This window comes from Pangasianodon hypophthalmus, chromosome 8, assembly GCF_027358585.1.
Source record: "Pangasianodon hypophthalmus isolate fPanHyp1 chromosome 8, fPanHyp1.pri, whole genome shotgun sequence".
Taxonomy (NCBI): Eukaryota; Metazoa; Chordata; class Actinopteri; order Siluriformes; family Pangasiidae; genus Pangasianodon; species Pangasianodon hypophthalmus.
In genome coordinates this window covers 12,987,592-13,131,770 of record NC_069717.1, presented here as the reverse complement: position 1 = coordinate 13,131,770, position 144,179 = coordinate 12,987,592, and the positions used below count along the sequence as shown (strand labels likewise).

At 39.0% G+C, this 144,179-nt stretch overlaps 7 protein-coding genes and 1 non-coding gene across 29 annotated transcripts in view; 5 read left to right on the top strand and 3 right to left on the bottom strand.

The window, feature by feature from the left end:
- slc17a9a (solute carrier family 17 member 9a) overlaps window positions 1-8,552 on the top strand; it is a 14,990-nt gene extending 6,438 nt beyond the window's left edge. The window contains exons 3-13 of one of the 2 annotated variants that reach the window (XM_026926445.3): window positions 628-767; window positions 2,320-2,419; window positions 2,607-2,731; window positions 3,053-3,158; window positions 3,245-3,341; window positions 3,459-3,546; window positions 4,125-4,159; window positions 5,163-5,278; window positions 5,579-5,634; window positions 5,897-5,926; window positions 6,541-8,552. In XM_026926445.3, the coding sequence (XP_026782246.3) occupies window positions 628-767; window positions 2,320-2,419; window positions 2,607-2,731; window positions 3,053-3,158; window positions 3,245-3,341; window positions 3,459-3,546; window positions 4,125-4,159; window positions 5,163-5,278; window positions 5,579-5,634; window positions 5,897-5,926; window positions 6,541-6,686 (1,039 nt within the window). In that variant the 3' untranslated portion in view covers window positions 6,687-8,552. Of the gene's footprint in view, window positions 1-627; window positions 768-2,319; window positions 2,420-2,606; window positions 2,732-3,052; window positions 3,159-3,244; window positions 3,342-3,458; window positions 3,547-4,124; window positions 4,160-5,162; window positions 5,279-5,578; window positions 5,635-5,896; window positions 5,927-6,516 lie in introns of both variants that reach the window. The other variant, XM_026926427.3, reaches the window with a different exon arrangement.
- A 664-nt stretch (window positions 8,553-9,216) lies between these two features.
- On the top strand, window positions 9,217-23,081 carry dnajc5aa (DnaJ (Hsp40) homolog, subfamily C, member 5aa). The gene is made up of 5 exons (XM_026926559.3): window positions 9,217-9,370; window positions 16,888-17,021; window positions 17,313-17,526; window positions 17,970-18,141; window positions 20,190-23,081. Exons 2-5 carry the CDS (start codon window positions 16,912-16,914, stop codon window positions 20,297-20,299), a joined length of 606 nt encoding a protein of 201 aa, XP_026782360.1. The 5' UTR covers window positions 9,217-9,370; window positions 16,888-16,911; the 3' UTR covers window positions 20,300-23,081.
- A 78-nt stretch (window positions 23,082-23,159) lies between these two features.
- Window positions 23,160-37,058, bottom strand: tpd52l2a (tpd52 like 2a). Of its 13 annotated transcripts, none has more exons than XM_034306953.2 (10): window positions 36,900-37,058; window positions 36,305-36,396; window positions 35,641-35,789; window positions 35,354-35,413; window positions 32,368-32,415; window positions 26,761-26,862; window positions 26,070-26,096; window positions 24,988-25,044; window positions 24,650-24,686; window positions 23,160-24,161 (listed from the first exon to the last, which is right to left on the bottom strand). In XM_034306953.2, the coding sequence occupies exons 1-8, from the start codon at window positions 36,922-36,924 to the stop codon at window positions 24,996-24,998; spliced, it is 552 nt and encodes a 183-aa protein (XP_034162844.2). In that variant the 5' UTR covers window positions 36,925-37,058; the 3' UTR covers window positions 23,160-24,161; window positions 24,650-24,686; window positions 24,988-24,995. The 13 variants fall into 13 exon arrangements, with proteins under 13 accessions (XP_034162844.2, XP_026782259.3, XP_026782269.3 ...); XM_026926458.3 differs by having other exon boundaries at window positions 25,000-25,044; XM_026926468.3 differs by having other exon boundaries at window positions 25,000-25,041.
- A 2,320-nt stretch (window positions 37,059-39,378) lies between these two features.
- Window positions 39,379-39,450, bottom strand: trnae-cuc (transfer RNA glutamic acid (anticodon CUC)). Its single transcript has one exon. It is a non-coding gene; the product is annotated as a tRNA-Glu (tRNA).
- Window positions 39,451-40,828: 1,378 nt separating this feature from the next.
- On the top strand, window positions 40,829-43,165 carry ppdpfa (pancreatic progenitor cell differentiation and proliferation factor a). The gene is made up of 6 exons (XM_026922351.3): window positions 40,829-41,010; window positions 41,179-41,262; window positions 42,152-42,249; window positions 42,391-42,468; window positions 42,596-42,683; window positions 42,806-43,165. The coding sequence occupies exons 3-6, from the start codon at window positions 42,195-42,197 to the stop codon at window positions 42,930-42,932; spliced, it is 348 nt and encodes a 115-aa protein (XP_026778152.1). The 5' UTR covers window positions 40,829-41,010; window positions 41,179-41,262; window positions 42,152-42,194; the 3' UTR covers window positions 42,933-43,165.
- An 11,814-nt stretch (window positions 43,166-54,979) lies between these two features.
- On the bottom strand, window positions 54,980-99,449 carry nol4la (nucleolar protein 4-like a). The gene is made up of 11 exons (XM_026925300.3): window positions 98,830-99,449; window positions 81,123-81,275; window positions 77,151-77,262; window positions 75,689-75,798; window positions 68,536-68,689; window positions 63,087-63,391; window positions 62,596-62,781; window positions 62,082-62,270; window positions 61,420-61,539; window positions 60,777-60,966; window positions 54,980-60,674 (listed from the first exon to the last, which is right to left on the bottom strand). The coding sequence occupies exons 1-11, from the start codon at window positions 99,169-99,171 to the stop codon at window positions 60,457-60,459; spliced, it is 2,079 nt and encodes a 692-aa protein (XP_026781101.1). The 5' UTR covers window positions 99,172-99,449; the 3' UTR covers window positions 54,980-60,456.
- A 13,460-nt stretch (window positions 99,450-112,909) lies between these two features.
- dnmt3ba (DNA (cytosine-5-)-methyltransferase 3 beta, duplicate a) lies at window positions 112,910-134,850 on the top strand. Of its 6 annotated transcripts, none has more exons than XM_026920992.3 (26): window positions 112,910-112,995; window positions 118,383-118,517; window positions 118,600-118,745; window positions 118,873-119,077; window positions 119,281-121,040; window positions 121,263-121,422; window positions 122,160-122,228; window positions 122,480-122,544; window positions 122,762-122,893; window positions 125,398-125,478; window positions 127,250-127,399; window positions 128,022-128,129; window positions 128,209-128,344; window positions 129,242-129,361; window positions 129,502-129,546; window positions 129,636-129,715; window positions 129,818-129,930; window positions 130,031-130,214; window positions 130,442-130,526; window positions 130,631-130,776; window positions 130,919-131,009; window positions 131,089-131,237; window positions 131,829-131,914; window positions 132,065-132,134; window positions 132,222-132,340; window positions 132,515-134,850. In XM_026920992.3, the coding sequence occupies exons 2-26, from the start codon at window positions 118,394-118,396 to the stop codon at window positions 132,657-132,659; spliced, it is 4,569 nt and encodes a 1,522-aa protein (XP_026776793.3). In that variant the 5' UTR covers window positions 112,910-112,995; window positions 118,383-118,393; the 3' UTR covers window positions 132,660-134,850. The 6 variants fall into 6 exon arrangements, with proteins under 6 accessions (XP_026776793.3, XP_026776804.3, XP_026776786.3 ...); XM_026921003.3 differs by lacking the exon at window positions 112,910-112,995 and adding an exon at window positions 116,446-116,536; XM_026920985.3 differs by lacking the exon at window positions 112,910-112,995 and adding an exon at window positions 116,543-116,752.
- Window positions 134,851-137,810: 2,960 nt separating this feature from the next.
- mapre1a (microtubule-associated protein, RP/EB family, member 1a) lies at window positions 137,811-142,811 on the top strand. 4 transcript variants are annotated; one of them, XM_026942617.3, is made up of 8 exons: window positions 137,811-137,973; window positions 139,143-139,265; window positions 139,444-139,589; window positions 139,737-139,899; window positions 140,590-140,628; window positions 140,778-140,869; window positions 142,278-142,430; window positions 142,527-142,811. In XM_026942617.3, exons 2-8 carry the CDS (start codon window positions 139,145-139,147, stop codon window positions 142,578-142,580), a joined length of 768 nt encoding a protein of 255 aa, XP_026798418.1. In that variant the 5' UTR covers window positions 137,811-137,973; window positions 139,143-139,144; the 3' UTR covers window positions 142,581-142,811. The 4 variants fall into 4 exon arrangements, with proteins under 4 accessions (XP_026798418.1, XP_026798261.1, XP_026798186.1 ...); XM_026942460.3 differs by having other exon boundaries at window positions 137,813-138,004; window positions 139,737-139,932; XM_026942385.3 differs by having other exon boundaries at window positions 137,818-137,973; window positions 139,737-139,932.
- The last annotated feature ends 1,368 nt before the right edge of the window (window positions 142,812-144,179 follow it).

The following is a 144,179-nucleotide window of genomic DNA, read 5'->3' as shown; positions in this document are numbered from 1 at the left end:
TAGGAACCCTATTTTTTTAGTACAAACTTTGTTATAAATTAAATGTTACAGAAAAATGTTTGTATGTCAGTACAATTACATAAGGGACACTTTTCAGACAAAATACATAACGAAGGCTGCTGGGTTTTGCTGCAAAAGCAAGTGTGACAGTCAAAGTCTCCAGAAGAACTGTGGCTGGTTCTGCAAGATGCTCAGTAAATCCTACAGCTCATTTCCTTATAAAACTGCACACATTGTTCCAATATCTTTTAAAGCAAAGGATCCTCACACCAAATATTGATTTTGTCTTATTTATGTTTTTTAATAGCAGCTCAATATATACACACACACACATACACACACAGTGAATGTCCATTTGTGCCAAATCCAGTTACTGACAGCAGATAGTAGATACACATATATCCATATATCTAAACCTAAACCCTCCTGCAAAGTTTTGTAGCCTTACAAACAGGTAGTCTTATACACCAGGCCATGCTATATTATTAAGCAGCTTGGAAAGGTTAAAACTTAAATTTGGTCTTCTCTTAATGACTTAACAGGATTCAGTTTCTGTCCTTTATCAGACAGAACTTTGTAACTGTCTCCATCCAAAAGTTAACACAAATGACACAAATGTTTCGACAGAATTGGTGGAGAGAGAGTCCTGATAATATCCACGTCTTCCTGGGCAATTATGACAACCATAACTCCTCTACTGGTGAACATGGGGTTCCCACCACTCATCACCATCATACTGTCCAGGTTCTCCTTGGGTGTGCTGCAAGGTAAGCAGAGAGAAAAATAGATGACAGTCAAATGAAGAAGCAGAGTGTGTATATGAGCAACAGTGTGTGTGTGTGTGTGTGTGCGTGTGACAAAGAGAAACATTCAAAGTGTTGTCAATGTGGGAAGCTGCTTTGAATACTGATCTGCTGACTGTTGGGGGCAGGGTTTCTGTTGGCCTAATTCAACTTCGCACACAGTGAATTATTTGGTACTAAAAGATACTTTATGGTATTTTATGGAGTCCGACTGACTGATTCCTGAGGTCAGAATGCACGATGTCCAGGAAATATCACTGTATCTCTTAAAAATAATTTACCTTTCAGCAGGTCCAGGTTTATATTCCCTGCTCTCTTAATAGTAGCAACTGAATAATATGGTTTAAGATGAATAATTACTTGGGGCTAGACTTCATATTTGCAATTTTAGAACAAACAAAAAGTACATATTATGTAAAGAAAAAAACACGATAGGGCATGCTGTTATAGGAAAATAATCAATGCTGGGGTAGTGTGATAAGGTTTGATCACAAGCAAACAAGCATAAGCAGATCCATTCTTTCTCCACACTTTGGCCTTTCCATCACTTTGGTAGAAGTTGTTTCTGTATTTCTTTGCGAATTCAAATCTGGCCTTTAGATTCCTACTGCTGATGAGTGGTTCGCATGGTTTGTGGTATGGCCTCTATATTTCTTTTCTAGAAGTCTTCTTCAAATGACAGATTGTCATACTTTCACACCTGTCCTGTGGATTTTGTCACTGACTGATGTTTTTTTGTTTTTTCTTCTCACATTGTTTCTGTCATCAACAGCTGTTGGTTACCTTGCCCAACCTGTTCCATGTCTGTTTTAGTACACCAGTGGTTTCTTTATTTTTTCAGGACATTCCAAATTGGCTATGCCATACTGGCTATGCCCAGTGCTTGTGCAACGGCTCTGATTGATTTTCCCTGTTCTCTCAGCTTCAAAACAGCTTGCTTTTCTCTCATAGACAGCTCTCTGGTCTTCATGTTGGTTTATCCTTTTTAACAACAAACGCAGTCTTCACATGTGAAATCTGGGGCTTAAGCCAAGAGTAGAGATTCAGAGCTAACAATTGTTTAAACAATCAATCTAACAGGGCACACGTAGGCAACAAGAAACCACTATCAGTCTCATGTTCCAAAATTTATGATCACTTGAAAAATGGGTGGGTTCAAACAAAACATTCAATGTTCTACCAGGTTTAACACATCTAGATATATCAGATATGAGGATATGAAAGCTGAAATTCTATCACCTCATATTCATCTTTTGAGCTTAATCTCAAATATCTTTAGTGTATAGCAAAAAAAAAAAAAAAAAAAAAAGAATTGGCCTGGCCATTCCATTACTTTTGGAGGGGTCTGCATACATATAAAATGACATAAAGCATGCTGATCATGAATATATATATATATATGTATGTACACTGTGGTGAACTAATACAAAGCAAGTTACAAATTAGTCCAATTAGTGCTGACAGATTATTATTGGAATAATACTGAGGCTATATATTACCCTCTTATGTGTTGCAGGTGTTCACTACCCCTCTCTAAACAGCATCTGTGCACAGCGTGTGGCTGAGGGAGAAAGGGGCTTTTTGATGAGTACGTTAGGCTGTGGCAGCTACCTGGGGTGAGTGCACATGAAACACAATCAGACACACAATTAGGAAAAAAAAATGAGTAAGAAATTAGTAAGAAACAGTCAAATGGTATAGAAGTGTAATTGGGATGGTTCTCCTAAGCAATGAAGCAATTTTAAGCATGGACAAATTTAGCTTGGCCACCATGTTATTGCTGTTTTTTTCTTGCTGTGTCAGTATGCTGATGGTCGGGGGACTGGGGTCTGTCATGCTGGAGTGGTATGGCTGGGAAAGTGTGTTCTATGGACCTGGTGTCCTCTCAATGCTATGGGCCTGCTGTGTATGGAGATGGCTACTCAGAGGTACATTTCAGTATTTGTGGCACTGTTTTTCTCATTTTTGCTCAGTGTTTGAAGGATTTGAGGATCCTCTGAGCAACTCCAGCAAACTTGGATGCCCCCAGTTGTAATTCACCTACCCCCTGGCCTATTTATCTTTATATTAAGGCATTGTTGTTGTGGTATGATTGAGCTATAATAGTGTTTGATAATTGATAATTAATTATCAATGATTGATTGATAATTAATTGATCTTTCATCAATCGCCAACAACACGGCAGTATAGATGGACTGGTTTTCAGTCATACAGGTATTTGTGTTTGTGTGTTCTTTGAAACTATACAGGACAAATAGTCACATTTGATGCTTTATGGAATAACTCTGGGTCTGCATCTCAAGCAACAATTTCACAAACCTGTTGGCGTCATCTTTTAAAGCAGCCCTGTGTGTGGTGAGTTAAAGTCACTAAACGCCTTTTTCTTGTTGTGCTTATATGGTTGAGAAGGAGACAATGCTTTCTGTCTCTTTTTGTCTCAGGGCTATGATTTTTGCACATCTCTGCCACAGCAGTGCACATTTCACACTTCTGTCATGGCTACCAACATTCTTCAGTGAGACATATCCTCATGCGAAGGTAACTAAGTCGTTGAGTCGTTGAGGCATTATGTTTTAATTCCAAATGACCTTAACTTTCTGTTCGCTTTATTTACCTCTTGGCTTCACTACTTGATGCTAATTGGGGATAATACAGGACTGGGTGTTTAATGTGATCCCCTGGCTCGTGGCTCTGCCTTCTTCTTTGTTGGGAGGCTGTATGTCAGATCATCTCATCAGAAAAGGTGCAATATCTTTTCTTCCTTTAAATGTTGCAAAGTTTCTTTAAAGCAAGATGTGTAGTACTTGAAACACTACCCTGAGCCCACCCCCCACACACACCCTTTTATACTCAGTTTGAACTTGCCCATTCCCACACACCAGCTAACTCTTCCCTGTCACATGACAACTATGAAGCAGGTACAGTGAAAGCTAGCATGTGCTTCCTCCAAGACACATGAACATACCAACTATTTCTTTTTGAACTGCTGCTCATGCTGCATCACAGGGCAGTGTAACACACTTGGAGAAAAATGCTATCCGCCCTGTTCTGCATACATGAGCCCGCAGATGCCCATGAGAGAGAGAGAGCATCCAGAGAGTATGGCCAATTTTTTCTCACTCGGCTCCTAGCCACGGATGGTTCTGGCATTGTCGGGATATGAACTTGCAATCTCCCAATGATAAGATGAACACTTGTCTATTGTGTCACTTGAGAGCCTAGTTTAATTTCCTTAAATGCATTTAGAAATATATATTCCTAAGATATATTGCTATCAAGTCATATAGCCATGAAGATGATGATGAATTTATGTTTACGTAGGTTTTGGTACAGCTACTGTCAGAAAATTAATGCAGGTAGGCAAAAGCAAACATTAATACCTTATTATACATATACATTTATACACATCCACATAATAATAATAATAATAATAATAATAATTATTATTATTATTATTATTATTATTATTATTGTTGTTAATTTTTAAAGAGCTACACAGGCTATGGACTAGAAAACTATTGCAACAATGACAGCTCAACATTAGTTTGTATGTGAACCAGAATCGAAGCTGCTTAGCCTGTACATAGTAAAGTTTTAGAGTTTTTGAAAGGAGTAAGCAATAAAACTCAGTAGTTCTAGTAGCTTGATCAGCACAGAGCATTACTGCTCGAATGTTATTAAACAGCTGTCACAATAGAAGTCAATGAAGTCGCTCAACAGCTGAAAGCCCATGGCAAGCAGCCAAATATATTTTTGGCAAGATATAACTTGCACACATACACAAAGATAATTACCATTTAATCCACAAAAAGCCCCACTGTGAACCAGGCCTAGACAATCTTATCCACCAAGGACTGGTGTGGCTACAGGTTTTACTTACTGGATAGGTTTGGCTACACTTTATTTATGCCAAAGCTTATTTGTGGTTTTAATAGTAACTATTTATGTATCTGAGTGCAAGTTATGTCAGGTATTATCTTAAACTGCAGAGCTGCATTTTCTTTAGTCAGCTTTTTGAGCATATGTTTGTAATTCACTGTTGCGACAACTACACTGTGTTTATTAACATCTCTTATATGCTCTGATATCCCTGAAAACTTCATATTAGCTTAGCACTGTAATTACTGACTAATTCATAATTCGTAGTAATGAATACTTAAGATGAATAACTGAATAATATGCAAAGAGTTGATACAGAAATCTGCATTTGAACACCATGATATAGTTAATATGTGTGTGATATGACATTTGTAATATCTATTTTGTAAATTACTGATGGAACTGATTTTTATGTTTTAAAATCAAAACCCCATGTTGTAAAAAGTGTTGGAGATTTTACAGTGGTGTGTGTGTGTTTAGTTCTGCTCAATGGGACTCGGCAGCGTGTTCATTTATTTGTTGTGTAAGGCTACCACGTTTCTCCACGCTGTGGTCTTTGTCTCAGCAGCCTTTGGCCTATCCACCTTCAATAGCAGGTCAGAACTGGGTTCCACAGTCATTTGTTATACTTTATTATACAGTATATGCTTATATTGATAAGATATTGGTTGATAAGATATTGGTTGAATTTTTAAGAAATTCCCATAATAACAATATCCAAAAATAAAAGTATAAAACAAGAAGTGGTTAGTGAAGACAAAATTAATTAATAAATGAAATATCAAAAAGTGCATTGTGCACCCCATCAAAAGACAAGCTGCTATGATTGTGAAGCTTGCTGCTCACTGAGCACTAATCACTGAACACTAAATTGCTGAATGTTTGTGTCCATCTAGTGGTGTGGCTGTGAATGTGCATGATTTAGCTCCATCATGTGCTGGAGCTCTCTTTGGTCAGTTTGCCATTTACTCAGTTACTAATATTTGATTACTGTATATTTAATATAATATAATACATTTAATATTTAATATAATTACTGATAATTGTGTTTGTTAGTTATAGTAGTACACTACATTTTATAACTCTTTTTTTAACATTCTCATTTCTTGTTCCAGTTTCCAGTTGGTTTTCTTTTTAAATCTGTTTTCAGTTTTAAATTTTTGTCCACACTGTTATGCTCTAAAAGCACAGTTGCTTGTCTTTCTTTTTTACAGGTATTATGAACACTTGCGCTGCATTTACAAGTAAGTAAAGAAAGGATAGACAAAGCAAATGTCCCTATTATAACCATGAATTAATAGTCTAGCATATCCTGAACTGGAAGCTCTATGTTTTTCATATTTAACAGTTTATCTAATCAGAGATTTGAATTATAAATATCTATTTGCCAAACATGATTTAAAGTCATGTTATTTGCCATTAAGAATATGTTTTACACTGAAATATTGCTTAAAATGATCAATATAGTTGAAAAGTTGTATCTGCTTTGACCTTATTGAGGATTAGGACTTTATGGATCAATAACTTAAAAGCACAGACAGAGCCTTATAATTCCAAGATCTCATAATATCTGAACTAAACGGATCAACTAAAATTGAGCTTGTACAATGAATACTAAACAATATCAAAACAGCTCTTCTGACTTCAGGGTCAAATTCAACATCAGAGTGTCTTATTCTGAGCTATAAAAGCCACACATGTGTTGTAATGGCTCTGGTAAATATGTCCTAGGTGAACAATTTCTGACTAACAGAAGTAACTTAGAGTTAAAAAGTATGAGTTATGTGTCCTTTTCATTTATTCATTTTTTCCATAATATCTGTGCATTCCATAGGTCTACTAATGGTTTACTTCTCAGGATACCTGATCGAGGTCACTGGGTCCTGGCTAACTGTATTCGGCCAGCTCATTCTGGTGAATTTTGTTGGGGTAGCTGTATTTATTATATTTGGCGAAGCAAAGCAGGTGGACCAAGTAGATCAGACTCCTATGACATGCATCTAAAGACAGCACTGTCATTTGAATGCGACATAAAATGTATAAATTCCATTTTTTGGTGTATTTATATAGTCAGTATTTTTGTATATTCATTGTAAGTGCCTTAGGTTTGAAATCTACAAAATATTAAAGCTATATTGTTTATTAAAACATACTGGCATATAAAATATTGTTGACTTCAGACTTCATGCTCTTGGCTTTCCACAGGGATCAAATTAAACATAACACCATTTTATCTACATTACTGGGATCTACCTAAGACTCTAGAGGGAATAAAATACTCATTAGACTGAAGATTAGATTAGATTATAATTTTATACCTGATTTAAATTTCCACTGGAAGAAAGAACGAGGAAATGGATATCTAAATCGACAAAAAAGTCTCTACATGTTGTTACGAAAACACAACCATTTCTGTGTTGATTAAGATGAATGTTTCGGATCATTATCTTGTTGAAATATCTTATATTGCTAAGGGGCTGAAGCAGACAAGTTTGGGCCTCTTCACAAGAGCCCTGGGACCAGCAGCCACAAAACAGCCCCAAAACATCAATCATACAACAAACACCACCATTTTACAGCAGGTATCAGGTACTGTTCCTTCTCCTGCAGTCCTCATTTTTCACCACAAGATTCAAGATTCAAAGGTTTATTTGTGACATTCATAGCACATACAAAGGTGCATTGAAATAAGATGCGGCAACTCTGAAGCAATACAATAAACAGACTATACCCACAATATAATGATAGGTATAGGGTAACTGGGAGTGCAAGACAAGCAAGAGCATACACAAATACACATAGGAAAAAGTATGTATGTATCTGTCTATGTATTTATATACATATATCTGTCTATGTATTTATACACACTCACCGTCCACTTTAGTAGGAACACCTGTACACCTACTCATTTATGTAGTTATCCAATCAGCCATGTGGCAGCAATATATAAAATCATCTATATACAGGTCAAGAGCTTCAGTTAATGTTCACATCAAACTTGAGAATGGGGAAATAGTGTGATCTCTGTGACTTTAACCATGACATGGTTGTTGGTACCCGATGGGCTGGTTTGAGTATTTCAGAAATTGTTGATCTCCTGGGATTTTCACACGCAACAGTCTCTAGAGTTTACACAGAATGGTGCAAAAAACAAAAAACAATGAGTGAGTGACAGTTCTGTGGGTGGAAATATCTTGTTGATAAGAGGTCAGAGGAAAATGGCCAGATTGGTTCAAGCTGCCAGGAAGGATATAATAATTCATATAACCACTCACTACAACTGTGGTGAGCAGAAAAGCATCTCAGAATGCACAACACATCAAACCTTGTGGTGGATGGCCTACAACAGCAGAAGATGATATTGGGTTCCACTCCTCTCAGCCAAGAACAGGAATCTGAGGCTATCACGGGCACAGACTCGCCGAAACTGGACAGTTGAAAATGAGAAAAAAAAAATCACCTGGTCTTTTTCCAGTCATCAACGGTCAAGTTTCGGTGAGTCTATTCCCATGATAGCCTTATGTGCTGTCACATGATTGGCTGATTGGATAAATGAGCAGGTGTACAGGTGCTCCTCTTTAAGTGGTCGGTGAGTGTAAATATATATTTATATACACTAAAATGTTCAGTGCATGTGCAAATGTGTCAAATGTGCCATGTGTGACATGTATGAGCTTTGTGCTGGTGCTGTGTGTGTGCACAAAATAAAGTACGTCTATCTTTTATTCTATCTGTCTAGATACTAAAAGAGAGACAAAAAGTGTTTTTGGAAGATACTAATATGTTTGCATTTATTCAAAATGTTATTTAGATATGGCAATTTTGCATGTTCTCGCCTTGTTCACACTGGCTTCTTCGGTTTCCCCCAACCTCCCAAAAACATACCGGTAAGTGAAATGACTACACTAAATTGCATCTAGATGTGAATGAGTGTGTGAATGTGTGTGCATGGTGCCTTGTGATGGAATTGCATCCCATCCAAGGTGTATTCCAACTTCTGGTCAGTGTTCCCTGGATAGACTCTGGAATCACAGTGTCCCTGACCAGGATGAAGCAGTAACTGAAGATGAATGAATAAATGTTGATGAGAATATACTATTGTTTAAAAAATGTTCTTATGAAATTTCTTTTTGTTGGATGAGAGGAAAGTCCTTTCTCCAGTTGTTTGAGGGATTTGAATGATTTGAATAATTTTTGGATCAATGTTTATACAAACATTTCTTTTTCCATTCTCTTGAGGGGTGCCAATAATTCTGGAGTTGACTGTACCTTGGGGCCAGAACCTGGGACTTTAGCTTGGGGCCAGAACCTCAGTCCTGGTGGGACGGAGCTGCACAGATTTACCTGATCTATAACACTAAACAGTTAATTGGTGTTGAAGTGCTCGGGGAAAACACTAGGGCTACAGAATATGGGCTTCATCTAAAACCTATATGACGCCCTGTTCCATATCATTTAGTACAGTATACAGTCATCACATCATCTTCACCGCGCTTTAGTTCGGCGGGGACGCGCACGCCGCTTACGTGCTTGTTGGTGGGCGGAGCCGAGCGACAGACTTCTGCTGCTGCATTTGAGCGTTCACGTACGCGCGCGCGGCTCACGGGGATGCGACCACGAAATTAACACCACTGTTACTGCGCTGAAATTACACCGAGACGCAGTTTGTCGAAGCCGCCAAAAAAAAAGGTGAGTCGCCCTCGTGTCTTAGCAGTTTTTATACACGAAAACGTGGCGTTTTCACCGGTATGGTGATGTATTGGTTCTCTAGTGTCCAGCTCTGTAATGTTGGTTTATCCCGTGCAGAGGGAGCTCAAGCTAACAGGCTAACCAATATGGATGCTATGGAGCGCGCTGCTAGCCAGTGTACTGTGCTCATAGGATGCGGTGACTAGCAAGATGGAGATTAGCGACTCTGAATCTCATCGCTAAAGTAATCCGTCATAAAATGTCAGCTTGAAGTCTGTTCTTATGAACCGGTACCATGCCCGGGAATATTTACTGGCGTATTATTTGGAGCACAATCACTGGTCGTGATTTCAGAGCTGAGACGCTCACTTGGCCGTGTCTAATGAATGGTGAGGCCGTTTGCTGTTTTCCCCTCCTTTTTGATGCAGGATAGCAGCAGCAGGATAAAAGCAAAAAGCCTGATTTATTTAGCTAAAACTGCGCCTTGACGTGTAGCTAAACTATTTTCTGGGTCTGTCTCCACCTGAACCGGTACATCCCTGTTCCCTGATCTGAAATGGTGCTATTAAGCTGTACTAGTATCCTCAGCATGCATCTCTGCCATGGGAGATTTACATGGTGAAAGATTTACTTCCATGGTGATGCTTATGGGAGAAATATTGCAACAATTGTGTTTTATTTTACAGACAACAATACATATCTTCTGAGTTTTCCAACAATACAGATATACTTGTACAATAATGACATATAGTGTGCTGCAATGAGCTAAATGTATGTTTATGTCTCCTGACCTGTATATCTGGGAGCTGGTCTCACTTTCACACCTCCACACCTCCACATATTCTTATCTCAAAAAAAAAAAAAAAAAGTATCTCACTAACATGCACTAAGCACAGAGTATGGGAACATTTGCACATCTTTATAATTATATGTAATTTCTCTCCTGTTAGTGTCTTTGGATGCAGTGCAGATCTTTCCCTCCTGTTAAATTCCCAATGTCGATGCTTCCTTTCCAGGCTCGTGCACCATCACGATCATGCATTGTGTTGCATTGGTCAGAGGCTGGCAGTGCTGAGTAAACCAGCTGAAACAGGAGAGTCAGCGGAAGGGTGCTCAGTGGACAAGCACTAGAACCTCTTGTGCTAGTTGGAAATAAGCCCAAGCCATACCGAACATGCAAGTAGCAGGCGTGGTATAATTTGCGAAAATAGATTTCTCAAGGACAGTTAAGGGTTCTTGGCTGCCTAAATGTGGGTTCTACATAGAGGGACAAACTGAAGAAATCTATAGAGTGTTAGCTGAAACCTTTCTTTCCCTATGACTTTGTATTATCCACACTTGTTAAAGGAATGCTTTGTGGATATTTTTTTCCGTTTATCTCTGATATAGTCGATGAGCCAAGGCAAGGCATGGTGCTTCTTTAGCTTTGCACCGGCGCTATGAGGCTCATGACCACCAATTAGCATGATGTAAACTGTACCATCACACTCCCTGCAAACCGCATTGACTTACTAAGTAATCTCAAAGAGACTTACCAGGGTGGTTTATAATGGCCTTGCTTCACCTATGGACAAAATGGAAAACTGTAGTGCCATGATCTTTCACTACTGTACTTTAGCTCCAGTCTCAGAAAGAAGGCACCTCTACCAGGTTAAGATCATAAGATCTTAAGGTACAGTGATATCTAGTGAAAGGCTACATTAACTGAGCAGCTGATGAGAAAATGGTGAATCAGCAGATGAATCATGGGTAATTCTTCTGAATAGGGGCTGGTGATGTCATGTTATCCTATCGGTTGGCCAGCGTTAGGATTTGTAAACAGCCAGGAAAAGCACATTTCATATTCACTCTGTGGGAACTCTCTCTAAGGCCCTTTGGACGTTACATAATCTAATACTTTCAAAGAATCGTCACTGAGCCCATTTAAATTGATTATAATGGTTTTTGCCAGTCTTCCAAGTAAGCAAGCCTAGAGAAGGCATTTTCATTTACTGACTAACTGAATGATACTGATTATACAGGTGTCCCAATAGACTCCATCCATAGGGGAAATTAATGTGTTCTAAATTTTTTCATACATAGTTTATGTTATATATATATATATTCTCAGATAGCCTTTAAGAATGTCTTTGACGAAAGAAGAATGTATTGGAATCGTTCTCAAGGCTGGATCGGGAAGCTGTCGCAAGGTTGCGATGGACATGCAATTACATGCATAACACCAGATGTGTGATGAGTGGAAGAGACGACTCAGTGTGAGCTTACAAAGAAATGGCAATCATGTAGAGGATGTTTTGTAAATAAAGTTACATTTTGCGAAAAAGTGTTAATTTCCCCTACGTATGGAGACTTTTAGGACACTCTGTATGTGAGTGGCTTGGAACGTTCATACGGTAGGTCGCTCTATGCACCTGTGCAAAACACGAGCTTGCTACTGATAATAAAGTAAGCTAATAATAAATCTAAATAAAAATAAAAATTAGGGATGCATCATTGCTGATACTGGTCATGGGTGTCAGTCTGATACTGATGTCTGTTAAAAAAAAAATGGTCCGGTACCAACATTTGATACCAGCTGATACTATGTGACGTAAAATGTCATGCTAATGAACAGATGACACAAAATGCAGGCAATCTGGACTTATTTCATGATTTATAATGGCAATCAAAGCAACGCAGACTGCAATCTGTGCTCTGCGAAAATATCAAGGAACTATAGCAACTTCTGGAAACATGAGTAATCGGATGAAACATCCTAAAGAAAACTCAGCATGAGGAATTCATTGCTAGTAGCACACAGCAGCAAGCGACTCTGCTGTGAATGCTGGCTAGGAGAGAAAAATGTCTACAGACGACGCTAGGTGAGTCGTTCACCACTACTGGACACTGACATCTAGGGATTCTTGCTCGAAGCAAAACCTGCAGTTTTCAACTCCTTACCCTAGTCAGTCAAATATAACTAATGTAGCCAGATAATGCACTTTATTTAAGAACAACTGGCTAACATTAACAAGCCTGGTAGCTTAAGTGCATGGACATGCACATGTGCACTTTTCTTGGCCATGATGTAAAGCAGGGAAACAGACAGAGCTCAGTGTGGTGTCCCTGATTGAGTAGATTACTCATTTCTGTATCAGTACTGGTAATAACGAGTACAAAAAAAAAACATGTACCTCTATTGCTATTGATGCATCCCTGATAAAAAGTGATTTCATTATTTTTGAATTTGTCAAATTTTGTACATCTGGCTTTTCACACCTTTAACCCTACGTGGCCACTGTACTCTAAAGCACATACCGTGCAGCACCATGACATGTCCAGCTGATTTTTCATAAAAACTGCAAGCTAGTGCTGAATACACTGATAGTGGGTGCAGGTAATGAAAATATACGATTTTATCATGACCAGAGAAGGAGAAGAACCTTCTGCTGTAGTTTAATGCAGTATTGATCAGTCCTCCATTTAAACCTCTAATTAATGTAAGTGGCTTTAGTATTTAAATCTCGCACTGATGTGCACTATATCGAAGCTGCAAGCTGTGGCTTCTTCTCTGAAAATGTTGATTACAAAATACACTTTACTTTGGAGCAAAAGACAAAATGCGGATTTGTTCCAGGTTCAGCAGCCTACACTACTGTTTGTAGAGATTGGCTCATGTACGCAAGAACTGTGAGAAATGCCAGCTGGAGAGAATTATTCCACTTTTGTGATTTTTATTATGAAAACCAAAGCTGAAAGTTTTCATCTTTAGCTATAGTAGGACTGGCTCTTGCATTTATTTCAGTGAAACCCTCAGTAATAGCTGCCTTTGTCTCTCTTTGACAGAAAGGAGGACAGCTAGGATTATCACTCGAGTCTATGTTATCACATTGCTGTTGATTTGCAACATTGTGGCTTCGTGCTGTTTCATTCTTTATATAGATCAGGGAGAGGTTAGTTGGCTGAATTTTGTGGATGCTTATCAGTGTATATATCTCATGAAGGAGTCTTGGAGTTGTCTGTTATGTACCCACATAAAATTCCTAGCGCTCTGGGGCCATTATCACAAAAACATTACAGACAGTTCTCTGAAGTGGGACTAAACATTTCTTATTGAGCTGCTTCTTAAAAGATATTCATAAAAGAAACCGTCTATCGGCAGTGATTGGCAGATATGATACTGCGGGATAAGTTGAAAATTAAAGTGTCATCATATACATGAAAACACATTCTTACATTTTACTACAGTTTAGTCTAATGGGAAATTATTGCCTTTTTTTTTTTTTTTTTTTTTTTTTTTTTAAAGGGAAGTGCACGTGGAGGGTGAACTACTGTACGCATGTAGATAAATGACACATCAACGTTGTTCGTTTCAGCTGTATCAGAGTGCTTAATTTAGGCTTTTTCCATTTATATTATCCAGTATAAGTTACCTTTTAACAAACTTTCCTCATTTCACTTATACCTATTCCTATGTAATGTAGGATTGCTGTCATAGCAACCGTTTATAGGCTTTTTCAAAATTATAACAATTGTGTGGCTTTACCAAGCGAAGAAAATCGGTTTTGTTTTTATTTATTTATCCATACTGATGTTTTTTTTTTCTTCTTCATTTTAGCCAAATTTGGCATTTCATTGCATTTATTCAGAGCCTTTTTCCTACATCAGGTAACACAAGGGTCATTTAGTCACCTTAAGAAGCGCTTGTTTAGGCTAAATGAGTGTGTTGAGCATGAGTACTATGACAGGAAGTCTTATACATTCAAATGTTAGTTTGTTTTGCCTTGGGGCACATTAATATTATAAACACTGGAAAAGCATTTGAACTGTGATGTTTGGTTCAACAGCCCAGTGTAGCTGGCTGGTTTTGTTTGGGGATAAACATTTACAGCTCATTTGCCAGCATTACCATTATTGTTGTGAGATGTTGTTTATATTTTACAAATTTAAGACAATGTTTTGTGTTTCAACATAAATCTGAGATTCAAGTTTCCCAGTCTCAAAGCCAGTACAGAGTTCCTGTTTAACGCCTCATGAGTCGGATAAAACATAAGTGGCTATAAATAATTAGATGGAGGTATATACTGTAGTGTAAAAATAATAAGTATTTAATTTGTATGACAGGCATACACCACTGGTCTTCTAAATAGTGGTTTAAAATAAGTCAGGAATATTAACATGAGCCCCTAAACTGCTGAAGGCTGTAATTAAAAGTACTAACACTGCAGTACTCTTTACAGGATGTGATGTACATCAGATCATTCCTTTGCTTCTCAAACATTCAAACGTGTACAAACAAGGCAATTAGTGCAGCAGGAATGCCTGCTGTGTACTGCTTTTTTGGAAGAGGAAGAAAAAAGAAACAAACTGCGTGAATAACAAAGAAAAGGTAGCACACCCAAAACAAGCACAAATACAAGGCTACAAACTTTAAACTGCATGCAGCGACATGTGTAAACAACCATGTGTGCTACAGTTAGACAGGGCACTCAAACTGGACGTGCAAAAAAATTGGATTTGAACTGCCTGCCTGAATATAGCTTTAGTATCATGGAACAGTTAGATACAGTTACTTCTAAAGCAACTCGTCAACATGCTGGAGTCCATAATCCGGATTAATTCTGTGCTTGTTTAGGGGAGGGCATCAACATCACAGATTACTTTTCATACAGATGAATTCTTTCCCAACCTTGGATCACTTATACAGTTTTATCTGTAGCTTTGCAAGAATGATGACAGGTATATCATTATTGCTTTTATAATGTTTATTTAATTTATTAATTAACATTGCTTTGTTTTTGCTTGGATTAGTGGTTCAGTCACTTGACACTTAAAGGCTTTCATTCGAAGGCTCTGTGTACTGCTTTGTTGTAGTACACAAAAGCCCTGCGTTAACATAATTTAGTTTTTAAGCTGCAGTCACTTAAGTTTATAATGCTTTTTTTTTTTAGCTTAATTTATCTAGAAGACCTCTAGAAGTCTGCTTTATCTGCGTACCTTCCACAGCATTGTCAAACTTTGGATAAAGGTTTCTTTTACTTCAACTCTGTTGAAGCTTGAAACAGCCTTGGGTCTGGAAATAAAGTGAAATATTTAGTGAAATGCCCTGATGTAAACCTGTCTAAAATTGCAGAGGCTTAAAGAGGCTTAAGGGGCGTTCGCACATACAGCGACTTGCAGCAACAAAGCAACTGGAGACCATTCATTTTCAATGAGAGCTGGCGATATGAGCGACTGCGACCGTTGACGACTAGATGTGGGCTTGTCCAGGGACGCGGCAAAGTTGAGAAAAGTTTAACTTAATGCAAATTTGGAGTGACTTGGTGCAGTGACTACCAGTGGGCGTGAACACAGTAGAGCGCACATGATCTGTCTCCTGTCAGATACTATAGTGCAGAAAAGATGAATGAAAAGTTAATTCTAGCAGTTAGCAATTGGCCAGTTCTTTCATATGTCTCTGGCTGCATACATTATTAACTGTGTCGACCATGTGTGACATGACAAATAGCATACAATACCATGATTAGCTGAGTAACCTTACCTCATAGGCAATCAGATTTCGTTGATTAAATCCTAAAAGAATGCATTGCAAACTGAGTTCTCTCCAGCCTGAAATACTGCTGGACCCGGACTTCATCCAACCGCAGCTTCTGTACCAGTGGAACTCACCACGCTGACTGCGAGGCTGAATTGTTTTGTGGACGCAGACAGTCTGCCGCTTGCGCTTTTGCCGCAGATAGATGGCCGCAATGGCAAAGAGCACACAGTTGCGCCACCCACTGACTGTGGCAACCAGTAGTAGGAACATCTACTGGCGACTAAATAGTATAACGATTGTAGACTTGCAACACTAAAATCGCAGCGTAGGAACGTACAGTTCCTCTTTATCACTTGGGCTTAGCTGCTGCACAATCATTAATGAGTAAATTACGTATATGAAGTAATACACACAAGAACTTACAATTCCATTGTACCAAACATTACCTTTCTTTACATAGCTCTTGAGAAAGCGCATTTAAGCACTGCTTACCGGCTTCAATCCAAACAATCATGATACCTGGCAACAACAAGCCTGTCCTATTCCCAAAAGAACATGATACTCAAGAGCACTCTTCTACAAAAGACAACTAAACATCTTAAAATTATATATATACATAGGATTTAATATTATATATAAATATAGTGCTGAACATTGTTTTAATAACAAATTAAGTACATTGGCTTTGCTAGCTATTAATGATAACGCTAAATATGCTTCTTTCCAGTCAGCACTAGCTAGTAGCAGGTTGGCCTGTGATTTTGGCAGTTTAGCAATATGCATGGGTTTTTTTTTTTTAATCCCTAACTGTTGTGTGCTGCTTGCTTTGGTTTAATTTTATGGGTGGTTAGACATATCTATGACTGAGGTAATGCTGCTAACCGCTAGGATTCTGTTAAAGTGTGATGAAATTTAATGTCCAAATGAAGTGTCTGAACTGAGCTAGGCTTTTTGGACTGCTGGTTTATGTGCAGTCATTAAGCAGCTTTTTTGTTTTGCAGATTGTTAAGAACGTAAATTGCCATGACTGAGCAGCAGAGGCAGCGCACCCTCTCCACCTCTGGAGAATCCCTCTATCATGTGCTGGGTGTCGACAAACTGGCCACCACTGATGACATCAAGAAGTCTTACAGGTGAGTGTGAAATGTCTGTAAAATAGAATGAACCATGCTTAACAGTAGGGATGCACTGTTCACACCTATACTGATAATGAGATATAACAGCTGTTGTCTGGCTAACCGTAGCAGTCACCATAACACTTGTTCATGAAATAAAATACATCAGTGCACTGATTTGGAAAATATTTCAATTTCAAGCCCATACCAATTCAGCTTTTCAAACCAGCCCTACACTCCGGCTGACCACCACACACTTTTATAGTAGAACAGCTGTAATACTAGCAATTGTCAACTTCTTTCTCAAAGGAAACTGGCCCTGAAATACCACCCTGATAAGAACCCGGACAATCCAGAGGCAGCGGAAAAGTTTAAAGAGATCAACAATGCCCATGCCATCCTGAACGATCCTACCAAACGCAACATTTATGACAAGTACGGCTCCCTGGGGCTCTACGTAGCCGAGCAGTTTGGAGAGGAGAACGTCAACACTTACTTTGTCCTGTCCAGCTGGTGGGCCAAGGTCAGACTGTGCATAAGAAATGTCAGAAAAGTTTATTTAGTCTTGAGTTTTACATACATTCCCCTAAGAAAGCATTGGAACACCAAAACCAGTGTCTTTGATTTTGCTATCCGCTGAAGACATTTGGATTTGCGATCAAAAGATGAATATGAGACGATATATCAGAATTTCAGCATTAATTTCCTGATATTTACCATATAGTGTATATGTACGCTTGTGTAATGAATGTTTATTTCATAACAACGTAAAGGCAGTACGTTTAGGGGGCTTATTGTTTCACACCGTAGTCATCAGTAGTTTTATGTTACATCTTATTTAATATATTATATACTTACTTAAGGTATCACCTGCTTACAGATGGCTCTCTTTCTTCTTTCTGGAATAATCCATGTCTTCTCTCATCTTACTCCCTGTTCTATGGCACGTTCTGTCTCCCTCTGCAGGCGCTCTTTGTGTTCTGCGGCTTGGCTACAGGCTGCTATTTCTGCTGCTGTCTGTGTTGTTGCTGTAACTGCTGCTGTGGAAAGTGTAAACCACGGCCACCTGAGGGACAGGACCAGGAGTTCTACGTCTCTCCTGAAGACCTGGAGGCCCAGCTGCAGTCTGACGAGAGAGGTTAGATGCTACACTGTAACTTGCGCTGTGGACATGTTCCGGTTTTGTAGTCTGTTTAAAATCTTTTATGTAATTGCTCACGGTGTTCATTTCACAGGATGGTAGTGTCTGTAATAAAATGTCTTCTTTATGTTAAAACTTTCGCATCCGAACAGATCTTGGCTAAATGAGCACAGCATGAGTGAGTTTCTACCAGGTTTCTTTCCTACAAACCTAGATGTTTGCATCAGAAATGATATGATCATAGAAAAGTATAAGGATATTGTGTTATATGTGGTGATTTATACAAGCTGTAGATAACACTGTAATGACCAGTTTAATCATTCTGCAGGATCTTGCTCTTTAACTGACTGTGGGAACAGTATGAAGGTGACCTCAACCATGAACTAAATTTTAAAACATTCATCGTTCTGTGATTCCAGTACATTTTAAAAAAAAAATCTGGTGTGAATTTCAACACTGGTTAAAAAAGCATATCATTTTTGTGATATGTGCATAATACAGACGACTGGAAAAAAAAAAAAAAGCTTTAGAAATGCCATTGGTACAAATTAATGTGACCGTGTTTTCTCCCCCCTTTCCTGTCTCTCAGCATACACATGGGTATCTATTATGATGCCTTACCAAGTCATGTATTTAAGGGCAATCACATAATGTTTTCTGCATGCAGTTAGTTGGGTTTTCTTCATTCACTACACTTGACAATGACAGTTATGCAAGTTGTTTTTGAATCTTCATAATTCAATACATTGTAAAGAATATATTACTTATGGAAGGAGGAATGTCCTGGTTATATTATGAAATAACAAATATACAGACAAGTGACAAATTAAAGGAAAAAACGCTAGCTCTGTTGTGCATTTTGCTGGCATGGTTTGTCCACTTGTCCCCTTAGAGGGAAGAGTCACTGCAAATCAATACAAAGTTTTTGTGGCTGATCAATTTTATCCTGTGATGATACTTTTCTGTCCTGATGAGAGTGGTCTCTTTCGGATGACAATGCCCACATCTACAGGGTACAAGGAGTCACTGAATGGTTTGATGAGTATGAAAATGATGCAAATCATATGCTATGGCCTTCACAGTCACCAGATCTCAATTCAATTGAACATTTGTAAGAGATTTTGGAGCAGTGTGTTAGACAACACTCTCCGTCACCACATCACCATCAACAAAACACCAGCAGACGGAATATCTTTCGGAAGAACGCTGTTCATCCCTCCCTACAGTGCCAGAGACATGTAGAATCTATGCCAGGATGCATTGAAACTGTTCTGGAGGCTTGTGATGGCCTAACACCTACTTAAATGCTTTATGTTGGTTATTCCTTTAATTTGTCACCCATCTGTACAGTCATCTCAGCTGAATGAACTGTGTGTATGGAAGTACAATAGTTTTTTTGTAAATTCTTTTGAAGGGTGCCAATAGTACAGAATATGAAGCAAGTCATTATTCTTTTAACTGTTTTTGCTGCAGCATATTTAAATGCAAGCATGAACTTTACCAAAATCTAACAGTAGGGTTGATGAAGTAACACACAAGTCACAAATTTCTTTTCACACACCCCCGCCCCCCCCTTTTTTTTGTGCCCCCAATTTGTTCATCTGTCAATTCCCACCCACCAGCCAGCTCTCCTTTATCATACAACAGCTACTAAATGGAGAGGGTGAGGGCTGGCATGTGCTTCCTCCGAGACATGAAGCCAGCCAAACACTTCTTCTCAAATTGCTGCTCATGCTGCGTCATGGGGTGGCATAAAACACTCTGAGGAAAGAGCTATTCGCCCTCTTCCGCATACATGAGCTCACAGATGCCCACGATTGGCTAGTGTCGCTGTGATTGATAAGGGAGAGAGAGAGTGCCATCCCTCCCACCCAGAGAGCACGAGCAATGTTGCTCTCTTGGATTCCCGTCCATTGATGGCTGTGGCGCCATCAGGATTCGAGCTCATGATCTCTGGACAATAGGGCGAATGCTTTTCTATTGCTCTTGGGAGCCTCAATTCACAAATCTTTGCTATTGTAAATGTTCTCTTTGTGGTTAAACAGAGGCTGGTGGAGGCGAGCCCATTGTCCTGCAACCGTCAGCCACAGAGACCACCCAGCTAACATCCGACGGCCACCACACCACCTACCGGACCGACACCGGCTTCAACTAATACCGTCTCTCTCCAGCTGCCATTCTTCTCCCACCCCTGAGTCCGAGGAACGAGCAGAGGAGCAACTCCAACAACTTAAAAGAAAAAGCCACCATTGGCAGGGAGAAAAGCCAGTGAGAGTGGAACACAAGCTGAACTCTTTCAGACATTCCCACCCGTTTCTCATATCCACCACCATTCCCATTCTTCCAGAGTGGCATACATTCACCTCAGTGTAGCTTGATAATAAGGAGTTTAATGAAAAAAAGAATACAAGATATTTTCTTTCTTGTTTTTTGGCCTTTGACTTCCAGACTTGCCTTTCCATCAGCCTCCTCTCCAGCCAGATTTGCTTGCTGTCCTGTAGCATGCACTGTTCCCCAGTCAGTAGTTGAGGTTAAACACAGTAGGTCTGCTTATGTGCATTGTTTTTCTCACAGTCAGGAGTTCATGATGGACGTTCTTGTTGAAATGATGTACTTGACATGCATGTGTTTGTAAGAAAAGCCACGTTTAAGGATTTTCCTTTTTTTTTTTTTCCCCTCTGCCACTGCATGCTTTCATTCTTCCCATTGCACTTCTGGGGGGACAGAAATCGGACACAAAATAGGTTAAATCTACGGTTTTAGGCCCTTGTATATAATATACTATCCACTCTATGTTAACTGTCTGCACTCTGTGTTAATTGTCTTATTATGTCTGAACCTAAACACTAAATGCAGTTCTAGTCTTTAGCATTACTGTTTTCCCCATCAGTTATTTGAGTTTAATAGACAAAAGTGATGCAAAAGATGCTGCCAAACATGATATTTCCAAAATCTATTTTCTTAATATTTATTTATGCCATCTGGATTTTAAATAGTGTGTTGAAGTGTTAAAAGGAATGAGCCAAAATGAGTATGTATCAGTCGCTGATCAGAAGTTGTACAGCGTGGGTGTTGGTGTCTGTAGCAGCCTGATCAAGCTACTGGGATCTTGTCTTCGTAGCATGTTCTGATTCTTAGCATCAGTCGTATTATCTAGCTCACTTTGCCTTGGTAGTATCCCTATACTCCCATTTTAAGGGATTTACTATTGAAACATTCTGTTCCATCATATCAGACTATACATCCCCAGTGTGTGTGTAAAGAGGAAAGAAAAAATGTTTTTATATAGATATACAATGTACACACCCTGTGTGTCTGTACAGTATATGTATATTTTGTGCATTTTTACTTTGTAATTGTTAGCTCATATTTATTCAAGTGTGTTATTGCTCATGGTGATGTGTGTTAGTGATTTATTAGAGTGCATCTCCTCTCCCTATATGCGCCAAGAGATCATGGTGATTGTGAACGAATTACCTGTGCTAGATGGAAGTTGTTTATTCAGCAGCAAACAGTGTCTTTGACTGCAGTGTGTTCTTCAGTTTGAAAAAAGGTACAAGGATTTAATGTCAGCAGTGTAATGAAAATTTAAATAACTAATTGTGTAAAATGACATCAGGCATCCATCTGAACACCATTACACTCTCTCTTTGTGATTACTGTTTTTAAAGCATCATGTTTTTTTTTATTTATTTTTTTTATATCATGCTATTGTGTCATAACTCCTTTTTTTGTATGCGAGCTGGAGTGAGATGTCTGTCAGCAGTGATGGACAGTATTTCACCCCTGCACATACTATGTAGTGAAGTAAAGTAAAAGCAAGTGTGTTTTTACCAATTGTGCTCTGAGCCAATGTGTGACATTCCTCCATAATACCAATTAATGTAATGCTTTTTTTATTTTGGTTTTTTCTTAGCATATGAACAGGGTGATTAAAAAATGTTAACACGACACTACAACACTAACACAAGGAGCTTAGCTTACTAAGACACAACAGTTCGTCTTTACTCCAAACTCAATTTGGTAGAAAAACAGTACTGAAAAGAAAACTGGTGGAAAATGTAGCCAGTGAGTGTTAACATTATTTTGAACCACCCTGTACATTTTCTGATAGAATCAGTCCGAAATGTAAGTAGTGCTCTGTTTACATTTTTTTTTTCTGTGTAAAGCTCCTGTTTTGGATTTTCATGGTGCTGTACAGTTAAACACAGCCATTTGAAGTTGCCATACATGTGCATACCAATGCCAAGCTGCGTTTCACATTCATACATTTTTACCACCTACCATCATGCAGCCTCCATTCAGGGTGTTGTGTTATGTTTTGTGGCTTATGTTACACTGCACTAACCACATCACCAGCCTTGTTCACACTTATTTCTTTGGATTTTAAAGGCTAAAAACCATTTCACAATTGTATACACTGGGCTTTTGAGCACAGTTCTCTGCAGATAGATATTCTGTGTCTCTGACACTTTCTCTGTATCTCTCTCAAACTTTCCCCCCTTGTGTGTCCCTGCTTTTGATGGCTTTTCCTCCCCCTCCACAAAATTACACTGGTTTGCCCATTAAGGGTTCTACATTGAAATGTTGGAAAATGCAACATGTTTAAGTTAAATGCAATGGAGTAACATGGGCAGGACACAGTTCCTTAAAATGTGTGTAATTATAGTGAAATGGTAATCTGTTGTTTTTCTATTTTATTTATGACCTTTGTCATGTTTTTAAAGACTGTCCTTGTTTCAGATGGTATGTTATTTGGATGTGGCTGTGAAACTATGCTACTCCTAGTTAAATGGTCAAGGTCTCATGTACATACACGGAATAATGGAGTATAACTATAGACCTTTATGTTGTAGCATGGTTATTGTCTGTCCAAAAGAAAACATACATTTATCTGATTTGCTGGTGTAAAAATAAATGTTTATGAACATTTCAAATGTTTCTTCTCTGCTTGAATGGCATTTTAATCTAAAACAGAACATGAGAAAATGCATTAAATTAACACCACTACCATGTGTTTTCCACCTCTAGATTTATTTGTTATGTTTATAACAATGTTAATGTTAAATACCATAAAAATCACACGTTACAAGCCAGACAGACCAGTTTTCAGATTTGTGTACGGGCTAAAGGTAACAGTCATTTCATATTTTACTTCATCCTTAAGCACATCCTGAGTATTAACTTCAGGACAGCCAGGCAAACAAACACTTGTCTATTGTATGTTTAATTGTACCTAAATATTTCCTTTTACCATAGTCACACCAGAAAAAAACAAAATAAGGACAAACAGATAATTTAACCAAATACCAGTGTATAGAAGCATAAGAGTCCTTCATTTAACCCAAAAAGGATCAATTATTTTAATTAAATCAGGAACATTTACCTCATATTCCATAAAGCAGTTTATAATGCAGTAGTTACATTCATCACATTATAGTCAGCGCTAGCACCTGTTGCCCTGAGTTATAAGGGATGTAGTAAGCAGTCTGTTACATTCTCATTAATCATATGCAACAGGAGGAACATATACTGCCAAGGAAGCGTTTTCATTTAATCCACAGTGTGTCGGAGTGCATACGATGCTGCATGGAACCACAAGTGAATTATATCAGTAGTAATATCAGAGCAGACACCATTCTGAAAACCTTTTCATACATTAGATACAAGTGAAACAGTAGTACAAGTCGTGTGCGTCATGCATTCACACACTGTCAGTTTGCAAAGGGTTTTTTTTTTGTTTGTTTTTTTCCCCACACAAGGTTCAAGGTTTCTCCTTTTAAAGCAAGCAGCAGAGATGTAGTTGTAGACTTTAACAGCATTTTGGGACTTTAGTACTGTTCAGCATTATTTATTCAAACGTTTTGACATCTCTTAGCTTTCAGTATAGCGCTTTAAAGGACTTGGGGTAGTTTGGGTCACAGAGGTCAGTTTTGGTGATGAATCTGTGCTTCCTGTTCAGAACCATTGCCAGGTGGCAGTTACGCATCTTCGCCATTCGTGCTTCCTTTACCTGCCTTGGAGTTGGAAAGACAAATTAAAAAAAAAAAAAAAACATTTGCAGTGTCAATTTAAAAGATACAGGTGCCTCAAAAGTCTCCATACATAGAGGAAATGAACAATTTTTAGGAAAATGTCTCCTAAAATTTTTCATACTTAGTTTATCTTTATATATATATATATATATATATATATATATATATATATATATATAAAATGCCTTTGATAAAAGAAGAACGTATTGAAATCATTCTCATGGCTGGATCGGGAAGCTTTAGCGATGGACTTTAACAGGAAACATGGCAAGCACATCACACACAACACTGTTGCCAAACTGGGAGCCAAAGTTGGGAGAGACAACTCCGTGTGTGTTTTTACAAAGAAATGGCACTCATGTAGAGGATGTTTTGTAAATAAAGTTACATTTTGCTAAAAACTGTTAATATGCCCTGTGTATGGAAACGTTTGGGACATCCTGTATTACGAGTGGCTTTTTCATGCTTACCATTTTGTCCTCCAAGTTTTTAAATGTTGGCGAATTCCTACGAAAGGAAGAAATGTCAGAACAAGAAAATGTAAAATCTTTGGTTTGTGTTAAATTTAAACTTAATGTATGAAACCCAGAATAAAGAGAAATGATGCTTTTACTCAATGATGATTATACAAATACAAAGATACACCACAAATGCATTATGTCCACATAAACATATGAGATGTATAGAAAACCACCAAACATTTCAGAGTGCAGAGGTTAACACAACCCTACTTTCCAGTGACATGGCAACAAGTGGGATATTTAGAGGAAGAGGAGTAGGAGAGAGAGGAAGAGGAGGTCTGGTGTACCTGGTACTTTACCTCATAGTGGGCATACTTAGGGAGTGGCGCATGGAGTAGCTGCTACTTCAGACAGCAGTGAGAACACAGAAGCATTAGAGCGAGCAGAGAGCGTTAGCCAAGCAAGAGCAAAGGACTGCGAGCACATACTGTATAACACACTTTAGAGCAAAACTCTGTGTTACAGTGGACAAGATCCTAACATTGTGTTGAAAAGTGGTGTTGAAAGGTGGTGTGTGTGTGTGTGTGTGTGTGTGTGTGTGTGTGTGTTTAAAGAATGGAATAAGAGATTGGGAAACATTCAGTATTATACCACAGTGCTGTTAAACTGAAAAGTGTTGATTAATTTTCTATAACTGTGCCTGCTGTGACGAAAATTACAGGTTTAATTAAAGCGCTCCTAACACATTATTGATACTATGGTAACAACTTGCATAGCGGATGCTCACATAATTTAAATCTAACAATAAATAGATTAAAAAAAGATTAACAAAGAAAAAGTATAATCGTTGATAGGAGCTTTCTATAATTAGGCGTTTATTTAATATTTTTGGAAGGAGTGTCGGAGCTTTGTAACAGTCAGAGATACCACCATGGGAAAGTGTTCTGGACAGATAGGGGACATGTCAGTAACATGACAAGCTACATTTGTGTCTTATTAACCTGAAGAGAGAAAAAAAAACTGGTGAGGGGACGAATGTTTATAGTTTTCATAACATAAGTGATAACAGGACTGTCTTAACTTGTCTTGCCTTCCAGTACATTAAATGCAGCTATACCTGGTTTAAAAATGATGTTCTTTAATAAAGAAAACTTTATTTAGAGTTATTGGCAAATTGTTATGGTATAAGTGGAGTAAAACACTTTGTACTGTTATGTGAATTATTCAACTTCAGGGTGGTTACGCATCACACCACCCAGTCAGTGAATCCTTTCCTATAACACATCATGTTCTGTTCCTTACTTGAGTAATGATACAGTCTTATGCACCAGGTAATTTGGATATGAGTAATATCTACAGCGTTAAATGTTTTCTGTGAATGTAAGAGTAAAAAGAAAGCTAGAACTGTAGATTGTCAGTAAATTCTTACCCTGATGGGGGCGTGTAAGTCAAAGCCCTGAGCATCCCAATGCAGCATTGAAGGAAAAAATACAATCATGGACAATGGACTCATTCAAAAGAGCAACACTAAGCACAAAGCCGTCACTTTACTGTTGAAGCAATTATTTATATGGTTCGAATGTGGAAAAAAGCTGCCTGTGACCTTGGGAAATATATCAGTGCTTTATAAGGTGAGTTTCATCATCACAGGATATGGATGTGAGGTTTTTAATGTAGCCAGGAAATATGGATTAGGTATGAACTTTGAAATTTTCCTCAGAGAAAAGCATGCGTTGTGATAATGATTAATTTGTAACTCTTTAGATGTTACATCAACACTAAAGCTTTTGCGTAGGTTTGTAGGAATACAGGGTTCTGAGGCTTTTTTTTTTTTCTGAGGTTTTTTTTTTGCCTGTGAGCAAGAACAAACATTCATTAAAGTTAAATCTGAACAGTGCCTGATCAGGGCTCGGTTTTACATAAGGATCATAAAAATTTAAGATCATCTTAACCTGTAGAGGGAATACTTAATGTGATACTCAGTCTACCATCTTTGTGCTGTGATACTTTTGAGAAACCCAAAAAAGGCCAGATTAGTGACTAATTGCATCAGTGAGGTTTGTAAAAGAAATGAAGCTTAAGGAGCAAACAAGATAGAAAGAAACAAGATAAATGTTAACCTCATTTCTCCCAGTCTGCTTCTGATTGCTGAACCCAGTGACGAGAAAGCAGATGATGTCATCATACCAGCCTGGGACAGAGTCTCCTGAGTTTTCTTATAGCTGTAGACAGAGGTGAAGAGAATTCATTTATTAATCACGAACATGATTAAATTTTAGCTATTGCAAAAAAACATGACCCAGAACAAAACTGCAACAGTCAAGCATGGAATCTGATGGCTGTGTCCTGTTTTCTTGTGCTGGTTAGGGATAAGACAGAGCTGTCTGACTACAGCACAATGAGTTTTCATGACAGGTTCAGGAATGGAACCTTGTATAGGTTTGTTCACATAAGTTCAACCAAAATATTGCACTAATTCCTAGCCAAAGACACAAAAGAACCAAACAGTGAACAACAGCTCAGATTGCACACGTAGGAGAAATTCATCCCTTGCTAACATAAAACATGATCACGATCACACTCCTACACAAGAACTCTATGGTGTACATATCTATATCTATATCTAAGTCCTAGTGCAAGTGGTAGTTGTGGTCTGTACAAAAAGACACATTGTCTGTTGATTAACACTGTTTAGACATATGATTATGGACTCTTATCTCAGTGCTACAGTTTGTGCTAGAACACAAATTTTTTGACCAGGGAGAGCTGTTTTTTTTTTTGGTTTGTTTGTTTTTTTATAAAGATTTTTAATTTTAATTGAAAAGATTCATGAAAATCTGCAGAACAATGATTAAATCCTGTACTCTGAGAGAAACAGATAAATTGAGGGAGGAAAAACTACAGGGTGTCCCAAACGTCTCCATAAATACGGGAAATGAACACTTTCTTTGCAAAATTTTTCATACTTATTCTATATGTATTTATGGTTAGCCTTTAAGAATGCCTTTGACAAAAGAAGAACGTATTGAAATCCTTCTCATGGCTGGAAGCTGATGCAAGGTTGTGATGGGCTTTGACAGGAAACAAGGCAAGCACATCACACACGACACTGTTCCTAAACTTATTAACAAATACAAAAAGACTGGAAGTGTTGCGAACCAACCGAGAAGTGGACGTCCACGAGCATTCACTGATGAAGGCACAACTGACATTGTGAGACCTGTAGATTAGATTCAGTTCTATCTACTATAAACTCCTCTTGAACTCAAAAGAGTGATTTTTAAATGATTAACAACCCTTGGGACACTGATTTCAATTACTAGTTTCGTACTTGGCTCAAATTTGTTGAAGGTTTTAAATGGAAAAATGTGACACTAGCATAGAGACTTTCTTAGTATGTGTGTTAAAAAAAAAAAAAGGAGAAATAGATATCAGCTCAGTTTGTGGTGTCATGAAATGTGGATCCATGGCTTTGGACTGATCTGATATTAGATGCTGACTGATCCTTTTAAGCACAGAACCTGCTGATAAGCTAGCTAGCTTAGCTATCACTAGTGATGAACACAACGGTTAATTGTTGTGCTACATTTTGAGTGGTTTGGCTGATGTTAAATAAATAGCTGAAAATGAGACAATGCAAACTGAGAATCAGATGTGTGTGTCCCTGTAACAAATTCAAGCTAAATTACTAGCTGGCTATCTGAGTTGGCAGGAGGAAATGGGGGTCTTTTTAATGATGGAAAAGATGTACATACAGTACTGTGCAAAAATCATAGGCACATGCAAAGAAATTCTGTAGAGCAAAGATGCCTTCAAAAATAATGAAAAGTAAAAGTAGTCTCAGGTACAATTTGTGCAGTTTCATAAGGAAATTAGCTGTAAGTTTTACTGAGCAGAAGCATAGAAAAATCTATAACAAACTTTGTACTAAAAAAATAGGATGCCTAAGACTTTTGCACAATACTGTATGTTCCTTAGTCACTGGGCATTAAAAACAATAAACAGTGTGTTATGCTACATAGATTTTAATATTTATAAATCACATGTTCAGGGGTATTTCAAGATATATGAAAGTGACATGTATAGTGGGTGGAGGAAGTGAAAACTCAGCTGAAACCCAACCCCCCGAGTTCACTCACTCTCTTAAATGAATACTCTAGCACAGACAAGAACTTTTATGTTTCTCTGTAGAGAAAAGAACAGAAAGCCTGTTTACTCAAACCTAATCTATAATTGAGGGGAGTTGCTGGTGCAGGCAATAAACATTTACTCAATTTCAGTCAAAGGAAGCTCCAAATCTGTAACTTCTTTTTCAGCAGGAAGAATTAGAAGAACTATGATCAACCAATGTAGGTCAAAGTAAACACAAGCACCTCCGTTTCAGCCTCTGTAAAGTTACAACAACAAAAAAGGCCCTATATCTGAATTATACATATTTAAAAATACCTTTAATTTAAAAATTAATTTAAAAATACTTTTAATTGATTTCAATTACTAGTTTGGTACTGTTTATTCAGAAACTGCCCTTAGACTTACATTATAAATGAATTTCAAGTAAACATGTTTTTGGGTCTTATATAAGGAACTGAATGCATGTTCTGAAATATTGTCTGTGGTATTAGACACAGATAAAGTAGATGGACACTAGAAAACAAACCTGGAGTATTTTTTGTAAACAATGCACAAAGAAACCAATAATTAACACAGACACACTGGTTCTGTCCTCTGTCTTTCTCTGCTATAATCACAGCCACTGAGCCAGTGTAAGCTCTCAATCCCATCAGGTGTCCCTGGCCTGTTCCTGCTAAACACAACTGAGCCGTGCATGCCACATGGCCTCCGCATAAACCTGACCTATTAAAATCACACACCACTCTTCTCTCTTCCTTCACGTCAACCATCCTGTCATCCATCCACATGATTCTCCACACTTCTGATCTGCTCATTAAAGAAAGAAACAGTGAAACTGGGGATTATGTATCACTGGGTGCCAACTTTTCTACTGTTGACGTCCCCAAACGTGGGAGCAGCTGCAAGACTTGGCTCAGAGTCATACACAGAAGCCAACATCGCTATGACACTTTTCTTTCCCACATTCATTTACAATAAATGTTCATTATATTGTCTATTATTAGCTAGATTCAGTGTTACCGTTATCATAGTATTAGGTAGGTAGTTAATGTTAGCCATCTAGTATTTTTTCTCTATTCTAAGCTGTGTTCATATTGTAAGCATTTCAAATAGTGTTTAGTTTTATCCGTTTAGTTTAGGCTGTAGCTACAGCGCCATGGTTACGTCTTGTGCTGTTCAGAGATGTGTCATTCTATGACCCTGCCGTCTCTCCTCACTTAATTAACACAGGCTCATGGGAAAGCAGGTGGACTCACCAACACTGCTGGCCTGAGCCTTTGTGCCTAGCACTTCTCTCCAAGTGATTAAGTTGAGATTAGAAACTTTACTGATCCCATCAGAGAAAATGCGTCAAACACTTGTCAATTTTATGAGTCATTTCTACACATTGCAAGGTGCAATATTATTTTTGATTTTCCCCAGTGAAACATACAGACAATAAAGCCGCTATACACCTGAGTGCTCCAGAACAATAAACTGCCAAAGGTTCTGCTTTTATAGCGGTAGTCACACTTCTTCATGACTAAATAATAATAATAATAATAATAATAATAATAATAATTTATTATTATTATTAGTAGTAGTAGTAGTAGTAGTAGTATTTTACACTCTCATTGTTTTGAGATTCTGAGACAACTTTGGTAGGGTAGGACGCCAAAATTGAAAAAAAAAATTTCATTATCATGCAGCTAAATCAAGAACATCACTGAAAATGTATAAATGTACAAAAACCAAGAAAAACATGCGCATCAATTACATTTTCAGGTGATATTGTTCAGGTGATATTGACCGTTAATCTCCGTCTCCATCCCATAGGGCCCCCTCCCTTACTCTTGATCATATAACAACATTCTTAGAATAGCATGATACACACTTTGGTCAAAGAAATGGTAAACAATTACAGTCCTGCTGGTTATAAAAGCTTGTACCTACTTCTACTGTATGTAAATTGAACAAGTTTTTTTCGCAACTCCTAACTCCCAGAGTGGTGAGAATCGCCTGGATACTTCCCTGTGCATGTGCGCATACATGCCAAGACTTTCTGTAAAATCACAGGATGACCATATGATATGCGTACAGCTGTCATGTAGCCATCGCTTCCCTTTCCTCCTATCATCTAGTGTACATATCAGATCTCATGTACACCTTTTCGCTATCTGTTTAACTACAGTCAGACCTACAGGTACCCTGAGTGTTGCGGTGAGTGTATCTTCATACTTGTTAGACTCCATTTGAGCTCCATGGCTATAGCTTCAGTTGAGTATCCTCATCAGCTTACTAGCCTCATTAGCTTTGTGCGGCCTGTGATTTAGCTACGAACTGTTCTATTTTTCTGTGTGTTTATTGACTGTGGTTCTCACTAATGGAGCCAAACAGCTCATTGGGACAGAACTAGCAATCCCCTTAGCTAAAAGAGGGGGAAGTCTGCATGCCATGGAGATAAGCTCAGTTTGTATTCATTAGTGGCCAGATGATTCAGAGGTGACACTGTGGTTAAACCCAGGGTTTCTACTGCAGCTCATGTCACCCGATTGACTGACTGTGCAGCGTTCCATGAAGGTGAACCTACAGAGCAGTCCCTGTGGTGACCAGTTCTTGCCCTGCTGTACAATTTGGAATGAACAGTGGCTATTAGATCCTCAGATTAACTGTTTATCTGCCATGGAGAGAAGACACTGGGAGCTCCCCTGAACGAGACTGGGTCATTAGACCGATGTCATCACCAAGTGTGCTGAGCGCCAGTCTTGTAGTGTCACCTCCGTATGTGCATCACTTTAAGCTGTGCTGCTCCAGGTCTGTTCTGCAGCAACCTGGATATCACCGTATTTCTTCACCAGGCTCTGTGCTCTGTAGTGAAAACATCACTGCTCCCAGTGGTCTGGGTATGGCAATCATTTCTGAAAACCTTTCCTGTTATTCCTAAGGCGTGTTGGTTCCTCGTGACATAGTGGCATACATTATCCAGGTGATTCTCACTCACCAGCCCTGGGAGTCAGGATGTGTGAAATATTAGATATTAGAAATATTATAATAGAAATATTATAAGTTATGTATGAACCAGGGTTCACTATTAGGAACCAGCTCAGATCCAGCAGGAACTTTACAAGAAGGTCCCAGGGAAACGATGGCTAACTATATTTATAGCATGATAAACATATATTTATATGAAATACTGTCATACACCACTTTGTGATATTGTTGAAAAGTCTCGGCATGCATGCACATACACACAAATGTTTCCAGGTGATTCTCACAACTCCTGGCAGTTATCCAGTGCTCTGAGAAGCACAGTTACACATGCAACAAGCATTCAGTACTGAAGGGAAAATAGATGTCTTGTCAATAAACTGAGCAGAGTTTCTTTTTGTTTTTCCTTAGCTGCTCATTAAGAGTAACATGTGAATGTAGTCCTAGTTGTTAAAAAGCCTTGTTAAGGGAAAAAAAAAAAAAAAAAAAAAAAAAAAAAAAAAAACTTTCACCCCACACCCTATTTTTTGCATAAAATTGAAAAGTATTTATAAAATTCGAAATTATGTTAATCATTATTACTCACGACAAAATTATTTGAAATAAAATAAAACAGATGAATCACTCACGCGTCAGAACGACTTATGTCTTCCAGAGTAGCAGATGCTGTAAGATAACTACACACACATACACACACACACACACACACACACACACACACACACAGAAGGACAGAGAGATTTCCATATTATCGTTTTAATGTACAGACATTTCTAAATGTACAATGGTTATTGCTAATGAGCTCAAAATTAACCTTTTAAGACTTTATGTTCTATGTTTTTCTTTGTAAAGTGTAACTGTCCAATGAACAGGGAAAATATTAATGATGTGTGACAACAGAAAATGTCGAATGCTTACACACTGAAAGTCAAAACTACTTATTACAACAAAACAGTAGAAAACTATTTTTGTTTTAAAGGATAGATAGTTACCTTGCTACTTAATTGAGTTCAAAATCTTAGCAAATACTCTAAACTACATGATTTCAAGGCACAACTAGGATATCTGTAGACTTCTAGTCCATGGAGCTTTATGATCAGCATGCATATACACAACCCTCAAAGTTGACGGACTTCTAAAACGGGTTCGACTTCTTTTTTTGACTTTTTTTTTGCCATGAATAGTTTTCTTTTTGACCTGTGTTCTATTGTTGAAAATGTACCTTATTCATAGCACTTCTCTAGTTATAAAGTATGTAAGTTTCAATAACTAACATAAACTGTTTCTCTTCTAATTGTGTTTTATTCTTTGAAGTGAAACAAACTGCTGAACAGTGAAACATTCAACACCTGTTCATTTGAAACATTCTAGACTGTTCCATCTGCCAAATAAAGCAACAGCACAGGTTTCTGTTCACTAACAAGAGGCGTCTAACTGCAGGAGGGGAAATCTGTAACATTTAACATCATGGAAAAGTGTGGTCTGATTTTTCTAAATCGCTGAAAGAGCTAATTAGATTCTCATACGACCCAGACCAAGTTGAGTAAACAGGAAACACTAGAACGCGGTCTCTCATGAGATTGCTGCCGTCATGTAACATCACATCTAGTGTACTTTTGAGATTTTATTCAGCGCCACTTAAAATACAATGTCTTTCTAGTATTATACAAGTATTATTACAAGTTCACATTACTTTCAAGCTTGTGTTTTAGTTATTTTTTTTAAACAATACAATTAAAGGGCGACCAGGTTTGCAGTGGTCCTACATCACAGAGCAGAATCCGGGCTATTCGTTGTTTATTTGTAGATGTCTAGCTAACAAGTTAAGTAGGCTGGTGATGTAGTAGTCACTGGCATTTTATCGCCTCTCACCCAACAACCAGACACAGAAATCCCCTACTCCCTAATGACTCACTCACAAAACAAATGTTTTAATTTGATAAGTAAGAAACAAAACAGGACGAGATGGTGTGATGCGTTTCCACCACGAACCTGATTCTGCTCCTACAACAGCACATCCCAAAGGGTTTTATTCCCCTTGTACCACAGAAATGTGCCACCTTTTTTTTAATCATTAATTAATGATATGTCATACTTTTTCTCTGTATATAGTTACATTTAATGTAGTGGAACATCCACAAAACAATTTAGTTCCTGTTATCACTTACATTATGTAAAGTATAAACAGTCATTCCCTCACCGACTTCTTGTTATTGAGAAGTCCTCTTTCATGACTATCAAAACTATCTTGGGAAGGAAAATGCAAATAAATGTCTCCTCACAGAAAACTTCATAAAAATTTCACAATATCAATTACACATGTTCAATTAATCAATTAATCAATGTTTACTATGCAGATTAATTATCATGCATGGATCGCATGGTTGATTTTCAGAATCAGCTGACACACTGGCCCAACAACTTGCTGAGGGTGAACACACAATGTGCTACATTTAAGCAATACTGCATGAGCAAGAGTGCGGTTATACTGAATATCAGCATGGCTGTGATTTGGCTGTACGCGAGAGACCGCAGGGCGAGTGGTGTCAGTAATCACAGCCGTGCCGATATTCAGTATAACCGCACTACTGAGAGTGCTTTTATACAGTTCTATAAGCAATAAATTAATATAGAGTAAGTGACATTTCGGATACAATATGGCCAAATGTTCTCTTTATTTTTGCTCCGCTAGCGGAAATAGATCCCGAAGAAGCTACACTCACTTTATACCATGTCGGCTAGCTGGCTAGCTCGCTCACACTGATTTGTACATTGAAGTCAAAGGTGCACCCAATAAAATCTGCTTTCTTTTCATCTTCATATGACAAGCTTTCATATTTTAAGTCAAAACCTGTATTCCTGAAAAGTGTCATTTGCCATGTCTGCTGATGTCGTCGCTAACACTACTTTTACCTGTTTCAAACTAGAAAGTGGAATTTTACATGGCGAACTCAACCAAGCGGAATGATACAAACAGAGAATGTCCCAGTGCGGTTATAGGAAATATAAGCACTCTTGTGGAACGCGGCTTGGCCAATCAAATTGGACCGTAACTAACTGCTGAACAATAATAAACTTTTTAAGAAGAATGTAATGACTGGCTATACAGAATCGTCCCTTCCCTGGGGATCCTCTTTTGTTTCCCTTAAGCTGTCTTAATGCACTTCTCTAACTAGCTTGCCATAATATATAATAAAGTATACTATATTACATTAACTACCACTTTTAACCAAGTCAGTTAGGTTTCTGTGTAACATTGGACCTTCCTTGTCCAGTGGTCTGGCCAATAAATTTATGATTTGTCCACCCCTGTCTGACAGAGCCTTAAAGTCTTCAGTATAATTTTGTTACTCCTTATATTCTCAAACTGACATTAATACAATCGAGCAGTGGCGTAGGTACTGTAGGCAAAAATGCTAGCCAAAGTAGACATGACATCAAGCAAGCTAACTTCCCTAAGATTAAAAAAAAAAACTTAAGCTTTATCCTTCTCCAGATCCTTCAGGTGAAGGGAAATTTGGAAATAGAAGGCAAACAGAAAGACAGACAAGATGAATAAAGCACATAAGAGAAGACAGAGAAAGACAGAGAAAGAATGTGAGACAGAAAACTCACACGTTAGATGATGTAATTCTTTGATTCAAATCCCCAAGAGTCTGTGAGGTTTTCATATAACTAGAAGTAGAAATGAGTGAATGAGTGAAAAACTGGTGAAGAAAAGTATATTCAGATAAATCATTATGGAAAATGGAAAAAGGGATTATCAGGGAAAGAGGAATCTACAAAGTTCACCACCAAACCACATCTCTATAACCAGCTAAACAGCATACCGGGAGTGAAGCGTGACATGAAACAGGGGCACCAGAGGTGACAGTGATTTACGTAAGCCTGGAAGTACTCACGCATTAGAAGACTGGACTTCATGCCAGCCTTTGGTGAGGTTGCTTTTTAACTCAGTCAGAGGGCTTATTCCCAACCTCCGCCTCAGTTCCCCAGCATGCCTCTCTTTGGCTGTCAGAACATGCCTCAGCGTCTGAATTTCATCCTCCACCTGCAAAAAGCACAAGCCAAACACGATTGTTTAGTTAGACAGCACACTGCACTGCAGGTTTGCAGATTTTACGTGTTGTTTGGGACTGCTGCCTAGAGTTCTTGTGCTTAGGTCCAAAATTCTTGTGATCATTTAAAAGTCATTAAATGTATCGTGAAAAGATGAAAAAATGAGATATGCTTTAAGGAGGCTGCATTAGTAGAAAAATAAGGAAATGTATATAAAAAAAAAAAAAAAAAAACAGATCAGAAATCTTCAGTCTATATTACTTTGGCAACAGAATATCTGTTCATTTTCCAAAATGTTACCTGAATCCTCACACTGTTCCAGTACTGTCAATTATTTTAAATTCCTTTTCCACTTCTAATATCTGCTCAGGACTCCTGCCAGCTAGTACACACTTTTCATCCTATTACATTACTCGAGAACTAGCTGTAGAAGTCTTATCAGTAGCCGTAACTGGAAAAAAGTACAGATCAGCTGAGGTATGAAATACGTGGTTAGACACACATTACCTTACTAAGCTCCAGCTCCAGTTCCACGGCTTCCTGCTCCGTCAGGCCTGGAGGTAAAGTTCTCGCACTTGCTCCACCCTCAGTGAAGGAACCTCCAGACAAAACAAACCAGAAACTCGGGTTAGGGCTCATATTATGACCTACTGGCCAGACTTACTGCACAAAACAGATCTTGACATTGATATGTATTTGTGATCAAAACTAACTGTCAGTAAAACAGTGCAAATATATAACAGTTTGTATGAAGTATATCATGTTTCAGGCTGGACATCGACATTAACATGAACTTTTAATAAAAAACTAGCATGATGTTAATAGGTAAGGAGGATCATTTAGTTAGCTCGATAGCTAAACAGCCAATAAAAACATTAGTTTCTAAGCAATGGTGTTATAGGAGATGCGTAACTTCTTGGAAAAGCTTTTTGTTTATTTATTTTTGTCAGAAATTGCAGCAGGGATCTAAATCTAACCCTAATCTTTTACCCACAAACTGCCCAGTAACACTGAGAGGAGCTCAGCTAGCTGCCAGCCTTCACAGCGCATTAACACACCTGTTCTCCGGGTCTGTATATAGCTAATATCTCAGAAAGCATACCTCTGTCCCCAGAGTCCATCTGCATTGGAAATTGTTGTGTAAATATTTAGCGCGTTATAAACTGTTCAGTAGTTTCACGGGAGGAGTTCGGCTAATAAGCGCACTGTTGACGTGTAGATATATTATCTTGAGATTCACACTTCCGGAACACGACAGTGACGTAGCAGGGGGAAATGCTGATCTCTCTCTCTCTCTCTCTCTCTCTCTCAATTTCAAAATACTTTATTGGCGTGATTGTTTACATACAATACTGCCAACGCATCAATATAGAAAAGAAAGGAGAATTTAAATAATAATAATAATAATAATAATAATAATAATAAATATTGACAAAATGCAAAGTGCCAGGGAAGACAAGTATAAAGTTTACAATAGTTTTATAGATATACACCATAAAATAAAATAAATAGAATACAGTAAAATAAATTAGAAAGCTAGTAAATAAAATGTATGGTGAGTGTGTACAATTGTCCAGTGACGTGATCAGAGCAGTAGTTGGTTTGTGCGCATGCGCAGCTCAGAGATGGATTTCGCTGCAGCAGGTGCGTGACTCCGCCCCCAGCAGCACCTGCACCTGATTTGCTCCTGATAGGGTGGAAAACTGTGGTAAGAGGTTAAAGAATTTCTCAAAGTGTTTTTCTCTTGTCTTACAGAAAGTATCATAGTGAAGGAGGAAGAGTGCCTCTGTTTCAACCTCACTAGTCTTACAGTGATAACACACTCTTTCTTCTTTTGGAAGCCATGTGTGTTTGTGTCTCCCTTTCTCTATGGCTAGACTGTGATCACTGAGCCTGTATTGTGTAAGGATCTGTCTCAGTTTTGACACTGAGGTTTCCTGCCAGCTCCTACTTCCTGTTAAGGGCTGGATAACATTCTACTTTCTCTCTCTCTCTCTCTCTCTCTCTCTCTCTCTCTCTCTCTCTCTCTCTCTGAGAACCTTCTCTTGACATAAACAGAACCTAACCTTAAACTCAAAAAGGCCTACCCAAAGGAAAACTTTTGGCTCTTTTACTTTTTTATAATAAGTGCTGCACTTTTTGTTTAAAAAATGTCCTTAGGTCAAAACTCTCAGATATTCCTATCCTTATATCCTACCTTTTAGATCCACCAAGCTCTAAAAACATATCTACACATACACACATTTTGCACATACATTATGACAGGATCTTCAAAACATAAATATAAGGTATTGCATTTTATTTTATTCATTCTATCCTACTTTCATGTCACTGCATGCATTTGTTTTCCTAATGTACAATGTGGTTCCCTTTGTTCAATCTCCTATACTTAATAATCTCTTCAATAAATTATATTTCCCTTTTTTATTCAGCTGCATTTCACTTCACTTTTGACCTGTCCCCAGTATTACTTTCACATTCTACCCTGCAAAACTACACAGGAAATCATTTGTTTCATAATGTTTAAGCATGTTAGATATGTCTAATTTAAATGTTATGTTCCGCTTCCTAACCATGCTATAATAAAGTGAATGGTCTTTTCACACCAGTAATTTATTTAAATAAAATAGAGTATACTGTACTATGTTTATGTTGCTGACCAGAAACTGTCACATGCCTGATGCCAGATCCACGGACACTCAATACAGAGCAACTCTGCAACTAGGGAAAGAATTTTGGATGCACTTACCGAAATAAACTGGAACCAGAATGAAAGGATTTGTGGAGGAACAGAGGGGAAATGTGTACATATGTACAATAGGACTGTCATTCCTACCTATATGTATCTAAAAATGTCAAACCAATTAAAAATATAAATGTGTTGAAACAATTTTACTGAATTTTTAAAAATATATAAAGTATTATGACTTTTCTTAAACAATAGTTGAAGGTTAGAGGTTTATGTGTGGTTGTGATGGCAGACAAGTACGCCAACTGAGCAGCACTTTCTTAGGGTTGAGCATCACATAGCTGAGAAATAAATGGGCAGATAATGCTTTCAACAGCACATTTTATAACTGGCCTTTTAATCTCTCTTTCTCTTTAACCCACTGGTAATATTTCTTAATGGTTAAGTTGCCTGAGGCTAATAAACCTCAGTGGTGTTTACATGCAGCTTTGATGATTTGAGGGTTTACATGTAAATTATTCTTGTCCCTGGTCTAAATTCATTATCAATTTACTGAATATATCCAAGCCCCCTCCTTACATGGCACGTAGGGTAAAATCTGCTTGTAAAGAGACTTCAGCAAAACTAACCTAAACCAAGGCTCAGAACATGTGCAGTATGAAGTAATAGACGAGCACTGGCGCTAGGGGGCGCTGCATGCTGCAGGTAAGCTGACCTCCAACCTTAGCGTCGTCGGGAAATGTTTTATCGACATTGTTTCTGAGAAAATGATATCGTAGACCTATATTAATTGCAACCACACTGCTAATGTTTATGTTTTGAGCTGGGTACCGTTTTCTCAGTTGCCACAGAAAGCTGGATGTTTTTTGATTCGGGGGGAAAAAATATTTCTTTCCCTGACCGGGAATCGAACCCGGGCCGCGGCGGTGAGAGCGCCGAATCCTAACCACTAGACCACCAGGGATCTGCGAGAAGCGTCTTATAGTGGCTTTATATTACATTATATAATAATAACAATCATATAAGTAAGTAAACAAAGAAAGGCAGAAAGAAAGAAAGTCGAGCTGTGGTGTATACTGATATTCTTGCTTTGCTCACCAGCAGCGAAATTTTAACTGTATTACCTACACAATTGGCAGGATGTTTGTAGTACCAGTTGAAAGCTGGTAACGTTACTTTAACTAATGGAATTAACACACCTTTCCTTGATGGACAGCTCGAACGGCTATGTTGGTCATGTCATTCGTAGTGATTTCCGTTAACATTCATTAATGCATCCTCTTTAACTGTTTTATCTTGTTCAGGAAGCCTATCCTGGAACACTGGGTGAGTGGGTGAGAATACATCCTGGATGGGGCTCTAGTCCACTGCAGGGCAGCATGCACACATAGACATACACACACACACACATTCACACCTATAGGGCAATTTAGATTATCCAGTTCACCTACAATATTTTTTGTTTTTTTTGGATAGTGGAAGAAAACCGGGGAACCCAGAGGAAACCCACGTGAATGGGGAGAGGTTCATGGGAATCTTCATTCTCAACACAGATTCCAAATGTTTCCAAATTCCAAACAGATGGTCCAGCATGACGTTGCTCCTGTGCACAAAGTGAGCTCCATGAAGACATGTTTGGCAGAAGAACTCGAGTGGCCCGAGTTCAGAGCCCTGACCTCAAACCTTGAGCTGAACACCTGTGGGATAAAAAGGAACGCTGACTGAGCCCCAGGCCTCCTTGTCAGTCATCAGTGCCCAACCTCACTAATGTTCTTGTGGCTGAAAGAGCAAATCCCCACAGACATGCTCCAAAATCTAGTGGAAATCCTTCCCAGAAGACTGGAGGTTATTATAGCTGTAAAAAAAAAGAGCTAAATCTGGAATACAATGGTCAATAAGCACATATGGGCGTGATGGTCAGGTGTCCACAAATGTTTGGCCATATAGTGTATACTGAGACTTGAAAACATGGTAGTCTATTTAAAGAAATTTTTATAACAAATGCAATGTAATGTTATTTTTGCTATTCAGATAGTAGCCTAAGACATAACTAAACAATTTAATCTGAAGATAAGGAAAGGAAATCAGCTCAGTCGGTTTTGGGAAGGGGAAAAAATGGTAAAGAGCCGTTTGGCACCCAGGTCTCATGAGTGAGCTGATCCCATTGCTCTGACCCACTGGAAAAAAACCCAGAATTCCCCTCACTAACTGTGCACGCTACTGACTGGTGCATGCAGCATGCAGTAGTGGCATGAACAGGCACGAGACGTCAGCACCCTGTCAGAACAAACCCCGCCCCTGGGCGGAGCTTAAGGTGACGCGTTTCAGTTTATAAAAGCTCAGTAACGCAACCTCGCCGACAGTCTGGTGTTATGACTGGAGGGTTTGTGTGGGTTTAAACCCAAAAAACAAACTACAAATGGGTTTTGTTGCCTAGTATTTGCCTCACCAATTAACATCAAGCATCTGCTATTCTGATTTCCATCTCTGCGATCTGAAAATCGTCAGACTCAGAATATTAACGGTAAGAAAGCAACTTTTTAGGCTGTTTTAGTTACTTGTTTTAGTTACTATAGCTCGTGCTTGCATAAAGTTGGATATTATATTAATTAGCATTGGGCTCACCTGGCGTGTAGAATGGTCTAAAACCTGAAATCTGTTTTTATGCCACTTTAAAAAAATCTTTTCACAGTGTGCATTCGTAGTATGAAGACCATCCATCAAAGAATATCAAGGCAAATTTCCTCGTTCACCACTAGGTTGTTGTGATAGAGAGGTAAGTTTCAAAATGGCTTGCTCTGTCTAGTCTGATCAACCCTCATTGCTTCTTGCTTCATTGCTTCTGTTCTGTGCTACTTTAAGCTTGGGTTAACTGACCCACTGTGTACACACTGGAGGTTTAGCTAGAGTCAGGTATAAGGGAGGTACCCAGGTGCAAGAAAAAACAAACAAACAGTGTGATTATGTGATTTAACTAATGTTTAGTCATAAGGAATGTTTCATAATGGTCTACACCCTAGGTCAGATCTGTGGTTTCTATGCAACTCCTTTAAAAAGTAACTTTGAGGGTTGCGTACAGAACAAATCAGTGAAATAATTCTGCCAAAATTACTGTGCATGATGTTATTAGTGGTGATGTTAGTGCTCTATACATCTTTGTGTAAATGCAAATTCACTGAGTTCTAGAAGTAAAGCAAATCCACGACTTAACATGGACACTCAGCTGTGTCTTTGGCTGTGTACACAGACATCATGTATGCCAAGTGGATAGCTGGATATGGAAATCCAACTCTACTGCCAACAGCTGTCAGGGCATGTAACTAGACTTTGAGAACATGCTGCTAGATATGGTTACTCTTCTGGAAATGCTCTCCAGTATATTCCTTAGTAATTTATTGCAGTATCATTCAAGCTGACTTAAATTAAGGTATTTTCCAATCACTTAAATACGTCACTGCATCACCCAGTTTTACCCACAGTGCAATGTTTCCACTTCTTTAAGGGCTAGGCTGAAAATAGTGCAGGCATTTGTTGGATGGTCTCTGTTGGATGCTTTCTGATCCATGTTGAATTGCTGGGAAATGCCATGTCATTCAGCAGCTGTGCAGAGTGAACATTAATTTGTGTCTTCTCTGATTTACTGCAACTGTTCTTATTTTTTGCAGGGTTAACATCTTTTACACAGTTAACACATAACTGTCCTCGAAAATGGCAGCAATTCCATCCAGTGGCTCTCTTGTTGCTACCCATGACTACTACCGAAGTGAGCACCACTTCTTACAAATCTATTCAGCTGTACTATGTTACATTTGCCATTAATATTGCTGTTACAGATACCATTATCATTTTGGCCTTTTACCCTCTTATTCCGTCTAACGGGATGTTGTAAATGCAAATGTTTCAGGGCGCATAGGGTCCACTTCCAGCAACAGTTCCTGCGGCAGTTCGGATTATACTGGGGAAGCTATTCCACACCACCCAGGTACAAACAAAACTGTTTCTTTTTCAGTTTATAATATTTTATTCAATTCCAAAGTCTTTCCAACTGCATAAAAATTTCTTTCATAAGCAATGGGCTGTAAATCCTGATCATCACCATTTAATCACAGGCCTACCCAGACAAGACTCAGGCCACTGGTGGGCCAGTTTTTTCTTTGGGAAGCAGAGCACACCTAATGGACATGAAACCCAGCCCAAGTGAGTCTAAGAGCAATTCATAGTTAGAGTTAAATCAGACGAAGACATGCATCCCTTTCCCTTTCACTTTCACATCTTTAATAGATTTTAACTTTGTTATTTCTTTGTGGTTTCTGTGGTAGGGCTGGGACATACACTGTAACTAATGGCCAAGTGACTTGCATTGCCAAGGAAATGGTGCAGAAGAGAACGCTGAGTGAAGGCAGTGAGCATATACATCCTGAGCCCAGCACTCCCCCTGCCTCATAAACGCACAATCCATACAGCCACCAATTTTAAAACCACCTTCTTTCACCACACCAGATCCACGGGTAGACGCACCATCTTCTTTTGACTTGTTAGTGGAAATAGACTGCTTTTTATGTTTCTCAGGCTGTTTTTTTTTACAGATGACCAAAAAAAAGTTTCATTAAAAAAAAAAAAACTTTGACCACTTTGTTATTATGTGCCCTTTGAATAAATGACTGCAGCATGTGGCTCCATGTCTTCTCTGGCTCATTCAGCTCATTTACAAATGTAGCTATTTGTTGCCATTTCACTTTACGTATGGATGAATTTACAGCATATGGCTATGTGATCTTTGTATAATCAGCTACAGCAAGATTATCTGTAACTAAGAGGTTTAAGTGATACAGTGTCTCAATAACATTTGAAAGTGAAACCAATGCAAATCACCTAAAACAGTTTTCTCATTGTTTGCCAAGATCTTCCCCATGCAATATGCTCATTTGAAGACCTTCATAGTCATAGTTGTATTTACAGTTGCAGTACACATGGCCATGTTCCTAAGGTCAGAGGTGGTAGGTGCCTTGTTTAGGGGCACAATGCTGATACAGTAGTAATATAAAGGAGGAAGCATGATTCCTGTTTTTTTTTTTTTTTTTTTTTTGTGTGTTTTTTTTTTTTTTTTTTTTTAAACTTGCAACCACCCCACCCCACAAAGTTGCATGGGAGAGATGATTGAACGGTAGTAAATGCTCATCTGGGTGTATGTTGCCTGCTATGCGTGATTGTTTATATAGATTAATATATACTGATGCTGTTTGTGTGTGGGTGTGCTATCATCTTCATGGATCTGCACGTTATTCTTTGGTGGGGACTGATAAGAATAGATGGCCTTACATTCTGCTCAAGTATTCTACATGTGCATGTTAAACAGGGCTCATTAGTGGAAAAGTACCTGTGACCTGTGGTTCAGGTATTTAAATGCAGTTGTTGCCAAACACAATGTGTGTTCTTGCTGACTGACTTTTGTCTGCTTGTCCTGACTTGCTGTGTTTCACTGATTTAACTACTAGGAAATTTCAGTTTGGAATGGCCCAGACACTGCCCACACCTGTTGTTAATTCCATTTTGTGCCTAATGGTTTGATGCTGATGGAATGAATTGCCCAGCATAATTCATCTTGCATATCACTTTGCATATCACTTACTTGCATATTATCTTGCAAGTTTCAGTTAACACCCAAAGACTTCCCTCTTCCTAGAGTGCTTGAGTGTTGATACAGAAACACCCTGAGCTCTGTTTGAGAGCATGTGAGTGTATATGTGTATTTTGGTATGTTCTTTTATGCTGTGCTGTTACCTACTAAGGTAATTGATTACTTATTTTTGAAGCACTACTCCAGCTCCAGCCCTAGTGTTTAGTAGTGCCTCTTTCTGTTCTTCCTATAAATACACTATATGGTATTGTCATGATGGAACAGTTTTTGGCCCCTTAGTTCCAGTGAAGGGAACTCTAAATGATATAGTATACAAAGACATTCTAGACAACTGTGTGCTTCAGAACTGTGTGCTTGTGGTAACAGTTTGGTGAAGGCCCACATAGTATAGGTGTGATGGTCAAGTGTCCACATACTTTTGGCCGTATAGTGTACCTTGTGCTTTTCGATCAGCTGGTGGACTCTTGTAGCACTGTGGGTGAGGTTGGGTAGGTCACTTTTATTTATGTATATATAATACAAATATAGTTTTTTCATTATTATAATACAAATATAAGTCATACTAACTTTCTTATACTATGGTATATACACTGAGGGGGAAATACTTTTGTTTTTGTTATTTAATTTACTTCCAGGACATATATCCCCTTCAAATTTACCCACAGAATTTCTTTTGACTTTGTACTTTTAAATACAAACAAAAACATGTATTAATAAACATAAACAAAGATATGTTTGAAAAACTAAATTGATAGGGAAAAAAGTATTTGGACAATATATTAAAATGTATATATGAAGATTACATAAAATTTAAATGCTGCAAAAAAAAAAAATCGTGTCAGTCATGCCTCGTGTCATTATAATAGACATTGCCATTAGGTAGAAAGATTTCATGTAACAAGTAGCAATCATGGTGAATGTGAAGGGGCTTCCTGAATTTCTCAGGGACAACATTATATAAAAACACTCAAATGGACAAAGCTACAGAGCCATAGCAAAGAGCTTAAACATCCGTGTCACTACAACTGGTTCGATAATATGCAGGTGGAAAGTTCATGGGGCCACAACTAATCCTTCCCTGACAGGTGCGCCATGCAAGATTTCACAATATGCTCTCAAAATAATGATAAGGAAGATAGGAGAGAAGCCAACAGTCATTCAAAAATACATGAAAGCAGCAAGAACAATAGTTACACAGAGCATCAATTGCTTTTCAATCATCTTCAATCCTACACTCCATGCAAAACTCCTCTGCTAAAAAGAGATGCATGTCTAAAAACATTTAGACAAATTAGATCTCTTTTGGAGCAATATACGCTGGTCAGACCACCAGACCCACAGTGAAGTACAGAGGTGAGAGCAACATGAAATGGGGCTGCTTCTCTGCAAAGGGTACTGGGGCATTACATCTCATCAAAGGAACCACAAATGGAGCAATGTATTGGTACATATTGTAGGAGAATTTAGTCTCATTGGCCAGGAAACTGAATCTGGGGAGAAAATAGATGTTTCAACAAGAGAAGACCCCAAAGGTACAGAATAACTCACAAAGGCCATGCATGGCCTGACTTGAATCCCATTGAAAATTTATGACGGATTTTAAAATGGCAAGTCCTTGTAATCTTTGGATCCTCATAACCTTTGGAAATTAAAGACAATATGCCAAGAGAAATAGGCCAAAACTGAGCCACAATGTCAAAGCTGAAATTGCCAGCTTTGCAACAAAGTACTAATACTTATATCCAAATACTTTTTTCCCTATGCTTATGAATACATGTTTTTTTGTTCATATTTAAAAGTACAAAGTCCAAAGACAGAATGTGTGTAAACCTAAAGTTATGTGCACTGGATGTATAGTAGCTAACAAAAACAAAAGTGTCCAAATACTTATTTCCTTTCACTGTATTTTCACACCCACGCCCCCCACCTTCATACCAAGATTTATAACTATGATGTAGTTTTGTCTCCTAGGACCCTAACCCTGCCTAAGAACAGAGAGGTCAGGATTAAGCAGGCTTCGGTCTGATTAAAATAAGTTAGCTAAGAAGGGACAGCTAATGCTGCTTATATAACAACACCTGTTTGGAAAAAGAGGATCAGGACAGACATCTAATGAAGACATATGGTGTCAGGCCAGGAAAACACATCTGATAACCTCCAGTCTCTCTAGTCTTATGTCAGTCACAGCATTTGACAAACAAAAGCCTTGTCATTTATCTTGACTTGACTGATCACTGTCCACACTGTTTTGTTTTGTTTTTTTACTCAGTTATGGCTGCATCATGAATTTCTCCTCTTTTTGTCCTTTGTTTCTCATTGTGCTTCCTGGATTCGACCTGCACTTGTTTCCCCATTTTACAATTTTGGATTATTCCAGTTTAATGTCATCTGCCTGTATTTTGACTCCCATCGACTATGATTCTTGTATTTGCCCAAATACAGCACACTGAGTTTACAAATTTTCTTCATGTCTTCCATAAATGCATGTTGCAGGCTGTTTTTCAGAATTCACCTGCAGCAACACCCAGCAGGTTTTCCCAGGCCACACATATAAATTCTGTAAATTAATGTTTAATTGTATTGATGTTTTCATTTATGCTGTCACTTATATGGTATATCAGTGTTGTGCAAGTGCAATTTTACACCTTCAGTTCTAAAATTAGAATGTGTGCTTCCTATTTTTGTTAATTTACAAAAATTACATCTTAGTTTCTCAAACCTGTAAATGCAAATATTCAATAATCATGGTTTCAAATTCATGTTTTATGATATTGCACCTTTCACTGGCCATTTCAGCCTTTCTCACTGCATATGAGCCAGCTACAGGCTAGTAACAGATATCTAAACACCCCACATCCTAAATACACCAAGCATGCTTTTAGTTCCATACTACAAGGTTACTGTGTACAAAGTTGAACTGACTCAGGCCAAACATCCCAGCCATGTTTAATGTGTTTGGAGAAATGTTGTGATGTGTTTAATTTGGTGACAGCACATGGTTGTTTGATCACACCTATTCCAAAACTCAAATTGTTATTCCTCAAAATGTTACTTGTTGAAAATGCTAAAATGATGCTGATTAATAACCATATCTTGGGATTTGATTTGAAATTAAGTCCAGTTTTGCCTGAGTTTGTAGTCTAGCTATAGGAAGTTGGCTGAACTGTCCTGCACTGCCCTTTGTAGGAGACACAGTCAATAATATAGTTAATCATCAAGTTTGTGCAGCTGGTATAAAAAATATATGGGGAGTAGAAGACCTGGCTGTGGGTTGTGTAAAAGGGAGGAGTCAGCACAAACTCTATAATCAGTCACAATCTCTAAGCGAATGCTTGCCTTATCCTCGCATGCACTCTCATGTGGAGACATGATCCACACACATACACACAAACCTTGACCTACTTCCGTGAACCTGCTCGTTGACAGCTGACAGATTTAAAGAACAGCAACAGACTTTTACATTAAGTATGACATGAATGATGATGGACAAACAACAGCAGGAAATTGGGTGAAAGTGTATGAGGTTACCTCATGGGGAAATGCCCAGCCTCCCCTTAAGCATTATTCATTGGCTCACACCCATAAATGTCCATTTCACGTATAGTATGACACCGAATTGTGGGGACCACAAATTATAAATAACATTAATGTTTTCAGTAGCAGCAAAATACAGGTCATCCAGGACGGCTCAAGTAATACCAACAGCGTATGGATCCTCTTTTGTTGCAGAAATTAAAGTGAAATCTGGAATAAACATGTTTCTGATATTAGCTGCTTTCTTTGTATTGTCTTTAATATAAAAATACAGCAATAATACAGCGGAAAGCAAACTAGAAAAGTACAGTGGTACACATCACAGTCATCCTAAAAGTCTCATACTCTAAATTATGTAAGACTGTTCTGAGGGTCAGTCTGTCACTTAATTAGGGGTACTGACTATTTTTGGAAGAACTGCTCTGTAATCCACCTTCACCGGAACCAGACATCCAAAACCAACCGCTGCTTTATTAAGTAAGTGCTGGTTGGGTAAAATTACATCCACAAGTACCCGCTTGAAAGTGAAACAATCTTCCTCTGGAAGGTTCACAGATAAATATATTACATACACCATATGGCCAAAAGTTTGTGGACAAACACCACTATCACACCAATATGTTCCAGATTTAGCCCCCCTGTGCTGTTATAATAATCTCCACTCTTCTGGGAAGGCTTTCCACTGGATTTTGGAGTGTGGCTATGGGGATTTCGCCATTCAGCCAAATCCCAGCCATTCAGTGATGGTCAGGTGTCCACAAACATTTAGCAATATAGTGTATAGTTGCTATGAAACCAATCACTTTAGCTCTGAACCTTCATCTGCAGTCCGAGTATGACGTCTCACCTCCAAGAGGGTACCTATGGATATAATTCTACCTAACCAGCACTTACTTAATAAAGCAAGAGTTGGTTTAGGATGTCCAATTCCTTTTTGGTGGCCCCTCAAATAGGCTGGCCAGGGATAGTCAGTAGCCCTAATTAATTGGCTGACTGACCCTGCTAAGCTTATGGAAAAATCACACAGTGTAGGCCTATATTACATCTGTGACAGATAGCACTGCATGCAACATCAACATCAGGAGTGAATTTGATCTGACAAGTAGGGGATGGCTGTAGTATATATACAATAATTTAAACATGAAACTATATAAATAAATAGGTACACCGATAATAGAGTTATATAGAGTTACTGTCATGATATCTAATGGATTGTGAAGTATTAAAACAATATTTTTGCCTATTGGAATGGCTTTGTTTTTTTTTCTTTGTCTGTAATTGATATTCTTAGGCTGACTTTCCTAGAAACATAAAAATTGTACAAATTAACAGTTTATGACTTCAGAAAATTTGTATTGATTTTTCTCTTATGAGTTAAACACCACTTAAAGGCCAGTTTACACTGTATGATTTTCTGCTGCCTTAGTCAAAAAATCATACCCTGTAAGAGAATTTTTTTGGTTGTGATTTGAAATCGGAGTTCTTAAAATGTATAATATCATGGGCTTACCGGAGGCATATTTATTATCATTGTGACCAAACACAGTGCGGTGCAGTGATGAAATTTTAGTTGCATCTCTAGTCCCCCAGACTGAAAAAATATTGACAAGCAGATGGTGTTAAGCTCTAATGATGTGCATAATTTTTGACTGTCCACTTTGTTAGGAACACCTGACATGAAGTCTATAGTAACTCAAATAAGCACTCTTTAAAATCATAGTGAGCAGAAAAGCATCTCAGATGCTTGAGGTGGATGAGCCACAACAGCAGAAGACCATATCAAGTTCCACTCTTGTTAGCCAAGAACAGGAATTTGAGGCTATCATGGGCACAGACTCAGTGAAAGTGGACAGCTGAATATTGGAAAAAGTCCGGGTGATTTTTTTTTTACTTCAAAAAATCTTCAACTGTCCAGTTTGGGTGAGTCTGTGCCCATGATAGCTTCAGATTCCTGTTCTTGGCTGACAGGAGCGGAACCTGATGTGGTCTTCTGTGGTACTATATCCTTCCTGGTAGCTTTTTTCATTAAGTGCTGGACATTTTCTCTCACTAACAGTCATGTTACCTTTGGCTTCAAACTCGTTAACATTCGCATGACAAAATGAAGCCAGTCACTCACACAGCCTACAGCACATGAATACAGTTACTGAGCAACAAAACTATTCTACAGATAAAAGGTCACTGACTGACTATAAATGATGGTGCTATTGCAAGTGCTAGTTATGTATGTAACTGTGGTTCTCTGAACCCTGCATAACCACCAGGGACAGTGAGAATCACCTGTAAAACTTTTTGTGTGCATGCACATTCAATTTAATTTCAATTCAAATTCAATTCAGTTCAATTTTATTTGTAAAGCGCCTTTAACAATGGACATTGTCACAAAGCAGCTTTACAGAATTCTATAAATCCAGGATATAAATTTTAAATGTATGAATTTTTCCACATGCGTGCCAAAACCTTCCAAGTCAGTCACATAGTGACATATGAAGCAGTAACTGTAATAAATACTGCTGTCATCAAGTCAACTTTCCATGGAACCTTTTCACTGGGTTAGTGCCAGGCAGTTATCTATTTCACCCCTCTTAACTGCTAGTGGTGATACCAGCAATGTCAAAGGAATGGGGCTCACTTTAGGACTAACCAGAAGGGTGCTCAGAGATGACTGACACACTCGCACTACTGGCAATATTAACTTTGTAGAACCTGCACAGTGTACAGTTATGCCCAAGTAGCAGCAGCTTGAGTGACATGTGTCTAAATAATGTGCGTTAGGAGGAGATGCTCCTCATAGAGTGGAACGCCATGTTAGGAGCTTGGCATAAAGCCATGTGTAGGCCATGGTGCTGATGTCCACCACAGAGTGGGCCAGCCTGTACTTAGACAAGGGAGCCACTGTGTCTTTCCTCCATGGCAGATGACCAGCTGTTCTGAGGTTCGGATGGCCGTCATCCAGTCTAAATAATACCGTAGGGTGTATATTGAGCACAACAAAGAAATACTGGCCAGACTCATCCTTACTGAAGCCTGCCAGGTCAACCTACTGATTGACAATGTTGGGTGATATGACCATGGGCAGAAATCCCAGATTCATTCACAAGGTCACCCTTTAGTCATCTGGCCACCAACACATGCAAGGCAAAAATGACCATGAGAGCATCTTCATCTCTTTTTACTGTGATCGCTAGCAAAAAGGCAGTTTTTAGAGACATCCATTTCAGTTTGTCGTACTGCGTGATGTAAATGGCCTAAAGTGACTGACGCACAAAAGAGAGATCCCACACTGGGCTCTTAAGGGACCGTGGCAAAAGATGTGCCTTAGAAAGGCCATAACAAGCCAAGAGAGATGCCATTCATGGCTGTGTTGTGCACTGTAAAGGCTGCTATGTACACCTTTAGGGTAGATTGGGGCTTTCTTGTGTTATCTTCTGTGTTTTTCATACTATGCTACCTCCCCAACAGGTTTTTTTAGGTAGATAGCACTCTTAGTCCATTACCTAGTGAACCAGTATCAGGATATATTTATTGATAGAAGCTTCAAAGCACTTCAGTAAGTTTCTCTGGATAAGGGCATCTGGCAAATGCCATAAATGTAAATGTAAATTAACTTACAGTTGTCTAGCAGTCCTTTAAGTAAGCTGACGAGGTGCACACCATTCGCAAAACACCTGCTAGGGGCTATGTGCTGTGGGCTTTTACATTCAGGAATGTTTACTGAGCCTGGAATAGATCTGTTTTTCAATTCAATTCAATTTTATTTGTATTGTGCTTTTAACAACGGACATTGTCACAAAGCAGCTTTACAGAAATAAATATATTCAGGATATACATATTAAATGTATGAATTTGTCCCTAATGAGCAAGCCAGACTCAATGGTGGCAAGGAGAAACTCCCAGAGACGAAATGAGGAAGAAACCTTGAGAGGAACCAAACTCAAAAGGGAACCCATCCTCATCTGGGTGAGAACGAATAGTGCAATTACAAATTAATCCCTTCTATAAGTGTGTGCTACATGGTGAAATAGTGCAATTGTGTAACCAGGAAATTCATCACAGTTTTCACAAGAAGTCTGTTTTGTTGAACTTATCCACTGTTCACTGATGTGACTTGAGTGCAAAACTGTTTGTGGCAATTGCAGTCCTAAAGCTATTATAGCAATTGTAGTCCTAAGCCAGCATAGCATAACTGTTCATACGAATTGTTTTTGATTAACACATTTGGACAAATGACAAATGTGCATTCTTTGCTTAATCCTCTGAGCCTGCACAAGGCCTGAGTCCAGAAAATCTCCCCAGTCGTCCTCCTCTGACAGCTAGGTCATGTGCCACAAGCTGTAATCCACAATATGTTCCAAAGCTTTAGACTGCCTCTAGCAGCATGTAAGAAATAGAAGCCTAACATAGATGATTGCTTTAAGACTACATGGGAAGCCAGGCCTGCTCAAAAAATTCATTAAAATGCACAAATGAAATGTTTCTATATGGAATATAGAAATGGGTCTGTATTCATCACTCTTGGTAAAATTCAGTATTTTGGTGAATCAAATTATCAAATATCTCACTGCAATACCACACTGTATGTTTATTTAAGGCAAACTGTTTTCAGTGGGCAGTGCAGCCTTCATGGAAATCTCATTTGAAGCCCCCGATATGCCACCCATAGAACTTAAGTGAAGCACAGCTTCTAAGGGCTCCTATGGCAGATTCACTGTGAAGTACAATGTGTTTTAATGGCAGAAAAGCTTAATGCTTATTGGACAACAGACTTTTAATACATCATTTGGGGTTAATGAGAGAGTGTGCAGGTGGGTTTTGCATAGAAAATATATCTCAGTGTTTATTGGACAGTGAGCTCTTCGCTTGTCCCGCCCGGACACACGGCTTCTCCGTATGATATTTGGGATACCTCTCAAAGAGGTATTTTTGCCTAGATGCACTCCTTTGTAAAGCCAAAATGCTTAGGGTATTTTCTCAGGAGAATGCATTGACTCTGGACATCAGAAGTAAGAGTAGACATCTTGGTAACAGTAGTAGATTTAAAACACACATTAAATTTAGCTCATTTATTGTGCACCTATAAAATTTGCAGATTTGTCTTGAGTGGCTTTCTGCTAAATGTCTTGGATTGTGACATTTTCACTTAGGGAACAGTATAGATTTGTCTTTCCCTTTACCAGCAGTGTAGATTTGCACGAGTGTCTCACTCATTTTACTTTTAGTGAAGCATATAGTTAGTGGATTATAATATTTTGTCACATTATAACATAACCCAGAAGAGGATGGGATCCCTATTCAGTGTGGTTCCCTATTCAGTGTTTTTCCTTGCCACTGTCACCTCTGTAAAGCTGCTTTGTGATGTCTGTTGTTAAAAAAACATATGTATATAAAATATAAAAAAAAATTTTAATTGAATTGACATGTTGACCTGCGACCCCATTGTTCTGTTAGCCAAATTATATATATATATATATATATATATATATATATATATATATATATATATATATATATATATATATATATATATAAGTTTCCAACTCGCTAGCTGTTTACCAAGGTAAAACCATAGATTGAACACTGTTTGTCTTAGAATCAAATCTACCTAAAACCAGGTTGATCTACAGACATAACTGCTGGTTTTTGTCTGTTTTCTCACTAAATCCAAAGTCAGCCTTCTTGCATGCTGATTCTCTGTCACACTGCTGCTCTCTGGTGTATCTGGATTGTAGTTGTAGCACATGGCAGTTCAGTAGCAGCCGGTGAAAGTATTAGTCATACTTAACTATAATATGTAGCATGCACTTATTGCTATTTTGGGAAATGTACTGTTTTATATATAGGAGCTATTTCAAATACTGCAGTACAGCGTTGCAGGTTTCTGATGTTATCAGCCATAGAAAATGCATAAATTGATTATTAAGGCTGTGATATAAACACAGATGCTTAGCAGGTGCTCATATGAAAACCCGAGGGTGTATATACAATTATATAATCTGTAAAACAGCATGTATGTCTTGATAGCAAACGTACACAATCATATACAAACAGACACTTTCACATTGTTTTACTCTTATTGTTATTTACAATCTCACTAACCAAGTTCACTTACTAACCCAAGTGACCAACCTACATGAACTTACTCTAATATGTAAAGTAGTAAGTATATTGCTGTTGTCTTTAGGATATGCAACACTTGGAAGACTAAGTATGCTATATTGTGTGTGTTAGATTACTAATAGATGAATAAATACAGAAATATTTTGATAAGCACCAAAAGAAAACACTTGTTAAAACACCATCTATGGCTGATGGCATGAATTGGTCTTTGTAGTGAGCTGACCAGTAGATCTCTCACCAGCGAACACCCAGGAACACAGCGACCCCATTACCTGGTGCCAAAAGCAATTTCTGGGTCTCAAAGCGATTTAGTATCCAAAAATACCAACCAAAAAAGAGAACACTACACATTCCCATCAGCTAAAGTCAATCTCTGACTAGTGAATAACAGGGAAAGAGCATCTTGCATCACTGGGGAATGGTATAGCCTACTTAACACCTGAAAAAATGTCAAATTGAATTAACATGTATTACTAATTGATAATTCTCCTGCCATTTCAACTTAATTGAGTTTGAACATGTTGTGCAGAAGCAACTATCTGTCCCTATTCCCTGTCACACTCACCACTATTTAACCTTACCGAGGTGTTTCCAGGACTACGAAGGAAAGCTTATTTCCCCCGGTCAAACAATGAAAAAACTCTTTATCACTGACTTCTGGTATTGTGAAATCAAATAGGGTTATTGCTTATGTCTTGCACTCACTTTGGGACAAGCAAAAATGGAGAAGTTTCAGGAGACTGTAGTGCTGTTTTTACACATTGATTGCAGAGTGTGACCAAAATAGAGAAACCTGGTAAGGGAAATTTTGCCATGTTGTATTGCAATGACTAATAATGTTCTTGTGACCTCTATATTAGGGCCAAGAATCTACGGATAAGATACGGATTCCAAATGTAATGTCTTTCATTTCTATTTTTCTTTTCTGAATATGTAATTTATGTGATGACCTTGATAAATTCTTGTCATACTAATATATATAAATGGTAACTATGGACTAATGTTGCATATGTGTTGAAAAAACAGTCAAGACCACTATGCAGCTCACTGTTTTATTCAGCAACTCAGTGACACACACCTCTGGAGGAAAGGAACTAGCAACTTTGCAGCAGGTGGAAAACCCGACAGTTTTTCAGACTGTAACATTGACACCACATTGAAAATGTAAAAAGAGTCTTTTTCAGACAATAATGAGTCTCTCGTCAAAGTGATATGTAAAAGGTGGGAAACTCGCCCACCTGAGTCTTTTTTTTCTTCCTCTTCTTTTTTTTTTGCATGAAACAAACATAAATGGAATTACCTGCCATGTTTTCCATCTTTTAGTTGCTTCACATATATTCAGATATATATTTATATTTATCAACACTTTTCTAAAGAATTAAAATATTCAGCCACATGTACTGAAAAGAAGATTCACTTTTAAATCACAATAATAAATATAAAAAGGATATATAGCAAATTCGATATAAATGATGTGGTAGCTGAGAGAGAGCATGAGGACTGGTCAGTCAGGACATATTGGCCTGGATTAAAAAAAAACAAACTCAGAGATTCAACAGTTCCTGAGGTTCCTATGTTCCCCATATGGGCAAACAACATGAGGGGAATGGCTTTTAAAATCACTGAGAAGCTTCTACAAAAGGTCAAAGTGCAAATTCGAACATAGCAGGCCTTAATCACATTGGAAATCTTTAGTTAACTGGACCAGTTTGAGGGAGGCTACGCTTTCCCCTGTATCACTGGCTTTACTTGTAAAATATTTGTTTCAAGTCTTTGTGAAAGTAGTAATAAAAATCATTTGAAGCTCATTAACCATCAGGTCCATTGTGTAGCATTATGGGGAGGACAACTGGTGTTGCACTTTGAGCTGATAAGAAGCTCTCTCTCTCTGCTTTTTTTTTCTGATCCAGCACCTTCATCCACAATCAGTGACTGAAATGTCACCTCTCAAGGCCCTTGCACATGGATCCCAACCCTGATTCATTCTGAACTAATGCTGAGGAAGTAACACACTTCTCAAGTGCAAAAACTGAACAGTGTTTAACAAAGAGGTAACACACACCTGCAAATGAAAACAGGCTTCTATAACAGTTGTACTAGACTCATGTCTGAGGAATAAAAGCACAATGGGAGTTTTCTCTTGTTCTGGGACACTAACATGAACCACCATGGACAAATGACAGTCACAAATATTCACTTTATGCATTTTAAGTGTGCAAGGACCTTAACAGTGGTTTAACCAAGTCTCTATAACTTTCTAACATAACATTACCCCTCCATGCACAAGATTAAAGAAACAACTTGAAGTCACAAACTGAGGCTGGATATGTGGGTCTTCAACAAACAAAAAGAAAGAAAGAAAAAATAAACCAACAACAAAAAGAATCTAATCCTCTGTACATGTAAACATCACACACTTCCACTGAGTCAGAACCAGAAAGAAATAATACAAAGCTTCACATTGGTATACAAAGAGAAACCAGGCTTCAGCCTACAGTTTCCAGGCAGGTACAGGAGTAGAAACAAATCAAATACAATAATCATAGTAATAACAATAACAATAATCTTACAGAGCACCACAAATGAAAAGAACACAGGCAATGGTTGTTACCACATTTTGATTGCAGACCTCTGCTGCAATTATAAAAAAATAAGTCATAGCATTTCTTCTTTTTTTTTTTACCTCCAAATTTTTATTTTTCGATGTGTGTTTGTGAGCATGTTTGTGTTTATATGTGTGTCTTGCATTTTTCCTTGTGAAGAGTTACACAGCTCTCAGACCTTGTTCTCAAACAAATTTGAACATAAATACATTACTACTGTCTATTCACATGAAATCTGACTAAAGAAAACAGAACAGAACAAAACAAAAATATAATGTAGAGCGAGTGGACATACCAGCACTCGAATGTGTTTGAACCACTCTAGCTTACACTCCTTTTTAAGTACTCATGAGAAATCAGACTGATCCCCTCATCAGAATGTTCCTCACAGCGTCTGACAATGGACTGCCGATATACTGAGTCCATTTTCTGTTTGGATGCAGGTCTCACCAAAACAAGTGTGTCATTCAGAAATAAGGACATTTTTCCTTCTCTGTGATAAATAAATGTTCATCAAATAAATAAATTACTCTATACCTATGGCCTGAGTATAGTAACGTATACTTTTTTCCAATGTTATAATTTGTTATGATTCCAGATTTAAGACATTTAGTAAATTAACCAAGCCATAAAGTGCTACAATATTTCAGGATAATTTAATTTAAGATGTAATCTGATGTGAATCCAAATAATGATTCCTGTCCAGCCATTATCAGATTATTCTCCTGTGTATCTGAGTTTCCTGTTACACTTAGAATTGGCTAAAGTTTGATTTTGTTTCTATACAAAGATGACAGTTCCCTTTAGAGGCATACATAAAGAACTTTATAAACCTTTCAGACACATAAAGTAATGAAAATAATATAAAATACACATAAACATCAGATTAAATTAAGTGGGTAAAGTCAACTAGTGGAAATGCATTGCTCCCCTTACCTGACACCCCCAGTAGGAATCATTTTCTGGTTCATCGTAATTTTGTGGTTATGGCTACAACACTTGGAAGGTTGCTATACCACTTGAAGGCTTGAAACACACAGGTCACGTAACTTTACACTGTTTAAATCAACTTCTCCAGGATTGTCTTTTGCTTTTTTATACAGTGTCTTTTTGTGCGAGGCCTGAATTTGGTGACATGATTGAAATTAACATGGGGGCGTGAGACAAGCAAAAGGGAGCTCAGAGTCATAGTGTGCAGTGTAAAATAGCTTTGTGCACTACATCATTCAACTGAATTTCCATGACAGGAAAAGGAGATGTAAGTGTTACACCTCTAATTGTTCTGAAAATCACTGAGGTGTCCAGCCAATCAAAAACCATTATCTGGTAAGACTGACATCACATAAATTATGACATAAGTAGTACGGAGGTTTTTTTTTTTTAAGCTTTGGCCTATTTCCACTGATAATTAGGTCCCTTTGCTTAAACATGTATGCATATGTACATAAGTCCCTCTGATGATTTTGATTGGTCCCCGTGCGGTATGAAAGTGACATAGTCATGAGGTTAGAAAACAAGAGCAGCATTCACAACTTAACAAAATTTGTTTGCAATGCAGCATGGGAAATGCAGTCCTTTGTCTTTTTTTGTGAGTGCGTTTCCCAGAAGTCATTGCAGTGCTGAGGATAAAGGGTTGCAAAGGCAATGGGGTGTGGAGGAGGGGTTGAGAGTGGGGTTTTAAGTATCTCAGTGCAGCTTCATTTGCATAATGTCCAACAGTCTAACATGCCCATTTGACAGAATTTAAACATCTGTAGCAGTCAACATCAATCAAATTATTAAATAGATTTTTTTGTTTGTATGTATTGTTTTTATATATGAGAAAGAATAAATGTATGTAAAGAATGGAACTATGTGTGTCTATGTTAAATTTTCAGACAACACACTAAAAATATTATCATATACATTGCACCTTATCCCCAACCTCAGTAGCATTAATCAAATATTAGATATCTTATAATTTCTCCCACTTTATCTTTGATGGTATCTCCATAGCGTATACAACAGGTTTGTCTCTATGGCAACTTCACATACTTATAGGCTGAGATTTTTCCTACCGGATATGCTGTTTAAAACTTTTAAAGCAAGGGTGCCAAATATACACGGCCTGTGGGCTGGGACTGGGCCAATAAAGGTTCTAATCCAGCCCACCAATTGAATTTAGAATCCATGTGCTGAATAAAAATTGTCTTGTGGACCATAATTGATTTGAAATATGAAAAAAGAGCTAGTCTCTTTTCTCTTATTCCACTAGGGGGGAAAATAGAACATAAAATAAGCTAATGATAGTCAAGAGATTGCGAGTACAAATCTCACCAATGCCAAAGCCAACCATGCCCAGAGTCAAGGTAACAATATGGTCCATGCACTCTGGGTGGAAGGGACGGCATTACTGTACACCCCCTGTCAATCACAGTGACACTAGCAAATGGTGAACGTCTGTGAGCTCATGTATGTGGCAGGGAGCAGGTAGAGCTTTTCTCCAAGAGTGTTACGTTGCCATGTGACACAGCATGAGCAGCAGTTCGAAAACATGCAGCTGGCTGGCTTTACATGTCTCAGAGGAAGCACATGTTAGCCTTCACCCTACCCGGTTGATAACTGTTGTATGATAGGGAAAGCTGGCTGGCAGGTGGGAATTGGTAGATGACCAAATTGGGCACAAAATGGGGAAATATCTTTTTTAAAAAAAAAGTGTGAATGATAGGGAATTCTTCACTACAAAATGTGGAAAAGTTTAAGAGGGGAAAATAGTAACGCAAGATACTGTATGGTAAAACCAAAATTGGAAAAATTAGGGTTTTTTGGTAATGAATTGCAGTTTGTTCATCTGTTTTGTAAGTGACACATGTTTAATCCATGTGCAACTTTTAAATAATTGCAGACAAACAAACACATTCAAGATGAGTTACTGATGTGTTATTAGTCTACTGAACTGTTTTTTTTTTTTTTTGGTCCGGCCCACCTGACATTGCCCATAACACACCCCTGGTTTAAAGTTTTAAGAATCTAACTAGGGCTTGAATATGCAGACAGTGCACCAGCAGCTGTTGGGTAGACTTGTTTTGTAGCCATGCGTCTAACAGGGCAAAAAAGTAGATTGGGACAGTTAGTGCTCTATCTTTTGGTGTGGCTGGTTCTCAAGTCATTCGACCCAGGCTGTACTCGTCGCATAGCTGACTGAGAGCAGATTGGAACAAGAAATCAAAAAAGATTTGGCTTACCAATGAGCACTATGAAATTTTAGGAGAATGATCTGTTTGTACCTATCTTAGGTATCCCTTTAATTTTCATTGAATCAAATTAAATGTTTACATGTCAATGCACCAGTTACACACCTATGCTGCAACTTTCTATGTGGCTGCAAAGGATCCCACACCCTAGAAACACTCCAGCTGTGAAAATAATGGTCAGTGACTGTTGGATGGTGATGATCCAAACATGATGCACAGGAAATGATATAATCTGTTTGCTCTAGTCACACTCGCAATACTGGGTTATACCAAACTGATTGTGTAGAATCATGTAAATCTATTTCCCACAAGTGCTGCAGTGTTTCTCAGTAGTCAGCCATCGGATGGCTTTTGCATCATGGATTGTGCTCTGTACAGTGACATCATTTTAAAATCAAACCTGTGTTGGTCATGTAACTGCACAGCCTCACAGACCAGGCCTTCTCAAATCATGGCCTTTGGCATTAAGAGAACAGTAGTTTATCGAAGCCGTGTACAGAGAGTTGTGCCCTGTTACAAATCTAATTGAGGACAAAGGGAATAGGGCAAAGACACTATAATGACAATAAGGCTATCATGAAGAATGTAGTAGGTAGCTCTATAAAGAAAGGGGACTCTGTGCATGTGTGTGTGTGTGTGTGTGTGCACGTGTGTATTTGTAGTACATCTGTGCATCTGCTTGTGGCCATGTAGCTACATATACATTTTAATGTGCTATGTGCATATCCCAATTGATGTATGCTGCTATCTGTGCACATCTGATCATGTGTTTTGTGAGTGTATGTCTGTGTGTTGGTGCATATGCATGTGTGCATAAGCGTGTGTGTGTGTCCTTGTGTGGAGATTCAGTTCTGTTGTAGAATGAGGTTTTCGAGCTCATCAGCTGAGCGAAGCAGGAAGGCGGCGGACTCACGATAGCCGGCGATGAGCTGCCGCACTGCCGTGACTTCGGGAGGGCTGAGCTGAGCCGACGCTCCTCCACCTCCACCGCCCTGACCGTGGCTGTTAGAGCTAGAGGAGGAGGAGCTGGAGCCCACAGACTTCATACTCAAGTCAGTGGGACCTGAGAGAGAAAGAAAAAAATAAATACAAAAGAGTGAGAGGAGAGAACAAGATGATGTGCATGTCTTTCAGGAGAAAATTCTTTGCCTCTAAAGCCACTAACCATTGCTCTGTGCTGTCGCACTGCTTTGCAGGCTGTTGCCTAGGGCTCCGTAACCACGGAAACTGTAATTGAGCCCCCCATTGGTGTACAGCTGGTCCTGGGAGTAGGCTGAGGCAGCCAATGAGAAGCCTGAGTGGGCCACAGCGGCTGGGTCTCTGGAGTTGGGTTTGTCTGCAGTAATCGACTCGTCCTACAGAGGGCAGCAGTGAAGAAGAGAAACATTACACATTTTATATATTGTGATAAATACAGGTTTTTTTGTGTATTTATTTCGGTATTTATTTAATATTTTTTTCTGCAAATTGTTGATTCTCAGTGATACAGTTCAAATCTCAAAGCATTTTTTTCTTTATCTGCTTAGTTTTAAAAAATGTAAGGTATTTTACTCTACAAGTAAATCTTTATTTAGTGCTTTTTTCGTTACAATTTGGTCATCTATGCTCTGCATTATCTGTAATGTGGGTGTTCAGTCAGGAATTACTGGGGAAAGAAAATTATAATTTCAGCTTTATTTCTGCCAGCTTGTTTCTGCTTTTGGAGCGAGTCTTGGAGCGAACAAAATTCCTTATCAGATTTTTTTCTTTCTTTTCCCACCTGTGTGTCTTCATCTCTGTCTCTCTCACACAAATACACATGCACTCACATGGTTCTGGTAGATGTCAAGGCGCATTCTTTTGGCAGCATTGCGTGTCTCGCTCTCACAGGCAGCTGCCAGGATGTTTTCAGCCATGGCGGAGGTGAGGTGTGGTGGGGTGGGCCGTGTCTGAACAGAAGCAGAAGTAGGCAAAAAGTAAAAGGAAAGTCAACACATCAAGGATGATACACACTGCAATGCTGCATTTTCATTAATCCCCTCCAAGGCATTACTTACAAAACAGAAAAAAAAAAATGTAGAGGTGTTCTTTAACTTTTATCCACAGTTACTAGACAGTAACAGTGTGCTCTTTAGGTATGTTCATGTTTGGTCCAAGACATCACAAATAGATCTGAAAACCTCAACATTTCTCAAAATTTATATGCTTGTGCAAAACTTCCTTTAAACCTCAATAGTAATAGTAATCCGGCAAGAGCATTCTCATCAAGCATTCATTTTAAATTTGGCTGAAAACTGATGGTTAATATAAAGCTGCATCTACCAGCCTGTGCTCTGATATCAGATACTAGTCACTGAAAAAGTTTCAAATACAAGAAAAACCTCAACATTAGGAATCCTTTATAAATTCTACATGAGCTTAAAAAAACAAGTGTGTTTATTTTTTTTAATATACACTTATACGGCATGAATATTTGTTAAAAATTCTATACCTCAAAGCCTCCTTTCTTCATGCGTCTGCAGGATTTGAGGTAGGTGCGAATGCGTTTACGAGCTCGCTCCTGGAACTCTGGGAACTGGCGACTGCAGGACTCAATGATGGCCTGGATCTTCTCTTTTGGTTGCTTGGAGATGGGCACCATCCGGTCCAGATTCTCATCCACAAACAACCGTACAAACATCTGGGAGTGAGAGGGGAAATGGCAGTAAATTTGAGTAATTGAGAGCAAATGAGAGACAGAAAGATCTTGCAGATGGAAGGAGCAAAACAAAAATCAGATGAAAAGAAAATCACGAAGGAATGTGGATGAAACTGTGTAAAAATGAAAAGAAATATGGAACCCAGCTTTGTAATCGTCTTAAAAATTGCACAAACATTTCACAGAGGGAAGAATGAAAGGAGAAAAAGAGACTGTATTACTGATTGAAAGAGGTAAACGTGTAAAGGTTAAAAATACATAAAGAGAGAAACTGCAAAAATATACGTAATCAGAAAAAATGTCTCACATTGAAAGCTTTGAGTCTCTCGGGGTCTAGTCCTTCTGTGTCATTAATCTTGTCACTGTCATCATGATCATCGTGATCATCATCATCGTCATCCATGACCTGAGTGCGTGTTGTATTCAAGTCTTCGGCACACATGCTCACTTCAGTCTTTACCGAGTCGTAGCTTCCTGAGCTGTACTGAGGAGACTGGAGTCACACACATCAGAAATAAAGAAAATAAATTCCTTTATCTTCATATGCAGAAAACTATTTTCATATGCACAAACTTGAGTCAATTCCCATTTTTCAGCGCAATATTTCAGGATTGTGTGTATTTTACAGTCCTGGTATCTAGTTATTTTTTTATATGCCTACTGAAAGTTTAGTGGAGAATATGCAGCACACTCTTGAAATCCCACAATGCACCACAGCAGGTAATGTGACATTTAGAGACAATGCATGGTCTATATGATGAATACTCTGTAATTTAAGAGAAATGATTTCTCCCTCACCTTGTTGCCATACTCTGTTTTGATTGTGTATTTCCTGCTGGAGTCAGCAGGGTATGGTGCAAGTGCAGGAGTAACCCCCGGCAACAGCCTATCACTCAGGTTGAGGGGCTGCTGGCCTTCCTCTGAGGATGAGGAGGATGAGGTGGTGCTGAAGTCCAATGGTGCTGTGGTTCCATTGCTATTCACCTCTTCATATGGAATCATGCCATCTGTCACAGAAATGCCCCCAGTCACCACAGCAGCACCAGTGGGAGGTGCGAGGGAAGGGAGCCCATTAGTGCTGGCACTCTCAGAGGAGGAGTCATCTGTGAGAGGAGAGGATACCGAAAGGAAGACGGGAAGGAAAAAGGAAGGAAGAAATGTTAGCAGTGTTTTTTCCTTCACATATCCACTGCTACCAACTAGCCAACATTACTAATATAATAATGGAAAACTTTGGCCAACAAAGAACATAAACAACATAAAAGTATATTCCTCTAACCATGTTTAAGGTTAGTATGATCCAAATTTCAATCCCTTTAGGACGTTCAACATTGATAAGCAGGACATGTCCATTCATTAGTCCAACATGTCTAAGCATGTGCTTTGAGAGCATGTGTGTAAGCATACGTGCATCTTTGCTTGCACTGTATGTGTGTGGGTAGTGGTCAGTGTTCCATTTTGTCAATGTGTCTAGGTCAGTGAGTGTGTATGTACAGAGAGAGAGTCAGTTCAGTGTTAGGTTACTGGAAGAGAGGGAGAGAGGGGGAGAGAGAGGATCTGGAGCCTTCATCAGAGAGGTGCGTTCGAACAAGGCTTACAGAAACAAAAAGAACAGCAGATGGGGGAAGACCAAGCTGATGCACAGAATGGCGGATGGGGGAAGGACAAGGACAGCAAAAGCACCCACAAATCTCCCTCCATCAAGAGAAAAGTCAACAGAGGAAGAGGTTGCAGCTCTTTCCATGTGTAGTGTTAATGATCAAAAAGATGCACACCAACCACACACATGGTCCTTCAACTGTTTAATAAAAACTTAAACGATATAGCATTTCACATTATAGCAAGTATAGCAGACTGTGCACTAAAAGCTTCCCCTTTCCAAAAAAAGCCCTCTGGTTACATGCTTTTCCCCCTCTCTCCGCTTTCAGAAAGGTGGCTTCAGCAAGCCAACACTCACTCCCCCACCCAACATGAACTCCCTCAGGAGGCAGCACCATCAGTGCCCTTCTCTTTGCACACACACACTCCAGAGACTATGGCACCCAAAATAATACAGCAATCACACAGATACATACACCCCTTCTTCCTACTTTTCCTCCTTTGGTAGACGCTAACTTTGCTACATTTAATTTGAAAATGGACACTGGTATTCAGTAAAGATTAACAATAAGCTGACATTTATATCCTATAATTCAGTGATTAATACTTATACTAATATTTAGTTTTCAGGCATAATAATATTTTTGAGGTATTTGTTCGATCAGTACTTGTCAAAACAACATCCAAGGCTTCCCAAGATTCTTACACATAATATACCTGATGTTCTATATATTGGATATATACACTTGTATTTCTTGATTGATTTTTTGACAACCAATTCATGTGTCTATGTTTAAAAAAAACACATATCCAACTGTCATTTGCAAATCTTCCTAGATTCCCATAAATAATTGCTACTATGTGTACATATTCTGTGATTGAGTGCATCTTTCCATAAATTAAGTGTCTCACTACTTCACATGTTAACTATCCACTAATGCATGAAATACACTTTTAGAAAAAATTAAAAGATGGTTTAAAGGTGCTAGCTTTCTTAAGGGTTTATACATGGCCCTTCTTCTAAAATGGCACTGCTCTGTGGTAGAATCTTTAAGCGTTGGCCAAAGGGAATAAGTGATAATCAGGATCTTGATCTGTCTAAAATTCATAGACATCTGTCTCACAGTTTTGACAATAGTTTACCACATAAATTGATAATATAGTCTTATATTGGCTTATATTCATTCAAAGCATTAGCTACCTTGTCCCCCATATTGACAAGTCTGAAAAACAATATCTCTAATTAAATAAGTTTAAATAGAGCTATTTTGTCAACAGCTACCCATCTCTTTAAAAAATATTTTGGATCAAATGAGCATTTGCAAAAATCATACAATTTAGCCAAAACAACTTCCGTTATTTTCTAGTCGGTAAAAATAAAAAATCAAGGCCAAAATTAGACCTCAACACTGAACTAAAAAGCAGTCAATCTTGTAACAGATAAATGGCTTCACCATGATGGTCAGGACTGGATAATTTTGATGCACAACTATCAATTCCATTGTACATTTTTTTCCTGCAAACTCTTATACCTCAGTGTCCTCCAAAGATAATTCATGAGAACATGATCTTAATTAAACTCTAATCTCTAGATGAAATCAGAATATTATCAGCCTAACCTTGTCCAGTTTGGACATAAAACATGAGATAGGACACAGAGGGACAGCTGCTTTAGTCATGGATTAATTGCCAAAATACAATTCACAATGCTCCATGGACAGGCAGTTTAAATACAAACGTATACAGCGTGTACCAAAAGTCTCCATCCTTAGGGGAAATTAACAGTTTAAAAAAAATGTCTTCCAAAATTTTTCATACTTAATTTATATTATGTATTTTTTTCAGATAGCCTTTTTTTTTGGCCTTTGACACAAGAAGAACATATCGAAATCATTCTTATGGCTGGACCGGAAAACTGTTGCAAGGTTGCGATGGGTTTTAACAGGAAACATGGCAAGCGCATCACACACAACACTGTTGCCAAACTTATTAACAAAATCAAAATGACTGGAAGTGTTATGGACCAACTGAGCATCCATTGACGAAGGCACAACCGATGTGGTGCTGGCACACACAGTCCCGTATGTATGGAGACTTTTGGGTCACCGTGTATAATGTGACATGAGTGTATAATGAGTGTAAATTAGGAACCTGACCTGTGAAAGTTAAACGTCTTTTTTTAATATATGAACAGAATTTTTTCCAGTGATCTGAAGCATCTGCATCCGCTGACCTTGTTATATTGTTAATTTACACAGTGTGCATACAAACACACACTTAATAGTATGTGTAGGAGGAGAGGTAAGGAGCATAGGAAGTTAGAGAAATAGGAGAAATATTACTTAATGGCGAATATGAGGAATTTTTTGTAATGCGTCTTTTGAAAATCTGGTATGCGTGTTTTAAAAATGATGGTTTCTGGTGTAGCGAAAAAATGAGACTACTTATAGATCTGAATGTACAGTATACAGTACTGTGCAAAAGTCTTAGGTACCCTATTTTTTTTTGTACAGTTATAGTTGTAGATGACATCTGCATTATTTAGTACAAAAACATTTTATATTAGCAAACATTACATTTCCAAACAAAAAAATAAATGGTATAGTTACAGTAAAGAAAGCAATATATTACAAAACAGACCACTTTTCAGACAAAAAAATGTAATGAAAGCTGCTGGGTTTGTATTTTTTATTATATTATATTTATATTATACACACACATACATACATACATACATATATATATATATATATATATATATATATATATATATATATATATATATATATATGCGTGTGTGTGTGAGTGTGTGTATGTATGTATGTATGTGTGTGTACAATATAAATATAATATAATAAAAAATACATATACACACACACACACACACACACACACATATATATATATATATGTGTGTGTGTGTGTGTGTGTGTGTGTGTGTATGTATGTATGTATATGTATATATATATATATATATATATACGCTCAAAGGGTGTGGTAGCTATGCAAGACTATTGATTTACTAATAATGTGGGGGATTAAAGGAGGAAAAACACCGGAAGAGAGTATTAGTGCATTGCTAGTTGTAGTAGTGCTATGTGGGTATGTGGGCAGGCATTAGTGACCTTTAAGACAGCTTCCTGAAAGGATGCCAAGAGGAAATAGGCCCATGCAATTACAGTAGATAAGGGTAACCTACTGACCTGGTACTGACCCCTGACCACTCTTCCTAACACTCATCTCTCTTTAAGATAATTCCCCTTGGAGCCTCCACAGTTCTCTGTCAAGGGCAAGACAGCCTGAGCCCTATGCACTGCTCTTCCTCCTCTTTCCCCATCCCTGGTTACACAGGATTAACCCACAAAATCAGCAGCGCAAGCTGCTCCTCCTCTCCCCGGCCTGGCTCTGAGTGACCCACCAGCCCCTCCCCAAGCGGCCATTTTAAGAAAACCCTCCTCTCTGCTGCAATCAGTCCAAGCACAGAACGGAATGGAGCCACAAGAGACAGAGAGAGAGAGAGAGAGAGACACACACACATACACATAGTGAAATAGGGGATTGAATACTGTATGTGTAGTGTATTCTTGAAAAATGGAAAAAATAATAAAAACAAAAGGAAGTAATATACTTGTGGAAATTGTAATTTCTATAGGCAGTGGAAAAGTGGAAATTGTTTTAAGCAACAAGAGCTTATGTGCAATAATAAAATGAAGGTGTAATTATGATTTTCATTCTTCTAAAAGATATCATGTTTACCCAAATACATCAGAGCATACATGTCAAGTAGATGGCCACTATTCATTTAAATCATCGGTGAACCTGAAGCAGACTGCGTCAAAACTTTAAACAGCATGTCCAAACTAGCCTAAGTGGTATAGCAAGAAGCTTCTGAAAGCCTTCAAAGTTCTCTTAATGGTTCTAGATATCTCTGGCATCCATTTAAAAAGCACCCATTCAGTATATAATGGACAAGTGTAAGAGCAAAGCACTGAAAATAGGTTGTAATGGACTAGCCATCAAAAATGATCTTCACAGGGCACTTACCTGACTTTTAACAATCTTAAATCATATAGTAAGGTCCAAAAGTCTGAGGCCAGACTAATGCAATTTTATCCAATTATATTTCTTAATCAAAATTATATCATACCATATTAATATAAATCCAAAATGTTATATTATTGAACACAGTAGCAATAATAATGCCTGAAACAATGGATGGCAAATATTAACACTGTTAAAACTTAAACAAATATTTTACTACTTTTTTTAAAAAAATTAAACAAATATTACTTAGATGTAGACATATTTTAACAATTTCTATTATACATACCATTTTAATTAAGCTGTTCTTAACCTATATCAGTGGAGTCAAATTTTCTATTAGTTTTTGATAAACGATGCATGGCTAGTGTAGTTGGTAGTGAACTAATGTATTTCGTTATGTAGTTCGTATCTCTTCCTTTTAAACTTTCATATGCTCAAAAATATCTGTGTATCAGAAAGAAAATGATTTATTACTTATCTTATTTAAATAGCATAGTGGTAGAGCGTGGCGCAGACAGTGAGCATTTTGAATGTTTGTGAGCAGTGAATGTTTGATACACGGATATGCAAAGTATGCAAAGATTGATGGAGAGCATTGTCTAACCTTCCTCCTCTTTGATGCTGGGTTGTGGGGGCGTGGCCTTCCTCTCTGGTCGTGGCTCAGGAGTGCCGCCGGGCGCTGCTGCTGGAGCACGCTCAGTAGAGCCCCATGCTGGCTCAGCCATATCCAGGTCTTCACTGCTCACCGAACTCTCATCCTAACAGGATGGAACAGATGGAGAAATGCGCAGAGGGGATAGAGGAGGCAGACAGGTGGAAGGAGAAAGAGAGGAAGAGGAAAAGGTGTATAAGAAAATGACAAGGGAAAAAAAACAGACTGCTTAAAAAACATCTCCAAAAATTAATTCACAGAATTTCTCTTAAATGAAAACCTCATGTGCAAAAGCTACTTTAAAGCTACAGATCTGATATTTGTCTAATTTACGCACGTTTGTCTTCTATAATTTGTAATTCAGTGCTCCCTTTATAGCAAATGCAAAGGTATACAGACTTAGAGTGAAAAAAAAAACACTGGGACACTTTTCCCTCTGCTCTAGCCTAAATACAACAGTTATGACTATAAATAATAAAGAATAAAAAATAATAATAAAATCAGAACCTATCCATACAAATGGCTGTGCCACTCTTATAACAGTATATACCTTCATGAAGATGTGCTTCCACTCCCAACGTACTGGGAATGAAAGGAAGAAAAGTGAGAAGAATGGCTCTGTGTTAAATAATGAGAGACTTGGTGAAGTGCTATTTTTAACTTTCCCCAAAGATGCTCATGTTATCATGACATGGAGACGAGTGGATGGGGACGAGTGCCAAGGCAGGAAGGGGGGTTGGGGGAGGGAGGGGTGTAGGCTTTGGAACAAAAACAAAACGTAACTTACAAAGCTTGCCCTGACTTCATTACACCATGTGTATGTGTGGGCACATTTACTTTATGGGGACCAAATGTTGTCCCAAGGATAGGACTTTTTGACCTTGTGAGGACATTTGGCTGGTCCCCACAAGAAACACTGCTTTTTTACAAAAATGGCACCCCTTATTTAAAAATATGCTTAACATATACGCATAACATTAAAATCACTGCACCGATAATTATGTCAGTGAAAGGTCCTCACAATGATCGTAAGACAAAGGTGTGTGTCTGTGTGTGTAGGGCATGTGATGAAGACATGAGAAGACACCTCTCTCTCTGATAGATGGCTATGACATTAAAAGGGACAAAAACACTTATTTTGGTTCAGAGATACTTCCGGAGCTTGAGACAAGCTCTGCCATCTGGCAATGCTAATATTAGCATTTGTACTCCACTCTTGGTCCAAAACCTTCCTTTAACAGTATGGTTCATAAACCTTTAAATCAGCTTATTCAGTCTGAATGTGACAAACCATCCCCAAAGAAAAACCCTCCAAAGAAAACACATTAACCTCTACACAATATCTACCTGATATGTGCTTTATTATGTTTTACATCAGTACGCATCACATGTGCCATCCTCCATAATGACCCTGAGTCCCCAACACTCAAAAACACACACACGCACACACACACACATGTTTCTACATTCCCTAAGCCCCACTCTTACTCATTCACTTGACTACTACAAGCACACACTATATACCAGCATATCAGCTTGCCTATGTGTAGTGAACGTCTAATACAAGATCCCAACCCCCCACCAATACCCTCACCCAAAAGACCACTGGCAATCTCGCTATGCGTAGCCCCAACCACCAACCACACCCCCAACGCCCACCCCCCCGGTCACTACTTCACCCTCTGGTGCTTCCATCAAACAAGGCCTAGAGACGATAGATAATGGGGATACCAATTTCATATTCAGTATGAATATATGAGTCTTGTACCTACACTATACTATATCTGCCCCTCTGGCTCACTGTTTATCAATTCCCATAGTAACAGGCAGACGTGAAGTGGAGCTGTAGAAAGAGAAGGTCGTATGGGTGTGCATTAAATATGGAGGTATGTGGGGGAGTAAAAATACAGAGAGAGACGGATGGATGCATTCTTATTGGCCTTTGTGCCTATGATTACAACACACATCAAACTGCCCTAGTGAGATACCTTACAAAAGCTTCTAATGTAATGCGACAAAGCACTTAAGAAAAAAGCTGACTGGCACAGCTCCCCACTGCTAGGAGACACATCCTGAAAACTCACCTCAACTAAAAGTCGCCACATGGTGGCTCAGTGATTTCAGTCGTGTCTACATGGGAAATGATTTATCAATGACTAGGTGATACCTGACACAAAGAAAGTGAGACATCATACATTTAAATCTTGCAGCTCAGTGTGTTATCTGCTCTGTGTGTTATCTACACCCATTCTATTAGGTCTGAAAACACTGAATTTATAACATTCAGACTCACAGTTATGAAATTCAGTGAAACAAGTCTTACATTCAATCTCTTCTAAATTCTAAAGCCAATAAATACGTGTCTTTCCGAAAAGTGCAACTTGACATGTAAGCTACAAACTGTCTCTGCATTTGATTTTATGTTTAAGAATGCATGACTGATCGAGGTATGTTGCATACTGTAAACTTGGGTTGTGTTAAAGCTTTGAGACAAAGCTGTGCTGAGCACTGTTAATTAGAAGTGCTTCAGACATAAGCACATTCATTATTACTTTCCTATGCCCTCTGACACACATTTACACACTCGAACATCACATAACAGTGAGCCTGTTAATTCATCCACATCATAGTAAAACATAGTGCTCCACGTTAAGTTTAGAGGCCTGACAAGCTTTACGTTGGATCTACAGCATACATGGAGGCAGGCAGAATGTAAGATAAAGTTACAACTGAAAGGAGACAAGAAATGGATGAAATCATAATAACATGATCAGTGCTCATGGTATACCATATACCTCAATCAATCATGCATCAGATGCAGACAAAATCTATAGCTTAGCCTATATGTCATTTTATACTTTTCAAAAAGACGCTTGTTTCTCCAGTGGTAATACTGTAACTAGAGTAATGGTCATGCCAGTGAAGCTCATTGAATTAAACTGATTTGAATTTAATGAAAAGTGTTGTGACAGAAGAGAGAAACAGAAACAGCCATCAAGATGCTAAACAAGGAGGTGAAGGGATAAAGCCAGAAACAGATTTAGAGAGGAAGAAGGGAGCTTCTGGTAAATGTTCTAATGAGTTGAGAGAGGATTTAGCACTGAGGGCTTCTGTCCAGCTGCTTCTGGCCTCACGGGATGGGGATGAGGAGAGGCACAGACAAGGATCAAGAGAGTAAGAGAGGGAGTGCAGAAAAGACAGTCCAGTCATTCCAGCATGCTGGTAGGAGGATTAAAACAAAGGATTTTAAGCCACTGCTACTGTGACTTGGTCCTAAATTAATGAAGACCAAGGTTAATAAAGCCTTTAAGAACCACAAACACATGCTGCACAACGTCCTTCTACGAGAACATCCTGAGCTCAGTACAACTCATTCACAGTGAGTACACAGTATTATATTATTGTATTACATTATTGAAAAAAAATCATGCAATGAAGTTAAAAATTATAATAATAATAATATTTTAATGCATATCCCATAATTAGATGAATTATTATAAGGATGTTTTCTTCACGGGACATTGTTGCAGCATATAGCAATAAACTGTTAACAAACATATTATATTATATTATATATTTCTCTCTGGGATTAATAAATTATCTATCTATGGATATTATGAGTAATAAAATTTTATATTTACATTTTATTATTAATAAACAAGTCTTCAGAACAAACAAAAAATAGCATTTTATGCTGTGAAAGCATATGATGTTAACTGAAAAATCACAGATCTGGCATGTGAACACAGGATGCTGTTTATCTTAAAGCACAATGCAATCACACCTCTGCGGTTTCACATAACTTGGCAACAGAAGCTTGCAGAAAGTCAGCTCTGTTACTGGGAGAAAAGTAATATTGGACCAATATTGAGTTTTGATGCAGGTATTGTTACAAAAATAAGAAGGTGGGGGGAGGTTGGGGGTTGGTGCATCCCTAGTTTGAAAAATATATGTAGTCCTGTGCATGTTCTTTCTTTTCTCGTATGCATGTGCTCACAGGACCTATTGATTAAATGTAAATAGCATGAATCTGTATCCCAGAGTAGTGCACAACATGCTCTCCTGGAGGTAACAATGTTACACCCGGTCAGGTTTTAACAGCAGTGCAGGCATTCGGATATCTGCAGTGATGGGAAGGCAGGAATAATATAATACCCTCTCTCTCTCTCTCTCTCTCTCTCTCTCTATCTCTCTCTCTCTCTGTCAAAAAAGATACAATAACATTACATTAAGTTGTTCATATTGATCATTTCTAGTCCAAGTCCAGCTGCAGGAAGGTGAAAGTTAAAGCCTTTCTCTTTTAGAAGAACCTTTCAACCCACTGCAGCAGAGAAAAAGACACAATACTGTACAGAATTAATTATATTTTAATTATGATATGAATGAAAAATAGACGTAAGACATAAAAAATAAAAAGGCTAATATGAAGTCCTCACTTTAAGGTCCTGCAGTGTGAATTAAAAATGTAAACAGTGCTCCAATGCAGCAAGTTTTTCAAGAGGAGAAGAGTAACATTTATCCAAACTATAAACTATGAATCACTGTCGGAAATCTAATAAAATATCTAATAAAATATCTAGCGTGTATACGGGTCAATGCATCAGTTCTGTAAAGCTCATTCAGCTGTCTGAGGTCAAAGGCTTAACGGCGTAACTTCGAGCTGTCAAAAAGGTTAGCATTTGGTACGCTACAGGCAATGGGCTAACTACATGGTTCTTCATAATTAATGAAGTGTATAAATCCGTTTCTCTCCTACCTTTCTTTAATAGCTCCAATATTTTCGCTTGAATTCCCCTACAGAGCCAGTTAGAGGGCTTTTAACCCGCGTGTCTTCGTGTGTTTGCTCTCACAGTGCCGGTGGATGCTGTGCCATTCCGCCTCTGAGAATCACGCTCGCGCGGACTCACAATGAGGGGGCGGGGTCACCACTCACCGTTAAGCCACGCCCAGTTACAGTGACAGAGACGCCTGATCTAGTATGATTGACAGCTGTGAGCCTGCCCACCTTCCTGCACATCCTGTGCATATCTAGGCCCTCTTCTTGTTTAATCACACACTGAGGCAAATTCAGCACAGTTTAGGCAGTAGGGTTAACTTCCACCTCTCTAAGGGAACACTACTATACAGGTATTCATCCTTAAGCATATTATGGTTGAACTACTATGAATTATCCTACAACTGCAGGATCCGAATGGTTATGTAGGTATGAATATAAGTCTGGAGTCATCAGACTAATCAAGATTTACACAGAAAAGGTAGTAGAATCATGTCAGAGAGAGTTTTAAAATATATAATGCAATCATTACAATAGACTCTCATGACTCAGAAAACAATATATGCTATATATGGTGTACCTTTGTTCACATTGTCTGGTGCATATTAATGATAAAACATAATTAGAACTTGTTGAAATATTGTGCTGATTAAAAAATATACGATATGTGCTCTATTCAGAATAGGTGAACACTGCTCTCTGGTGTTATATTGCTGTAATAGAATTGTAACTATTATAAGCAGCCAGATTACACACAATGGAACTAAACAACTTATAATAATTTTGCTAAACATGTTCAAATTTTTGGTATACAAAGCATTTTGTCTAACTCCAAGTTATATTTTATAACTGTTTATGAAGTATGTGTCTAGGTCGAGCTCTGCGGTGACTGATTATCACAAACTGTAAAACACTGCTTTTTTTTTTTAATCTATGTATAAACTACAAAAAGAGGTATATTAGTAACCCATGAACTGCTATTCCAGGCACCAAGGTATATACTGTTGCTGAGGCAACCAAAGCTATTGAGGTTTACCTTGACAACCACGTCCTGCAAATTACGGCCCAGCAGCAGTGCTCCTGTGGTACAATGTACAGAACTGTATGCATTTTCCCTTCAGTAGGATTATATAGCCTACATCTATAGGACTTGTTCTGGCCCTATGTAAGAAGATGTGTAATAAATTATGTAAATCATTATGCAATGTACGATTATAATAATGCATTTTAAGTGAAGTAAGGTTTCCACTAGCAATAGCAGTGCCTCAGGTAAATCTCATAGGCTACGATATGAATACAAAAGGTAGAGATCTGACATTTGGCCAGCACTGGCCAGCAAATATCTGATCTGTTCAAATCATTGGATACCTATTCGATATCTTACCTATTCGATACCCATGCAAAAGTAATAAAAATGGTTAGACTGGAAATCATGGGTTTTTTTAACAATATGCTTTACTGCACAAACATTATATGCAAGAATGTTTTTGTTTAAAAATGGCAGAATCAAACACCAAGCAAATAATTTCTATTTTTTCTAAATGAGATGCTATTCTTAATAGCAATTTAGTTAAAACATTTCTGCATTTCTGCACAGTTGTGTCACAATTGTCCAATATACACAAATAGAGCTGAAGTAACACCAAAAATGTTAATTCAGAACTACACTGCACAGTCTAGGCAGTTATTTTACGATCCACTGACATACAGTATTTTACGCCATAAATGCAAACAGTTTTGACTGACACTTTTGATTGTACTCTTGCACTGAACACAAGCATATAACTTATCTTAAGCAAGCCATCATCATTCCAGAGTTGTCCCAGTTAGTAGAGTATATCAGTGTTGGATTAGTATTGAGATTTCAGCCAATACAATGTATTTTTTAATGCCAGCAAAGTGAATGTACTAAATGAACAGAAGGATGTTTAAAAAAAAAGGATATTTGGACAAATAAGAACTGATAAGAGTTAAATACTCATACTTTTTCTATACTATATCAGTTTGTTATATATACTGTATACTTTGTGTAATGTAATGATTGCACAAGAAGCCTATTGTGTGTGACTATCTTATAGCACTGATGTTCCAAAAAGGCTAAACAATTAGTTAATCATTATAATGTGTATTTTTGTATAATTTTGCACTTTGCCCTTTGCTTCTACTGCTCAGTGGACAAATTAAAGGAATGGTTTTTAGCCGTCTCAAGCTGTTTTAGAATGTGGTTTTTTTTTAAAGAAGTGAAAATGTTTTTTTTTTTCTTTTTTTACTGCAATGAAACTGTTTGTTCCTCTCTCATGAGAGTGTATTGCACCACCCCTGTGCACTTACCTGCTCGTTGGTATTCATGCACTGCAGTTTCATCTGTTTCAGGTAGGTGGCAGTAAGAGGCATGTTGTAGTCAATGAGGTCTGGGACCAGTGAGGTGGGTCGGTCATTTTCTGTGGGGGTGAAATCAGTCTTTAGTCCTTTAGAATTAGTGCTTTGTTTAAAGAAGAAGAAGAATTCACTTGCACACACACACCCATAAATTGGGTAGTTGAGTGATAAGCAGAAGACATCATCAAAGAAGCCATTATAGTCCCAAGTATAACAACATTATATATTAAAACAGTATATTATGAGAGAAGAAAGGTGGGTACAAATAACATTGCATACACATTACTGGGTCTATTCCAATTCACTGTATAAAATACATCCTTTAGCAAATATCTACAGGTGGACCAGTTGAGTAGACCATGAGTAACTGCTTTCTAAACAGGCCCCAGTCTGACCACTGGAGGGCGATATTGAGCATCAGCAGAACAGAAATTCCTGAAAATATCTTGGGTCTTTGTTCAAACACAATGACCACTGAGTTGTCTTTGTTTCACACAGGACTGTTGACTCTAAAGCATCTGCTTACACTGTTAAACAGACATAAAACAAATCTGTCTGCTAAATGTGGAAAGAATGTGAGAGGAGAGCTTGCCACTATTTCACTGAAATATCCCCATCCAATATTTGCTTTATCTGTTCTACACTCAGAAGGAGACAACTCAGAAAATCCACTTCAGCTGCAGCATTAGAGCATTTAGAAATAAAAACTCCTCACAGAAAGTGGATTAGTCACTTACTAATGACTAACAGCAGACAGGCATCATTTCTCTGTGGTAAAGAGACTAAAATATACTATTTGTACTGTGTGGTAATATGACAATATACATCATATAATCTGAAAACAAAACTAATTCATGTAGACAGGTCATGCCTTCACAGAAAATACCACTGACTACTGTAACAGTATAAGATGTGTTCATAGGTCACTAACTATGATTTAGTTCACTTAAAAGAAAATACTTTTTTAGAAGATGAACAGTGGGATGTCTACACAACAACTCATGCTGTGCACTGGCTAAATGTGTACTCTTTCAGTTTAGTATATTTTCTAATTACAAATACATATAATTAGTAATATTTAGTCATTACAAATTGGTATCCATGCACCAGATTTTACTGTACCCAAATTATATTATTGTTTGCAGTGCCTTGTATGGGATAGAATTGTTACCACAATTTAACCCCTTATTCATGAACTACAATGATAAGAGTCTGGAACCTCTGACGAGTCCTAATCATAGCATAATCATAGTAATCATAATAAAGCACATTACAAAAAACACAACTGTCCATGAATTGTTCCAGGAAGGAAGGAAGACTAAACCTAAATCTGAATGAGTGAATTTTTATCTTCTTGTTCTAATAATCAAAAATAGACTTTTGTTTGCTCAGGGGTGAGAATGAAAAGTCTGACCTTTGAACTCTGCAGTGCTGGGGTTGATGTGCATCCTCTTCTGGCATTCCCCACAGCTCATCAGGAAGCGGGTCACAGCCTCGCGGGGAAGGAAAGCGTATGTCTCTGCAATCTGGCAACCACAGAAGGAGAGAGAAATGGGGGTTAAGGAGACGGGATGAGAGGATGGAGGGGATTAGAGGCATCTTTGTGGGGAATGTTGTCGATCTAAGCTGAAGGGCATAGATGGCTGTAATATTTGATTTTAATATTTGATTTTATTTGATTTATTTGATTGTCTGAACATTTGCATCCCATGTCACAGCAGAACCGATTAGCCTATGCTGTCCTATGCCTGACCTTTTTTTACACATCCCCTCTCTGTCCCTTTCCTGCTGCAGCTGTTTTGTGTACGACCTTCATGAACACACAGAGCTGGGGTGGGGGAGAAAGAGAGCAGAAGCAGGAGGCTCATCAGGGACGCCTGGTTCCCCTGATCCCGCCTCAGGCTGCGCAGAGGGAAAAGGCCACCCAGAGAACAAACACATGCACTTCCCAGAATGCCACAGCCCAAGACAGCCCTCCCTTCCCAGTGTGGCTGTGCTGGACTCACAGGGATGGCCGTGCTATAAGACCTGACAGCCGTTCTCTCCAGGGTAGAGGATGAGGAAAAGAGATGAACCCCAAATCCTGAACATACACACAAACACACACACACACTCTCTCTCTCTTTCTCTTAGTACATTCATCACCTTGGTTTTAAAACACGTGATGAAATAATTTGTCTTTTCTCAGATGTTTGTAACACATATTGATATTATCCCTCACACACAGAACAAGCATATCAGTTCCGCACAAATCTAGTCCTTCCACAGACAGTCCTTACATCCAAACCTGTACACTGATAGTTGCTTAGTTTAAACAGCCTGTCTAAAACATGATAAATTACCACAGCTACATGATATCACCACAAGAGGGCAGAGTTCATAGACAAGACAGTGGGTCAAAGGGACAAGCCTTGAATTTGTAATATCTCATAGCAGAGGTGTTGATTCCTGTCTGTCTGCACTGACCCCATATTTCCTTAAATTTGTCACATCCTTGAAAATCACCAGCTTTATATCTAGCCCAAATCATAACTAATTTCAGCCAAGATTGCAGATTTAAATCATTTTAAAAACTCAGACATACACAGTGTCTCCAGAGCATTTAAACTCCCAAACATAATTACATTAAAGCAAGCCTTTCTAAAACAGCTAGTCTTTTCCTTTAGCATCTCTGGCCAGAGGTGGAGTTGTGGTAAACAACCTATCAGCGTCAGTCACGGCTGATTACAGCAAATCAAAGCCTGTCCGACCACAGCAAATCACACCAATCACAGAGCATCTCTCCCAGTCACACCTCATTTTACAAGTCAAAGCCAATCAACAGACGTTAAGGGCAATAAGATAGCGGATAGTGTCAGGGATGGACAGTTGAACGGGTCTCTGTGGGACTTGGCATGCCAAATGTCAAAAACAGGCCTATCAGGTGGCTAATAGTTTTAATTAGGTGATTAGCAAAGAGCTTGATGGGGGCGGAAACCTGACACCTGCTTTCACACACTGTGAGATTATAGCTCAGAGACTACTGAACATTTTCACGGGTATATTTTTTGGCATTTCTCCATATGACTGTAGTAGCAATGAAAAACTAATCCTCAATCAGCAGATACAAGATGACTAAATAAATTACATACATATCCGTGTGTATGTTACAGCAAGCATACTGAATAAGTATACACACACATGCACATACACACGTCATCTTCCAAACTGTACTCCAGATGTTGTGTTTATTTGCTCTTTATGCTGCTACATTTACAATCTGCTACATGTGGTTTACAATCTGAAATAATTTGCACAGTTTTCCTCAGCTTTTGCATGGTTATGCCAATTAGTACATCCTCATTATGCTTCTGTACTGTGTAGTTTATACTCCGTGTTTGTGTTATTAATCCGGTTGATCTGCTTATTTACTGTATTGTGCTGCATTCATCACACATTTTTGCACTCTATATTTGGTTCCATGCTCCTGTAATGTGTTATGTGTTACGCCATCGTCCTGGAGGAACAACATTTCATCTGTATGCATGTACATGGATGGGATGACAATACAAATGACAATACAAACCTACTTTATATATATATATATATATATATATATATATATATATATATATATATATATATGTTAAACTTTGACAAGAAAAAGAAGTTGGGGTATTAAATATATTACTATCAGGCAACATATAGTTTCAGGTTTACAAAAAACAGTGAAGGAAGTGACATGTTAATTTAGCATTTAGATCTTAGGAAGGATATCAATAGCTGTTTGAGGTTAAACCCAGGTTAAAACCCAACTTAAGTTAAAGGCGCACATTCTATGACGGTGAAGCCCATGCATTTGTGTGATATGTGAGCAAAAAACAGAAGAAAAAAAACTATTCTTCAGGTGTCTGAGAATGTCGCAGGACAGTGATCAGATTTTCAGCAAAAACAGTCCATCTGCAACTACATAAAGAGGCATATTATAGTAGACTTGAAGTGCATTCACCCCTAATTACAAACTCTAATTGCACATTTAAGATTTAAATAGAGCAAAAACAATAGGCACAACTGCTCTACAGAGATGTGGAAAAGAGTGATCTGGTCAGATGAGTCATCCTTCACTGTATTCTCAACATGAGGGTGAGTCCATGTGTGGTGTACACCAGGAGAACAATAGAGTCCTGAATGCTTGCCCTTTCAGTAAGGGGTTCTGTTATGCTGTGGGGTTTACTGGTTCCCTTAGAGGAAAGTGCCACAGCAAATCAATACAGTCTTTCTGACTGATCACCTTTATTCGATGATGGAACATTTCTATCATGATGGGAGTGGTCTCTTCCGGGATGACCCCACCCCCATCCACAGAGCATGAGTTCTCAATGAATGGTTTGATGAGTAAAAAATAATCTATAATGAAAATAGTATATAGTACAAAATAATCTATGTAAAATAATCTGCGAGATTTTAAACAGTTGTGTTAGACAGCACTCTATACCACCATCATCAAAACATCTATTGAGGGAATATGTTTTGGAAGAATGGTGTTAATACCTCTAGTACAGTTCCAAAGACTTGTACAATCTTTGGCACTTTGATGCAGTTTCTGTGGATCATGGTGGCTCAGCACCTTACAAACTCTGTATACTGATTTTTCTTTTAATTAGTCACAAGTCTGTTATACATTTATGTTATTACATAGAAATGAGATGAGATGAGATGAAAAGTAAGTGCATTAATATGGTCCTCAGTTTCTCTCACTTCACTACTGTCCTCTTTGGGCATTTCATAGGCTGTGTGCGAGAGAGAGAGGGAGAGAGGGAGAGAGGGCAGGTGGAGAGAGGTACTGAAAAGATAATAGAGCTAAGCCAATCACTATGAGCCATGCAAATGCAATAATGTCATTTAATAGTTTTAAACTAATTAGATCACACACACATAGCCATATTATCCAAAACTGAAAAACTATTCTCAGCTAAAATGAGAATGTTGTGAGAACTGGTTAAGGGACATATTTAACACAATTCTCTATAATCACGAAATTGAGAGAATTATTTAGTCAATACTATAAATTTTTCTGTATATTGTATATTATACTGTATATTTTTCTCATTTGTAAGTCATACTGTAACTATAATTGGGTGTCTAAATCACCAAACACAAACCGAAATTTGCCTTCAGTTTCAATTCCATATATGAAAAGCAAAATGCGTTGTCACTTACTGTAAATTACTACCATTCTTTCATTTGAAAAGTTATTTTAATAACTTTTTACTTTTTTATTTTTTAGCCTATATGCCAAAATAAATAACAACAGACCAAGAGTTGTGATTTCGGCCCCTATCTTGCTTTGTGTCTCCTGTGTTCTTCAGTGTGAGTTAGTGTTAGAAACTGTGGAGCTCTACTTTACCGCTTTGTAGGTCTTTTTCTGGCCAGCATGTTTGGGTGCTCTTCCTGGATCTGCGCCCATCTCCACATGCATGGCGTAGATGATGTCAAAGAAATCCTCCACCACTGCAACGCGCTTCAGAGAACTGTCCTGCGACTGTCCGCCATCAGAGCACTGTAGATGAAAGATGAAGACAGACGACAAATGGGGACATTAGCTTCTTCATAAGGATGAATATGGATGCTGCTAAGACCTGAAGGAAAATATCCTGCACACAACTTATTTCCTTGCACAATCCACAGGTAATTTTAATAGAAAGTCCTATTTTAAGTGCTAGACTAAATACTGTACATTTATTATATGCCAAATAATTGCAGAGTTGTTTAGCAGATACAAACAGAAACAACCAAACAGGTTTGATATACGTTTCTGTTTATATATCATCATGTTTATGTAGTATCATGACTTGGGAATCTGCTCCCTAGGAGCAGTAGATTTTGACAAACAGAACAATATAAGGTGGCATGCTTTGTAAAAAATTTATTGCACAGATATTAATCTCTATGCAGAAATGCCAGTATGACTTTGGATTTCTTTATGGCCTTAATCACAATAGACCCTAAATTTGAGATGCTAACCCTGAGATACTGAACTAATATAACAATTAGTGGTGTTTTACTGTAAGTATCTGAGAATAAAAATGACTAGGTACTGCATCAGTGAATCAGTGATGAATTCCCCGAGCATATCCCTGAGTCAAACTTCATCTCTTACACAAAGGCCTTGAGAAGAGGGGTTGCTGAACTATGCAATCCACTCAGACAGGAGACAAAGAGAGTGAGTGAGAGGAGTCTGGTTTTGAATGCTTTTCCTATTGCATTTTAAAAATAACACCGTTGTGTGCCACACTCACCCATTGCTCCACCTCCTGCCACAGACCCCCTTTAAATACTTGCTTTCCATCCTCCTGACCCCGTTGCTATGGCAACTGTCGGCACTCTTTCAGGCAGGTGTGTGGGGCAGCAGGTCATGTGATGCCTGCTGAAACTCTGATTGCTACAACAAGCGCCTGGCACCTCCGTCCCACACGGGCCACATCGTCACCTGCTTGCTCTTCTGTTTTGTTTTTTTTTTTCTCATGTTCATGCTTCCTTTGTTTTCATCCTTTGATTCCTCAGCTCACATTTTTGTCCCATAACCTTTTGCAGTTTAATTCATCACTGTGTATTTACTTTGAGGCCTCAAATAATTGACACTTGCCCCACATCCATCTTTTTTATGCTTTTAAGTAATTTGTGTGCTGTCCTTTGAACCATGTGCACAGTACAATGTACAGTATCTCAGACATACAAGAAATATATTATTTCAACGCTTCGAGAATGGTAGATGCTTACTTGGAGGAAGGATACCTGTGCGCCTGTGTGTTACATTTCTTTTTTTGAGAGACTTGCAGCAGGTGTGTGTGATTATCTGGTGTAAGGGGAAACATGGAGTGCAGTTTCTTTCTTTCTTTCTTTCTTTCTTCCTTCTTTCCATCCTTCCCTCATCCCACTAGACACCTTTGTTCTTTCTCACTCTCCTCCTGCTTCATTCCTCTCTACCAGATATTTCTTCCCCTCTTTGCTTGCTACTCTCTATCCACCTTTCTCTTTATCTGTCCCAGTACCTCTTCCCTCTCTTTCACTCTCTTGCTCCTCTCTCCCAAGTGCCAGGTAATGAACGTTCCTATGGCAACTAAAACCAGTGCGCAGAGTGGGTTCGCTTTAATCCGGCCTTCTCTAGTTGTCCTCCTGTGCATGTGCTTTTACTCCGAATAATAATTATCACCTTTATTACGTTCTTATCAGTGAAAATATGTATGATTGCCCATGGCTTTAACACAGTATTCAGCACAGCAGGACAAAATGTAATGTACATATGTCATGGGGTTATGGGGTCCCATCCTGGTTTAGTGCTCATTTGCTCTCTTTCACTCTCTTGCGCTTATTCTTTCCCTCCCTCTCTCTCTCTCTATCTCGGCTACAAGAAACTGTTTCAGAAATAACCCCTCTAGGACATGATGTGATACAGACTTCTGTTCCTTTGAAAAGAAAACCATAGCTTTAGCTACAGGCAAGGAGTGTGTGTGTGTGTGTGTGTGTGTGTGTGTGTGTTTCAGCCCTAAGCTCTGACTTCTTCTGTCCTACAAACATCCCCATCTCAACTTAATTCCTCCATTCCAGTTGCCTAAACACACACACAAACACACACACACACACACACAAACACACACACACACACACACCTGTTTCCTCAATCTAAGGACACATCAGTATGAGAGTGAAAGGCTATGAGAGTGTGGGTGATGAAACTAGGCCAGGGAGGTTGACACCTCGAGTTCATGCCTGACACAACCAATGCTAACCTGATCTTAAACTAAGGCCCACTATACAAACACATACTGTTTAAACCAAGGCTAAGTGACATGCTGATTTTGGTACAGGATTTTCTAATAGTTTAATAGGGCGTAATATTAGATTGCATGCTAATATGTATCATCAGGGGCAGTATTTCAAATTGTAGTAGATATTTCAAAAGCTAAACTATGCGTATCAAAAGAATTCACAATTCTCAAAGAAAACACAATTCAAAAGTGTTTTCACCCTCCTACACAATATTACCTCCTTCTTTAGAAGCAGAGCATTATTTGTCAGTGCCTTGAATACATATGGGTGCCGTCATTTTCCCTAGCATGGTAAATAACCCATGGCTGCAGCATGTGTCCCAGGGCCTATCCTGGAGTTTATAATAATCTGGCTATGAGCACAAGCAGAGATACGGGCTAGCTGAACAGGCAGTATCACAAGAAATGATCTACACACGGTGCTCAGACTCAAAGGTTATTATTTCTGTGTCATAGAACTGCATGTGTGTATGGATGTTTAATCATTAAACTGCAGTATAGTGGCACATGGTACATGGGAGAATGTGTATGTGTGTCTGCGTCTCAGAGGATAAGCAGCTGCTTTAGTGGGCCAGTGAGTGTGTGGTTTCGTCATTGTCACATCACTTTAAAGAAGCCCCATGAAATGTCAGCAGCAGCAATCAGCATTTCCGTGCTAAAGCTCTCTCGCTTCTTCCTTGTTCCCAGCTCTCTCTGTCTCTGTCTCTGTCTGTCTGTCTCTCTCTCTCTCTCCTTCTCTCTCATGCTTTCGTCCCTCATCCCTCTTCCCACCACTCGCCTTTTAAACCCTGCTTTCTCCAGATGTGCCATATTATTCATCCCTTCTATCCCCTAGCCTGCTCTCTATACCTCATATTCTTTTTTCTCCATTTCTCTCTCTCTCTCTCATTCTCCCTGTCCTGCTCCAAACAGCTCTGTTGCTAGGATACTGGTGGAGCTGATTGGGCAAGCGGCCGCCTCCGACCCTCCTCCCCCCTCTGGCAGTCTCACACATGTACACACACAGTGCACTGACTTGCTGAACAGTCCTACACACAGGGGTAACAGAGACAGGGGCCACAGTGAGGAAGCAGCTGGGTCACACTCACTCACACACATACACGCACACACAGACACACACACACACACACACACACACACGTTTGTCTTACTATCCTTGTGAGGAACTTCCATTATTAATGCAGCTAATTAATCTAACCCTAACTCTAACCCTAACCTTAACCTCAGCAACCAAAAGGAAACATTTTAGCTCTTTTAGTTTTCAAAATAAAATGTTCCTATCCTTGTGGGGACATTTGGTCCCTGCCAAGATATAATGCACACAATCACACACAGGACACTGAAAGAAGACGCCTGGCTAATATTTAAGGCGAAAAGGGCAAAACATTTCATGCTGAGAGGACATGAAAGCAGCAAAGCATCCCAGCATGGAAAAATACTCAGCTCTAGTATCTGTCTTGACAGTAATAGAAACCTTATGCAAAAAACGTTCTCAACACACAACACATCATATGAAATCACAAAGCAATTCAGGCATTATCAAAGAAACATGCACTACAGTCACACACAAAACAAATCCAATAGTTAATAAAAGGCTACATAACACTTAATAAATCCTAATACACTTTTTCACCCTAAGCTCTATTTTCTGCATCTGTAGTGTATGTGAAATTAGCGTGAACAATAATTTCCCCATAATGAGAAAAGTACACAATACCTGTTTACTAAAAACACTTTCATAATGGAAGTCTAAGAGTTGTTGTTAAATTCTGTCAATAAATGTCTATGCGAAACATATTTTTTTGTAAAACGCTTTTATAAATTCCTTCATCAAAGGTGTCTGTAACTGAAGCTCTAAATCTTTAGAATTTGTTCTTTCAGATAGTGCTTTTTCGGTGGGCAGAATTCATGGTTATGACTTTCTAACATGGTTGTGTGGGACTGTAATAAGACATTCTCTCTCTTTATGGTTAGAAGTTACTGGTTATTGTTTTGACACCACATTCTATAGATGGGTATTTGAAATGTCTTTTGATTGGCCAAACAAACGCTCACAGTCTTCCATTATAAGTGTATCCATTCTTTTCTCAGTATAGAGAAGTATGTCATATGTACTAATCTGAAAATGCTGAAGTGATCCTTAAACCATACTGCCGTATACTTGCCAACTCTTTATTTTTTCCAAAAAGATTTTGTTGAACCATCCAGAGCTGTAACATTTGCATTTGCAATGACTGGAACATTATAAGATTTGCCAGGAATGATCATATAAACTAACACATCATATGTCCCATATATTAATACCAGCTGCAGTCACAATGCAGTTTGTAGTCTTTTTATTAACTTCAAAAAGTAATGCCCAAAACATGAATCATTGCATGCTTAGACATCAGTAATTCAATTTGTTTTCTTGTGTGAGTCATAACATACAACATCCAACCGCAGGCGCTTGGTTGAAGCAGGTGGGAATGAATCAGAGAGGGAGCTGACAGGTATGTAATGTATGTTTGAAGAAGGTGCTGGGTTACGACGTGTGAAGCAGATGTGTTGGGGAGTGGGACTGAATTCAGCGCTGCATTCTGATTATCTCATTGCAAATATAGCAACAGGTCACCTCTTAAAGTCCAATCTTCCCTAGTCAGCCTATCAGCAAGGAAATGGAGCAAAATTGAAAAGCCCTCCTGTCCACAGTGGGAAGCGGAGAAAGCGAGAGGCAGGGAAAGATGAGTGTAAACTGGTTTTTTTTCTTTTCCTCTCCTCCCCTATCCTCGGGTCTCCTCCCTCCTCCCTTTCCCTGTTAGTTCATAAAGCCCCTTCATTAAATCCACATTACGCCTCTGTCTCTCTCACTCACTGTCTCTGTTGTCCCTCCCATTTCCTCGTCTCTCTATAGCCCTCTTTTATTATTCCCCTCCTCTCTGCCTCTCTCTCTTTCTCTATCCCCATGTAAAATGTTTAGATATTGTGGATATCACAAACTCACAGGACCCTTGACTCCACCCGTAACTAACATATTTCCCATGCCCCATATTACTGTCTTCATTTCATTCTAGTGAAGATTATCATTATCACAGCAACACTCACACTCACATTCCGCCACCTACTATCGCTTTGTTCCCTACTGTCATTATCATCTTACTGTAACACTCATCTTCAGGGGCAATTAAGCTTTTTTTAACCACTTAATCACAACGGACCTACTGGTGGAGCTAGACTTGCATTCCTCGCTCATAAATACATAAAAAAACTACATTAGCTTCACTGTAGTTAACTGAATAAAAAGTGCTGATTCTAAAGGGTTAATGGTACTGTATTGTTATATATGTTATGTATATTGTCTTGTTACGTGTAAGAGATAATGCCCAACAAAGTATTCTGAAATAATAAAATAACAGACATATCAAAGGTGGAAAAACTCACAACATGAGTGGTGTATTGATATTCCTAGATATCAGGACACTTCAGTTGACTTTATCTTGTTTATAGTGGTTACAAAAAGTCTACACACCCCTGTTAAAATTGCAGGTTTTTGCAAACCAAGCTAAGCTAAATCACATCAGATCTTTTTCCACCTTGAATGTGATATAGAAACCAGCAAAATTTAAGTGAAAAAAATAGGAACATTTTGGGGAAAAAAGAAAGAAAAATAATGCAATAACCTGGTTGCGAAAGTGTCCCTTTTATAATTTGGCATGTGACTGTGCTTAGAATTAAGCAATCACATTCAAACTCTTGTTCAAAAGTTATCATACAGCTGTCATCAGTGAAGTGATTCTGATCAACCCCAAATAAAGTTCAGCTGCTTCTGTAGGATTTTCTTGGTTTCATCCGACTGCTGAAGTCATGGTCTTCAAAGAGCTTGCAAAGCATGTACAGGATCTCATTGTCGAAAGGTCAGGAGATGGGTACAAAGAGTTTCCAAAACATTATATGTACCACGGAACACCATGAAAGCCATCATCAACAAGTGGAGAAAACGGGGCACCACAGTGACATTACCAAGAACAGGACGTCCATCCAAAATTGATCAAAGGACAAGATGAAAACATATCAGGAACATAACATATCAGCTGCCAAGAGATCTACAGCAACATTGAAAGAGCTGCAGGAATAACTGGCAAGTACTGGTCACTCCCTGCATGTGACAACAATCTCTCATATTCTTCACATATCTGGGCTATGGGGTAGGGTGGACTGATGTGACCAACACAGAACCTTCTGGACACAAAAACAAGACAGCTCATCACCCTAAGAGAGCCATACCCGTAGATAGGCATGGTAGTGGCAGCAACATGCTATGGACTGTTTCTCTTCAGTTGGGACTGGGGCTCTAGTCAAGATTGAGGGAATCATTGATAGTGCAAAATATCTATTTTGGCACAAAACCTGCAGGTCTCTGTTAGACAGCTGACGATGAACAAATATTTCACCTGCCAGCATGATAATGACCCAAAGCACAAATCCAAGTCAACAAAGGAATGGCTTCAGTAGAAGATGATCAACATTTTGGAATGGTCCAGTCAGAGTCCAGACCTAAAGCCTAGCAAAAACCTGTGGAATGACTTGAAGAGGGCCCTCGCAATTTGATAGATCTGCAGCATTTTTGCAAGGAGAAGTGGAATACAATTACCAAATCAAGATGTGCTTGGTCTTACCCAAAAAAGCCTGAGTGCTGTTTTACAAGCAAAGGTGCTTTTACAAAGCATTGGGTAAGGGGTGTGCAACCATATGCAACCAGGTTATTGTAAGTTTTTTCTTTTTTTCCCTAAAAAATTCTATTTGTTTTTCACTTGAAACAAATAGAATCTTTTATCTTCAGTAACTGCTTTATCATGGTCAGGGTTCTGGTGGATCCAGAGACTATGCCAGGTGCAAAGCAGGAATAAACCCTGCATTCACACCCAGGGACAATAAAGCAGTAAAGGAAGGTGGGAGAAAACTGGAGAACAAGAAGAGCAGGCAAAAGTCCACACAGACAGTATCCCGAGCTCAGGATTGAACCCTGGAGCTGTGAGGAGTCAAAGCTACCCTTTTATGCCACCATACCACCCTTTGTATATGCTTTGCTTACTCATAAATATATGAAATGTCATTAAAAATAATTTTAGTGTTCTACACACACAGCTTAACATTATCTAACTGATGCTAACATATATCTGCCACCCATTCCTCCCAGGATACTTGCTGAACAAATGAATATATGTTAAATTACACTTTTATTTTTCTTCGTAACGGCGAAAGTAAACCTGTCTAGCCCAAACTGTTATCACAACTCATTGTCAAAGTTACATGCTAGCATCAATTTACATTTTATATTTTGCACCAGCTCTACTTTAGCGGTATCCCGATATAAGGAATTACTAAACATCTAGAAGCCAATCAGAAAGTATTTTCTATGGCCATGCTATAAGGTGCATACCAATATATAAATTCATGAAAATGCAAAAATCTCTGTTAATTAATCATAAAAGAGTTTTTTTGGCATTTGTTGTCTGTATCCGTCTTTGTAATGTTAACAGCACATGCTGAGATGTTAGCACTCTGGTCCTGGTGTCATGGAATAATTGCAGGGGGAACGGACAATCAGAGAGACAGACAGGTCCACAACGCTAATGAGAGACTGCAGAGGCTAATTATACACAGAGGACGATGAGGGAGAGATGGAGAGACAGGAGAGAGAGAGAGCCATGGGGGTAGGAAGGGTAGCAAGGGAGTGAGACACTCTTTTGTCCCACTGCAGCACACTCCCAGAATAGCGAAGAAGACATTGAGAAGGTTTTTATTTCTTTTCTGTCTTTGTCTTGCACATAAACACACACAGGCTGATCTGCTCAGCATGATCAACCACAAGCTGGCAATTGGAACTGGGACTGTGTGTTTGATAATCGGTGTAGGTGCACATATGGAAGCAAGTCTCGGTGTGCGTGTTTTTGGTGTGTGTGGGGGGGTGGGGGGGTATTTGTGTATGTGGAGCAGAGCGCCTTCTCTCTCTGGCAGGGGGGAGGCCCTGGAGCCAGTTAAAAATGGTGTTAATTTCTCCTCCTATGGGAGACAAGAACTGTCTCTCCATGGCAACAGAGATAGGGTGCTGAAGGGAGGAAAACCAGAGCAGCGACCCTCTCGCAGTACCACTCTCTCTCTCTCTCTCTCTCTCTCTGACACACACACACACAGGACTTAAAGACAGAAATGTATCCAGCATCCACATACACAGGAATGGAGTCTCAGCGTACAGTCATTAATAAATATTCAGAAACGCACATATTTATGAGTCAGCGCATGGAAAAGCAAAATACAATATGGCATCCTCAAGTAAAAAAACGTATAGAGACACACAAACACGTACAAAATAAAGTGGCCGTATTCAAGGACAGATATGCACCTTGGATGGCACATTCTCTTGTTCTTCCACCCACACGAGCACAGTTTCCTCTTCCATTCTGGAAGTATAGGCATTGAAAGAACACTTGCTTGGCAAATTGAGGAGAGGAGAGGATCAGATCACCTACTCTAAAACTCTAACCATCTTCTCAAGCAGGAAGCTGCTCACTTACAAAAGATGAGACTGAAGTGGGTCAATCAAGCTCTGTGTGTGTGTGCGTGTGTGTGTGTGTGTGCATGTGTGTGTGTATGTGCATGTGTGCGTGTGTGTGTTTTTAGACCAAATGTCCACCACAAGAATATATCTGACAGTCTCCATGATGAAAACTGCTTTTTCCCCCCAAAAAAAGACAAAAATAAAAGACAAAACAAAACAAACTACTAATAGAGCCTAAATGTTTCCATTTTGTTACTATATAAGTTTAAGTTTAGGGTTAGATTTAGGCATAGACATAGCATTAACTAGCTGCATTAATAATTATGTCAGTGGATGGTCCTCACTTAGATAGTAATATCTGCTTACATTTTTTTTTTTTTTTGGTAAATAACAATACTTAAAATACAAAATATACATATGCATCATCCATGTTTAATTCTCTGATCTCAGAACAGATAATTAAATAAACTTTGATTAGAATATTTGTCCACAAACTCTGTCAACTTGAACTAAGATATGCTCTTCTGCAACAGGTGCTTACACCACTCCAGCTAAACAAGTGTTTGTTCTAGATTCCTGGTCTTTCTAAGGAATCCAGCATCACAGGACAGGACACTAGCATGACACTGACCTTCCCAAACATAACAGTTTGCTGAATCAATATTTGGGAGGTGCTAATGAATTCATTGCCACATTATTTATAATGTAAGAACACACTTATGCACTGAAGGTGACTAGATATACAGGGTTTGTTAAAATGCTCACAGGAAATTATGCGAAACATTTAGTTAACTTTCACAGTCTTGCTTGTCACATGGCACATGGTTTAATGTGTGACTGCAGTCAGTGGTGTCTAATCCTTATACAGTCCTGCTGTTGGAAAATCAACATGCAAAACTGCTAGCTTTAATGCAAATGATTTGGTAAATAAAAGGATCCCTACTGAAACACTAAGTGTCCTGTTTTTTCTGTGTGCATCATGGCTTTTTGACATTTACCTACACTTTACCACACTGTAAATATACACATTAAATATGATTATACACTTATTATAATGAAATTTCTTTTTTCAACAGCAGATTCTAATGATGGACTCAAAGAGAGAGCTTTCATTTCTTGATATTTACATCTAGATGTGTTAAACAACTTAGAACATGGCACCTTTTGTTTGAACCCACCCATTTTTCAAATGGTCAGAAATATTGGAACATGTGACTGACAGATGTTTCTTGTTGCCCAGGTGTGTCCTGTTAGATTGAGTGTTTAAACAGTTAATAGCTCTTAATGTCTACTCTTGGTGTGAGCCCTGGGTTTCACCTGTGAATATTGCATTTGTTGTTAAAAAAGATAAACCAACATGAAGACCAGAGAGCTGTCTAAGAGAGAAAAGAGGGAAACATGATCAGACCCACTGCACAAGCATTGGGCATAGCCAACACAACAATTTGAATGTCCTGAAAAAGTAAGAAACCACTGGTGTACTAACAACCAGACATGGAACAGGTCAGCCAAGGAAAACAACAGCAGTTGATGACAGAAACCTTGTGAGAGCTGTGAAGAAAAACTCAAAAACAACAGTCAGTGACATCACCAAAAACCTCCACAGGGCAGGGGTGAAGATATCCATTCACAGAAGACTTTGAGAGCAGAAATGTAGAGGCCATACCACAAGATGCAATCCACTCATCAGCAGTAAGAATGAGGCAAACAAAAGGTGCAATGTTCTAAGATGTTTAACACATCTCGATGTAAATATCAGGAAATGAAAGCTGAAATTCTGATCTATATTCTCATATTCATCTTTTGATCTTAAACCCAAATATCTTCAGTGTATAGCAAAAACAAAAGAATTGGCCTTGCTGTTCCAATACAGACTGTATATATGGAGAGAGAGAGAGACACTGATAAAAGCATAAAGGAAAGATGTGAGAGATCTGAGTAGTGTACTGTATGAACTGTAGCTGTCTGTACCCTGAGCCCTGGAGGCAGACATTGCTGTTTGGCTTCACAATGCTATTCCTACTAACCATCTGTTCAAACTGCTCTACAAAGTTTGATCCACCAGGGTATGAGAAACATTAGTTAACTAACATTGATCTATTTAATATCACCGCCCAATAATCGCGTCTGAGTCTGGTTGCTCTCAAGGTTTCTTCCTTGTGTCATCTCAGGAAGTTTTTCCTTGCCAATGTTGCCTCTGGCTTGCTCAGTTTAGGGATAAATTTAAATTTTTAATTTCATTTTATATCTGGATTTCTGTAAAGCTGCTTTGTGACAATGCCCATTGTTAAAAAGCACTCTGTATATAGAGAGATAGTTAAAATCAGAGATGGTGGGTTGATTACGATCATATATTAAAATGTTACAACTTAAAAGCAAATATGCAATGTGTGTGCAGTACCATTAAACTGAAGAAAGATAAGTAGTATATAAACAAAAGAACACTGCAGGGCAGCAACAATTAAAAAAAAAAAAACATTTTACCTTAATGTGACAGCAGTACTCCAAATGTAGACTTGTACTCCAATGTACAAACTCAATAACTACTCAAAATACTCAACTTTAAAGTCAGTTTAATCTTTATTTGTTTGTCTATATTATTATTATTATTATTATTATTATCATTATTATTATTATTATTATTATTATAGCAGTTGCAGCAGCAGTTGCCATAAAAAAGCATTCTGAAAGTCGGGGTGCTCCTGCAAATAAGCATATTTTAGATTGCTGGAGATTATTTTATTGTGCAAAATTAATAAACTTTTTCACATGTATCTTTACTGTGTTTTGCTGGAATAAGTTTATTAGGTAATGCAATTCAAACTACCTCCAGAGATTCTCTAGCTGATCAGATCACATTTCTAAACACAATGCACGCTTACATCTGTTTTTTTTTTCAAAAATTATCTGTGATCTGTGATCAGATTACCAAAAAAAAACATGTTAGTACAAGGTATACAGGTAAACATATCCACCAAGAGCAATACCTGTTAATATGTTGTGTGCCTAAATTTTTAGGTTGCCATCACGGCCAAGCAGAATACAAAACTGTGTCCTGTAGGGTGCATAGGGCCATGTGACTTGTTCACTGAGCACAATGGAACACTGTGACAATTTGACTGGCCTGCAAAATCATCCAACCTCAATTCCATAGAAAACCTGAGGGATTATTTGGAACAGCAGGTGAAACGCCACAAAGTCTACCTGAATTACGCATCGTCAGTGGAAGAGTGGGTAACAATTATCGATACACTGGTTGGGGTTTAACCAAGTATTAGGGAAAAAAACATTGTTTCTGGAGCCAAGCTCAGGATCAACCCGGGGACCCTTTGAACTGTGAGGCAGCGACACTTCCTGCTGCCTTTCCAGTACTTAGTCCATTCCAAAGGAGCAGCAGTGAGGTGGATGAAAGGTAGCATGAGTAAGTGGATGGGTGATTTAGTGTTCAGAGTGGTGCTAGCAGGAAGCTTGAGTGCACTCTCCTCATCGCTAACTCCTTCATGTTGAACAGTGCTGTGGACAAATCACATATCAGAATGGATGCTTCGCTAAAATACGGGTGGCTTTTGTTTGAATGTATGCTGCAGTCTAGCATTAAATTTATTTAGCGGTGGCATTTATGCATAAAGATAATAGATTCAAAGCATCTGTTGAAAAGTATACAGATGTATCAAAGGGCGGGATTTGGGTGTGCGTACACGTTTGCAGGAGCACATACACGTGTGTCCACAGTCCTTCTCTATCTGTTCTAATCAGGCCATAATGAGAGATAAATGAGGTTGCACCCCCTCACTGGAAACAGAAAGCTCCTTCCTAATAGTCCCAATAGCAGAGAGAGAGAGAGAGAGAGAGAGAGAGAGAGACAAAAGGATACAAATGAAAAGACTAGAGGAGAGGGTAAAGATAGTGTTCAAGAAGAAGACAAAGAATCTGAAGAAGATAAATATTCTTAGAGATAATAATAATGAGTGAATCTAGAATCTAAACTTGTACCATACCATGATATATCAGACTGATTATAAATAGATATTTTATGATTTTATGACTAATCTGCAATTCATCCTCTGTGTATGATGCACACGGAGGTGCCAGAATATCACATCCACTGCCACCGACTTCTCGTCTAGTCTCTGGGTCTGTCACTCCATTTCTCTACCTTCGCCCTGTTTCTCTTCTTCAGTTCCTCTACAAGTCCACACGCAGGCACATAAATAACTTAAGTGGTTAAATTTACAAGGGACACTTTTACTACTTATAAGATTTTTTATTCCATTCTTTTTCTACTTTTCCGTACCATTTCTTATGAACACTGTGCCAGACCTAACTCTCTCTCTCTCTCTTTTTTATTTCCTCTCCATTTAGTTAAAAACCACACAGATGCCCTTTTTGCCCCCTCCCACCATTACCCATCCTCCACTCTGGCCTCAGCGGTACCCCGTGCTGTCAGTTCTGCCCCCTCCCCTTTCAGTGAAACTTGGCACACCCAAGGAGCAGCTGCATGAGAGATCACACTCCACCATTTCGCTGTGTGCCACACAGCACTGAAGCTTCATCTGAAACCATGGCAGCCTGTAGGCCTCGCACCCAGAGCAGAGGGAAGCGGATAAGGCTGGCCTCACATGGGGGCAGGTGTCAGGGGAAATAAAAAGGCGGGGGTGGGGGGGTTGTGGTAATGTTTGGGCGAGTGAGGGCAGATAGGAATTAGCGTTACCTATGTGAAGTCAGTTTGGTATTTCAGTTTGATGCGGAGATGTTGTAGAGATAAGGATGGAATAGTGTGTGTGGTGGAAAGAGAGACAGAAAGAGAGATCTGAAATTTGATCTGACACAGTCACAGTCTATACAAAGTGTTGTTTTGCCAGTAGCTGACAGCAGAAACGGGAAACGCACATTCTCACACCCATCTGCTCTGGTAGCAAATAGAAACTAGACACGCATTACTTAAGTGCATATGCAGAATTAATCAAAATACAAGATCACTATTTAAAAGGTTGAATAAATTCACATGGGGACCACTGAGTTGACGCACAGGGGCATTTCATGTCCAAAAACCTTCCCTGCCTCTTTTTACTGTAGCATCTCGTTCCCTGTAGCTTTCCAATTATTTGGTTCTGTCTCTTGGCTTGTAATTTAATTTGCACAAACAGGGCTTGTTGGGGGGATCGCCAACTGGTTTAGTCATTAATGAGCTAATAAAACTGCAGAAACTCTCTAGCTTCATGGATAGTTTTACTTCCTCCAGAAATACCTATATACAGTGACAGTCATGCTGCTTGGTAGGAATGCTGATATGCCCCACAAGTCTATAAAAGAGGAAGTTAACATACTGGACTCCCCTTTTTCACTGCCACTGGGAGTCTGTGGGCTTTTTGAGGAACATTTCTGCTGGACTAACCCTTCACTTCCTTGTCATATGATATTACAGGAAGTAGAATGAATCATGAGTTTTCAGAGACTTTTTTTTAAATCATGAATGTTCATCATATTCATGGCGTAATTTCCAGCCTTGTTTGTACAGTCTTTCTATTTGACTGGTTTGGTATTATTATTGGTATTGTTTCTGTCAGTAGTCCTTGTGCCTTTTTCCCCGCTGAGTAACTTACTCTTCTGTGATTGACGGTGCTTTTTCATGGCTCAGATGTAGCTTATGCATCATTCACTGACAGGAAGCTGTATTAGACTGTGTCACATGGAGGCTCCGCACAGGGACAGAATGATTGATGAAGTGTTAAACAAATTGGGGCATTAAGGAGGTCTCAGTGGTGCTAAATAATAACAATGAATGGCAGTAGTGTATACAGCAGTATGTTCGCCATATTCAGCCCTGATCTTAATGTGCTCAGGGAATAACATGTTGAGCAGACAGACAAAAAGGTGTGTGTAGTTGCTTGAGTGGGTGGTACACACTCGTTAAAAAAGGGGTTCCCTCGAAGCCCTTGAAGGGTTCTTCACATTGTTGTTCCTTTTGAATCCTTTGGGTTTTACATATGTAGAACAGGTTCCAAGTAGAAAGACAGAACTGTTAAACATCCAAAGAACCCATGAAAACCCCTTTTTCTAGGACTGTAGAGGTGGAAAGTACACAGTACACTGTTGGCACGAACAGATATTAAAAGTGTATGAATGCTTTTATGATTTTTTACAGCATAGTCATTTGTGTGGTTATTTAGGAAATAGGGAGTGAAGCACAAAACATGCCACAACCAGCAATACTCCGTTTCTAATCCAGCAGTATCCATTCGGTCTAAGTGGCTGAGGGGGGCTGGGATTAAATGGTTTGTGGTTTGGGAATAATTTGCGGTTAGGGGACCTGTGGTGCACAGTCACTCATTGTGGCCAAACACTACATCTTCTGACCTGTTCGGATACCCCACCTTTGTGCAAGGATAAGTATTGTAAATGTTACTATGTTCAGCGATACGCCTCATTTCTCCTTAAGAATCTCTTATAAATTAAAATCATGTCTGGAGCCACCTCTCTGAGGAGCTGTTAGAGGGTCGCATAGCAATTATCTGCTAACAAGGCTTTATCTACTCTAATGTACTTTTGCTTATTTTCCAAAAGGGAGAATGACAGATGGGGGTCTGTAACACAAAGTGAACAAAAGGACTTTTCTCAACACACATGTACTCAGCTTGTATTTAAAAAGCCATTTGAATTGTAGATATCAGAATTGGCTTGCAACATAATATCCATGATCTCAGTGAAACCACAATGTTGCCATTTTTTTCCTCTCAAACTTTGACACTTAAGTGTTATTCTCTACCAAAATTTGTCTTTGTTTTTTTCCTAATTTGTGTGTGTGTGTTTCTCTGACTCTGAATTATTGGCTGGGTCAGGGAAATTAGTCCCAGCAGGCTGAGTTCTGTTACTATCTCACCCTCCGGCCAACACAAAATGGAGCTTCTTTCCAACACATGCATGGTGAGCATGGAGACTGGGACACACGCAGGTCACTTCCGGTGTCAGGGGATGGCAATAAGCCACTAATGAGTAACTTATTTGTTTACTAATGTACTCTTTTTTAGTTTGTGGGATTTTAAAAGAAAAGCATGACTGGTGACTTTCTAAGATAAAATGAAGCATACTTTTGGATTACCTGTGGCCTGTTTTAAATGGAAAAGAACAACCCCTTTGCTGGCTTTGGTGACAATTGTTATTATTTTTTGTTTTTATATTAAACACCAAAAACAAGCTTAACCATTCAATTGCATTTTCATCTACAACAATTCATTTTTTTCCCTCATTATAAAAAAAAACTGAATCAAGTGAATCGGATCTCTCATTAGTGTTTTCCCCCAGGAAGTCTTGTCTATGCTGCCTTCATGTGCTAATTATTGTAAATATGACTCTCTTCAAGTCCTAATTACAGGTGAGAGCTTTGGAAATAACTGATACACCTGAGTTTACTGACTTTTTAATCATGGCCGATAAAAGGACGATTTCAGTGGTCAGTAATTCCTTAAATACAAATTATATTTTAAATATAAATGATCTTTTGATCACAGATTAAGCAACACACACGTTTGGTGTCTGTAACAGCAGCATTATGTAGGGCTACATTTTACAATAAAAAAAATGATCAGGTTAGCTAACCTGCTACCATTAGTGTGGTCTTGAACGCACTGTGTAATCATGGCACCGCAAGAGAGAGATAAGAGCATCTCGGGTGCATGTGAATGTAGCACTAGTCCTGGGATGGTGAGAAAGAAAAACCTCCCCAGGAGACATGGAAAGCGGAACAGGTAGGTTACCAGAGCAACGGGTGCCAACCGTCCGCTCCGCCCATCTCTCCACCAGGACAATGCGCGCGCTGTGCGTGCAAGTGTGTGCGTGTGTGTGTGTCCACAAAAAGAAACCATGAACGGTGTCTCACACACTCACACGGTCTGAGCGTCCACAAACAGCCGTTGTAACGAACATGTGTGTGGAAGCAGCGAGTGTTATCTCCTTTGGACTGAATGGGGTTTGATGGGTTACAGGCTGCGGGGTGTGGGACCTGCCCGCGCACGCGACCCGCAATCGGCCCACATGAATGGCTGCAAGTGGTCGCACCGGTGTTATGTCTTTTCGGTTTTACTGTCATATCGTGTCATATCGTAACAACAGTCTAAGCTATATGAGCTATAATTATTTAGGAATTTTCCCATTACATAATGTTTATTTCTCACATTTGCCTTCCCTGCGCGCGCTTCTGGGCATGCACGCGTCCAGCTTTTGACATCACAACAACCTCTTGGCATAGCCTCATTTGAAAAAAAAAAGGGGGGGGGGGGGCAGCTTGACGTTTCATTCCTCCTTATGATGCTAGTGAGAGATGCGACCGCGTTCTCGATTTCTTTGCCATCCCGTTGGCAGGACGAACGTGATGCTAATCCGTCAAGAGGCAGTACGCGCGCGCGTGTGCGTGTGTGTGTGTGTGTGTGCGTGCGCGCGAGTGTGTGTGTGTGTGTGTGTGTGTGTGTATGGAGAGATACCGCTACTACACAAGCAGCCGAGTATCGCTCCGGCGTTGCTATGGCAGCGAGGGTCTCGGCTAGGGTCTGTGTTCTGGCCGGTCGACGTGATCACCGCTCCATCGGTCAGATGATGGAGATGCAGAGGTAAACGAGGGCAAAGTTACGCGGATGATGTGCCTAAGGTGCTCGGCTGAGAGTTTAGGTTATCACAAAGCACACACAGACAAGTGAGCAGTGTAAGGGAACTAAACCCCAAACAAGTGTCAGATTAAAGAGAATGCACTTTACCGTTGATTTGACAGGGACGTAGAGCACGGGCTTCCCCGGAGTGCCCTTCTGGTTGTGCTCGCCCAGGACGTTACTGCCGACCTGGAACCCTTTGGATTTCACCCAGAATTTGAATTTGGCGTTGATGTGGCTGTTGTCCACGTACACACCGTCCGCGTCTTCATTCTGCAACAGCGTCTGCATGATTTTGTTGTATTTCCTGCGCGTGACTGTCTTGGTTTTGCCCGAGTCTCCGTAAGTCCGGAGGCACCACTCCTGAAATTCACTAAACATCTCGGCCTCGAGCACGACCGGACTCCGACTCCTTTTGGTTAAATCCGAGCACGGCTTCTTGGTGGCCATGAGCTTCCTCTTCCTCTTCACGAGCGAGCCGGCCGGGCTCCCCCCACCTTGCTCCAAAAAAGAAAAGCTTGCTAAAAAAAAAACGCAGCCGAAACTATAATGAAACGAAGTGACAACAGACTCCCTCCCCCCTCCTCTCCCTGTCCCGCTAAGAGGATGATTAAGGACGAGGGCGAATTTTCACCTCGGCGAATGAACCGGGAAGAAAGAAAAAAAGAAAAGAAACGGCGTGCGCGCGCTCGTTTCGGGAAGCCGCACACCTGTTTCTCTCTACCGTCCCAGACCGCAACGGCAAATGTCACGCGCGCTCATCATAGCGCTCACAGAGAGAGAGAGAGAGAGAAGAGAGAGAGAGAGGAGGGGCTGTCCTAACAGACGGGTTAGGTTATCTCCCACCTGTGCGTAAACGGTCTCCTGACCGAGCGCCGATATGAACAGAGCGAGAGAAAACCCGTAGCGCGATTCAACAAAAGCCCAAACAACAAAGAAAAAAGAGAGCAAGTAAAGCGGGAAGGGGAAACGACCGCTTAACCGCGTTTAACGCTCCGATTTCCACCCAGACGGCCCAGGACGACGTTTCTTCACTGGGATACACCCCGCTCCGGGGCTCCTAATGATCACAGAGTGGCTGTTGTGCGGTGGAAAGTGTTGTGCGTTAAAGCTTTATTGATTATACAGCGTTGTGCGTTAGACGGGATAGCCGCTCCATCCACCTGTTTGAATCAGCACAGCGCGCGCACTGTAAACACTGACAACACACACACACACATACACACACACACACATACACACACCACTTCCAGATGCAGATATGACAAAAGATTAATCACCAAAAAACAGAATGCGTAATTAGACGAACAGGACGAACTTGGGCAACGTCCAAAACCATAAATATGTCACCAAGGATGTGGTTATGTGGTTGCCTCTACTATTTTGACGTTGCACTGCGGTTTAGGACACATCCTTGCCTAGGCATCCTGCCTCAGAGAGGACTGTTTTTAAGTCCATTTGATTTGAAATTGCTCTGTATTTCTTTCAACTTTTCTTTTTTCTGACAGTTTGAACAGAAACATGACTAAAAAGCCTTATCTGGGTTATGGAAATATGAAAATGCATTTAGCTAAAGGGCATTTTGCAATGTCTTTTCATTTCTCAACATCTTTTCCCCCCATCCCCTTGGGTAGTAGACCTAATTAAAGTAAAATATTAAGGAAACAACAGCTAGCTTGGTTAAATTTAAATAACTCACAGGATATTGTTATCTTTTTCTGTATACATAAATAGTATATTTAGTCATCAGGATATAAGGCTACATTTTTACTGTAATGTTTTTAATTTGTATGCTATATTGTAAGTCATATAGGTTGTTGCTGAGTTTGGTGAATGATTGATTTCTTCATCTATTTTCTGCAACAAAGAAGTTGACTCCGTTTGAAGCCGTTATCCTGGATGAAGCATTGTATTTGTAGGCTTGTTCATTTGTTTGTTCAGCCCTTGGTGAGCAATATCAATGAAATACACATTTTCAGTCCTGAGTGTACTCATACGCCGAGACAGCTGTGTTCCAGTTACGTTTATTTTGATCTTCTTTAATGAATTTTATTCACTTTGTGTGCTTGTGCTCCATTCGATTAGGTAGTGTAATCTATTATGTGATAGGTAAGCATGACAGGATGTGTGTGTCTTTGTGTGTGCATGGGTTGTATGCTGTTATGTACTTTGTGTGTTATTTTTTTTGATTGAGCAACAGTAAAGCGTATGTGTGTGTGTGTTTGTGCATGTGTGTGTTCTGGTATGTGCTCTATGCAGTGTTAGCGCTCCGGGGCCGTGTCGAAGACCATGCTGGGACTGCTGGTGATGTCGGCTGCTGTTGCTATGACAGCAGCTCGGCTCAGGCTCAGACTCCGGCTCTAACAGTAGGAAATGCAGAACAGGACAATCCGGATCAACTTCAATGATACGCCTCCTCTCTCCTTACCAGATCCTTTGGTCTTTGCACCTAACATATGTGGTATATGTTACTATATACTATATATGAATAAAAGAAAAAGGCTGTACTATTAGAAAAAATGGGCTCGTTGGATAATTAAGGGTTTTTACATACCAGAAGAGGGACAACTGAAGAACCATAAAGGCATACTCAGGAAGTTGTAGCTCTGCACTAGAACCAAAAAGCTGATTTCATTCACTACACCATGGCTGGCCATTCTGCTCCTATATTTCACTTGAGCCTTGCTCACTAATTACAAGAAACTGACTGGTATTCGTTGTTGTCCAAAATGCAGAGGCTTCATTTTATTGGTTTCTGACGCATAGGTGGATCGTTTTGCTCTATTCAGGTGAGCTTGGATGTGTTTTCTTTCTCTTTCTCAGAGTGTTTCTTGGAGTTTCATCATTTTAGAGGGAAGGAAGATTAGCAGAACCGCCTTTGTTTGTAAGGGTTTTTTTGATTTTTTGATGATGGTTATGAGGCACAGATTAACACCTTGTGCTGCTGCTTAGCAAACCGAGTGGCCTTGGTATGTGGCTTATCCCAGTCCTTTCACATCACACCCTCGAGGCATGATTAAAAATCCTGCAAAGAGAAAAAGATGCTCGTTTTCTGCCTTTGTGTGTGTTTTCATTTATTTGCAGTGTCTCACCATTTTGATCACACACACACACACACACACACACGCATACATCAACAGCTTATTTGGCACATGCATTCTACACCTCCATTCAAAAGCTGCATATGCAGTAGTGAATGGGAGATGGCCACTGCTGTAGGTTATAATGCAGAGCTTGCAGCTCCTCTCATGAAATTTGTTTCATGTTGTGCAGTTGTGCTGATGCACAGCTGTTTATGCCAGTGGAACCAAACCAGATTAAAAAAACAGACATTCACATCATGCTAGGTCCTTCTTCCTAAGACCCTTTACTGCAAATTCCTCTTTCTCTTTCTTTCTCTCTCTCTCTCTCTCTCTCTCTCTCTGCTATTCCAGCTTCTTTGATACTTTCTTGTCTCTCACCCTTGCTTTTACTTTTCAAACTAGCTCGTAGCCTTATTGGTTGTTCACTGAGCAGCAAAAATAACTACTGGTGTAAAAAAATACCCCAGCCTGTGAACATATCAATAAAATAACATGACAATATAACTCCTGGTATTGTCTATTACTTCCCTTTCTTTCCTGATTGTCCCCGTAAACACAACATCAATATACACAAGGATGACTCAACATCAGTCATCTACCCATTGCAGGACATTTCATCCAAAAACCACATCACGATCAGCTGCTAGCAGGAAGAGGGCTGCATGGGATGATGAGGCGCTCAGGGAGAGAGGGTTGTCACACCTCCCTACAGTTAATGAGCATCTCACTTCCTAATTAAATGCCCCTCCCCCAGCTCCGGCACAGCCGTTTAGAACCTCAACCCATCATCTCTGTAGAACATTGACTGTTTTTGCATGAGGGAGAGCCATCTTCATCCTCCCCCTCTGGCTCAGTGCTCTAGTGGCAGGCACGATACTATACCATAACCAAGGTGATTAATGTCAAAAGGAGGATTTTGACTCACATCCCAAGCTAATCTTAGAGTCAGAAGTTCCACTGGTTATGCAATGACAGTTGATGTGTGTGGGAGATGCTCTTGTTCAAGAAGTTCTGAGCTGGAGAGGGTTAATCAGATTGTGTCTCACACACAGAGTGAGAGTGGAGAGAAAGACTGTGTAGTAGAATGACTCAGATGAAGTTTGAATGTTGACGCTTGGACAGTCATGTTTGCTGGTCCATGATGGATGGACCGAAGTGGAGAATGATGCTCTATTGACTGCTGCCACCTATAGTTCTCTTCACAGAAATGCACAAGAGGTCTGTCCCATCACAATGTGGGCTCTTTTTTTATTAGCCCATGGAGAGGGAAAATACTATTGACTAAGATTTCTGAGTAAATATTTTTGCCTGTAGTGAGTACATTGCACTTAAACACAAAGCAGAAAGAAGGAGTCACTAGCTTTAGATAATTACCTGTTGTGAATGTAAATGAATGACACAAAGCAGTTACTCCAATATATAAACTATATGGCCAAAAGTTTGCTGACGCCTGACCATCACACCCATAAACAGTTCTTCTCCAAACTGTTGTCAGAAAGTTGGACGCACACAATTGAATAGAATGTCTTTGTGCGCTGTAGCATTAAGATTTCCCTTCACTGGCACTAAGGGGCCCAAACCTATTTCAGCAATGCCCCTGTGCACAAAATAAGGTCCATGAAGACAAGGTTTGCCAAGGTTTGGAATGGAATAGAGCCTGCACAGAGCCCTGACCTCAACCCCACTGAACACCTTTGGGATAAACTGTAATGCTGACTGCGTGCCAGGCCTCCAACATCAGTGCCTGACCTCACTAATGCTCTTGTGGCTGAATGGGAAAATCCCCACAACTATGCTCCAAAAGCTAGTGGAAAGCCTTCCCAGAAGAGTGGCAGTTATTATAACAGCAAAGGGGGGTTAAATCTGGAATGGGACATTCAAAAAGCACATATGGGTGTGATAGTTAGGTGTCCACAAACTTTTGGCCATATAGTGTATCATCAGTATTTTCCATTCATGGGCTAATTAAAAAATACTCCACATCTTGATGGGACAGCTCTATGGTCCAACATATCTATATCTCTTTCTCTACATCTACATTTTTACTTATACATATAACTGTGATCTACGTCAGTAATAATGATTTCAAACATCAAATTCTTTCACCTCCTACAGCCTCGGAAGCACTGAGCTGCTGATGATGGACCAAAACATCCTGTTTCTTTGAAAATGTATATATTTATATATGTAAATTTCTGTGTTTCCTGTCCATATGTGGAAGAATTTAGCTGGTTTTTTACTTGTTAAGTCTGAACATAAGCTGATTTGTCTATGCTTTCCTGTATCTGAGCAGAGATGAAACGCTTCGGCAGGTGTTAAATTGCTGGTCTGGGGCGGTCGGTCAGCCATAGGGAGGAAAAAAACATGGGGGAGGAGGAGTGTACATAGAAACACATACACATACAGAAGCACATAGACAAACATACACAACTACACACATGCACATACACACCAACTTGTTCACACACACATGCAGCCTCACGGGACACCAGTGGGGTGGGTGGCTATGTGATGGGGGGGATGTCAGGATGGGAAAGCCAAGAGGCAGCCGGGAGACGACAGAATGGGCACAGTAGCCATGGCAACGTGGCCGGCCCAAGCAGTTCGCAGCAACTGGTAACCAAGTAACAGGAAACGACCGGTGAAAGGGGGAGAGGGGAGGCTGGTGGGTCTGGTTAATCATAAAACAAGAGAAAGAGGGATGAGAAGAGAGAGTTGAATTCAATCAGCTGAGGCTTGAGCTCACACTGAATGAACCACTGTGTAACCTGTACTGCTTTACTGACTGGGGGTTTTGGATTAAGCCTGAAATAAAGGTGTGTCATGTATTCCGTCAGGCCTATAACAAAGCTACCTTCAGTGGGTGGTGTGATAACAGGTCAATGAGAAAAGCTAAGCGAGGAACAGCTGGACTGTGTGCCATGATCCCTCTCTTGCCATGTGTGATACGACCACGCTCCTCACACTGTCTCCATAATGGCAGACTTAATACACACAGCTCTTCTGTCTGAGAATTGTGCCTGTAAATTGTTGGTCTTGCTGTGGATGACTATAATAATTTTGTGTTTTTTTTAATTGGGGCTTTTCCCCAATTAAATTATTATTTTTCTGTGAAATGCAGGCGGGTTTGAAGCCGTTTTCGTGAATATATAGGCATAGGCAGGTGATTTCAGGTGTGAATGACTTTGTCTTTAATGGCTTCAAACAATTTAAGAACAATACTATTTAATTTTCATTATCATATGAAGTTCTCAATTTATATTATGCAAATGCAACACACAAGTTTTCAATACTTCTTTTCTGAGAAATGGGATTGATTTAAAAAAAAATACTGAGAATAATATATTTGTCAAAATATATTTTCTGACAAAGATACATGTTAGAGTAACATTTCAAAACTACCTAAACAAATGCATTTTGCTTTAAATGATCAAGTGTACTGTATACACACAGCAGATGACTGACCACCGTCTTGACTGAACAAACATTACCACATTTTGTTACAACTCTGAAATAAAAGCAACTCTCTATAACGCACTGTGAAATTGCTTCATCATTTAAATATGGTTTCAATATTGGATATCATTCAATTTACATTTTTTTTCCCCTCTAACCCTTTGAAAAACCAAGGCCAGATGCATCCAGTCTTTCCTCACTTCATAACTTTTGAATTAGTTTTACTGTAGCTATTGAATAGTTCATAGCATTTACTGAATAATATTCCTCAAAATCAATAACTGAATAATAAACTGGGAATTTAAGGGCAGTAGTTACTGATATAATATAACCTGGACAAAGAAATCTTAGCAACTTTCTGTGATGTTCACTGTTTAAAAGAAATATAACACCAAAAAAGACCACTGCAGCAAATAAATGCACTTAAACTAAAGTGAAAGAAACAAAGTATGTTTGGTGTAAACAGTGTGTAACAAAATTAAGATCAATTATACTAATGACCAGGGAGACAAACTATGCATTAACACAATGGCTAGACACAAACTGATCACGAGAAGACATCAAGTAACCAAAAAGTCAGATAAGACGTGTATTGAAAAAGAATGAGATGTGCTTGATATATTCACTGTCCTCTTTATTAGGAACACCTGTACAACTGCACATTCATGCAGTTATCTAATCGATCATGTGGCAGCAGCACGTATACAGGTGTCCCTAATAAAGTGGTCAGTGAGTGTATATTTATAACTTAAAATCAGCTTCTTGATATAGCCCAGCAAGTTGAGGTAAACCATCATTTATCATTTCTGTATATCGACTGTAGAAACCATAGCAACAGTTCTGTCATCATCCACCCTCACAGAGTTAAACTACTTTACAAATTAAAAGATAAACTCTCACGAACACTGACAATTAAATGGGTCTATTTATACACCCCTTCCACAGCTCCGCTCACTGTCCTCCATGATCTGCCTCTAATTTCTTTTCATTACATCTAAACTCTGCAGTATACTGTATATCTATATGATAAACTTCAGTCTACAGTTTTTGTCTACACTCAAAACACAATCCAACTCGTGAGCTAATAAATCAGGCCCAATCAGGCCCAGTGGATCAAGTATGTTAGGAGTAGAGAAAACCTGAAACTGTGTAGGACCTCCAGGACTGAGATCCTCAGGTCTAACAAATGAACAGTTGTTTATATATGATTTGGGAAACTGAATCCTTTATTGAATCTTCTATTATACTGTTGAAGATGGGGTAGTCAGTGTGCCAGGCAACGAAACTGTTTTGAAAATGGTGCATTAGAAAAAATATTATATGTAGGTCCAAATTATCTGCAGGAAGGTGTCGAGCGATCATGCATAATAATCCATACATCCATAATAATCCATACTGTTTACTGCGTCTATCCGTCCATACTATTTGGAGTGTAATGGCCTGGACTTTAAAAGTCAGTGCTGGCCATAATAATGTGCTCAGCGAAGCGTAATACATAAAATACTGCTAACTGTGATAATGTAATTATCACAGACACTATTTACACATTTAAAAGTGATTTCCTTTTTTTTTTTTACTTCATGTAATTAAAGTTATTTATATTCTTTGCTGATGACTGGATTTTACTTTAAAGTCAGACGGTTGTTAAATTAGAAGAATCTATTAAATGAGTAATTACCTTAGGAAAGTGCCTTTCTTGTCAAAAAATTTGAATGTATACTCACTGCAGAAATACATTTCATCTGGTTTAATTGTGTTAAAGCCATTCTGCCTCATCTCCAAGCGTTTTCGCCTCAAGATATGAGGTATTTATGTTAACAGGTACTTCATTAGTTATATGCTTCTGTGGCCTAGTTGTCTTGGAAACTGTCTTGAAACAGTTATACACAAAATTCTGTTTTGATTAAAAGATCTGATGGGTTAAGAGTGAGAGATGCTTTAATTAAACCCATGTTTGGGTGAGTGTGTCAAGAATATGAAGGATATGAAAGTATGACAAAAAGCAAGGCATTGGTAGATGTATAATTGTGAATTGTGAAAGATATTGGAGATGCCTTAGTGCCTATATGTAAGCATGTGTAACCACAAAACACTTTGATATGGACTAATATATTTCTGTTTGTAGTATGCTCTATCTCTGTGTGCGTACATACATATACGTGACAGTATGTACAGCTATGCATGTTTTCTAAAGTGAAGTTTCATGTGGCGCACCACGGTTACCATGGCAACTCAAGGTCATCGCCTTAACTCTGTGTGTGTGTGTGTGTGTGTGTGTGTGTGTGCATGTGTGTGATATAGGGATATGTGACTCCAGGGGGTGGCCTGAGTATCAAAAGGATGTGTGATCTACAGTGATGGGTGAATGGGGGAAAGGCTTAATCAGAGGATATTTATTTCAGTGTTGCAGTTACAGTGCTGCAGGGAGTAGCGTTGTCGTGGTACTGTCTCTGCAGACTTTCCCCATGTCGTTTACTCCAGGTTCTCCTGTTTCCTCCCATCGCACAACAACTGGTAAGTGGATTGGCAAAGTGTGACTGATGTCCTATCCAGGGTGCATTCCTGTTTTGTGTCCAGTGTTCCCAGGATAGAATCCACAACCTTGAGCAGGATACAGTGGTTACTGAAAATACATGAATGAATATCTTTCAAATTTGATAACTATGAGTCAAACTGAAGGAATTCTACAATACTTTAGGATCCAATTCATAATGCTAAATTTTTTTTTAGATATTATTAGTAATCATGACAAGTGGCACAGGGGCACAGCAAGTAGTGTTGTCACCTCACAGCCCCAGGGTCCCCTGTTCGATCCTGAGCTCAGGTTACTGTCTGTGTAGATTTCTGTGCATATGCTCCCCATGTTAATGTTTGTTTCCTCCAGGTTCTCTAGTTTCCTCCCACTTCCAAAAAACATACCTGTAGGTGGATTGGCTACTTTAAAATTGTCCCTAGGTGTGTGTGTGTGTGTGTGTGCACAGTGCCCCACAATGAACTGGTGTCCCATCCAGGGTGTATTCCCACCTCATTCCCAGTATTCCTGGGATAGGCTCTGGATCCACCACAACCCTAATAAAGTGGTTACCAAAGATGAATGAAATTAATGACATTTAACAGAATATCTAGGTGATTTCTGTTGTAATGACAGTTCATGGCCAATAGATGACAGTAGCCTCACAGATTCATGCATTAAGACAGCTGAGAAATACAAGATACTGAACCTTGAAACCGAAGGTGCTTTAGAGCCATGCTTCAAATAACTTAGCAATACTCACTATGTATCTTTGCACTTTACCAGAAAAATATCTGCCTCACATAGTGGTTCATGAAAGGGTAAAGTTTTTATTTGTTGAGACATAAATCTCAATCTGTAAAAATGTTTTCATCTGGCTGTAAACATAATTAAAATCAATTTTATAAACATAACATAACATGAAAGTGTCCTTATGTGAAGTGTTTAATTCACATTGTTACCCAGTTTTTAAGAGTAACATATACACTTTGGGAAATGCATTAAAATCTGAATTGATATTGTTCATCATATTTAGACCAATGATTTAGGTAAGAACAACCCCAGGCGAAAGTTTGCCCAATTACTTGTTTGTTTGTTTTTTGTTTTTGTTTTGTTTTTGTTTTTGTATGAGTTTTTGAAGATACATGTCCATTTTCAACATACAACAAGTGGGTGTCAACTGACCTTTAAATATGCACATTATTTTAAACGGTTTAAAAATTTTAAATCGATATTATCTAAAACCTTCCCCTGGTGTTACCTCCTCTTGTGCTAGACCCACATGGGCCCCTCTGGAGAGGAAACACAAAGACTCTACACAAAGCCAAAGTGTGTGTGACCCTGATGACCTTCAAATGCCCTCCTCCCGAACCTACACACCCTCCAATTCTCACAGCTTTTCAGACACACACACACACACAAACACACACACAGAGTAATAGTAAAGCATAGATATATAATACTGTAAATATAAAAAGGTATTGCACTTTTTTAAAAGGTTTAATCTATAACTATCAAAGGAGCACTTGAAGAAGCATTTTTCCTAGGTCTACTGTAATACTCTTAGAAAATGTCGAACCCGTCAGCAGAATGTTTCCCTCTAAGAAAGGGCTCCAGGTAGAACCTGTTTTTGGAAGCTAAGACCCCTTAAACAAGAACTACTACTACTACTACTCTAATAATAATAATAATAATAATAATAATGATAATAATAATAATATAAAAAGTATAAAAAGAAAAATACAAGATTTTCACTTTAAAATTTGTATAACTGCATCAGTAACTTGTGAAGACAAATGGTGTTTTATTAATAATCTTCATTGCCTCATGATATTAATATATAATTAGATGTTTCATTCATTTTGTCCACATTGATCAGATACTGATCAGAGGTTCTCATTTAGCCTTCACATTAGTGGTGCTAATGTCTCATTTAGCCTGCACATTGTGGTGATTCTCTCTAAGCCACTCAGAATTGCAGCTTCCTCCCCATCCCTGCCTGTCAGATTCCTCATCAATTTGCCTGATTGGCCGCAACAGCATCCTGCTGAAGAAACACAAACACAGACCACATGTCTGCTGAGTAAAGCTGATTGGCTGTGACATTTGTATACTGACCCCCCACAGTGGTTGTGAGTTGTGCTACACTTGCTGTGTGATGAGCCTGATCATGTCAGGAACTGATCCAGAAATATTGTATCCAGTCTCTGTCTTCCTGGGTTTGTACTAAAGAAGTAAACACAAAAACCAATTAACCATTTTTTGTGTTAACCATTTTTGTGTTACTGTGAGTATTCATTTTCACCTGAGACAATACTTGTGTATAGTAATTCATTTGTTCATTCATTCTCAGCAACCGCTTTATCGTGGTCAGGCTCAGAGTGGATGCCAGTCCATTGCAGGGCGCCATGCGCACACAGGGGCAATTTGCATAGCCAAATCAGTGTGAGACGTAGGATGAAACCAGAGAACCCGATAAGAACATGCAAAACTCCACACAGACAGTAGCTCAGGACTGAACCAGGGACACTGGAACTGTGAGGTGGTAATGCTACCTGCTGCTTCACTATGTAGTTTTTAATTCAGTTTTTTCTTTTCCACCTGTCCCTAACACTACACTATATTAACACTTTAAACTCTAAAGATCCCTTGCGGTTATAGTCTTCCTAACTACAAAGCCTTTTAGTAGTTTCATTGTAGTTACTGTATAATAAGCTGAGTTTTTAAGTGTTTAATATCATGCACTACTTCTAAAAAACATTATTTGGCTTACTATTTTGTATAACTGCTACATGAAAGATAATGCTTTGTAGTCATGCTTTAAGCTAGCAGTAATCATTAACCATAAATCACTGATAACTGTGACTCTCGGGTCAGAATAGAACTAACAAGACAAGGCACTTTGTAGTACAGGTCAGTTTGTCTAAATATGAGCATATACCAGATGATGTTCCCTTCTGTGCATGAATGTTGGTTTACCAGTGATTCATTGCTGTAACATTTATATGAAGATTTAACAATTTAATCTCCAATTGTGGCATCCTGTAATGGTTTGAAGACTCTGATTGAATTACATGTTCATCAATTATTTTGACCTCCAAATGCCAGAAAATGGCCTTCAGCAGATCACTAATGAGAAGTGAATCCTGCCCTCTTTCCCTCACCCCTGTTTTTGTTCAGTTAGTAGTCTTACTGCTTGACCTTTGCTCCCAGGAAAAAACTTTCTTCATACTCTATGTTCATCCACTTTTTTTCCTTGTTATGATGCTGTTTTTCACTTCCATAATTAACCAGCAGGAATCTACATCAATAAACATTTTAACAGTTCAAAAATAAAAAAACTCTGCCTTTAAACTATTCATCTAATATAATATATTGAAATGATATGTATCAAATCCACACAATTTACTCAAGCTTACTCAAAACCTGTGGTCTGAATTGAAGACCGAAGTCCACAAACCTAAGAAGATAAAGGAGCTTAGAATGTGCGCATGGAGGAGTGGACCCTCTACAAGTGTCTCCAACCTTGTTAGATCTCAGCATACAGAATATTCATTGTGGGAGTGCCAATGATTTTCAAACCAGCGTTTTGTAGAAAAGAAATCATAACTCAGAAAAATTTTTCTTTGGAAAAAAAGCTAAACATCAGGCATTGCATATGTTGCATAATCCTGAGATACATGTCGAAGCCATGCATACTGTATTATTATGCTTTCACAGGGTCAAAAACTGACTTGACCTACAAGGAGTGATGTGGGATTTGCCATCTCAGTGGAGTCAGTGAGGTGTTAATCTGATAGTGATCGCTGCACTCAGAGGTTTTGACGGGTTTTTGACGGTGTACAGGATCTCCTGATCACGAAAACTAAAACAGTAGTGAAACTAGTAAGAAAAAGTGATGATGGCACATTGTGGTCAGTGAGTCGTTATCTTCAGTTACAAACATCAAGTGGGAGAGGAAATGAGGGGTGAGAACTTTAGAAGCACTATAAACCTCAGACCCCACAGTCATACCACGTGGTTTTATGCTTTCAGTTAAATAGAATCAGGTACTAGTAGGTTTTTGTCATTTCTCTGTCACTGGGTGACTAAACTATATGCCCAAAGTCAGCACACACTCTACAGCCTTACATCGGTGTCTATTCTTTCTAGGTTAGCACTCTCCCTCCTCCCTGACTCACTCCTTTTCACTCTTTATCTCACTGGCTTTACAGCAGTCTCTTTATGTAGTTGCCGAGATCCACATGCGCCCCCTCCATTCTCTCCATTGTTAGTTCCTTCAGGAGGGTGTGGTTGAATTGATCACTATTATTTAAAGGGGGAGGGGACATAAAACATTCAGGAGTTTTTGAGTTTTTATGCTTTATGGACCACCTCATATTCTAATCCATGTCTGGGCTGACTTCCTTTTCAAAACTGGTATTGGTGTAACTTTCAACAAGATCACCCCGCAATGCCTGCTTCTAACGATAGAAGTAACCTCTTCCATTTTAAACATGTCCATTCTCATTGTTTCTATCTTTATATCAAAACAAATCACGGTTTTAGACTCAGTATAGTTAACTCCATAATTATTGGCACCCTTTAAAGAAACAGAGCAATCTCCTTGATATTCGTAGGTTTGCAAATGTGACTTCCATTTTCATTACAGACCACAGGTGGGTTAAATCAGGAGACGGAGATGGCCATTGCAAAAAAAAAAAAAATTATGATGCATCCAGGTTTTTGGTTAATATATCGTAATATTTACTGGAATGCATGAAGACATCAGTCTACAAGAACCCATGGACCACCACACGCAATTCAAGTTGTATTCCCAGTGACAGTCAGTGTGTAATGCACAGTTAGAGGCAGGATGCAAGTGTGTATACACAGTGGGTGTTTTATCAGGGACAATCTAAATCAGTTTCCATAGTGTGGGTCTATAAATTGGAAGGCAATAGCAAAGATGGATAATCCATTATCAGAGCAGAACAGAAACTAAGAAACAGGAACAGAAGATAACATTCAACTTCTGGTTGAGTGCTGCAACCATCTGTGCTGATGTGCCTCACCAGCATTTTCACTTTCATTTTTTAAGTGTTTTGTTTTTTGTATTTGAATTGTAAATTGAACTTGAGTATACAGTTTGGCCATCACTGAATCTCTTGCCAGTCTCAGTGGAGCTATTACAGGACACCTGAGCTTGAAAAGCAAATATTTGATCTTGTCTGTCTGCTGAATGTAAGTCAAACACATCGCTTTATCACTATCAGACTGCACTCTTTGTTTTTGTCTTTTATGCTTGCTGTTTTTGTGCTCATTTGTTAAGTATTTATATAGTCTTGGTAGTGTATTAGTAGTATTAGTAGTAGTACTGTAGTAGTAGCACAAAATATACATGAGGAGCACATTGTAGGTGTGATTCTTAATGCTATTGTCAAAAAAAATTCATATTTATATGCTTAATATTTTAACTCATATTTAGGTCTAATGATTAGGTTTACTACTATATGGCGCATTGTGAATATCTTATTCTTTATCACATTTTATATCTATAGCTAGTAGTTTATTTATAACTCATGAATCTAGGTAGGCTTTGTATTTTCTGTCATGTTGCCTAACAACAATAAAAAATGATGGCGTCCATAGTATTTTGGTCCACAGACTGATAAATAGGGGTTTGCAATTAAGCTCCCAAGACATGTCAGTGGATCCAGACATTTGTCACTCTTATAACTACAAAACTCTTGGTTTTACTACTTGGAATAAATAATCAGTGAATAATACAATTAATGATGAATAATCGAATAATAATCTAAGTGAGGTTAATAGAAGAGAAAGACTATATGAATTTTTATGTAAATTTGTTTATTGCTATATAAACAAATTTATATATAAGATTTTGTTTGATTATTTGCATTCATTTCTGTTCATTCATTCATTAGATGATTATATATCTAGCTAGCTGGCACTACCAACTAGCTTCAAAAAAGTCAAAGAGCAAAAACAGGTCTTTCCAGCTCTCTTGTTACAGGAAAATTGATTAGCTGAAAGGCACTGCAAAACCACCAGCCGCCACTGGCTTTGATCTACAGTGGATATAACAAGTCTACACGCGCCTGTTAAAATGGCAGATTTTTAAATTACAACATATAAAAATTAAGTGAAAAACAACAGAAACATTTTAGGGAAAAAGGAAAAATAAAAAAGTTACAATAACCTGGTTGCATAAGTGTCTGTGTTCAGAATGAACCAATCACAATCAACCTCATGTTCAAAAGTAATTATCATACAGCTGTCATCAATTAAATTATTCTAATTAACCCCAAATAAAGGCCAGCTGTTTCTGTATGATTTTCTTGGCATCTTCTTTGTTTCATCTAACTGCTGGAGCCATGGTCTGCTCAGGAGAGGGGTAGAAAAAAATTTCCAAAACATTATATGTACCATGGAACACTGCGAAGGCCATCATCAACAAATAGAGAAAATGGAGTACCACAGAGATGTTATCAAGAACAGGATGTCCCTTCAAAATTTACAAAAGGAAAAGACAAAAACTTACCAGGGAGGCTGCCGAGAGACCAACAGCAACATTAAAGGAGCTGCAGGAATATCTGACAAGTACTGATTACTCTCTGCATGTGACAACAATACCTTGTATTCTTCACGTCTGGGCTGTGGGGTAGGGTGTCTAGCCGCAAGCCCTTTCTCACAAAAAACATCCAAGCCCAAATAAATCACCCCAAACTATGTGTTATGGTCTGACCAATTCCAAAAGGTATAATTATTCCAGAATTCCAAAAGGTATGTTTGGTACAAAAAAAAGCACATCACCATACCCACAGTGAAGCATGGTGGTGTCAGCATCATGCTTTAGGACTACTTTTCTTCAGCCAGAACTGGGGCTTTTATCAAGGTGGAGGGGATCACGAATAGCTATAAATACCAGTCGATTTTAGTGCAAACCCTTCAGGTGTCTGCTAGTAAGCTGAAGATGAAAAGGAATTTCACCTTTTTGCATGACAATAAACCAAAGAATACATCCAAATAAACAAAGGGATAGCTTAACCAAAAGAAGATCAATGTTTCTGAATGACCTAGAAAGAGCCCAGACCTGAATCCAGCTAAAAATCTATGGGGTGACCTGAAGTGGGCTGTACACGGGAGACGCCCTTACAATTTGACGGATCTAGAATGTTGAATGGGATTCATCATATGTCAACATTTAATAAGGTAATAAGATAAAACAAGATAATAAGGTAATAATTCTGACATATTTTTAAATTTTCTACCTGATGGAATTGGGCATCCATATTTATTCTAGTTTCGTCATTAAAAAATAAAAGTAATAAGCTATAGTGTCCAAAACCAGGACCTAGGAACAGAATGTGTTCAACATGTTCACTAACACAACCACACAACTAACACAACCACAGTGTCGCACAGTCTTCGGGAGGAAGTTATAATCTGAATAAGCATAATTGTTCCCTGTTATACTTTACTGACTATATTTTTTGTGTACTACAAGCAACATTCCTCAGCTTTAGGGTAAATATCAGAAGCTACACCGACTCCGTGGACCTGTGGTGCACAAAATGTTTAGTGACATTCACTGTTTTTGTTTCCTCACAAAGATAACAAACTTTAGACAAACTTTTAAAGGAGTGTACTTCTGTATTAATATCCTTTTAGTGTTTGAGCGTTTCATAGTTTCATATAAACACATCCGTGTTTACCGACTTTGCTTGTTCAGTTCACCACAGAGAATCATGGCGCCGCCATTTCCCTCTCCACCCGCAGAGCCCAAGCGTGTGGACTTGAGTTTACTAACCAGCTTTAATATTTACGTACAGCGTTCCTGATTGTCTGTTTCGCTATGTAGTCTAATTATGTATAACTACGTGTACAGTGAAATGCTCATGTGCTTGTACTCAGTCTTTTTTGATAAGCAGATAGCTACACACAACCACCTTGCAAACAGCCTAGCACCATGAGAAGCCTAAACACCGAAATTAGAGAACTGTAAACAGTTCCACCGCGGATTATCATCTAAATGGACCTCTGCCAGATTCATAGCCGACCTATAACGATAAAAATGGACTGAACCTAAACAAGTCTGCCGTTAGAATAGAGTTTGTGTTACGACATGTCTACAGCACAATAGTTAAACATGTTACACGTTACAAGGCAAGTGTGAAACCCGAGGCTCTTTTTAAACACAAGCTACACAATTAGGAATTTCAGCGAGGTGAGTCAGTCAGACATGATTTATTGTCTGTTTCTTTTATTAGCCCCACCCCATAAAAAATAAACAAAATAAAAAAAATACCACAACCACCAACCAAAGAAGGCCAGTGAGACGACAAACCTACATTCACGTACTTGGGCTGCATGTAATTTGATTTTTCTCTTATGCTGATTTAATATTTAGCGCGCTTTCCTTGTGTTTACCCTATACTCGAATTAAGGCATAATTGAAAAACCCATTAATATCCAGCCCATATGTGTGATTGTAGCGTTGTCGTGCCGAAACGTAACGCGTACGACTCTATAGTATCACTTCAAACCCATTGTAATTCGAGCAGCCGTCGCCACGTGACCGCGTATTATACTAACTAAAATGTAGCATCATGAAAGGACCGCCCACTTCGCCTTCCCACCAATAATATTCTGCAAAATGGATAGGTTGGGGGACGTCAGGGGGGTAAGGGCAGCAGCTATGCATTGGGGATTAGTTTCTAAAGTAGAGACTAGTGGCCTTCGGGAGCAAGAGCAAGCAGAGGTAGGACTGATTCAGTTTTATAAAGAAACGCGTGTTTAGACGTTTCCAGATGACTTTTATTGAAGCAGAGGAAACGGGAGCATTTTGTATGGCACTGTCTGTGTGGAGCAATAGTAGGATAGTATGAGCATATGTGACCCTCTAACACACAAAGAGACAGTTCTGACACAAAAGGCTACCAAGCCGGCTTAATACAATCAACACAAAGTACTATGGGTAGGAATACATTAGTGTATTTATTTTATATATATATATAAATACACACAGCGTTAGTCTTCAATCTATGGGTATTTATGGAGAAAGCTGTAAACAGCGCTGTATAGATCTTAGACGGCTGTTTGATTTAACAACGAAAACAAAGCGGTTTTGGGGTCTTATTGTGGTGTGGACCAACAATAAGCAAAAACAAGGAATGAGCTTTCACAAATGTCCTGGTAATTCAGTGTGTACTGATATAAAGCTTCTACAAAAGTGACGTGAAGTCGGACAGCGTTTACTTGAAGCGTGTTGTTAGAAGCCGGTGTGTGCCAGCGTGGTGTTTGTTATGTTGTTCACTAACGGGCTTCATTCAAAGCCCGTGCTTTATCCCTGTGTGAGCTCGAGCGGCAGGCTGTATGTAAAAGACGGCGCCTTGGACCAGAGAAGTGCAGCTTCGTTACTTCCTATCAAAGCGTGGAAAGTTCGCGGCAAAAACTGTCCCGCGAGATTTTTTTTTCTCTCGGCGCTACTCGCAATGCATTGAAAGGGGAGGAGAGAAAAATTACGGAGCTCCAAGTGTCGAAACTGACGAGAGAAGGAGGAAGCCCAGTGTTTATTTTCTCCTTCTTTTTTTCATTCAAACCCTATTTGAAAATTGTGTCAGAGACGTGCCATGTAGTACAACTGTGTCCAGATGTGCTAAATAGTGCAGCTGTCACATGTTAGCCTAGTTTTATTTCCTATAGACTAGACATACATTACATTATTTATTTATCTCTTAAGGAAACTTGCATAGCAAAGGATAGTGCACAAATACGTGGATATACTAAATAAATACTCATTACAGAAATATATAAAATACCTGTTAAGTTCATAATATAAAACATTTTCTTTTTTTTTTTTAAAGGTCACGTGCTTTTTTCATAGTTTCAAACATGCACTAGTATAGGGCTATAGAATGCAGAACAAATTAAGTAGTAAATAGATCAATCAAATATGCTTGCTTTTACAATACTACATAAAATTGTGATGTTCTGTGTGCACCAAATACATATTATAATAATACAATATATTTAAAACACTACTGAGGAGGTAGGGTAATGGTTGCATGTTAATCCGTCTTGTATAAATGCAGTTTGCAGCACAATATGTTTGTTGAACATGTATTTATATGTAACACATTGTAATGACACAATAATTAAGTGACATCGCATAAGCAGGAGTACAACAGCATGATTGCAAGTGTGAAATTGCTTTTATACAACCAGTTTAAAAGCAAAAAAATTAATATTGAGTAACTGACATTTCAGACACAATATGGCCAAATATTTTGCTACTATGGACTGACAGCCCATAGCAAGTGTTGTAATGGTTTCAATGTAACGAATTATTGCTAGAATTGGAAATTTATGTAGTGAACACAGACAATGAAAATACACACAAGTGCCGTTATACTAAGAATCAGCACTCTCGGAACTTCGCTTGTCCAATCAAATTAGTGGAACGGAACTAACTGTGGTATAATAATCCTTGTATTAAAAATGATAGATTAGATGAATATGAAATCATAGATATTTGGAATTTAATTTTGTGGTTGGCTACGAGTGATCATCTGATGATAGGTCTAAATGCATTCACTATCTTACAGAAAACCCGAAAATGGCAACAATTGTTAACCCAGAACTAGATGCCCTTCAGGACAAATCCAGCCGCTATGAACTCCTGGCCTGGCTTAACAGTTTACTGAAAACTAAGTTTACTAAAATGGAAGAGATATGCTCAGGTATGTGTTTTGCTTTACAGCAAAGTCATGGTGAAAAAAAAAAAAGAAAAGTCCTTAATATACTTTTTTTTTTCTTTTGCAGGGGCATGTTTTTGCCAGCTGATGGACTGGCTCTTTCGAGGGTCCATCGACATGAACAAAGTGAAGTTTCAATGTCAGGACCAGGCAGACTTTCGCCACAACTATAGTCTTCTGCAGACAGGATTCAGAAAAATGGGTGTCACAAAAGTAAGGTTTCCCATCATACTGTCTGACCATACCTTACATTTACTGTATATTTGTATTGCATCCAAATATAAAACAGAACTGAATGATACAGAGTTGCATAATGATCTACATTTGCCTCTTTTTACAGTCTATCCCAGTGGAAGAGCTCATAACAGGGAAATTCCGGTCTAATTTTACTTTTCTGAAGTGGTTCCGGAAGTTTTTCCAAGCTAACATGACTGGGCAGGTATATAACCCACTGGAGGCACGTAATGGACAAGAAATTGCACATGCACAACCCAATCTTCAATCTCCCCAGAGATCAAAATCATCAGCAAACCTCAATACCTCTGGTAAGACTATGTTTATTACAGAAATAATAAATAATTACAATATTGTAGGTGACTTGGTTAGATATTGGATTAGATATCCTTGCCTGTTGTGGTCTTCTAATTATATTTTATATTACATATTATAATCGTGTATTGTAATTGGTTATGTAAATGTAAACATAAAAAGGTGTGTAATTAATTATCTTAATTAATCATTGGCTCAGGAAAAGGGAAGGAGGATTCTGACTCAGATGTGGATGTTTCGGAAAAAAAGTCTATCACTTATGACCCCCAGTGGCAAGAAACCTTCAAATGGATCAAGCCTAGCACTCTGGGGGATATCTATGCATACTGTACAATCTGTGACTTAAATATTACTGTGTTTAACTCAGGATTGCTTGATTTAAAGCACCACCAGCAGTGTAAAAAACACAAAACGCAACAACTAAAGACATCCAGAAAAGGAAACCAGGTCAAGAATTTCACATGTAGTGAACTCATGTTGCGCTTCATTCAAACCCACTGTCTGCCTTCTCACACCAGGAAGGTCTCCCAGCGTACAGCTAGGCATGTTCTTGGATTACAGTACCCAAAAGACATTTCTTTGGCTGCTAAGCAGGTCCCTTACTGTGTTTACCTTTATGGACAAGTGGCGCTAAGTGAAGAGAGTGAGGAAGAGAACTACAGCTGTGTAGTACTTCTGGGGTTCTTTGATGAAAAGGCTGCAAAACACTGTATAAGGATTCTTGATATTTTTCAGCGTGTAGACTCTGATGATGCTATTGTTGAGTCTTTGAAGGACATTGTGAAAAGATTTGAGTTGCCGTTGAGCAACATGGCAGCTTTCTATGTTGATGACCAGGATGAGCTGTCTGGGAAGGTTTCTCTGAAACTGAAGAAACTCAATCCAAAAGCAGTGGCTCTTGGTGGGCTTTATAGCTTGGCAGACTCAGCCTGCAATGCTGGAGTAAAGGCCTTTTCTGACAAGGTTCAACAGCTTATTGTTAACATTTATGAACACTGTTCTACTTGCTGCACTAAAAATGACAATCTTAAGGGATTGTTTGCTGGTGTTTGTGGCCTTGATGGCTCTGTCCATTCTCTCTCTCAGAGCAGCAACATATTTTGTATCCTAATAAGCAAGGTGCTTGAAATGTGGACAGACTTGATCTCATACTTCACATCCTGCAGTGAGAATGATGACAAGGCTAAACACATCTGCTCTCAATTGGAGGATCCCAAACTCAGGATTGCCTTCATGTTCCTGGACCATGCTCTTGGACCACTTAAAACCTTTAATGATCGTCTGGAACGGCGTGAGGGTTTTGCTCGCGCAGATCTTGTCCAGATCTTACGGGAAGCAAGTTGCCTACTTCGCTCCTATGCTTCAACATTTCTCCATCCTCAGGCTGTGGTGCGTTTTCTGAAGGAACGAGACCCAGCCATCCTTGAGAACCCAAAGTTGCATCTTCCTAGCAATGAACTGAGCTTTGGTGGGGATGCAGTGGAGAACTTTCTGTCTGAGAGGGAAGAAGAGTTGACTGACTTTCTGAAGGCATTTCAGGATGAGTGTATGGCTTTCTATAAGGCACTTACAGCTTGCATTGCTAAGGGGCTGCCCTTGAGTGATGGTATCCTAAGGAATATGTCTCATCTTCTAAGCCCAGATGGAAGGTTAAAGGTCACAAGCAAAGGTGTTGTAGAACTTGGTGAACAGTTTGGCCTCTCAACCAACCCAGAGGTATCTGCCAAGCTCAGAAATGAGTTTCTAGAGTACCAGCTCATTGAGGAAGGAAGTGGTGAAGAAAATGATGAGAATGGACATGTAGAAGGCCTATCAGATTGCTTTCCTAGTCCTTCCTTGGAGTGTCATTGGAGCTCTGTCCTTAAGACCACTGCAGAAACATCTGTCTTCAGGAAACTTGTCCTTAGTCTTTTGGCTTTGCCCTGTCCACCCCTTGAAGCTGAGAAAGTCTTTGCTCAGGTATGCAGAAATATGAACTTATTTGTGCTTTGCTTTATACATATTTGTCATAAATGTCTTATAGTGCAGGATGCATGTATAATTCAATATAAATATTGATATGTATCTGAAATTAATGTAGCCTCAACAAATGTGAACACATTTTACTAAATCTTTTTTAGTTTAACAATGTGTTCTTACATTGAGGTAATTTAATATATGCCAACTGTCCAACATACACAGGCAGTGGAGAATGGGGACATTGGCAAATTGGATGGCAATTTGGCAGACAGTGAGTCTGATACCCTCAAAGAAGTGGATTCCACTAATGACGATTCATCCTCCGAAGTCTCCAGCACTAAGACAACACCTGTTAGAAATGGGAGGAAAAAGAAGACATCAAGTAAGAAGTGAATAAAGTGAATTTGGCTATTTCAAGAGAAAGATTACACACTAGGTTGACGTATAACTGCAGAAGAGTAAACCCTGAATACACTTTATATATGCATGGGCTGAGATGATAGGAGTTGTGAACATCACAATTTTGTGATATTAATTGCAGTTCATCTGTGTAGAAAGATATGACACACCGCCATATAGCTTCTTACACAGTGCACACATTTATGTGTTCTCACATGCCACTCATTTATGGCTTATTGCAGTGTGTCAATGATTAATTCTGAATTGTTATCTCAGTCAGCCTTTCACTGCAGTAGAGGATCTGTATAATTCAAGGATCAAATGACACAAAGTAATCGAAAACCTGCAAGTCTCTGACAGTCTCAGCTTCCTGTAAAGGTGTTTACACCAGGTACTTGCAGCACACTGTTTAGAATACTTGTTGTTATTGTTATGCCTACATGGTTCTTCCAACAAGGAAGTAAATCATTCAGAGGCTACAAGACTTCGGTGCAGTAATATTTACATTAGCACTGTTATTGATGTGAGAGATTAGCTCTGTTGCACTACAGGTAGCTCCTGTACTTCTGCAACCACTAAAACAGGGTGTCCATAGGTCCTTAAAAATCTTGATTTGTATTATATAACAGTATAGAATTATTATAAACACTTCCAATCACAGCCAGTTATCTTGCTCATAGAAGTCAGTTGGATTGATAGAAACAATATGCTGTTTTCCAGAGATGAGTGACCTTTCAGTCTCAGTGAAGCCATGCACGGTGCGACTGCAGAAGATAACCAATAAGACAGGTGTGAGCAGGACACAGTAAATAAGTGCTTTACAGTCAGAGCATGTACTCTTCATGGCAAAGCACCTTATTTCCTACTCCTTCCTTTATGTACAGGTGTTTCTCGTCTGTGGTGATCAAATATTTGATTTATTCAAATGACATGACAATCAGTGGTCTGTCTAAAGAAAGTATAGATGAATAGATGTTGAGCAATATAGATCTTCAGAGCAGGTGGCTTGAATTTCTGTATCTCAAATTCTTCTCCTGCAGCGATGAAGTTAAACAAAGATGGGGACCAAGTCTTTACTGAAGATGATGTAGTCTGGACTAAGGAGGTAATTACTTTTTTGATGTTTTCAGATCAGATATAAAATTCTTATCTCTACCGCTACCCACACTAATTTCCATAAAACACTATTAACCGTTCTTTCTGTCTTTCCTGCTACCACCTTTCTTTTCTTATTTTTATTTGGGTATACTACAGTCTCTGGTGCTTCTGCTGGAGGTGCCTGGCCTGAGTGAGGGTGTGTATGTTTGTTTGTTATCCCTCAGGACTCCATTAGGGGGATTTATGGTTGGGAAAGCAGTTTGCGACAGAAGCCGCAGGCACGTACTGTCTTTCAGGCTGGGTCAGGCACCTGGGCCAAACCACAGAGCCTCCAATTGGACAAGATGGATCAGGCGGTATGTACCTGCCAAAGCTTGAGGCAGGATTCTCTGCTGTGACATAATTATGACAGCAACCTTGGTTAAAGGTGCATTGGTAGAGTTTGGGCTCTAGCAGTCATAAGCAAATCAACAAAAACATTGGATTTGTGTTCTTCTTGACCCCACCTCCTATGTATGCACATGTACACAATGCCTCGCCTCCGAGAATCTATCCACCCAATATATTTAGGTAAAGACCTACTCATTGGATCCCTCGGGCCTCCACCTGACCCAGGTTAGGGGCAGCTTCCCTGCAGATCATCCTTTATTAACCAGTCTTGGCTAACCAGTTTACATTCACTATTAATCTCTTTTGACTTGGCCATTTATGACGAGGTTAGCTATAAACATTTGAAATACTGGCACAACAAGTAACTGCTTTGTTGTTGTGGTTGTTGATCCAAACATTTTACCAGTTTACACTGATCAGCCATAACAGTAAAACCACTGAAGGGGTGGAATATATTAGGCAGCAAGTGAACAGTCAGTTCTTGAAGTTGATGTGAAGCATGAAGCAGGAAAAATGGGCAAGCGTAATGATATGAGCGACTTTTACAAGGACCAAATTTTGATGGCTAGACGACTGGGTCAGAGCATCTCCAAAATGGCAGGTCTTGTGGGGTGTTCCCAGTATGCAGTGGTTAGTACCTACCAAAAGTGGTCCAAGGAAAGACAACCGGTGAATCGGCGACAGGGTCATGGGCGCCCAAGGCTCATTGATGTGTGTGGGGACCGAAGGTTATCCCATCTGTTCCAATCCCACAGAAGAGCTCCTGTAGCAAAATTGCTGAAAAAGTTAATGCTGGCTATGATAGAAAGGTGTCAGAACAAACAGTGCTTTGCAGCTTGCTGTGTATGGGGCTGCATAGCCCCAGACCAGTCAGAGTGCCCATGCTGACCGCTGTCTACTGCCAAAAGCACCCACAATGGGCACATGAGCATCAGAACTGGACTGTGGAGCAATGGAAGAAGGCAATGGAAGAAGAATGGTCTGATGAATCACGTTTTCTTTTACAGCTTGTGGCTGGCTAGGTGCGTGTGCATCGCTTACCTGGGGAAGAGATGGCACCAGGATGCACTATGGGAAGAAGGCAAGCCAGCTGAGGCAGTGTGATTCTCTGGGCAATGTTCTGCTGGGAAACCTTGGGTCCTGGCATTCATGTGGATGTTACTTACACGTACCATCTACCTAAATGTTTTTGCAGACCAAGTACACCTCTTCATGGCAACGGTATTCCTTAATCCTCTTTCAGCAGGATAATGTACCTGCCACACTGCAAAAAATGTTCAGGAATGGTTTGAGGAACATGACAAAGTGTTCAAGATGTTGACTTGGCCTCAAATTCCCTGGATCTCAATCTTATCCTGCATCTGTGGGATGTGCTGGAGAAACAAGTCCAATCCATTGAGGCCCCATTTCGCATCTTACAGGACCAGGATCAGGTCATAATGTCTTGGTGCCACATACCACAGCACACCTTCAGAGGTCTTGTGGAGTCCATGCCAGGTCAGAGCTGTTTTGATGGCGCAAGGGGGACCTACACAATATTAGGCAAATGGTTTGAATGTTAAGGCTGATCGGTGTATGTCATTTAGAATATGAATGTTTGTCTAGGAAAAATTTAGCTACTTCAGTGTTCAGCGTCATCAGGTTTCTCCATCTTGTAAAAGCTGCTCCTAGATTTATTTATGTTTTACTTCCTTAGGGTTCGTTACAGTTTGTTGCAGAAAATTGTTTTGTTTTGTTTTTACCCCACAGCAACAATATGTGGAGACACTGGCCATTTAGCACTATATTCCACCATATTTGCATTTCTGAGCAGATGGGAGTGGAGTGAAGGGCCTTTGAAGGAAAATGCTACAACATGACTGACAGGATGGATCTCCGACACAGTCCAACACAGACCTGCATATTTTTAGCTGTTTTTTTCTTGCGTTTATTAGACTGTTTCAACAATTCTATTTCATCATTTCCCAGATATTTCTAATATTAAGAACAATAACAATATTGACCAGTGCACCTTTAATTGGCCTGCTGATTAATTGGGCCATTGGACTGATTCTGAGTGAATTCATTCCCTCTTGCTACTGTCTTGTCAGCTGGATGCAACTTTGGCTTTGGACACGTCTCTTATGATTCACCCTCTATTTTAAAGCACCAACACCTCGCTTTCTATCCTTCTTGCAGCTCTTTATTTTTTCTTTGTTTCATCCTTTCAGTTTCTGCTCATGTGCTTCTTCAATGTATATATCATTCTGATTAACACAAAAACATGTAGTGTATAAGGATCTACCCACTCCAATTTTCTTGGTGCATCTAAATGGAAACAGGCATGGTAAGGTTAGCATGAGATCTCTATATGGCTTGCGTGTGTGTGTTTTTTTTTTTTTTGCAAACACATTCCTGTTGTACATATTGTATGGTGAGTCTCCATCTTCCCTTTCGTTCTCTACATAAGTTGATTCTCTCTTGGTTCCAGACAAAAAATGATGGAGGCCAAGCTGTATCAAGCATCACCACACCAAGTCCCAAGCCTGGAAAGAGAGCTCAAATGTACCAGGTAAATTTACCATTGTTCCAGTAGTCTTTGTAGAAGTGCTAGGGGAATTATTCCTGAGTTATTGATTGGCTCCTGACCTCAGATTTGTTGGTTAGGAACTAAGATATGTTTTTTCAGGCCAAAGAACTTGTGCAAAAGTCTTGGGTACTCTACATTATTTTATAAAATTTGTCTTAAATGTTTTGTGTATTCAGTATTAGTGTGAACATGTAAAACATGTACAATTCATTTTGGAAAAAAAATGTATGCTGTCTGGAATTACCTGCAAACAAAGAAGAAAGTGAGCAAGTTTCAAATAACCTACCAGTCGATTTCCTGATAAAACTACATAACATTGGTCACAAATATTGATTTAATTTAGTGGGGTGTCCATGGCCTACAGACTGGATGGGTACCTCGTTAACATCAGGAGGTTCCAGGCAGCAACCAAGCTCCAGTTAGTCCGTTTGCTGGAACTTCAGTATGCGGATGACTGTGCCCTAGTATCACGACCCCAGAAGCCCTGCAGTTCACTCTTACAGCTGCTGTTAGAGCATATAGCAGGATGAGACTATCCGTGAACATCAGGAAACAGGAAGTCCTTTAATAATGGTCATCGGACCCCCCACAAGAAGCACCAATATTCTTCATCGCAGACTCCCCCTTCAGTGTCGTACCACACTTTAAATATCTTGGCAGTTATTTATCCAGTGACTGAAGCATGGAGAGAGACATTTTGAACAGGATTAAGCAGGCCTCATCATCCTTTGGAAAATTAAGGAGAGGGTTATTCAGCAACAGTAACTTCCATCTTCACACCAAAGTTTTTGCTTACCAGGCGATCTGCATCTCTACCCTCCTATACAGCTGTGAAACTTGGACCATCTATGCTCTAAACCTAAAGATGTTTCACATCAGGTGTTTGCAGCGCATGCTAAAAGTGATCTGGCAAGACTATGTGCCACACACTGAGATCCTGCAAAAGACTAACTGCAGGAGCATAGAAGCAATTATAATGCTTCACCAACTAAAATGGCTTGACCATGTCATCAGGATGTCAGCTAATCCCCTGCCACGTAAAGTATTGTACGGTCAACTACATCTTGGCTGCTGTTCTGCTGGAGGTCAAAAAAAGAAGCTGAAGGACTAGCTAAAAGCTGGTCTCAAGAAGTGCGAGATACAGCCTATGTCCCTAGAGGTGACAGCTGTGGACCGGACAGTTTGGGAGCAACTCTGTCACCAAGGAGTGCAAATGGCTGAGGACAGGAGAATCTAACACTGCCTCGCTAAAACACAGAAGAGGAAACTGACCATGTCTGCACCTGTTCCCCCAAGAAACCTAGGACAGGTTTTCACATGGCCCTGTCTATAAAAGACAGTGGACATCCAGCTCTGGGCGTTATAGTCATCAAAGAACAGTGTGTGTGGTTTTGCACTTGCAGAGTATGATATATTAAGAATAATATTTCTGGCTCAGATGTGGGTCCGTTGAGGACTAGTGGTTAGGCCACAGCGCTCTCACTACCGCGGCCCGGGTTCGAATCCCGGCCAGGGAACCAACACCAGCCACTGGGGCTGTGTGCAACAGTGTGCTCTCAGTGCCGGGCCCAAGCCCGGATAAAACTGGGAAGGGTTGCGTCAGGAAGGGCATCCAGCATAAAAACTATGCCAAATCAAATAGGCGGACCAATGATCCACTGTGGTGACCCCTAAGGCGAGCAACATTTCTGGAGCAGATGTCCATTAAGAAAAAGTTGATGTATTCACTGAATTCCATGTCTTCTCCCTGCAGGATGGGAGGGGTTTTAGCATTGGAGAGCTGGTATGGGGGAAGGTGAAGGGTTTTTCATGGTGGCCTGGTCTTGTAGTGGCCTGGAAGACAAAGACATCTCCCCAATCTATGAGACGTGTCGAATGGTTTGGAGATGGCATGTACTCAGAGGTAAGAATCTTACCCTGCGTTCCAATGAAAGTCAGTCTTGACTTCACTCACCATTTCTCTCTAGTGCCAATTCCTACTGCTATCTTATCTCTGTTTGTGAGTAGCTCAAGTGAAGCCAATGGAAGCATGTGAAGACGACTATAGATATCAGGAAAAACACTTACGGTGATCTTATGCAGTACTAATAAACTGTTTGTAACTAAGCTGAATCAATAAAAGCACTCAATATTTTTAAAAAATCCAACATTTGGCCTGTTGAAATAGGGGTTTATATAGCTGATTACTCCATGTACACAAGACAGCTGATGTAACCTTACCTTGCTTGCTAGTTAGCATGTTAGCAGAAAAGCAAGCTAGTTAGCTAGCCAGTATGACTCTCTACATAGTCCCTGGGAAATAGACCGTATGGAAAATGACTCTGAGTACTATTTTTGTAGTGCTCATCAGTGGGTATTTGTGCAATATATAGGTGATATGCACTTCAGAGGTGTGAAGAAGTTGATTATGGTGTGATAAAACAGTTCTGAAACCCAGGATTGCTCTTTCACCAGTAGAACCTTTTCTCCTTTTCCTCCTCCAGGAGCCAGCATGCTCAGCACTGACTCTTTCTTTATCTCTGCAGATTTGTACAGAGAGGCTTTTGCCTTTTGCGGCATTTGCAAAGTGTTTCTGCAACAATTCATATGCCAGTCTGCCCACTTACAAAGATGCCATTTACCAAGTTCTTGAGGTAAATTAGAATAAAAGTCACACTCATATTAAACCTTAGAGTGGGTAAAACAGATCATGCTTATACCGTTTATGTCTAGCTGGCAGGTGAGCGTTGCTCAAAGACCTTTGCATCCTCGGGGAACAAACAGGAAGAAATAAAGGCCATGCTGGACTGGGCTTTTGGGGGCTTTCAACCCACAGGCCCTGAGGGATTTGCACCTCCAGACACTTATGGTAAGAACACAGCACCAAGAGTACTCTGTGTTTATGTCCTTTATTTTTACATTTTACTAGCTCCATAGTATAGCACTCAGAAAATACACTTTTAACTCTAATCCAGTGGTTGTCACCCGGTGGACCGTGGTTCAAATGCAGACCCAGCTAAGTTTCTCAGCAAAACTGAAGCGAGTACTTAAAAAAATATTGTAGCAGAGCAGATCAACATGTGAAAAAACTGGCTACAATTCAGCGACTCTAATCATGTACCAGCACAGTTTCTGTAACAGATCCTCTGTTGCATTTTATACAATCACATGGATTTCTGCAAAGTATTTAGCTGAGGGCAGCTCATCAGACCAGAGACTAGCTACAGGGCTATTAGTTCAGAAGGGAAAAGACATAATGGTTTGTTTTAGAAATGGTCGATGACGAAAACAGAACTTTTAAAGACGAATGGAGAAAGAAGCGTGTGTATTCTCTCTGCATCAAATTAAAAATAAATGTGTTTCGTCTGTTCATGGCACAAAAGTAGGAATTTGAAGCACCACTACTAAGCAAAACATAACCTTTTAAATTGTCTTATTTATAGCCATTAACGGTTAAGTATTAAAAGGAAACTGTTGTCAGTTCAGTCATGTTAATTGCTTATCAGGATCTTTGTAAGCAGGAGATTTTATGTAACTGGACTGGACTGCAAATTTGAGTTGAATACCCCTGCTCTAATTAATGGTTTGCCATTAAGAGTAGTTTTTGATGTTAAATGTTTTTATGTAAACCCATGACTGTAAAACCAATGACTGTAAATGTAAAACTGTTATATCTGTAGAACCTATGATGGACAACCTGAATGGTGTTTTAGCGGTGTATAACTTGTATCTTAACAAACACTAAACTCCCATTTTCTTCACACAGCTTCATTTGTCAACCAAAAGACTGAGTCTTCAGACTCCTCTGTGTCTGATTATCAACCTCCAGCCAAAAGAAAATATGTTCACAGAGGCAGACCTTCCACAACTCAGGAGTACACAAAAGGTAGATGCCAAGACATGTTTATATCCTAGATTTAACAGTTTAATCAAAACAGTTTACTTGGACAACAGTATACTTGCAAATGCATACTGCAGCATGTTTCTGACTCGTTACTTATATTATTACCTCTATATCTTCATCAGAGCAAATGGTTCATGAAGTTTCAGTAAAAGGGAAAAACATTGAAGGTAAGTTGCTTTAATGTTTGACTTTTTTGCCATGTATATCATTGTGCATGCAAATGTAAAAACCTGGTTCTTTTACACACATTCTCTAGATTTCTGCCTCTCATGTGGCACTGCAAACACTGAGATTTTCCATCCACTCTTTGAAGGGAGCCTTTGTTTAAAATGCAAGGTAATGCATTGTGATTTTCCCTACTGAAATAATTGTGCAATTGTACACAGTTATTGATTTATATATGTTTTGTGTGTGTGCGCATGTTATTTGCCATTACAGGAAAATTTTACAGAGACTTTATACAGATATGATGAAGATGGATATCAGTCTTACTGCACTATCTGCTGTGCTGGACTGGAGGTCATTCTATGTGGCAATGCCAGCTGCTGCAGGTTAGAATCACATAAGCATACACTTTCTATGTTTTAAATGTGAATAAACTGATGAATTGCTTGCATCTGTGGCCAATCTCACCACATCTCTTCCTTTCAGGTGTTACTGTAAGGACTGTCTTAATGTGCTGGTTGGACCAGGGACATTTGACAAGTTGACAGAAGTAGATCCGTGGAGCTGCTACATTTGCCTCCCCCCTAACAAATATGGTGTTCTGAAGCTCAGACCAGACTGGAGTGTGCGTGTTCAGGAGTTCTTCGCCAATAACAGTGCCTTTGAATTTGTAAGTAGCAAATAAGACAGCCTTGTTAAATGGCTATCTTTCTGTTTCCTGTTGATGACTGTGTTGTTCTAGAGAAAGATAAGACTGAAAGGCCAGAGGGAGGTGTAAAGGCACACTTTCATCACTTTCATTCTCATTGAAGCTTGATTTGATGTTTTGGTTATTAATACTAAAATTCGACGTGTGCTGAGTGATTACCATAAGTGGCATTTTTCCATGTGGTACAGGAACCGCACAGAGTTTACCCCTCAATTCCCGCTCACCAGCGCCGGCCTATCAAGGTTTTATCCCTCTTTGATGGAATTGCCACAGGTCAGTTTCTGGGTTTTGCTTTGATATAAATCAGAAATAGAGATAAAACAAAATTAAACATCCAGAATAGAAGGATATTATTTTAATATGACTTTTTTCCATAGGCTACCTTGTTCTGAAAGATCTAGGCTTCAAGGTAGAGCGTTACATTGCTTCTGAGATCTGTGAGGACTCCATTGCTGTAGGGATGGTCAAGCATGAAGGAAGGATTGAATATGTCAATGATGTGCGCACCATCACCAAAAAACATGTAAGTACATTGACATAAGTGATTCTGTGGGTTTTGTATGAACTACCCTACTGCTCACACTATCCATACTGATAACACTATTGTAAAAGCGATGGACTTCTTTATAAAGCCTTTCTAACACTTCTGCTCATCTGTACTACAGCTGGCAGAATGGGGACCGTTTGACCTTCTGATTGGTGGCAGTCCCTGTAACGATCTGTCCATGGTGAACCCAGCCAGAAAAGGCCTTTTTGGTAAGACAATTCTCCCTCCCAGTGACACTAAAAATTACCATTGGCAAGCATTATACTTTTCTCCCTATTTCTCTACTAGAGGGCACAGGCCGACTGTTCTTTGAGTACTACCGTATACTAACTATGATGAGGCCAAAAGAAGATGATGACCGACCGTTCTTCTGGCTCTTTGAGAATGTGGTGGCCATGAGTGCACATGATAAAGCTGACATTTGTCGCTTTTTGGAGGTAGGCTTTTTATATGAATCTCACAAAATGTGGCAGCTTATGTGGCACCTAAAGACCATCACATAAGCAAAAAGTGTGCTCATGGGCCAAATCCTGGCAAATTGTCAACTATTCCAGAAACTTTGCGCTTTAATTGTGCTTAATAGCATTTTAATTGCTTATGTATTATTTATCAGTTTCTGTGGAAAATTTGAATTCTTGTGTGTAACAGTTATTTTATTTATTTTATACAATCCTTCTGCAAATTTTTATGAAGGATGCCAATAATTCTGGAGCTCATTGTACATGTAAGACATCACTGACAAGAAGTTGTTCATAGACAATTATTTAGCCAAAATTAGTAATTACAAATTGGGGTCCATTCATTAATTAGTGGATTCACATGATCTATTATTCTCTAATTCCTTTTTTTCAGAGCGACGTGATGCATGTGCATCATTATTTTCTTATTTCCTGTGACTTTCATCCAGAATATTTTCCTGCTTGTATAATCTTTTTTCTGGGTCTGTTGAATGAGTCTAGTGAATGTTGTTCATAGTGTTGTGTGGTATATTAGCTTACATTTTACTCTCTTTCCTTTTCTGATCTTAGTGTAATCCGATCCTGATTGATGCTGTGAAAGTGAGTCCCGCCCACAGAGCTCGCTACTTCTGGGGCAATCTACCTGGAATGAACAGGTACTTAGACCTGAAGCTAAAATCTAAATTCTGTTCCACTGAACACCAAATCACCAAACCATGCCATTTGATGAGTGTGAAATGAATTCATTTAGATTAATTAAGTTAAAATATTATAACAAAATATGATGACAATATGCATCTTTACAGACCACTGGCTATATCACTTAACGACAAAGTAGATCTGCAGGATTGCCTGGAAGTCGGTCGGGTTGCTCAGGTCAGAATGAGAAAGAAATGCATTGATACTAGCCATTTATAGCCACATATTGACTTGTCCTGACATTATACTGCACTGTTTCTACAGTTTGATAAAGTTCGCACCATCACTACAAAATCTAATTCCATTAAGCAAGGGAAAATGGGACCTCTTCCTGTTACCATGAATGGGAAGGAGGATTACCTTTGGTGTACAGAGATGGAAAGGTGAGCATGAATAATAAAAGAGAATCATAGAGCCAGTCCCAGTTGCAAATCAATTCATATGTGTTAGCATGCTATCTGACTGCAGAACAATTCGAAGCTTTGAGCATTCTCCATATTATATCTTTGTGCATGGGTTCATTCAGCTTTATTTAAATGCAGTCTTTTTTATTTCAGGGTATTTGGCTTCCCTAAGCATTACACTGATGTGAATAACATGGGTCGAGGCCAGAGGCAGAAGGTTCTAGGGCGTTCCTGGAGTGTTCCTGTGATTCGTCACTTATTTGCACCACTGAAGGATTACTTCGCATGCGAGTCTTAGTTATGCTTTAACTACTATCTTTTAACAGCCTTGCGATTCAAAGGCAGAGGAAAAGTAGTGTCATGGAATTTTCTACCTACAACCATAAAGTCTATGTTTCTTAACATTTTTTTTAATTAATGAATTTTTAGAAGTTTTTGGTGTTTTGCAAACAAACAAATCTGTTTTATGACACACCTTTATTGTTTTAAAGTCACCTGATCACTTTTTCAGCTTGATCAAGGTCAGAATGCACAGACACTTTTTGGTTCTATTTTATACATCTTATGTACTGTTGATCTAGTTTTGTTTAGACTGTCTTTTTTAGACTGTCTTAATGACAATGTTGTGCTAGAGAGCCACTGAAACCCCACCCCACTACCTCAGTTAATAATCTGTGACTGGTGCATCATCTGGAGAAATGCTGTTTACCTATTTATACATTAATATACATACAGTGAGTTGGGCTTATAGGCACTCTTAATGTTACATGAACTTATCTGGTCAGGAATTTTTATAACTATTCATCAAAATGGTCATTTTAACTCATGCCATCATGTATTTTTCAGAAATTTTAATTATTTTTCTGCCTCAGTTTACATACTACTTTTACACTACCATCACTCGTTCTCTTGAAAATGTTTAATGTAATCATGTAATATATTTTTATAGTACAAATCCCAAAGCACATTTGAATATGAAACAAATCTAACCTGAAAGTGAATAAGCCTCAAATTTTTTAAGCTGACAGCTTTATTTTTTGAGCTTCTGGTGCTGATATCACTTTTTATTGTTTTTCTGAATATAAAGAGGAGGAAAAGGCAACTTTGTGTAATAACATAAGTGCCTACAAGAGGACATTTAATATTTTATACATGACTACTGTGATTCCTGAATATATTTTAACATGGCTACCATTATCACTGTATGTTGAATGTACAGAGTGTCCCAAAAGAATCCATACGTAGGGGAAATTAATACTTTTTAGCAAAATGTAACTTTATTTACAAAACACCCTCTACATGATTGCCATTTCTTTGTAAGCTCACACTGAGTCGTCTCTCCCACTCATGATGAACTGGTGATAACACATCTGGTGTTATGCGTGTAATTGCATGTCCATCGCAACCTTGCGACAGCTTCCCGATCAAGCCTTGAGAATGATTTCAATACGTTTTTTTGTCAGACATTCTTAACACTTCAAAGGCTATCTGAAAAAAAAAAATATATATATATAAAATATAAACTAAGTATGAAAATTTTTGGAAGACATTTTGCTAAAAAAGTCTTAATTTCTCCTATGTACGGAGACTTTTGTGACACCCTGTAGAATCAGATCTCATTGACAGTTTGTGCTTTGTTCACATTAAGAAATGCCAAAAAAAAAAAAAAACATTCTGTGCCTCCAATTGTCCAATTCAGCAGTGAGGTGCTATAAATGTAGATAGTCATATTTATCCAGGACAGTTCGAGGTGCTAACAAAGCAGCATTTGCTTGGTGCATGGTGCTTATTCTGTGGAAGTTGTAAAATTAGTATTTATTCTGTATACAAAATTATGTTAATCAGTTGCTGTTTACTAGCATTTTCATTAAATCAGTTAGAGCAGTGGTTCATAACAAATAAACAAAATGCTGTGGTCACATCTATGGTGTAATCTGAAATGGTGATAAAATGCATGTGTATCGATGCAAGATGCATGAGGTCTGACTAGCTGAATGCTTTAGCATTTGAAGTGTGAAGTCATTTATGTAAGGTATGTGAAATGTCTTTATCTTGCTTTTTGTAGCATAGTAAATGTTAGCATATCAGGAGAATCTACTTGAGCTAAACTATTTACACCAGCAGGTCTCATGTCCATGGAGAACACTTTAGAACAGACTATTTTGGTTTTTTGACAAATCAGTCGGTGCTATTGTTTTTGATTAATTCTCTTTTTTATTTTTTGAGAGTGATTTTTAGTGCTGTCCTCTTGAACTTTTCTACTGAGCGATCATTTTAACAAGCTTTTATATCTGAGTTCTCATTGTCAGAGGGTGATCATTGCTGTACAAGCTAGGGATGGTCTCCCAAAGTGTCGAGCATAAAAGCCATGTCACAACTTATAAACAGGGCTACATTTACATTTTTATATTGTAACTTGGTGTTCCACTAAGCTTGAACAACATGTGATGTAACTGGCAACTAATAAATTGTTTCAATGTACTGTTTAATCTGAACCTGCTCAGTTTTTTTAATCATCCTAGAATTAAACACCTTATTTTCTTTTGGATTTGCTACTCTTCATTTTATCAGAGGTGCTTACTGGTTAGTATTCAGTAAGCAGGGGTGCAAACCTTTGCAAAGAACTGTCTTATTCAAACAGTTGTGTTGGTTAATCAGTATCCATCCATCCATTCTCTTCACCGCTTATCCTAAACGGGGTCGCGGGGAGCCTATCCCAGGTGACTCAGGGCACAAGGCGGGGGACATCCTGGACAGGGTACCAGCCCATTGCAGGGCACATTTGCACACACTACAGGCAATTTAGAAATCGGCCTACAATTCATGTCTTTGGACTGGGGGAGGAAACCAGAGTACCCAGAGGAAACCTCCAAAGCACAGGGAGAACCCCCAACGCTGGAGGTGGAAGAAAACATGCTAACCACTAAGTCACCATGTCCCCTGTTTAATCAGTATTTATTACATAATTTTTAGATAATCTACAAGAAACTATTTCGTCTATTTAACCATATAGTTAATCAAATAAAAGGCTCTATTGTTTTTATTAATTCTGTGGAGATACTACAACCTGATCTTGCTGTTTATTCTGCCACAATGTTAGCCCCACCTGAGAGGGTTGCTTGAGTTACCCTCATGCAACTAGTCATTCTGGAGGGGAGGGCCCCTATTCAGATCTTGCTTAGGATCCTTTTAGGATTTGCTTGCCTCCTAAGGACTATAGTCTGCCCTGATATCAGGTATAGAATAATGGCTTCTACACCTTATGTGAGTATTCACCAGTTCCAGTCCTGGAAGGTCAGCATCCAGAACAGTTTGGTGACTTCCTGTGTTTAACACACTCCTACTAAACCTGTATTTTTTAAGTGATTATTTGAATAATGTGACATGAGAAGGAAATTCACACAATAGTGCTCACCCTCAATGACTGAAACTATGGGAACCCTCCCATGCAGTGTTTATATGGAATTTAGTCCATCGCTGTATCTGAAATGGTGCCTTACTTCCTGTAAGCTAGCAACTGCAAAGTACATTCAGGGTCTATGATCAGGGGTGCACAATATTCACTATGTAGTGCACTAATTTGGGAGTGTGCCACTTGGTAACAGTGGTTAAAGGCACAGTGAATAATTATCTAGTACACTCACTGATATCCCACAATGCACTGCAAAGGATTAGTGTCCAGTGATGTAACCCACAGGTTCCCAACCTTGGTCCTGGAGTACCATCTGTCCTGCACATTTTAGTGTTTTCTCTGCTCCCAGCATACCTGATTCAAACAATCAGCTAATTAACAGGCCTGAGTTGAAGTGGGTGTGTTAGAGCAGTGAAAATACTAAAATTTGCAGGACAGTCCAAGGGTTGGGAACCTGCAATGTAACCTAGCAGGTGAAGTATACCAGTAATGCCCTCTGATGTTTGTAGGGAATAGGAAATAGATTGGTGGCATGGTGGCATAGCAGGTATAGTTTCTGCCTCATAGCTCCAGGGTCTCTGGTTAAATGCTGAGCTCTGGTTACTGTCGGTGCAGAACTTCTGTGCATGTTTTCCCTATGTCTGTGTAGGGTTTCTCTGGGTTCTCCAGTTTCCTCCCACCTCTCATAAACAAACCAGTAGGTTGTATTCCAGCCTCATGCCCAGTGTTCCCAGGATATGCTCTGGATCTACCTCGACCCTGACCAGGATAAACTGTTTCCTGAATGTGAATGAATCAGTAAATTAAAAAAATGAGACAGAGAGCCTTTTCAGACATAGGGAGTGTATTATTTAGCCACCAAAGATCATTGTTTAGTCACTCACCTATTGTAGTATATTGCGGGATTTTATAAGGTTTATTGTCATTGTCAAGGACAACAAAATTGTAATTGCATCTCCAAGGCACGGACGAGTGTGCGCACACACACCCTGCATGCCCTCCTAACTGTCCCCAAGTAACATTTAACATAGTACACTTAACATACACTTACCATCCACTTTATTAGGAACACCTGTACACCTGCACATTTATGCAGTTATCTAATCAGCCAATCGTTTAACCATGGCATGGTTATTGGTGCGAGACAGACTGGTTTGAGTATCTCAGAAACTGCCGATCTCCTGGGAGTTTACACAGAATGGTACAAAAGACAAAAAACATCCTGTGAGCAGAGGGTCTGCAGGCTGAAACACCTTGTTGATGAGAGAGATCAGAGGAGAATGTCTAATTAATTCAAATAAGCACTCTCTACAACTGAGGTGAGCAGAAAAGCATCTCAGAAAGCACAACACATCAAACACTGAGGTGGACGAGCTACGACAGCAGAAGACCACATCAATTTCCCCTCCTGTCAGCCAAGAACAGGAATCTGAGGCTATCATGGGCACACAGGGGAAAAAAACAGGTGATTTTCTAATCTTCAGCTGTCCAGTTTAGGTGAACCTGTGGCCATGATAGCCTCAGATTCCTGTAAAGAGTGATTATTTGAGTCACTACATCCTTCCTGGCAGCTCGAACCAATCTGGCCATTTTCCTCTGACCTCTCTCATCAACAAGACATTTCCACCACATAACTGTTGCCCCCTCGTTTATTTTTTAAAAAAAAAATTTTTGTTTGTTTGTTTGTTTGTTTTTCGCACCATTCTGTGTAAACTCTAGATACTGTTGTGTGTGAAAATCCCAGGAGATAGGCAGTTTTTGAAATACTCAAACCAGCCCATCTGGTACCAACAACCATGTCATGGTTAAAGTCACTGAGAGCACATTTTTTTCCTATACTTATGTTTGATGTGACATTAACTGAAGCTCTTGACCTGTATCCGCATTATTTTATGCATTGTGCTGCTGCCACATGATTGGCTGATTAGATAACTGCATGAATGTGCAGCTGTACAGGTGTTCCTAATAAAGTGGACGGTGAATACATAACAAAGGACCAGCACTTCCACCCCACCCTCCCAACCACTACGACGCTTTCATACGTGACTACAAAATGGCAGCTTTTCTGATTTTTTTTCCACTGGAACCTTTAATTTGACGTGAGGGCGATCACGTGACCACGGGGACACGCCCACAGTAGTAAATGAAGACTGCGTGGATACAGCGGCAGGAGCGGCGGCAGTTTCCAAACCGAGCAACGGTGAGGCTGAGTTTACTCCAGTTTTAACCCGGTGTGTCACGCTGAACGCTGTTTAGTTCATATTTTTTAAATTTAGCAAAATTCGAGCTTGGTAATGGCTTGAAATTAAATTATGTAGTTTGTTTTAATTACTTGCCTAACGAGTTCAATCTGTTTTGTGAATTACATAACATAGGGCGTACATAACGTAGCGCGTGAGCTTAATTTTGTCACCTGGCTGTTTTGGCAAAGTTAGCTTGCATGAGCTAGTAATGAGACCCAAAATAAACTGAGCAAGAAAAGACCACACTTTGTAGAACTCCAGAATGTCCTACCTACAAGATTGCAGCTAGTCATTTTTGTTTCCCCACCACCCTTATCTGACCAGTCAGGTGGAGTTAAAGGAAAACTCCATCCTGAAACACATTAAATCTGTTTATATTACAAATATTTGTGATGTTCTTAGCAATTCTGGTGCTAATTTATTGGTGGATGCTGTATTTTTATTATTTCTTTGAGCAGTTTGTGGTAAAAACAAAAGCAAACGCTTCTTTTCTTATTCACCATTTTTTTGTCCAATGTCTTATTAATGAGAAATCCAATATAGAAATAGTGGAGACAGCAAACATTGGACTCAAGGGTTCAGAATGCAATGCAGCTATATGAGTTTTAGTACAAACTCAGCTTGACTAATTAGCAATCTACAAGATGGCAAGCACGATGACGTTAAAGACAATAATAGCATGAAAGTTAAGCTTTAGAGCCTGAACTGTTAGAATAGAGGGTATAGTTAAGGATATTTGAGAGCTGGACAGACTAAGGACTAAAGCACTGCTGCAGCAGTATCTTTATGTAGTGATGAAGGAAGGGCTAAATCCCACTGGGACCACTGTCTGCAGGTAGTCAACCAGCATTGTGGGTAATGTAGGAAACCATTAACCAAAGTAGACAAATAGAGCAACATGTCAGTGAAAGATGTTTAAACTTAGTCAAGTCAGAGTTTTATTACAAAATAAATTTTGGATGCCATTGAAGACTGTATGTTAATTATAAAGATTAATATGCATGTTGTTCAGGGTGGATTTTTCCTCTAAGGGAAAAGTTTGGGATTTACTATTGCATGGATGAGAATGAAAGAATGATAGACTTTACAATGTTTTCCCCCAATCGCATTTTACCTCCTCTTCCAGTCATGGCTGTGAACGTTTACTCCACGTCAGTAACTAGTGACAATCTCAGTCGCCATGATCTGTTGACCTGGATTAACAGCTCCCTCCACATGAACCATGCCAAGATTGAGCAGCTGTGTACAGGTCAGTCCCTTTACACTGATCCATTTCACTCCAACAGTCTACTTCAGATTATCTTTAACAAGATGAGGGAATGTACACAGAAAGATGATAAATCATCTTAATTTCAGAGCACTCAGACAGAGCAGTGATCACATTCAGTGTGGTCTAGTTCCCTTCTCATTGGAGACTGTGTTCCTAGGTGCTGCATACTGTCAGTTCATGGATATGTTGTTCCCAGCATGTGTGCCATTGAAGAAAGTGAAATTCCAGGCCAAACTGGAGCATGAATATATCCACAACTTTAAAATCCTTCAAGGAAGCTTTAAAAAGCTAGGAGTGAATAAAGTAAGTAAAGACTCGTACCATTACTCATTTGCATATAGTGTAAATGCAATATTCATTCTTTGGGGGGGGAAAAAGAAGTAATAACTCTAATGAACTATGTCTAAAATATTATTTTGTTTCTTTAACATATTCCTGTGTTCTTCATAGATTATTCCAGTGGACAAGCTTGTGAAAGGGAAATTTCAGGATAACTTTGAGTTTGTGCAGTGGTTTAAGAAATTCTTTGATGCTAACTATGATGGAAAGGAGTACGATCCAGAAGCAGCTCGACAGGGGCAGGAGGTCTCTGCCTCCCAGTGTCCGGCTCCAGGTTTGGCCAATAAACCTCGGAAAGGCAGTTTGGGTGAGAGGAAATAAGTTAAGCATAGCAGAATTCAGTATAGCCTCTTTGAGACCCATGATTCTCAAAGTGGGGTCCAGGGACTCCCATGGTTCTGTGAGGCATAGCCACGTCCATGATTTTTTAAAATTTATTACTATTGTCAATGATATTATATGTCATTGAGTTATTATAGCTGTTTGACTTACTTACTTCAATTGAATGGGCTTAATCCAAATCTCAATGACTCAGATACAAGTGAGCCTATCAATTTTGTCAACTTGATCTTAGTGGTTCAGAAAATGAAAGCTCTGTGGTGCCAATAAATAGCCAAAATATTATTGAATACATTTTAATTAATAAAACTAATATTTGAGTAGTTGGATTATGTTCATTAAAATCTATACTGAAGTGGTCTAAGAAATGTTTGTAGATAAAGGGCTTCCTGTCTGAACAAAATTAGAGAACCCCTGTTTTGGTCTGTTACATAGATATTTCCATCTAATATAACATAAACTGTTGATATATTGACCCAGAATACCAAAGCATGTCCCCATTACATATTCCTTAAACTGCTTTTGCATGTACCAATTAATTAATCTTTTTTGTCATTTTCTAATATTTGCCTTGTGTCAGTGCCTGAGTAACTCGCAGTCTAAATGTCATTTTTCTTAATCTCAGAGACACGGATCAGTTCAGCGAAGCCCACAGCTCCAGTTGGTAAGATACGTAAAGTGTGTGTAGCTAAACTGAAGTAGAGTTATTTGCAGCTTTTTTCTGCTTTACTGTTAGAACACTGCACCACTCTGACTAAGATGTATCTTATTGCACATTTGAGTCATTGTGCTGTTTACCATGGTGTTCCCCAGCTCCACAGAGAATGGCTGCAGCTTCTCCCAAGAGGGCAACTCCTCCAGTGCAGAGAACAGATTCAGGGGCCAGAGAAGAGCTCATGCAGATGGTTAGATTTTGCTAAAAAGAACATATACTCAATGATATTTTATGCGCATTTGAAGTAAATCTTGAATGTAATTATATGTCAGAATTCACTAAATTTAGTTAATGATCATAGGAGAATATTCTAGTTCAACCCTTAGCTTTGTGTGGAGCTTTGCAGGTTCTCTCATGGCCATGTGTGGTTCCTCTGTGGGTTCTCCGGTGTCCTCACACATTACAAAAACATGCTGGTAGGTGGATTGGACACTCTAAATTGCCCCTTGGTATGTGTGGGGGTATGTGGGTGCCCTGCGATGAACTGGCCTCATGAGGCAGGTGTACTCCTGGCTTGTTCTCAGTGTTCCTGGTCGGGATGCACCACAACCCTGACAACAATATAGCGGTTATTAATGAATGGGTCAATCCATGTGAAATCACTGGAGGTCTCCCGACTGACCCTCTCACATTTGCTTCATACTTTCTGGAAATAATGTCACTATTCACAATAAACGTTGGTTTCTGAGATATAGAGGGCTTTAAAAGGGGGCATGGCCCTAATTTTACTGTGAAAATAAGTGCTACAGAAAAGGTTACAAAGTTCCCTAAGTCATTAATTTTGAACTATTCGTGCTAGATGCATGACATTCTCAGGGATTTTTTACCCAGTATAAGACATCTTTAACTTCTAAAATAGAAAGTCCACAGTTGCATATTTGCCAATTTATGGCCTGCTGAAAATTGAATAAATAAATCTTTTGAGCAGCTTTGGCTCTCCATATCTTCACATAAGTACACCAGAGCTTTCAACTCTTCATATCTACCATAAAAAGAATTGTTATTATATGAAGTTGATACCTTGAACCGAACTATATTTATTAAGGTATCAAATATTTTACTACAAACGGAAATACAAACATGTTTTGTGCATTTGCTAATGAATACATGCTCTTTCAAAACATGAAAGAATTTTTTTAATACAAATTTTAGCAGGTCATAAATTAAAAACTATGCAATGGCAGACCTTTTAGTTTAGAAGTTAGACATCTTGCACTAGACAGCAATTACTTTCAGATTTCATGCATCTAGCATGAATAGTTCAAAAGTAATGACTTATGGAACTTTGTAACTTTTTCTGTAGAACGCGGTTTTACAGTAAAAATAAGGACACGCGTCTGTCTATATCTCCAACACTAATGCAGATACAAGCCTGAAATGTTGCACACTATTTATTGGGAATAGTGACATAATTTCCAGAAAGTATGAAGCAAGTCAGAGATGGTCAGTCAGGAACATTTTTTTAAAATCTGGTGATTTGAGGTGGATTTACCCGAATGAATTTTCATCCTGCAGCTTATTGAATATAGGTTCAGTAATGTAGCTTCCACTTGTATCTTACCTAGCTTTGCATTCAGTTTCACTTATATTTTCACCAGATCAGTGATCTAAAATGCACCATCGCGGATTTGGAGAAGGAGAGGGACTTTTATTTCAGCAAACTGAGGAACATTGAGCTCACTTGCCAGGAAAAAGAGGGGGAAGCCGATCCCACACTGCAAAAAATAGTTGACATTCTGTATGCCACAGATGTAAGTGTTGCTTACTATTTAAGATGTGTACATATATAATCTCGGACAGTATTGTTTTTAGTCGGCCATTCCATCATTTTGTTGAATTTGTTTCAGCAGGAAGGTTTTGAGATCCCAGAGGAAGGTGCTGGTGAACCAGAAGAGTTTTGAGCAAACTTTAGGCCATTGCCTGATTTAATGTTAAGTTCTTGTTCAAGTGGGTGTGTTTTGCACATGCACATTGCCATCTTCCTTCGGTCAGGTGCCTTTGAGCCTTTGCTTTTGCACACTGACATTTGAATGTTTTATATTTGTAAATGTTCTATTTCTGTGGCTTCAAATATTTATTTTTGAATTAACAGATGACTGATTTAGATGTATTATTAAAGGTGTTTGTTTGTCGCACTTTGTACAGAAGTGGCTTATTGGGGTTTTTAATGCTTACTCTAATATAACACGAGGTTGCTTTAAAGCCTGTTCTGCAAAACTGCGCCCATGAGACCACATCATGCCCTAAACAGTTGCTGTTGGTACATTATGATGCTGTTCTGTTCTCGCTTTTAACTTTACTTTTCTAACATATACATGTTAACTTCCTCATATACATATAATGTGTTGTAAGCTTCTGTTTTGTGGTTTTGCCTCTGGCAGCTTCCCTTTTCTCAGACACTAGTTAGACTTGAAATAAAGTACAAGTACCCTGTTTGCTATATACTAGGATTCTAGGATTCATTCACATTTTTATAGCTTTTACATTCTGATGAAATAAACATAATGGGGATTTTAGGCTGTTTTTTTTTTTTTTTTTTCCTTGCACAAATGTTTTCTATTCTGTTACTTCAGGTGACTTTAATAATAGTTCATACAAAGTTTCATACAAAGCAACAATAAAAATGACAAATGTGATCCAATATATAGGGAATCAAACTGACTCAGAACAAAAACTACACTGTGCTAGAACATGCATAGATGCTTTAAAACATTAAGGTATTGCTCAGATGATAATGTTAAGGGTATCTTTACAGGGACATAACATGCATAACGTGGTGGATCTGTAGATCCCTAGTAGGTGGGTATCCACATAAGAAATCAGCAGATCCCAGCAACAACCTGGTATGGAAAAGTTTTGTACCGCAGGATACTACATGGTGAATGCACAGCACATGTTCAGTAGAAGAACATTTTTATTTGGTTTTGTGATAATACAAAGAATCAACAAGTGGTGTTGCTTGAAGTTTTAGGTTTATTACAATAACAGGTAAGTTAAACTATTAGCCATAGCTCATTAGGGGCTAATTAACATTTCAAAATTTTGAATAGCTACTGTTAAATGTGAACATGCTTGAATGACTGTCTATGTTCTCAGCACTGTCCTGATGGTTCTTTAGCACAGGGGTCCTGTATTAGTTATGAGCCTATTTGTCTATTAGGAATAAAGAACTATATGCCTTCAATAAATAGCCAGATTATCATTGTACACATTTGAATAATTTGCCTAATATTTGAATAGCTGTATTTGAAGAGATGAACTAGGTTCATGAAATATAATCATGAGGGGGTTTGTGAAATTCGTTTTACAGTTAGGAATCATTGGCGCACATTTTAAGAATACTTTAGATATTACTTTATAATCAGTATCTGTAAAGATGATTTATTGCGGACTGGCCTAGAAGAGGCATTTTCGCTCACTAACTGACTGAGTCAGTCGCACTGTTAAAATATGCATGCGTGAGGAGCCTAGCTACCCTTGGCTAGCAAGCAGTCAGCAAT

Coding starts and splice junctions, on each gene's coding strand:
- dnajc5aa (XM_026926559.3), top strand. CDS start 16,912: ATGACTGAGCAGCAGAGGCAGCGCACCCTCTCCACCTCTGGAGAATCC. Junction 17,527..17,969: donor TGTCCAGCTGGTGGGCCAAG/GTCAGACTGTGC, acceptor CTCCCTCTGCAG/GCGCTCTTTGTGTTCTGCGG. Junction 18,142..20,189: donor GCTGCAGTCTGACGAGAGAG/GTTAGATGCTAC, acceptor GTGGTTAAACAG/AGGCTGGTGGAGGCGAGCCC.
- tpd52l2a (XM_026926458.3), bottom strand. CDS start 36,924: ATGCAGATGGACTCTGGGGACAGAG. Junction 26,863..32,367: donor GACATAAGTCGTTCTGACGC/GTGAGTGATTCA, acceptor CTCTGTCTACAG/CTATAAGAAAACTCAGGAGA. Junction 26,097..26,760: donor AGCAGACTGGGAGAAATGAG/GTTAACATTTAT, acceptor TGGGATGCTCAG/GGCTTTGACTTACACGCCCC.
- ppdpfa (XM_026922351.3), top strand. CDS start 42,195: ATGGCAGCAATTCCATCCAGTGGCTCTCTTGTTGCTACCCATGACTAC. Junction 42,250..42,390: donor TACCCATGACTACTACCGAA/GTGAGCACCACT, acceptor CAAATGTTTCAG/GGCGCATAGGGTCCACTTCC. Junction 42,684..42,805: donor GGACATGAAACCCAGCCCAA/GTGAGTCTAAGA, acceptor TTTCTGTGGTAG/GGCTGGGACATACACTGTAA.
- nol4la (XM_026925300.3), bottom strand. CDS start 99,171: ATGGCCACCAAGAAGCCGTGCTCGGATTTAACCAAAAGGAGTCGGAGT. Junction 68,690..75,688: donor GCATGAATACCAACGAGCAG/GTAAGTGCACAG, acceptor CCATCCTGTTAG/GATGAGAGTTCGGTGAGCAG. Junction 62,782..63,086: donor AAACAGAGTATGGCAACAAG/GTGAGGGAGAAA, acceptor GTGTGACTCCAG/TCTCCTCAGTACAGCTCAGG.
- dnmt3ba (XM_026920985.3), top strand. Junction 130,777..130,918: donor GCACCATCACCAAAAAACAT/GTAAGTACATTG, acceptor TCTGTACTACAG/CTGGCAGAATGGGGACCGTT. Junction 131,010..131,088: donor AGCCAGAAAAGGCCTTTTTG/GTAAGACAATTC, acceptor TTTCTCTACTAG/AGGGCACAGGCCGACTGTTC.
- mapre1a (XM_026942460.3), top strand. CDS start 139,145: ATGGCTGTGAACGTTTACTCCACGTCAGTAACTAGTGACAATCTCAGT. Junction 139,590..139,736: donor AAAAGCTAGGAGTGAATAAA/GTAAGTAAAGAC, acceptor TGTTCTTCATAG/ATTATTCCAGTGGACAAGCT. Junction 142,431..142,526: donor ACATTCTGTATGCCACAGAT/GTAAGTGTTGCT, acceptor AATTTGTTTCAG/CAGGAAGGTTTTGAGATCCC.